General features: G+C 40.0%; 9 protein-coding genes and 1 pseudogene across 15 annotated transcripts; 5 read left to right on the top strand and 5 right to left on the bottom strand.

Annotated features, from left to right (window-relative positions):
* Nucleotides 1-3,402: 3,402 nt before the first annotated feature.
* On the bottom strand, nt 3,403-16,542 carry ranbp3b (RAN binding protein 3b). Of its 3 annotated transcripts, none has more exons than XM_040144412.1 (17): nt 16,419-16,542; nt 14,284-14,339; nt 13,411-13,447; nt 13,234-13,311; nt 13,057-13,128; nt 9,831-9,896; nt 9,638-9,730; nt 9,303-9,412; nt 8,809-8,928; nt 8,422-8,522; nt 8,228-8,303; nt 8,022-8,118; nt 6,599-6,723; nt 6,384-6,504; nt 5,318-5,460; nt 4,414-4,609; nt 3,403-3,747 (listed from the first exon to the last, which is right to left on the bottom strand). In XM_040144412.1, exons 1-17 carry the CDS (start codon nt 16,438-16,440, stop codon nt 3,704-3,706), a joined length of 1,557 nt encoding a protein of 518 aa, XP_040000346.1. In that variant the 5' UTR covers nt 16,441-16,542; the 3' UTR covers nt 3,403-3,703. The 3 variants fall into 3 exon arrangements, with proteins under 3 accessions (XP_040000346.1, XP_040000347.1, XP_040000345.1); XM_040144413.1 differs by having other exon boundaries at nt 14,284-14,297; nt 16,419-16,523; XM_040144411.1 differs by lacking the exon at nt 16,419-16,542 and having other exon boundaries at nt 14,284-14,382.
* A 7,186-nt stretch (nt 16,543-23,728) lies between these two features.
* Nucleotides 23,729-25,710, top strand: ccl25a (chemokine (C-C motif) ligand 25a). The gene is made up of 5 exons (XM_040144277.1): nt 23,729-23,749; nt 24,221-24,306; nt 24,564-24,681; nt 24,829-24,943; nt 25,285-25,710. Exons 2-5 carry the CDS (start codon nt 24,243-24,245, stop codon nt 25,297-25,299), a joined length of 312 nt encoding a protein of 103 aa, XP_040000211.1. The 5' UTR covers nt 23,729-23,749; nt 24,221-24,242; the 3' UTR covers nt 25,300-25,710.
* A 3,748-nt stretch (nt 25,711-29,458) lies between these two features.
* LOC120799256 (serine/threonine-protein kinase NIM1) lies at nt 29,459-32,498 on the bottom strand. The gene is made up of 4 exons (XM_040144279.1): nt 32,429-32,498; nt 31,997-32,272; nt 30,473-30,741; nt 29,459-30,211 (listed from the first exon to the last, which is right to left on the bottom strand). The coding sequence occupies exons 1-4, from the start codon at nt 32,496-32,498 to the stop codon at nt 29,459-29,461; spliced, it is 1,368 nt and encodes a 455-aa protein (XP_040000213.1).
* A 391-nt stretch (nt 32,499-32,889) lies between these two features.
* On the top strand, nt 32,890-40,365 carry im:7138239 (uncharacterized protein LOC497366 homolog). The gene is made up of 8 exons (XM_040143772.1): nt 32,890-32,911; nt 35,358-35,495; nt 36,030-36,125; nt 36,418-36,557; nt 36,903-37,179; nt 38,207-38,388; nt 39,374-39,432; nt 40,022-40,365. The coding sequence occupies exons 1-8, from the start codon at nt 32,890-32,892 to the stop codon at nt 40,170-40,172; spliced, it is 1,065 nt and encodes a 354-aa protein (XP_039999706.1). The 3' UTR covers nt 40,173-40,365.
* Nucleotides 40,366-42,116: 1,751 nt separating this feature from the next.
* Nucleotides 42,117-43,988, top strand: LOC120799374 (anti-dorsalizing morphogenic protein). The gene is made up of 5 exons (XM_040144497.1): nt 42,117-42,411; nt 42,513-42,649; nt 42,775-42,897; nt 43,009-43,198; nt 43,564-43,988. The coding sequence occupies exons 1-5, from the start codon at nt 42,117-42,119 to the stop codon at nt 43,986-43,988; spliced, it is 1,170 nt and encodes a 389-aa protein (XP_040000431.1).
* Nucleotides 43,989-43,998: 10 nt separating this feature from the next.
* On the bottom strand, nt 43,999-48,983 carry LOC120798974 (annotated as a pseudogene).
* A 2,340-nt stretch (nt 48,984-51,323) lies between these two features.
* On the top strand, nt 51,324-55,687 carry cib3 (calcium and integrin binding family member 3). Of its 2 annotated transcripts, XM_040144095.1 has the most exons (6): nt 51,324-51,374; nt 52,331-52,365; nt 52,807-52,918; nt 53,442-53,589; nt 55,264-55,459; nt 55,666-55,687. In XM_040144095.1, exons 1-6 carry the CDS (start codon nt 51,324-51,326, stop codon nt 55,685-55,687), a joined length of 564 nt encoding a protein of 187 aa, XP_040000029.1. The 2 variants fall into 2 exon arrangements, with proteins under 2 accessions (XP_040000029.1, XP_040000030.1); XM_040144096.1 differs by lacking the exons at nt 52,331-52,365; nt 52,807-52,918.
* A 709-nt stretch (nt 55,688-56,396) lies between these two features.
* On the bottom strand, nt 56,397-62,006 carry LOC120798865 (ras-related protein Rab-8A). Its single transcript, XM_040143637.1, has 8 exons — nt 61,832-62,006; nt 61,160-61,220; nt 60,531-60,591; nt 60,341-60,418; nt 60,143-60,232; nt 59,954-60,019; nt 59,818-59,868; nt 56,397-59,542 (listed from the first exon to the last, which is right to left on the bottom strand). Exons 1-8 carry the CDS (start codon nt 61,953-61,955, stop codon nt 59,453-59,455), a joined length of 621 nt encoding a protein of 206 aa, XP_039999571.1. The 5' UTR covers nt 61,956-62,006; the 3' UTR covers nt 56,397-59,452.
* A 1,584-nt stretch (nt 62,007-63,590) lies between these two features.
* On the bottom strand, nt 63,591-74,036 carry LOC120798940 (tropomyosin alpha-4 chain). Of its 2 annotated transcripts, XM_040143733.1 has the most exons (9): nt 73,632-74,036; nt 71,119-71,244; nt 66,640-66,773; nt 65,537-65,654; nt 65,354-65,424; nt 65,130-65,205; nt 64,720-64,782; nt 64,564-64,633; nt 63,591-63,932 (listed from the first exon to the last, which is right to left on the bottom strand). In XM_040143733.1, the coding sequence occupies exons 1-9, from the start codon at nt 73,743-73,745 to the stop codon at nt 63,850-63,852; spliced, it is 855 nt and encodes a 284-aa protein (XP_039999667.1). In that variant the 5' UTR covers nt 73,746-74,036; the 3' UTR covers nt 63,591-63,849. The 2 variants fall into 2 exon arrangements, with proteins under 2 accessions (XP_039999667.1, XP_039999668.1); XM_040143734.1 differs by lacking the exons at nt 71,119-71,244; nt 73,632-74,036 and adding an exon at nt 68,046-68,381.
* A 4,828-nt stretch (nt 74,037-78,864) lies between these two features.
* Nucleotides 78,865-91,202, top strand: ap1m1 (adaptor related protein complex 1 subunit mu 1). Of its 3 annotated transcripts, none has more exons than XM_040144490.1 (12): nt 78,865-79,082; nt 80,034-80,190; nt 80,321-80,388; nt 80,519-80,649; nt 81,411-81,558; nt 81,752-81,878; nt 82,166-82,308; nt 84,035-84,106; nt 84,397-84,555; nt 84,812-84,937; nt 89,866-89,941; nt 90,356-91,202. In XM_040144490.1, the coding sequence occupies exons 1-12, from the start codon at nt 79,041-79,043 to the stop codon at nt 90,376-90,378; spliced, it is 1,272 nt and encodes a 423-aa protein (XP_040000424.1). In that variant the 5' UTR covers nt 78,865-79,040; the 3' UTR covers nt 90,379-91,202. The 3 variants fall into 3 exon arrangements, with proteins under 3 accessions (XP_040000424.1, XP_040000423.1, XP_040000425.1); XM_040144489.1 differs by lacking the exon at nt 78,865-79,082 and adding an exon at nt 79,306-79,413; XM_040144491.1 differs by lacking the exons at nt 78,865-79,082; nt 80,034-80,190 and having other exon boundaries at nt 80,321-80,390; nt 80,520-80,649.
* Nucleotides 91,203-121,896: the final 30,694 nt, after the last annotated feature.

Here is a 121,896-nt window from a genome sequence, read left to right as displayed (position 1 = left end):
TAGATAATGTGCTAACACTTGATACTAATGGTACAAATCATATTCATAAGTAATGCTATGACTCATGATGATTTAACTTAATACATTAAATGAATTACTAAAGGATGTATCATGAATTCTTCTTGCTGACACTAACAAATGATCAAGTCACTTCGACTTTATGTGATTATTTCACACACATTTGCTCAGCCTCTCTGATAAAAAAAAAATATATATATATATACATATCTTTATATTCTATGAGAATAGACCCAATAGTATTTTTGACACTTGTACAACATAGTGGGTGGAACATGACTTGTTTCTTCTTGAAAGCAGTGGAGTGTAGCATGGTAGAGAAAGATGCACCAAAACCAAAATCATCCAGCGGGTACTAATTTAAAAATCAAAGGAGAATGATCAGACATGTTTAAGCTCAACAGAAGCGCCATAGGCTTTGATTTCTTTTATCGAATATGCGGTTTTCAAGGGTGATGACTGTAAAGTAGCAGCTTAAAGCCCTGTCAATTTTCAAAATAATTACAAGTAGGTTATATTTGCGTGTAATTGAATAGTGATTGAAATAAAAGTTTTTAGAGTAATAATTGACATTACTTGAAAAAGTTTTAGCCCTGCCGCCCATGGTACTTTAGTGAAAGGTTTTTACAAAGAAACAACAGATGTCGGATTAAAATAAGGGTATCTGCTCTTCAGAAAGCCTTTTATTCCTGCAGAGACTATAACAGCGCATCAGATCCCACTTTTTATTCATGTGTTCATGTGCCAGGCACTGACCTGAGAAAAAGTGGTACCGCTGTATCATATGATTTATTAATGCTAACAATAAATCGCTGTGCTCTCTGCTTGACATTGTGTCCCCAGTATCTTGAGTTTGCATTTTCTGCCTTTGTTTCTTTTCAGAGACTCTAAACTGCCCCTAAATGTGAGTGATGGTCCGCCAGTCAGTTTTAACCTTGAGATAAAGTGGTTTCCTCATGCCTTCACCCCAGGGCATCCTGGGAAAAGCACACAGTTGCATAAGAGTCCCAAAAAAACTCATAAAAAAAAAAATCTTAGGATTACATTTGATCTCAGTCTAAATTTTTTCAGCTCCATTTGGAATCAGAAAAAGTCATCAATGCTTTTATTACACAACACCTCGAAATGTTCCGGGTCTGTGCAAGGAGGCTATTAACAGCAACAAAACTTAGATTACACATTACACCAGTTTTAGTTTCTCTCCACTGGCTTCCCTGTAGGATTGATTTCAAAATTTTAATTTTGACATACAGAGTAAGTAAAGGAGTTGTCGTGCCCTCTGACTTTTGGGAGGAGGCTCAGATCAATGGAGCAGTGACATCTGGCTGTTCCAAGATTAAAGCAAACAACTAAAGCTGATTGTGTTTTTGCTATTGTTTCTCATTGAGTCTGATATAGCATCTCAGTGAAACCCATCTCAAAAAGAATTTATTTTCTGGGCTTTTTTTGTGATTTTATACCTTGTATTTTATGGGTTGTACACTTAATTTATTCACTTCCTTTTTTCTCTCTTATATCCCTCTTTCCCCCTTGTAAGTTGTGTGTAAAAATGTCCTCTATAGTTTGCTTGCTTATTTCTGCTGTACTTTCTGGAAAAAAAGGTTATATTTAATTGGGCTTCACATTTAAGGCTGTGGAATTACTCAGTGAGGTGAGGATCTTCGCTGATGATACCCATTTTGTGCTAATGATGAAAACTGCGTACAAAACCATAAACTTTTTGCAAATGCAGTACATTATAACTTGCAAAAGTATCCTTTTAAGTTCTTTTCACCTGTATCAATGTGACTATGCCAATATAGTAAAGATGTACTTTCCCAGTTTTATCAGTATCCCATCAAAATTCAAAGACATCCCATTTAGTGAAACTGAAGGATAACCTACATGTATATGTTTGACTCAGGCAAAACCATCCTGTAAATTATGCAGATAGATTTGCTTTATACAGCCCCAACATCTAAGGTCAGAATTGGTTTTTGGTTACTTTCTTTACACGCCAGAGTCATTTACAGGAGACACTGTAGAAAAATAATTTCCTTTTGAGTCACTACAGAAAGGCAGATAAGGAGGAGAGTTTCAGAGCAGCGGCAGATATGCTCCTAGTCTGGATGTACAGATTCTGTTGAACTGTTACAACAGGTACAAGCATCAAATATTCATAACTTTGTGCCTGATGCACTTAGTGTATAAGCGAGGTTTGGTCTGATTCCTGCTCAGTGCACTCACAGCACAGCATACATCAACCTGTGGGTCAGATTCAACACATGAATACAAAACAGATGAATGAGTCACTCCATGCATTCAGTTATGTTCAAGGATGAAATCTGTTATTTCTTTGGCTGTTAATCCTTGTAGTGTTTCAATACAGCTACCTAAGAGTAGCAGTGCTAAAGTGTGTCACACTCTGCTGTCTTACTCCAAATATTTGGATTTTAAGTGAGGATCTTTCAAATATAATCATAATTTTAGAGGGGGAAGTGGAAAAAAAAATAAAAATAAAAATAAAATTAAAAAAAATTAAAAAAATCAAAAACAAAAATCGCAGACATCAGTCCAAAATGGTTTATTTTGTAAAGGGGGCAGTTGAAGGAGATGAGAAAACATGGTGCGCTACTAAATGATATATTCAAATGTACATGACATTCAAAGGGTATTACAGTTATCACTCAAATTTCCACACATGAAGTTAAGTCTTCATTCCAACATGTTTTCGAAGTGTAAATGGATAAAAAGTTTGTATATTTTCAAAATAAAAAAATATATCAACACAATAAACCCTTGGGATGCTGAAAAGAAAAAACAGAACAGTTACATGCAGAATGAGAATGTAGACTGATGAGTTTGAAGAAAAAAAAAAAAAAAATTAAAACCCCACAAGGTGAATGACTAACACATCTTATTAATTTAGAGAAAAATTTGAAGTGAATCCTTCTGCCCTTTTGTCCTCATTAACTCACATTAGCAGAAATGGCATTGTTTCAGTCCTTTATTCACTATAATATAGGTCAATAGGAAATATAAGAAACTGCTATTAATGACAACTTGAGTGGTCTTGGCTAGCCATTACAAACAGCACATATGTGTTGAGATGCCTCATGACAATGACGGCCCAAAATAAATTACATTTGCCAAAACCTAACGCACAGACTGGTTGGGGCGGGGGGCGGGGGGGTGGGGACTCGATGTAGGAACAACTGACTGGATGACTAGTCAAATACACTGTGAATGAAGCTCCTCTGGATGTGTGGCGTCCAGAGGTACGGCTGTAGAGTGAGTAAAAAGGTCCCAAAGTAGAAACTGCAGTCTTAACATGTGCCATACTTTAAAATGTAGAGGAAAACACCCTTACGCTCATCAATATGATGAGCAGAAAAGTCCCAAACCAAAGCTTTGAAGTCTTTATTTTTGCTATCGGGGAGAGGAAAAAATACTCGAAAACAAAAATAAAACACAAAACAGGAGAGGGAGGGAAGAAACAACTCCAGATATTACGCTGAATGCAGAGAAGATGAACTGCACGAGTTGGGTGAGACACTCCGGCACAGGGGGTTATTTCCTGGAGCTAGACTTCTAATATCCAAAAGTACTGGTCTGGAGGACCCATGTTGGTCAAGGGGTGTCCATGGAGATGCCTACAGCAAAATGCCTCAACCGCAGCATCTTAGCAGGCTGTCCACAAGTGACGCTATGTGCTTCCTGCTGCCTGGCTCTCTCCTCCCTCTGAATTACCTGCAGGAAGGGAGTGACAGCAGGTTGTGGGTGAGTGGTCTGAATATATGTACACTCAGTTAACAGTTTATTAGGTACACCTAGCTGAAATTAATGCAGTCTAAAACAACGGTCCTGGAACAATTCCTACCTTCATGACAGTTATAATGTTCAGCTTTCATTGAAATTGTTTTAAAGCAGCATTGATTCAACTTTATGATGATTTTGGAGGACGTTATTTGTGTTGATGTGACCTGTATTGTGTGTTATTCAAGATAGGTGTTTCTGTTATTTAGTCTACCCTGATTGACATAAATGGAGTGGAAAAAAACGAGAGAAGCCTTCTCTGTATAATGCAATACAATTCAACTTCAACACAAACTGCGGCTTCCAAAATGAGCAGGAATTTGAATCAACACCTTTCTAAAACAGTTTAATAGAGCAATACTAATGCTTAAACTGCATTAGTGTCAGCTAAGTAATACTAAACTGAAAACTAATCAACTGCCAACTGAGTGTATATTACAGTGCAAACTGCTGCTGTGGAACAAACAACCTGAAAGCATCTATAGCAGCAATAAAAAAAAAAAAAAAAAACCAAATCCTCACATTAATTTGGTTTAAAAAGGTAAGTAAACCTGGGAATGTCCAAACACATATTTGAACGAAGAACTAAAAACCACTGACTTGTAGCAGGAGCGGAGGCTGAAGCAGAAGCGGAGGCATTGCCTTCCTCGTCGCTGTCGTCCTCGTTGGACTGTGGTACCTCAGCCTCAGGGATGGTTGTTGCTGGGGCCTCAGGCTCCTGCTCCACCCTGCTCTTCAGGGCCAAGATACGGTGATGTAACGCTGCAGCCAGCTGACCTATGTCCTTAGAGCTACCCTGAGGAAAAGAGACAAGGGTACAGGCAAGTCAGCCACATTGAAGAAGAAGCAGAATAAGAAGCAGAAGAAGAAGCAGCAGATGAAGAAACAAACAAAACATCAATATACATACTCTTTAATTTTACTGTTTCCTACATATTAAAAGTTTGCCTGAAAAGCAAGGGATTATTAAGTTTGAGACATTGGAAGTATCGAATTTCATTAACAATAGTTTAGCACCACCTGGAATTAATAAGTGAATGAATTGAAATGGATTTTGTACTGTTTAAATTCACATTAATCCTAAATTTATCATAACAACTGGTATACGTGGAGAAAGTGTCCAGTTTGCATTAACTTAAACAGAATCAAGTGAATTAAAATGAGAGCAGATCAGAAAACATGGAGCTTTGTTACTAAAATATAACGAAGAAAAATAAAACCTGTCTCTTCTAAGTGTTTGAAATAAAAGCGTGATTCTCTCTGTAGTTGAGGTAAATATGGTACCATGTATGGTCAATATATCAAATAAATTCAGTCAATCGCGTTATTATAATGTGCACAATCAGGTTATTTACTATCAAAATAAAGCTCTGTGCTCTCTGCTCTATGTTTTAGTCTTTTTGCATTTGTGTAGGGAAAAAAAAAAAAAAAAGATTAAAATCTCTCCCAGGCTTGAAAATAAAAAATTCACAGCCCTAGCTTAAAGTTTTACATACAAACATACCGATATTAAGAAGACCTTGACCCCTTGGTCTTCTGTGTCCATGGCAGTGATTCGTACACTCTTCTCGCTGGCCTTGTCCACCTGCATCTGGGGCCAAAGTTTAGTGTTGAGGATCAGCCGGAGACTGCCCTGGGTCCTCATCACTGGAAAAGTTTAACCATAAAACACAAACATCAATCAACTACAGGCCCAAGCAGCCAATTACTTTACCATCTTTTTAGCCCTAGTTATTCATCATGACTATGATCTCACTGCTGTGAATTGTAATGAAGGAGATAGATCTATATATATCTATATCTATATCTATATCTATATCTATCTATCTATCTATCTATCTATCTATCTATCTATCTATCTATCTATCTATCTATCTATCTATCTATATATATATATATATATATATATATATACATATAAAAGAAGATAGTAGTAGTAATAACTATAGGCCTATAGTCCCAGCAACTTCAATTTCCAAGGTGACTGAAAACATTATGTGCCAAGATCTTATATTCATATGCTCATCAGTATAAATACAGTGACAAGAAATGTTATCTACTATGGTTTGAAATAAAAGTGTTGTAAAGCAAAACATATGCATGCATAAAAAATAAAAACTTAATTTTTTAAAAATATAAAAATCTAAACGTTTCCATAAAAAGGGATTTGTCTTCTATTCTTACCTATTTCTTTATTTGATGAATAAACACTTTACATTACACCATTATACATATATAGTGTATTTAACAGCATGCTGTGGTGCCTTGTTCACAGAAGTGTGTAGCATGGGAAAAGGGCCCCCCCTGGTGTTCCACATCGGGTATTGTAATAATTACAGCGATGAGGACCACAATTAAGAACCCTGTGTTTTTTTTAACTGAGATAAGTGCTATATATCCATCTACCCATCCATCCATCTGACACACACAACCAACCCACCAGAAAGCACAAGCATTCAAACCATGCAGTGATCGCTGAACCATAAACAACTGAAGCTATGCTAATACTTAACGGCAAGTTATTTATTTCATTTTTTCAACCCCCAAGAAGTTTCTGCATGTGTGTTTACCTAGACGGGATTGTAGCGTGCCGTCGTCTGTCGATGCCATGTCATTGAGCCTCAGCAAACCTCGACCTCTCTCTATCCATGACTGAGCAGTCTTCTCAAAAACATATAACTTGCACTGCATCTGAGGGAAAAAAAGTGCAGAGAAACAAAGACTATAATAGTTTCTGACACATTTATTTACTGCATCTCTTGAGTCAAGAGACCCTGCCCTCTACCTGTAAAACATTGCTTTCTGATTCCTCTCCAGTTTTGACATCAACTTTCTCTAAGATGCACTTCTTGGCTGTGGCTTTGGTGTACGCTGCTGCAGACTCCTCCAAAGACTCTGACACGTTGTTCACTGGTGAGATAAAACACAAGGGTAACAAATTAGCACCTCGCTCGAGTTGTCAATGTTTGGTCACTTAGCTTCTCATCTACAATTCATGTGCATGTGTGAAGAAGTCTTCCCTTTCTCCCATTATGTTCTTGTTGTGACACAAAAACAATATGCTCTGCAAAATTTTGGACTAGCCAGTACTGTAGACTGATCGTGAAGGACACAGGGTTGAACTATCACTTACAACAGAGCTTTACAGGCTGCTGCAGATCATTTGCAGAATAGAGTCACTTGAGCTCTGCACCCAAATAAACGAATGCCTGAGCATGCAGCAGCTATGAAACGGTAAATTTCTTTTCAATGTCACTGGACAAAGTGGAGAGTCACTATCAAACCACAAAACTGTATGTACAGTATTATCTCACCAAGTGAGACCCCACAAAATTACTGACTACTGGCAATTATGTAGTAACCATATTGAGCTTGGTTACAATGTAAGAAGTTCATGATTGGTTAAATATGAAACCAGTTAAAGGAAATTTCATTCTCTTAAAACAAACAATCAGCCTATTAATAAAATCAAAGCCTCCATTGTTGTAAACAAATTCATCAGACCAAGTCATACAGTATTCTTACTGTTATAATGTATTATTTTCCCCTATACCAAGCAGTTGATATTTTCCCTTGATCTGGATTCACTTCACACACATGCAAATGTGAATAACATTCTCTGCTGCACTTTATTCCTATTTAGCAGTTATTTGCATTCACTGTGTGAATCTAATGGGAAGGAAAGGGAAAGAAAGGAAAGGGAAAAAAAGAAAAGAAAAAAAGAAAGGAAACCGTTACCTCTTTTGTACAAAAATGTATGTAACTAAAAAAGTTACTGCCAGTCCTTCCGATATCAAATTCAAAAGGTTGGTTATTCATACAGAAAACTGCTTTAACATTTAAGGAAACGGCTGGGATATATCACAAGTGGTATGAAATTTGCAACTCTGATTACAGATTAATTATTTATTACACCCACAGCTCTTTAGGGAGGGCAATTCAAACACTAATTCCCAACTAAATTTGATGCTGATATTAAAAGACTTTATGTAACTTGTCCAACAGATGAAGACATATTTCAGTGACTATTTCTATTAGGATTACAACTTCAGTGTCCCATTTCTGTTGAACTGATTTTTAACTGCTCCAGGTCTTGTTTTTGTTGTTTATGGTTGTCACTGGAGTGAAGCCAAGTGTCACTTAAATCTATTAATAGTCTAGCCAAACACCAAACATTGTCTCAGTAATCGGTGGGGTTGTGTTCTTACCCTTCTCTGGGGTGGTTTCCTGTGAAGAGGGCTCTGAAGCAGGGGCAGCTGAAACCTCTTTATTTTCCTCATTTGATGACTCACCTTTGGGGGGACTCTGAAAATACAACAGAGCTGATTACTGGAACTTGTTCAAAGCTCAATTATTAGGAGTTTTCCAATTTGGCAAAGGGCAAACCATCTTTGCAACAAGCTATATAACTCACCAGAACTCTTTCGGACATGTTCTGCCCAAAAACAAATTTTGCCCCACTATCTGTACTGTTTGTGGCATTTTTTGAACTGAAAATGGAGGGGGGAAAAAAAACAAAAAAAACAGAACATTAGTAGGTTGACAGAAGTTAATCATAAATGAAGATTAGTTTCTAAATATACTCAAAGGAGGACACAATTCCATTACCTTGGGGTAGAGATGTACTGTAAGAAATAATTAGTGCCCTCTGATTGGGAGTCCAGTGGCACACTATCCTTTGACTTGTCTTCTGTACTGTTCTCGTCCAACTACAGAAAAATAAACTATCATGTTAAATCTTAAAAAAAAAAAAGGAACTGAGACCCTTAACGTAATGTAATTATCAAAATACATAAGTGTCACAAAATATAAGCTATAACAAGGTAACTCACTATTAAGAGCGACATCTCAAAGAAAAGTGTATAGGCCCCTGCTCTGACTGCCATTTTTAATTGTTTATCTGTTTTTGTTTGTTACGTTTTCGTCCCAAGTTTGCACGCTCCCTGTGTGTCACAGACAGGTATAAACCTACTGAACAATTGGAAAACAACCCACCTTTGCTCTGTCTTTGATATTCTGACCAAACACAAAAGATATTGCTACATCTGTCTCTTTCTTCTCTCTTCCGCCTCCATCTTTGTTACCACTTGCTCCATCTTCCTCATTTTCATGTTTCTGAAATGAGGGGGGAAGAGACCCACCGATCAACTGTTATCCATTTTCACAGGTGTATTTTTTACATTCCAGTTTTACAACTACTCTTTGCACCCCTGAGTAGAAAAAAAAGGAACTTTAACTAACAAATTTCCCTCATAATACAGTGATTAATTTGATGTCTAACATTTGTATAACTTGCTATGAATATTACTCAAGATTTAGTATACTTCCCCATTACAGAGGAGCATGGAAATAAGCACAAGTCTTTCACTCTTCTGTAAAGAACCTGGTTTCACTTCCTGATGCGTTAAACAAAGCTTATACTGTACTGATTGACATTGTTTTTCAGCATCAAGCCCTTGATTAGAACAGGCTGAGATTCAACAACTCACAAGTGACTTGGCCAGGTTGGCTGAGTGCTCTGTGTTGTTCAGGAAGAGGGACTGGGTCACAGGTGCCCCATCTGATGACTTTTTCACACCATTGGTTCCACAACTGGAATCTTAAATGTTCAAACAGAATGGAGAAAGATTATTTATTTATTTATTTATATTTTTTTAACTGTCCAAAAGGAAATTTACCCTGTTATAAGGCACTTGAGGAAAACGCACTATTCAAGTTATCAGTATTCAAAGTTAAATGAATTATCAGACTAAGAAGATTTTAATGATGTTTAAGAATATTTAAGTATTAACTAAAGAGGGCAGGTGACTAAAAGCTAACTCACTGGACTCTATATGTGATTTAGAGGGCGGCGCCTGGAGAACTGCAGGGCGGAGGACACTGCGTTGCTGCTCCTTGGGTTTCTGACTTGGGACACCTGCAAAAGAACAAATTGTCTCATGCATTGTTGTGGGTCTTCAAGTTCTCAGTGTGAGACAATATTATACGAAGACAAGCAAACAACATCAAACGCCAACCTGAACTTGGTGCCTGTCCATGTATGAGAGTTGGTGGCTTTAAACGGAATCCCACAGGCTTCTCCTCTGGTGAGATTGAGCAAAAGAGAAAGCAGACAATTAAAAAAAAAGACAAAGAGTTGCACAGCAATTTAAAAAGACTATGTTCCTTCTGTCTTTGCACCTTTCAAACAGCAGCAGCGACAGTTACCACGGTAACCCTTTTAGAGCCCCAAGAGTTGTGTTGCGATCTCACTCATGTGCTGTAACACGACAGGTTCTTGGGCCTCTGTTCCATTTCTACCTCCGTCTCTCCATCTAAGTGGCTTTATTAGCCTGTCATGACCTGGCCCTAATCAGCGCTAAAGCAGAAACCCTAAAGCACTTGTAAAAACTGCATCCTCTTTTTCCTCAATATTTGAGCTCATTCCTGTGTCCAGTGAACGATCACGTTAAATTAAATTTCATTTGATTTTTTTCCCCCTGCCCCGACTGTCATTTTACTGACCACCATAATTCCTAAAACACAGAAGTACTAAATACATATGTGCAGTGATTTAAAAAAAAAAAAAAAAAAGCCAACCACGTAAGCAATCTAAAAACAGTTTTTAAAAAAATCCAATTTAACCCAATTAACAAATCGAACACCTTGGAAGTGAAATAAATGGCTGAAATTACTACGTCTCATACTTTACAGAGCTTCCACCTGTAATGCTTATTGTACTTCTGCATCTAAGTCGATTTACAACCAATCAGCGTTTTATTTTTGCTGCGTTCTTCTTTGTTTTCACTTTAAAATAAGTGCTTTATGTAATATGACTGAAGTGGTTACAAATCATTTGCTGTTTGTTTGCCTAAGTGGATGCCCTGTCCTGTCTGTAAAGCTGTGTTAACTGGTGACATCACCCCCCTGTATCTTTAAAACAATTGAGATGGTGATTAGAATTATGGCCAGACACTAAAAGTAAGTTAAGTTGGTTAGCAAAAACCAAGATCTCAATCTGCCCATCAAATCCAAAGTACAATTTGATAGGGTATTTCATTCTGTAACATGTTTAACACATTTGCACTACTAGAGGAGACAGGGCCCTGGACCTGCTGTATGCTAACCTTATAAGAGTTCTACAGTGCCATCACCATCCCGCAGAAGATCAGACCACAACCTGGACCCCCCCTTCAGCCCAAGTACAGACCACTCATCGTGCGTCAACCTACCCCCTTCGAGACTGTGAGGTGGCCGTTTGAGGAGACATACTACTACTACTCTGCAAGACTGCTTTCAATGCACCGACTGTGATGTTTTTCTCGTGCCAAATGGTGAGGACACAGATGGAATGACTGTGACCAAGTACATCAACTTCTGTGTTGACACCTCTGTTTTGGTTAAAACTGTCCATGGTTTTCCCAACAACAAGCCCTAGGTTACCAAGGATATCAAAGCACTATTGAATGAGAAGAAGAGGGCATTCAGGTCAGGGAACGGGAAGGCAGTACAGACTTCCCAACTACAGCCAACAGTGAATATCAGAAAGAAATGAGGCCTATAGGAGGAAGCTGGAGCATATGTTGAGGTATCACGATCATCACCAGTTACAAGCTTAGCAGTCAGATGTAAGATGGGAACATCAACAGTATGGCTCTCAGTTTTTCCAAATATCAAATTCAAACGAATTGGAAATGACACGCAATTTCTCCAAATGAATGTATTTGTACATTCTTCTATTACTTTTCTTGTAACGGAGCAATTTCCCTGTGGGGATCATTACAGATTTTCAGATTCTGATTTTACTTTGAATAACTCACACAAATACCAACAGTCCCACTGCAGTAATAATTTCAGTAAATCTCAGTCAGTATGTGCTTTTTTCTTTGCAAAAAGCATCAATTAATATATTTTTCATCTTGCCTCTCCTGTGATTACATCACTGTAGATTTAAACATTAATGACAGAAATGCCTAATTGGCCTATGATTCTGATCAGTTTTGCATGCCCCCTCTGATGAGATGCATTTGTGAACCATAACAAACATCCTGCCTGACATGGTGAACAGTACACTACCAACTGTTATATGATAAATGTGACTGATTCCAAGTTTGACCCGAACAGGGTCCCAAACCAAAGCAAAAAGACAGCACTGGCATTGAATTGAGACCAAAACTTGTTCTATACCAACATCCAATTAAAATCTAACTGACCCCTACTTGCACTGCCAAAGTACAAGTAAACTCAGAACTTGTTTTCCAGCTCAGTTTGGCAGTTCCAACAGTCATAATCCAAAACAGAACTACATTATGTACAGGCATGGTCACGGGTCACACAACATCATAATGTTCCCACAATGAAGAAGTCTTCTCTGAATTACTGGAAATTTTATAAGGCTACTCTTTAGTAAGTTCAGTTTTGTTTCAATACTGACAATTAGCTAAACAGGCTAATAAAATGGACAGATTTCTCTGCTCTCTGCTGGGTATATTCCATGTTCTATTTGCAACACATGACACAGTTTGACACAGGTCATTGGTATAGCCAGAGACAGACAGAGAGGAGAGAGGAGGACCAAATTCCTTTCAAATAACCAAATCTCAACCAGACGTTAATGCAACAAACCGGCCTGAACCAACAGAGATGTCCAACTTGACTGGGAATTCACTAATCTGGCATGGTAAGTTTCTTCTGATTTACCAACTTTATAAAATTAATACTATATATAAAGAGGGGCAACTGAGTAAATATCTTGTTTATTTCAAATTTTTAATTGCACTCATCTTCAATGTACATTCACTTATTGTTTAAAACATTCCTGAAAAAATCCAATCATGCCTGTGGAATTAGGCTGTGTGGAAGTTGTGCTTCGCATTTTGTAACTGCACATTTTTTTTTCTATGCATGAATACCATCAGACCTCCACAGCAGATACTTAAACGGCTAGCTCAGAGGTAAAATTACCATGTGAGAGGTTAACTACAGCTGGTCAGAGTGAAGGGGGAGCATTTGCAGGCAGGGAATACGCAAAACTTCACTGACATCTTATTTGCAACTACTGATGTCATGACTTTAGAAAACAAACATCTTCAAACATGATTTCTGACAAGTAAAAGTTATTGTTTGCTGATCTTAGTCGGTTTATCATATTTGTTGTCTTAAACTGGTGAAAAAAATTACATGTTTTGCCCCCAAAACTAAGATTTTTACTGCATGGGGCCTTTTAGTTGTGAAGAGAAACTAATGGTTGTCTAGATGTCTCACCTGGCTCAGAGTCAGAGTTCCCAGTCGGAGACTGGCAGAAACTTGAGGGCATGAATACATTGTTCTTGGGAACTGCAAAGTAGTGGACAGGCATTGCACTCAGCATACAAATCAATGTGTACACCACAAGCAATCAAGAAAAAACAAATGCTCTTTTTAGTCACCACGTGCCCTTACCAGAATGTGGGGGTGGGAACGATGAGGTCCTTTCCCTTTTCACTGGGGGGCAATAGCTTGCCTCGTCTTTATCTGAATCTGAAAGTGGCAATAAAATATTAGTACCAATCCAGTATAAATAAATCTATGAGAAAGATAATATTAACAAAAAAGTGGCAGTTTGGACATTGGTTTTACCTTCTCCATCCTCTGCACTTGAGCCCTCCGCAGATCGCTGAAAGAAAACACGATAAGTCTTTTAGCTCTTCTTTCTCCCAAAAGAATGGTCCTCGTCATTGAAATCATTAGAAAATTAAGGACACATAAAAAAATAGCACTAGGTTGCATCTTGCTTGACCTCAGTGGCTTTCTTTCTGGAGCTGCAATAATGGATAAAAGGTGAAAAGTGGTATCAATTCAAGCAAGATTTGTTTGACATGAGGTCAACATACACTCAGTTGGCAGTTTATTTAGTACATCTAGCTTAAAATAATGCTGTCCACTACAGCAGTCCTGCAATAAATCCTCTCTCCATGAAGGCTATCATGTTCAGTTTGTGTTGAAACTGTTTTGTAGAGGTGTTGATTCAACTGAATAATAATTTTGGAGGCTGCAGTTTGAATTGTATTGCATTATATTGACTGGTGTTTCTATTATTTTCCACCCTATTTACATCAATGAGGGTAGGCAAAATTTCTGTATAACACAATACAGTTAAACAGCAGCACAAACTACATCCTTCAAAATGATTATACAGTTTAATCAACACTTCTTTAAAAATTGTTTAATGAAAACTGAACATTGTAACCTTAATGAGTGTAGTATTTATTGCAGGACTGCTGTATTAGACTGCATTAGTTTTAGCTAGGTGTACCTACTGAACTGCCAAAATTGTACTTTGACTTGTTGACAGTTCTGCTAATACTAAAAGATTTGAGCTCAGCAACTCTTCTGCAATATGCGCTTTTCAAGAATTCAGTCCAGAATAAATTTAAGTATACATAAGTATGCAAAAATCATAACATTTGGTTTCAGCCTTGATAAATACTCAAATAATATAGAGAATCTTACCTTCTGTGCTTTATCTTTTTGGAAAACAAACACAGGAGGCGCAATGGCAGGCTTGTCTGTTAAGAGAAGACGTAGGCTAGTCATCCAAGCACCAACTTAGGCGAACAGCAATCATATTAATGCATTGCGGTTGAAAACAAAATACTTAAGGCCCTGGCATCCTCATTATTTGGCCTTGAGTTTCCCCTTAAAAGCAGTGATAGCATGAATGTTGATAAAGCGTAGAAGGTTATGTGCATCAGTACTAATCAGCAATCTAGCACTTCATCAAACACCAATTTCATTGCACAGCAATACATCCCACAGGCATTACCACAATGCCAAAAGTCATCCAAAACATTCTATATTACACAGACTGTTTGACAGATAAAAATTTTGTTCCTCAAACTTACAGTGCCTCTTTAAGATACTTCTGGTGACACTTACAGTGAGGTAAAACAACTATTTACTGTTTATTTAAATGTCAGGTTTAGCTGGGTAAATAATAAGTGTAAAGAGGGAAGTGTGACCACAGTGACCCCAGAAAAAACATTTTTATAATGCTGAACAATGTCTAATTTCAGTCAATTTTCGCCAGTCAAAAGCATCAGACTATACCACAGTTAAACGTGCAATTCCATTAGGAGTACCAGGAAGAATGAGATCACATTATATTGACCTAAACTAAACAATCCTAAAATACAAAATGTAAATAACAACACATCAAACTGCCATCAAACTTTCAGTCACTCCATATGGCCCTACAGCTACTTTTGTTTTCAAAAAGGGGATTTTATTCATTTCGCCCACAAATATTTTGTTACTGCAATAAGCTCTTGTCGTAACCAATAAGAATAGCAATCGCCAGGCCAGGCAATAATTTGAATTCACCTCAGGTCACTTAATGCGTCTACCTTCACACTGCAACCTCTGTAACATGTGTAATCCTATAACGTTAGCAGACAAAGGTTTTCCTGTGTCTGGGTTGGGCCTATTACACTGAGCAGGTGTAGCATCGTTGTCGTTGTGAGTCTTGCCGGCTTAAATGCATGCGGTAACATCCAAATAGACGACAGCACACAGCCAGGATTGTTTACTGGACCGACTTTCAGCGTGTCTATCACAAACCCTCATGGCTAACGCTAGCTGTTTGTATATGATTCGTGTTTAATGGCAGAAAACATGAAAATGTTTTGTGACCTATATTTAATAATTTATCTCCCTGCTTTGTATCTCTCTGTGGCATGAAGTCAACTGTCTTGGTTAATGAATGTAAGAATTCCAGCATGCAACACTGATATTCACTTCACAAATTCAAGTAGCCCGAGATGTTCCCGGCTTATGTTAACCAGCTAGCATTGACACTATGTGACCCGTTCCAGCAAATACTCGGCGCCACCGGTTGTTCCCTAAAGCAGAACGTAGCTTAGCTTCCTTGCTATAGTTAGCTTGCTAATGCGCTCCATCCCGCATGAGTCATCTTGCCCGACAAGCAAGGACACCAAGATTCTAGCCGAATTCTCCTGCAGTTAACAGATCAACATAATGTCAAGCAAATCTGAGAGAAATAAATCATACATGTCAAGTAAGCAACGATTACACTGAAACATTGCCTCTTGACTGACGTTTCTCTTTCTGCGCGCCTAAATGAACGTCAAGCATCCCTGCAACTGAGCGCTGGCTACATTAAATAACAAGGAGGATGTCGTACTGTAAACGTTTCAATTCAAACGAAGCAGCAAACTGGCACTGCGTTTGTATATTAGCTTTGTTAGAAGCAGGTATTTTCAACTTTGGCCCTGCATGCCTGGGTTTATATCCACATTAGATCATTTAGTTCACCACAGATGGCAAAACACACTAACTATAAATAGCCGGGTGCTAGCGTTAGGGGGTAAGCCAACTAGTGGCAGGCAGCATTCGAGGGCGTTCCGAGGCATTCCAGGTATTACCCACAGCCCATTCGTTAGCATTGTTAGCGTGCTTGCTAACGTTGTGGTGTTGTAAACGCCGCGAAGCTTATAATTCACCGGAACTCACCATTAACATGCAGCCATGTAGCTTAATTTCAGTTAACAAATATGCAGACGGTGTGCAGGCTCCGTTCATAACGCCACAATAGCGTTATTGTTTTTCTCATACTGCCACTTACTCACCTTCGTTTGCCAAGTCCGCCATTTTACTTCGACGCTCACACACCCACAACCCACCGCGCAGATAATACAAGTCGAGGCAGAAGTGTTTTTAGTGGCAGAGAGCGTATTGTCACCGGTACCTATTGCTTTTAAGCGATCCCCTGCCCTCGCTTGTGCCATTTAGTGAGCCAAAAAAAAACACATATTGCCTGTCCTTGCCTGTCAGTGTGTATATGTTTTTAATTAAACACGATTCAACTAGCTCCAAGGAACAGCTTAAAGTTTGCTTGGAGAGCCTAACCAACTAGTACAGCAACTCCTCAGGCCCCTATAGAAATGTGATACCACGATGTGATAACACAGATTCAAAAAGTGCTACCTACTGTGATGTGGTTGCAATAAACTCACCACTGAGTGACAGACAGAAAGTTAACCACAGACCTTTGAAAGAGTAGTTTACCACAAAATCCCAACTCAAAGTCCTTTTACTAGGTTTTTCTGGACCTTTCAGGCACGCCTCACGGTCTTCCTCAGCTAATAGAGTTCACGGAGATGGCTCAGTTGTCGTCGTCATTGTTATTGTCATTAATGACAACAAATGAGCTCCCAAGGCCTCGAGGAATGAGGCAAAGTGCCAGGAGGAGGACATGCTGCGCAGATCTGCTCATGGCACGCAAGAAAAAAGAAACCACACAAAAAGATGAACAATGTCGAGAGTGCAACAATAAATCTCCTCATCAGCAGTTACTGAGGAAAAACAGTCATATGTGACAGGGAGGAGGCAGATGAGTAGTATAGTAATGAATTTATACCCTTTATTAAAAAAAGGACTGAAGAGGAACAGTTCTCACAAAGGATTCTTCCCACTTTGAGGGCCATTCTAGTTTCCAATATGCAGTTTTGAACTGTCTCTTTCTTTACACACTATTATTCTTGTTTATTTACCTCTGCTGTTTTCAGTTGCACCTCTACAGCCTTCCCCAGAAGTGTTACTGTACAGTTGGTGGTGGTATTAGTATGCCAGCAATGTGGGGGTAAACAAACAAGGCAGAGTTTGTATTTCTTGGATTCAGAGTGTGTCTCTCCTGTTATCACCATGTGTACATTTGTACACACAGTGGCACAGTGCTGCCCCACAGCGAGGGAGCTCATGTGTTTAAATCCAGCAGAGAGCCGGGCTTTTTTCTTAACATAGCCAGAAATAACACTTTATATGACAATGATAAAAGCAGGCATGTTGTTCACTGTGATGGATTTACATACATGTTTGTTTTCATGCCTTGTGGAAATTGAGGAAAGGACATAAAATCCAAATAAAAGAAAAAAACTAAACTCTTCAGTATGTTCTGGCAAATGCTCTGCAGTATTGTTAAGAATGACAAATACTACAATTATCCTCAATTTAACAGAGTCAATTTCAAATTCCTGTTTTTTACTCACTTACAGTCAGTGCTCCCTCCAAAACACTTTGTGTCCTTAAAGTCTAAAAAACATGTTGAACGCATTTCCTACCTCATAAAACGTTTACAAAGCCTTTTTTGAGTGTTTTGAAACCGGGATTTTTTACACCAGCTTCTCATTTATTGGTGCCCTGATACCTATTATGGAGGCCACAGTTAGCTGTGAATCAAATCATGAAAACACCATGGACAGTTCTGCGGCGCTGATTGGTTCCCAGAACTGTAAACAAAGAGCCACTCCGCTGTGATTGAACCCAGGAGGGCCACATGCCCAGGAATTTGGGGACTCTAGACAAAAGCAAGCATGAATCAAAATTCTTACCCTTCTCAGTCTGCCTTTTCTCAGCATTACTATCTGACATTTTCTTTTGTCTGATCAGACTATTTCCATATGGTTGTTGTTACAGCTTTGTGTCACACAGAATGAGATGATCTGCTTGTCTGCTGCTTTGCATGTGTCAATTTTTAATGTAAAGCTAATGCAGGTCACTTCACCTGCCACCAGAGGGCAAACTAGCACTTAAAGCTGGAGGTAAACCTCCCCCATACACAGACAGTTATCACCTCCTGTACATGATTCAACAATAATTAATAATTACAACAAACCCACCCCCCCTCCAAAAAAAAAAAAAAAAAAAATCTCCAAAACACTTAGAAGTCTGCTTTCACTTATAAGTGAGGCATTTATGGTTCAGTGTCTTACCTAGGGACACATCGGCACATGGACCACCGGGATCGAACTGCCTACTCCGGGAGCAGTGGACAACCCGCTCTACCACATGAGCCAGGCACTCCAGCACAAATGCCAGATAAAGCCAGATAAAGAAAAAGGATTTGGGCAGAAATAATTGGGCGAATACAGCATTGGGAAAATATTGAACCAACTATTTGTCTTGTTCAATTATGGTTGAGGAACACTGAATAAAGCACATTTCATAAGAGTATATATTGCTCAATGTTGACCAACAGTTTTCAGAAAGAATCATACTTCAAGTTTCACCTTCAGGCACCACTCAAACAGGCTACAGCATGTGTTTATGCTATTTGCCACAGAAGGCTCTCATCTGTCAGAACAGCTTGGCTTGTGCTTTGGGCCATGACAGTTTTGTTTCTTTTTCTCCCCATCACCGTAGGAAATTTCCAATGTCCACTGTATATCAGTGACTTGCCATACTTTTATTGGTAGCAGGCCAAGGAACTTAATTCTTACTAAACTCCAATTATACTCCAGATAAATGTCGGTACATTTTTGTTGTGCCTGACAAAATTGGCTGTGTTGCCGTTCAGTATTGTAGCCTGTTAAAATTATAAAAGCGGCTAACTAATTTCAGAATCCATCAGAGTGTTGTAAAGCTGACTCTCTGTCCCCCTGATGTGTGTAACATTTGTGTAATGATATGAGTTCCTTTGAAGTAATGCAAGACCACTTCAGACACACTCAGTCGATTGTAACTAACACCTAAAGATAATACCCAGGGAAATTTTGACTTCAAAATGTACAGGGGTAGTTATGATACAAACAGTCTTTCATATAACCCCAAAACCATCGTATTTGTTGAGTGTCAATCTATTCGATCTCATTTTCTAAGCAGTGTCATCTGAAGAACACAGCTTGCGGGAAATGTTAAATACAGTCGAGTGATGATCAAATCAGAATAAAATACAAGTGCTAGCTTGAAAGCTGCACTGACAATAATGGAGCATAACAGCTAAAAAAAATGTACAATTTAGCCGCATTGGAACATTTAGTACAGAAGTGTAAAAATATGCATATCCATATGATTTTTCATGTTGAGCAAAACCGTACGGTGCCAGTTTATCAGGGGCCTGGGAGACTTGTAGTGTGCTTTACAGGTCAGACCCAATGTACCAGTGATACCTGGACATAGCTTCTTGTGTCTGTACCCTAATTCCAGAAAGAACGTTAATATTGGACGATTGTGCAAAATCCAGGTTACATTTGTTAAATGCAAGCCCTTAGTTTGTTAGAGTCTTCAAAAACTGTGGCCACTATCATTGAGGTTAAGGCAAGGTCATGGCTAGGGTTACACAAAAAAAAGCAAATGTTAATTGCAGGTCTGTGACTGGACAGGAACTCCAGTCTCTCGTACAAAAGGAAGGTGCAATACACGCCCATCAACCAACCTCGCTTTCTACTTTGCTACATAAAATACAATCTTCATTGGCACTGAATATGGATAGATTTGTGTAGTATTAACCTAAATTCAAGGAATACTGGGTTGTGTGCTTACTGTATACATCAACTCACATCCTTTTTGTAATGACATATTGGGCATACTGTGTGCTAATCTACATAGACTACAAATAATTGTGGAAAACATAATGTTAAAGTAAATATCCCATGAAACGGTGACTTTAAGTTCTGGGGAAACAGTGCATCTTCAGTGGTAACCCTGTGCTGCACAGTGGATGTAATTACCCATTAGTTTACTCTTAAGATTGACCACTCAGGGTCCAATGTCCCGACCCTAACATCTTGTCACAAAAGATAACACATCCAGTGACAGAATTACGGATACCATTTCACGGGATCTTTAATATTACAGTGAATATACTTCTTTTTTGTTGTTGTATTTTTACCTCTGGTGATTATGGGATAGCCTTCATCTGTCATTTCTTTCTTTTTATGTTGTTTTGTTGGTGGTATCCGAAAAGTAATGGCTGAATTTTGAAATGTTTACTGTCAACAAACAATGTCCGCAAAAATGTCTGCGTGGTCTCGGTGACCACATGGTATTTCCGTACCTAAAACTATCATGTTACAAAGTTAAACTTATCAAACGAACGTATCTCCTGACTCCTTTGACAATAACATAGAATTTTTGCTTTGCACATTCATGGTCCTAGCGAGAGAAGAGAAAAACTACTGATTTTGCATCTTCCTGATCTTCCCATTTGTGTCATCATCACACCCCTCCTGATGCTTCAAAATCAGTAAAAAAAAAAAAAGGAAATATGAGAACTTATAGAAACCAAATTCTTTTTTGATAGTTTTCCTCTATGCTTGCTTTCATTTTTTTTAAGGTACATGCAGTTTACAAATGGATGGTTGCAACAGATATAAATGTTAAATCAATATCATTATTCATTTTACAGCATGTAAGACAGCTCTGTCCTCTACTCTACTCTAGGGTTTTTTTGTACTGCGTGCCTCACACACTGATAAATGGCTTTTTGGAGATGAAGGGATAAAACAACATTTCATATCATCTGAAAGGAATGCTGAAGACAACACAGTGTATCATCGCAAGGCCCGCGTCCAAGTACCCTTGGCAGTGGGCCATCATCTCCTGACAAATATTAAATGCCATTTATCCATCAGGATTTTTCAAATTTGTAATTGACAACAGGAACAGAGTTAATTACAGCCAAATCTGTAGTTTTTTTTTCCATTACAGATTGCTTTGCCAAATATTCAGATCTCTGTCACGTTTTAGTGTGATCAAACCCGCATTGCTTGCGTAAACATTCCCGCAAGACCAGACTCGCACAACAAGACCGAGGTAATTTGTTAATAAAATGAAGCAAATCAAATGTATACAAACTGCTATAGAGCCTGGGTGGCAAGTGGGAAGGAACGGGAAAGTCGCAGATTCCATCTATACAACATAACGCACAGTTGTAGTGTTCTGTAGTAGCAGTGCAGTACACAAGTGAAGTGAGCACCAGTACCCTGAGGGCAAGGGATATGAAAAGGCTCCATGAAATGCCTCACTGGGCTTTTGCAGGGGTGAATGTTGATGTGAGTACTGGTAAGAGTATAAACAGTGAACTGCGCTATCAGATGTCCACTCAGGCACTCGAGGCTCATTAATATCTGTCACGGTGTGTTCAACAAAAATCCATTTGAAAAGAACACAGCAGCTTTCTTTTCAGGAACGAACAGGAAAAGCTTTGGGCTGATATGCGATATGACAATGCTGACAAGTGTTTTTAAAGCAAAGTTTCCAAAGTGTCAGAAGACAACATGACCGAAGGGAGGATACCTCATGTCTGATTCTGTGCAAGTGATTTTTCATACATCAGAGTCAAGCGCTTATGAGAATACTGACAAGCGTAGCAGAGAAAGTCAAAAAAGCTTTTACTGCTGAACTAGCATATTTCCCAGCAACACAGCAGCAACATACAGCAAGTCAATTTAACAAGTCCGCACAGCAGTTTAATACATACATTAGCAGGAAATATTGACATCAGACTAATATACACTTCATTAAAATAGATTGAAGTCAGGAGAAATAAGCCTAAAAGATGATCTTTCATCATATTTGTATATGTTCAATATACATACATGAATGACTTTACTATGCAGAGACTTATGACTTATTGCTTGTCATTTCCAGTTTCCTGTCAGCCATAAGGGTCAGAACTGGTTTTTCATTTAGGCGTGGTGAATAATATTGATCCTGCGATTTACTCTTTATGGCATGATAAAACTTTGTGTTCCGTCTTTTTGGAACTTCCAAATACAATTTCAAGGAAATGAGGAACGGCAGAACCTTCACCTTTATACTGTGCATCAACAAATGTTTGCCTTGCGATATGCACTGTTAATTTTTAAACTTAATAGGTTGATTAAAGTAGGGAACACAATTTATCTCATCATAAAAATGAATGTTTTATTGTATGCGTGGCAATATTGTGGATTTGGATTGTAGCTGAGAAATAAAGAAATAGAAAAGTATCCAAGTAAAGCAGAGGTAGGATGTCAGTTCTGTGTGTACCGCGGTCATGCGTCATATTATCAAATGAGGCTCAGATGGGATTTCCCAGCAAGCTTACTAACTGCAAGTCTGATACATCTTAAGACAAATCTAGTATTGCATGTGCCCTTATTGTTTGCATATGTTGGACATAGAGAGATATTAATCCAAAATACTGCTTTACATAACGTTTGAAGAAGTAGAAGATTTAAAAACTTGAGGATATGGAAACGTTTTATAAATAGAAATATGTTTTTAACATTAAATAGGCGCTCATATTGGATGTCATTGTCACAGCAGTCATCATTTAGCATTTGGGTAGTGCTGGCATCAGTGGCAGGGCATCATTTTGAGGAGACTAGTGGAGCTATGTATCCAGGGCCACACCGTGAAGGGTGCCCTCAATAAGACTGGAGTTAAAAGTTTGTTTTGATACGAGATTTAAAAGTTCTAAGTTTTAAACATCAAAGGTAAACTATTAATGGTTGAATGTTTGACAGATTTTTTTGTATCTAAAACAATCACGAAGGAAATAATGTTCTGAAATGTTCCCTCTTCAATCAAATGATACAAATATCTGATCTATTGTTTATGTTAACACACTTCTCTTGAAACAATGTAAGGCCAAGGATTTCTGCAGGATAAGTTTCAACAGTTGTATCCTGGCCCAAAAGTGAATTATCCTGTTGTTTTTTTTTGTTGCTACAAAGCTGTTGATAAATGCAAGGATTTCATCAACACGACTTTTTGGACGAGGTCTGAGAACAAGTTAAGCAATAACGAGCATACTGAATGCCTTTAGCCATTATGGAAGACTGAATATTTCTCAACATGTAGCTTAAGGAGTGGGGGGATGATAAAGCCTTTAAGATTTTAACAGGCCAGACTCTAATTACAACAACCTCAGGCAACGTGGGAGTCAATTCCATGTATAAGTCTTCATGCTGTTCGTCTATCATTAACTCTTGGGATAAAAGTTTTAAACAACCCACATCAATGCTGGCTTGAAATATAAAAGAAAAATGAAAGAAAAATGAGCTGAGGTGCAAAGGTGAGTTCATGGAAATATGATCCTTGGCAAAAAGCCCTTGAGTGCTAGATAAAAGCTTGTTCCGTTTACAGGTGGATAGACACAGGGAGCGAGCTTCAAACTACACTTGGAGCAGTAGAGGTGAGTAACAAGCAATCCCAATATGAGCCGAGACACTTGAATCTGTGATTATGTGGAGTTTCCTCAACAACTTGTCTAATTTGTTCTTTAAATTATTTTATTTACTTTTTGTTAACCAGAGGACCAAAAAAAGCTAAATACAGGAAACGTTTATGGACAATGGACATCAATAATCCATGTTTTCATGTTTAAGAACCGTGATTGCTTCATTCAGCATTCGCAAAAAAAAATCCTGTGTAAACGAGACTGAGATTAGTGAGAACAGAGTTGTGGGATTTAAAAGAGCTGGTGGGTTAAAGAGATTTAAGCTGATTCACAAGAGAGCCAGTGTGAAACATTAGTTCAAGGTTCAAGGTGGCAGATGTGAACAGGGAAGGAGTGCTTGGAGCGGAGGTACAATAATCACACAGTGATAAGGCTGATTGGAGGCAAACATTGTGAATCTGTGCGACCGTCTGGCTTTCTCTTCAGAGCTGCAACTACAGACTGCACCATGCGGCTCAACATGCTGTTCCTCCTGCTGAGCCTATCTTGTCTCACTCTTGGACTGGCACAGGGTAAGGGACTGTTAAAGGACGACTAGTTTCCTCGTGCACGGGTTTTGCGAAAGAGAGCTGTGAACACACAGTAAAAAGTAAAATGAGGGTCAACGAGGCTGGTTCATTCTTGATTGTGTTAATGGCCATTGATTCAATGTACTTTGTCTATGTTGTATATGTTCTATACTGTAAATGATATTATACTGTACATACTGCGGTGGGACTGGATTGCACTGGATTTCTGATTTTTCTGCATGGGATTTCCAAATCCTCAGTGTCCTATTACGACTGCTGCCTGAAATATGTGAAAAGCCTGAACCACAAAACTCAAAAAAATGCAGTGAATTACAGATGGCAGGAAACAGATGGAGGCTGCAACATCACTGCTATAATGTAAGTGCACCTGCACACACAATAAGAACATCCACTTTAAAAGGGAATTCTTCAGCCTTCCTGAACTCTTAAGGTTTCTCATTTTAAAAGAAGTTTTCTGTCATTGCTGCTGCAAATAAACATCTGTTTGTATCAATCATTCTTTAGCTTTATCATGAGGAGGGGGCGTAAGTTTTGCGCAGACCCCAGAGAAGCATGGGTTTTAAAACTGATGAAGAAGCTTGACAAAAAGGGAGCCAAAAATGACAGAAAGAAGTATGAAGTGAGTGATTACTGTTGAATTTTTTAAAGCTGCAAAACCCTCCATGTTATCAAGTCACGTCTCTGTCAGTGTTGTGAGGATATTTCATCCTGTTTCAAATATAATTCTTTGCATTTAATATACTGTATGTTCTAGAAATAATTTTTTGCATCTTCAAGTAAGAAAGAATAAGGCATGTGGCTACACTAGAATCAAGAAAAATGACACATGATGTTTGAAAATACTTGAAATAATTTGAAATATTCAGACTGCAGTGACAGATTTATATGTATTATTTTAAGACTTAAACTAAGAATTAAACTTTAAGGTGATTTTCAAATGGACATCTTTGTTCTTCACAGCACCCTTCACATTGATCAACGCCTGCTGCCCTGAATCATCCTTCCGCAAATCTGATTGGAGGGAAGATTAGGAAGCTTGCAAACTCTTGTAGCATTACATTTGGTTTCACTCAGCAATGAGATGAGGGCTGAAGGTTTGTATAGAATCACAGCAGCACTTTGTTTCCATGGTTGGACTGCTATTGCTGAGTCACCACATGATACATATAAATACCTTTAATATCATGGCTGCTTCACTGAGAATATTTCTGACCATTTTCTTACAATCGTTTTGCGTGATATACCCAGATATCTATCAAATACTTGTGTACATGCAAACACAAGTTGTTAAATGTAAATTACTTTCTGTAATGTGTGTCATAGGAAAGGATAAGCTCATGTCTTAATTTCTAACTTGTTTAAATGTCTGTCTCTTCATATATTTTGTATTTAGGTTTTATTACAGGATATGTGTTCCTATAAAATAATTATTACAATAAACTTGCTTTACACATCCCCCTCAGTGTTGTTTAAAAGTTTCTGTAGATGTGCACACAAATGATTTTATGTCTTTTCCTCTTGGCCCACTGTTTGTTCTTTGTCATATTTGAATTAAAACACATTTTTACACTGTCTTGTCTTAAAACCAGGGACATTATCTAAAAGTTGGAAAATAAGCTTCCTAAAAGTCATAAGGTGGAAGCAGCATTCAAGAATATGTAGATATTGTTTTATAGTAAACTAAGTGCTAAAGTGACACATTCACCACTTTACACAATGGATTGCTTTAACCTATAGTCTCACAAACTGTTTCACTTTAAGCTCTTATTTTGAGTTTAAAGTACTGCGATCCATGCAATTATACAATATGCAATAATTTCATACTCTGAAATTGGGGTTTGCATATATAAATAGATATTTTATATATATTTTCTTGTGTTTTCCTGTTTCCTGAGCAGTGCATGCCGTATTAACTTCCATCTCCCACTGTGGCCCTAAACAGAGAAAGCGGGTTATAGAAAATGGAAGCGTGAATATTACGCATTATTACTATATTCCTTTTTCCCCCTTTTTCCTACCCTATCTTGCAGTAAAACTTTTACCAGCCGTTAAGACTTTGACTGCAACTGATTTGCTTGGAACAGGATGCACAGCTAATTAGATCGAACAATTAACAAAGTAAAACAGTAAAATCCCAAGATTTAAACTTTCCAGTGCAGTACAAAAATATCTGCAGAGAGAAAGCAGGAACATGTAAAAACTTCAATGAGAGTATCTGTGAATGTGATGTGCTGATTTAAAACCAACAGTATCTGATCTTACATGGTGTTGGATTTACTCATTGATCTATGTGCATCACTCTCTCATCTCCATGGGCGTTCACGATGACTGCAGGGACATGCAGCTGATAAAATCTCTCTGTGAGCAATGCACTGTTTGACTTTGCTGCCTGCAGAAAGACTTCCACACATTGCTGCTTTGCAGAGTTTTCATCTTGCAAACTACAAGCTGTTAAAAATATGCACCAGTAGCAACATTATCGGAGACTACAAGCCTCTGCATTACAGTTTAGTAATTATCTGATGTTTTATGATTGAAGGAAAGGTATCAACACATCTTCTCAGCCAATGTACCCATGAGTAAGAGATGAGAGTGGTATAATTTTGAATTTATTAGTAGGGCAGGCAACATTAAAAAGTGAAGAATCCTCCATTCATGAAGGTGAAGTGTTTCTTTGAATAGGCTGCCAACTTAGCCCAAAGGCGAAGGTGATAAATAATAGCTGTCAAGAAATAATGGCATATACATTACTGGTAGACATCCAAAATTCCACCAAGTATGACTAATAGATGCAACACCTTCAGATACCAAAGAATTTGGTTGCACCTTGAAAAGGATTTTGGTGCTGAGGCTTAGTTTCTTCTTGTTTATATCACAACAGTGCTGACAAATGTGCTGTGCTCATCGCTTTTGCATGCTGGGACAGAAAGAAATGGCTTATTGGCTTCATGAGCAGAAATTTAAGCCCTCTTATATCTACGGGAAAAACCGTGACAGGAAAGTATGAGACTGGAAAATGATGCGTGCAAAAATCCATTTGCTTTGAAACAAATGTGATGAATTACAGGAAGCAGAGAAAATGAGGTTATAATGTGTTAATAGAGGCTAAAAAAAACAGAAATAAAAGGAATAAGAATCACAGCACAGAGTTGTTTTTCTTATTGTTGTATCTCTGTCATCTTCATAACACAAAAGACATTGAAATTAATGTCAGCAGAAGTCAGTGCAAGTTTGCTGCCAAAGACTGACAATTATATTGGAATCATAAAATATGACTCCTATGAGAGTCTAGAAAGGGCGATTAAAAATAGATGAAAGCAGTCATAAAACATTGCGCATCACAGTTACTTGACAAAGAAAGAAATGACATTATATTTATTGCCATATTATTTCTAACCCCCAAAACTATCATAACAGCTACTTTCTTTCACAATGAGCAGTGAGCTGTATTTCGCCTGAATAATCATAAATAATCATTTGCTTTACAATAGTAAACTTACGTATGACAGAAATAATTTGAAGCACCATGAATGTCGTGAGTAGTTGTTTAATAGTCCATTCTTTATGTAAAGGATGTTGCAGGCTATTTAAATTCAGTTTACTGCAAAAAGGTTTAAGGACATCTGAGATCAAAATTAAAATATTAATAATTACATGTATACAAATGTATTTACAAGAAATTACAGTACATATAAAATATAACAAGATAAATTGATAGAAAATTCTAAATTTAGCAGAAAAATTGACCTCATTCAATTGTTTGCTCGTGTAAACGCCACATCCTAATTTAAATAGAAGGTTGGTAAGAAAAATTTTGGGACAGATTTGGGACTTCAGTATTAACTATATCTTTTCTTTAAAATAAACAGGTAAGAAACAAAAATGAAAATTAAATGGAATCTATTGAATTATTTTATAAAAAGATGATGGCTAGCACAGAAAATAATTAACTGCAAGCCCTGCCAATTTATTTATTTGTTTACGGAAAGATTATTGTTACTAATAAGTAATTTTTTTCATGTTTCTAATATATAACTGATCTCTGCTTAGCATGTATGGAAATTTATCACTATGAATTATAAAGGATCCACAAATTATCTAGGCTTCAGGAAAAGAGGAATGAAAAACCTGAAAAGAAGTTTTACAATGTCACTGAAATCTTACCGCAGATATATTATATATCATACACTATATATGAATGGAAAACCAAAAATTCAATTGTATTGAAATGTCAGAACCCTATTATCCAGTAAGCTACTATCATTTCCCTTTCCCTGATTGAAATTTCACTTGTTTATAATGAAAAAAAAAGATGAAAGATGAAACTCTGGGTCGGTGTCAGCCCCTGTGAAACTCCTTTCATGACCATTTGGTTTAAATACAACACACACTGTAAAAATATTCGACCTTATCTTTGTGCACACGAGACTGCCAATTACGGTCACAGACTATACCACTGGTCTACACTTTCATTTGCTGTGACTTTCATTGGCCTGAGAGCATCTCACGGCCAGATTCATATCTGAAAACGTGTTCCGCCCTTTTAGCTTTACTAAAAACCATTAAGAAATTATTGAAAGATTAGTTCAACATTTTGGGAAATCTTCTTCTTCGCTCTCTAAGAGTTAGATGCCAAGAACAGTGTCAGTCTCGTGCCTGCGTGTTTAGTATGGAACCGGAGGCATTAGTTTAGCTTTGTAACAAAGCCCGGAAGAAGGGTGGAACATCTAGCCTGGCTCTCTCCAAAGTTCAAAAATACACCTGTACGTAAGGTGTAACATCTCCACTGGTGGCCTGGCAACCTTAAGATGACAAGAGGACTCTGTGCCAGAAGTGGTTACTGCACATAACTTCTCCTTAAAACCACTCATTTTTGTGTTGATATTACTGTGGGACACCAAGTGTAAAGTAGTGAGCTGTAGAGGGGCCCGTAGATGCATTTTTTAACCTTTGGATAAGGTGAGGCTAGTTATTCCCCCGTTTCTGATCTTTATGCTAGGCTGGGCCTCCTGACTCCAGCTCCATACTTAACGCACAGATGTGAGAGTGGCATCAATCTTCTCATCAAACTCGTGAGAGGAAGGCGAATAAGCACGCGTTCCAAAATGTTGAGCGGTTCTTTTAAGAAACCAAACTAAACGATGATACAGACAAGAGAGTGGCGCTTGTTTAGCAGGCCGTCTGAGCCCGCTCTCTGTCGGAGTCTGTTCTGGGACCCTATGGTGCATGACTGCCTGTAGCCCACAGCTTCCACAGACCTCCTCTTTTGGATGCGATGTAGCAAAATCCGGTAAGTCCCAGTAATGGGGCTTCTCAAGTCTTGGCTGTTGTTGAGGAGATGGTGCTTGGTGATGCCAAGATCCTCCAGCGCTGCCTTCACATTCAGTTCATCCGAGCTGAGGTAGGTGGGCTCAACCAGATGGGAGGGCGTGGGGCTACAAGAGGCGTGGGCCTGGGCGTACTCAATGCCTCTCATCCAGTCGCTGGACATGATCTTTGCCATACTGAGGCGATCAACGGGCACCGGCCTCAGGAGGCCCTTAATGATCTCCTGGCATGATTCAGGTACATAGGAGGGGATGGCATAAGAGCCCTGCAGGATACAACATCTAAGCCTGCCTGTGTTGGTAGCTTTGAATGGCATGGTGGCAGTCATCATGAAATAAAGCAGGATACCCAGCGCCCAAATATCTGCATATTGACCGATGTAGCCTTTCTCTTTGAACAGCTCAGGGGCCGCGTAAGGTGGAGAGCCACAGAACGTGTGAAGGACGTCGCTGGGGCAGCTAAATGTGCTAAATCCAAAGTCACCCACTTTGATGCAGTAAGTGCTGGTGTAGAAAACATTCTCTGCCTTCAGGTCCCTGTGGACAATATTATTATCGTGCTGGAAAAAGAGAAAACAGGCATATTATAGCGATTGTTAGACTTACATTCAGTTTTCTTGCAGGGGAACGCACAGCTCATTTACCGTAAATGCAAAGTCACACGAAAAGCTGTGTTTTTAAAGTGTTATCATTACCTGACTCTTTATTGAAAAACTCTAACACATAGAATATAATCTATTAAATTCTATTGTCTCTTGTCTCTCATTTAACAACCAAATGTACTGCTCACAACGTTCAACAAAAAGCTATGGCTGACTCACCATGTGTTTTACTGCAGACAGGACCTGTGAAAACACAAGCTTGCTCTCCAGGTCCGACAGGCGCCCCCTGGTGCTGATACGGGAGAACAGCTCTCCTCCGCTGGCATACTCCATCACCAGGTAGAGCCGCTTGAGCGTCTCCACCACCTCATAGAGGTGCACTATGTTGGGGTGAGCCAGCTTCTCCATGCAAGAGATTTCAGAGGCGAAAAGCACCTGCGAATCCTTGTCCAGACGCACCTTATCCAGGATTTTTACTGCCACTCTCTCTATCAGATGAAGACAGACGTGGGGCAAAAGCAGTGAGGCATCAAGGAATAAACACATTTTCCTCTACTTCTTGTTTTACATTTTCATTTCTGAGGGTGTGAATGAATTCCTTTCCTTCCTTCTTCTATAAATTTTTTTGTTATACACTCTCTTCTCTTCACTCTTCAGACAAAATGTATGCTTATCAGTGTAATCGCCATGTTAAGTACAAACTGTAGGCTGTGAAGGCTGAAGACTAAGACTATGGATTGGTGGGGTGGCCGCCTGATGAGATTATCGATCGTCTTCTGACACCTGGAATGAGCCAGACTGGTTTGCATTGTGGAATGAGCCGACATCCCGTCTCCTCTGAGTCTGGATGTCAGCACATTCATTATAAATTGAGGACAAGGTAGGTGGTATTACATATTTTCTTTCGGTCGACAAATCCCTTGAAGGGAAGAAAGTCACCAATAAGGCGATCCTATTAACAAATGTCGTTTGTGTGGCCAAAACTATTTCCCTTAGAGTTACAAAAACCATTATAAGCATTGATAAGCCACACTGCTGCAATGGATGACGTGTTTCTTCATTATGATGATGAACACAGGCACTGTAGTTTATTTGGAGTCCATCCCACACACTCTGTCCTCCTGCTGGAAACACTCACTGGACCGCCAGATTCGCAGCTAAAATAGTTCCCAACAAATGCTCAATGTATTCCTGTTTGTGTCATGTTTGCTCAAAAACTACAGAGGAAACTACTCAGGTTTTCTTGATATGAATGTATATATTCCCAAACTGTTTTTAAAGATATACATTCTCAGTAAGTACAAACGGGCTTGGGTGTGAGAGCCACAGAGAGGCCAGCAAAGTATTGAAAGATGGACTAATGCACAGCTGGTTTCGTTTTTTTTTGTTTTATTTGTTAACAATAAGATAAATATAGAATATTGCTAAGTTTATCCTGTAATCTTAAGAAGTAACTACTCCAAAGGTGGGAGATATTAGAGGAGTTCCATGAAATCTAACAGTTATATTCAGTATATAAGTGGTTAACATTTGACATGCACGCTAATATGACCCAGTTTTATTGGAAGCGTTTGCAATGGTGCTTCAAATGTTTTCCAGGAAGGTATACGAAGAGGCGCAGCCTTTTCTGACCAACTTATCATTACTTTGACAGGTATGACGCTCGCACACATGCACTTGAACTGCTCCAGATGGAAGCATAAACAGTTTTTAATTAAAAAGACAAGGCATTCAGCGTCTCACCTTTGGTCAGGTCATGTATCCCCAGTCTAACCTGGGAGAAGTTGCCCTCGCCAATCTTCCCTCTCAGCTCGTAAAGCCCCGCCCGCCGTCCAAACGTCAGATCATTCATCACTCTCTCCGAATGGGTCAGATCATAGAGGGCCTTCCCAAGCGCCGTGCGCTGCAATGACTCCTGCTCCTCAGTCATGTTCTCATTTGTCTCCAGCTTTCTCCCCACCTTCAGGGGCCTCGGATTGACGATCTCCTCCTGACGTGGAGTAGTTCTCAAGTGGGCCCCTGAGATGGAGAAAATTATCAAGTTGGTGCCATACACTACTGGGGTGCAACAGCTATGATTTGAAACTATTACTTACTTCATTATATTGGGTCTAAGTACAGGATACCCAAATCCTAAGATCCTACAGTTGAAATTTAGAGATGTGTGGTACTTACATGTTTTGCCTTTTATGTTCCTCTTACTCCTTTCTGTGTTGATGGCATTATTTCTGCTGTTCAAATACATGATTCCTATCCCAGACACCAGAGAGTGCTCTGCTTTCTTTTGTGATCTGGATTTTTGAAGATTTTACAAAGCAACAAATTGGTAAATTACCAAGAAAACAAATTTCCACAAACCAAAAACTGAAGAAAAAACAACGGAAAATGCTTGATTTGAATTCAAAACCATCTGCATGCATCCGGAAAAATGCTCTAAGATGATGTCTCTCAGAACTACTTGTCCAGATGCTGTTATAGCACCACTGCTCTTTTTCACCAGCTCTCTGCCTATGCTGCAGTATTGTCTTCTGATGTATAATCCAGAGCTACCGCCCTGTAATCCCAGAGTGTTGGACTCCACCCACACACACACAGACAATAGACAGGCTTTACAGAGGCTCCTTTAACCCCTAGACATGAACATGGAGCCTGATACAGGTGCGTGAACAGGACATTGATGGGATTACCTCTACAATGTACTGCATATGACCGTCATTATTGTTAGGGGTGAACTGACTGAGGAAAGGTTATGAATGCAATCACAATGGTTCAGTTGCATGGGGTTTCCTGTGTTTGAAACCTTTAATAAAGACAAACTTTGGTTACATTACTATTTAAACATTATTATTTAATTAATTGTTCGGCTTTGTCAGAAGTACTGTTTTCGTGAAGGCTGCACTGACAACAAATAGCGATTCAAATTCTCGTCATTTTCTTCCAAATCAAAACCAAAAGAAATGCTATTTTACCCTCATATCTTCAGGCTAAACCTTAAAGAAGTGCAAACAAAGAGTCTGTTATGCGGCCTTGTGACCGGGCCGCACAGTTATGACACAGTGACCCAGACACTGACCATGACACCAGACGGTCTGCACAGACACACTGATGAGCTGTCTGTTACCCAGCCAACCCCTGCTACCCAGGCCGGACGCGGGGATTGTCTAGCCGTCATCATGCATAAACTGCATGTTCATGCTGCGAATGACTCATTGTAATCCAATCACCATCTCAGCGATTATCTCAGCACACGCAGCGTTGAATTAAAGTCGTGCAGTGAGGAAAAGTTTGCTGGGGAGGGAAGAGTGGCCGTGTTCAGACAGGTGTGGGTTTTTTTTAGAAGAGGGGGCACTTTCGTGACTTTTCGGGACGAAAAAGGATGCAATGTAATATCGGAGCACAGTCACTGAGTAACAGAACTGGTTACAGAAAATCACTGTGCGATTCATTATCTTTGCTTTTGATAAAGAGGACTAATGGATGAAAAGAGATTAAAAATGCATGTAATATTCCTTGGACATACAGAAGAAAAATCATTTAATGGTCAGTACATGACACAAATTTCAGAGTTGAGGTTTTACATCCACATTAAAATCAATAAACTGGTGGTGATTGAAGTAAATAATTTGACAGGATGTTGCCTTTGTGGATTCTTAAGAATTTTTCAAAAAGTGTGTGTGGGTGGTGGGGGGGGGGGGCAGCCTTGTGGAGACTGAAAGTTTATTCTGTACCTTGGAAAAAGCAGTTGGCAAATTAATCCACTGAGGAAGATGGTGTGACACAGACGACAGCTCCAGAACAGCTAATAATGGACCTTGTATCAAATTGTTGTAGTGGTTGATGCTGGATTTTTTTTTTTTTTTGCCAACAACACAGCATTTCATTTCATGCGAGTTGTGAGTCTTATTATGAAACTCACAAAGTTTATTCGGTTGTGAAAGTCAAACTTGATAACCTGCGTCCCCTGATGACCTCTACATTCGGCTGAATATGGTAAAGAGTGAGTCTTATTTTTATTATTTCTTTACAATATGTGTGACCCCTCCTTACCCTTTAAGGCAGAAAATCTGTGATCAACTTTATTGAGTTCTCACAGTCTTTTGACAACGTATTGTACAATCTAGATAATTAAATCAAGTAATTACTATGACTGAATCTGGGTTTTACTAGGATTATGATAGAGTTTCAATAAGATTTGTTGTGATTTAATGAAAGGAATCAACAATTGAAACTGTTGTAGGCATCGGCTTAATCAAAGTGTCTGGGTGCTGACGGCCCTCCGAACGATGATCCGTTGATCCCGATGAAAATGAGGGGATCACATCAACACTTCAAAGAAGGACTAACACCTTATTAAGATAAAAATGGAAAATCAGTAAAAGGTCACCATTATAAACTTCTTTCTTGTGATTTAAATTAAACTTGATGTGATATGAAAATGGAACAAAATCGAGTATTTAGGCTGACCCTTTTAGATGTATAATTGACCAAACATTCGGTGTATTCTCGGCCTTTTTGCCAGCATACTGTGTTCTTAGTTAAGTTTCCATTTTACCTGAGTAGATATCATAAACTTACATATCTGGAAACCCGTTTAATATACAGTATCCTATTCCCATTCTCAATCTTCCCGCTTTTCTCTGGAGAGAACAAGAAGCAGAGATTTGAAGGGCAGAACTCAGAGGTCTGGCCATTTGGTGTCATGTTGAATAAACACAAAGGTGCTGGAGTTTTGTGAAGGGGAGGCTCAGGCCCCCACGCTGATCCTGTTTATGTGTTTGGCCCGGGTTTTGTTTTAAGTCAGAGGTGCTAAACACCTTCCCCCTGAGATAAAAGATGATTAATGCCTTTGAATGAGCGACGCTTTAATGGCTCAAGGCTACTTAAGCACTTCATTAGAGTGAGCTCGGGCCCGGTCGACACACTCGAGCCGCTGGGTCCTCTCGCAGCCGAAACAGAAAACCCGCAGAGATTTCCTTTGAAGTGGCCCCTGCTTGTAGGAACACCATCCCACAAGGCTTTCAGCATGGAAATTTGATTAGCTCTCACTTTTTTGACTCCACACCACTCTGAGACCTTGTTTTTCGGGTGACATTTGGGACTGAAGCCCGATCCCATATAAATATCAGAGGCATCACTGGGCAGAGGAACACTCAGGATCTGGCAGCGGAGGAGCAGATTCGGATTAAAGCCATGGATGTACCCCGGCCGTTCCTTCTCCTCCTGTGTGCCCTCCACCTGACCTGTAAGTACTGTTTGCTTTGCTCTGCTCTGCTACTGCTATTAACTCACTGGACTGACACTGGTCTGCTCAAATATACTTGCTAATCCCTTGTTATGTGGTTGGTAAACAGGAGAAGTAGGAGAGGGTGTGGTGCTGGAAGATGTGTGTGTTGTGTTCACATGTATTCCTGCATCTGCAACATTGGAGTCAAAAATCACTAAATACTGAGGGATGTTCTTGCAAATCCAAAATGAATATTTCCAGGTGAACATAGCCATGCATTATATAACGATCGTTTAATAAAGTGAGTGTTTTCTTTTTTACTGTAAAGCTATTGCCCTAAATTTTCATATAGTACCTCTCTGGACTTAAATAACAAATCCCTCTCATTAACAAATGACCTTGAAGAAGATGGATTCCTGCTCGCTTGTGCTCTGTGTTGTAACTGAAACACTCATCTCACGGTCAACGGCTTTCTCAAACTAAATTCAGTAATATAATGCCATTTTTAAGCGACGGACGGCACTGATGTGTGTTTGTGTTGTGCCCCCCCAGGGACTGGAGTGTTGGGCAAACACATTGATCACCGAAACCTGTTCACGCAGAGAGCGTGCTGCAAGAGGCAGAGCCAGTTTGTGTACATCGGACAAGGTAAAGCGCTACGTTCCTCCACGTGTTCAAGAGTTCTCCCTGCAGTGGATGTGTGCAGTCCTATTTGTACCAACGAGTTTGTATATTCATGGACACTCATATTTTATTGCTGAAATGTTTGATAGACTGATAAAATCAAAAGCTTAGCAGATGTTTTTAGAGATATGTACATATATATATTTTTTTATTATTATTTATTTATTTATTTTTAAAAGAATCATCAGTGCCCGCCTTGCTATTTGAAACCTAATCTATTTTGTCTTTCTCCCTCTCTCTGACTCTCTCTTCTCAGACATCTCTGGGAGTCCTGTCAGCGTAGACGTGGGCATGTGCAGGTCGCACTGTGGGGGAGCATCCAGGCCGTCACCTGAGGCCGGGCAGCAGGAATACTCAAAGCATTCCTCAATGCTGGAATTTCTCAGGAGCAAGAAAGTAAGTGAAGTTCCCCCGCACCGCCACAGGGGCGCGCTGTAACTTTGTGACGACCTATGGGGGACGGTCTCCTGAGTTAGCTTACGAAGCTAGCGTAAGCTAACTCGAGCGCGGTGTTAGCGCCTAATGCAGTTTTGTGAAAAAATACAGAGATATATAACAAATACACATTTTGTGCGATCAATAAATGCTGCTAGGCCACTTTGGAATTAAACAAAAAACTGCAAATTTTAAAAAAAACTGCAAATTTAAAACCCAAATAATTTGCACCGCCTAAGCGCAAAGAAACAAGTTTAGACACGTCTGACCCGAACCAGTCAATGATTTCCCCCCGTCTTACAAAAGATGAGGACTCGGGGACCCGCTGCTCCAGAGAGCTCGGAGCCGCTGAACCAGCTGCCCTCCTGCGGGATGCACAAGGCGTGCGAGCCCACCGGGATGCGAGTGGACCGGGTGCTCCTGCTGGAGGGGCCCCGGGAGGTGGAGGTCATCGAGGAGTGCCACTGTGAGATCGCGCTGACCCAGTGCATCCGTGTCCCCGCGCTGAGGACCTTCTACTCCGAGACGCCGTATGAGACAGTCATCGACGTGGGGGGATGCTCCCGGTCCAAGGGCTCTCCAGGTGTGTGTGTGTGTGTGTGTGTGTGTGTGTGTGGAAGATTTACCTGCCTTAAACAGCAATAAACAGGCCAGGAAGAGATGGTCAGCTCAACAAAGAGCAGGTTATCAACTACAAAATGAGTCACTTAGAGATAGAAAGTTTAATTTGTGTTTCCACGATCTGCAACCAAAAACAGAAATATAGGACACTTACGAGTCATTCATACTTTTTCAAAAAAAATAGGGATAGGCTCCTCTTAACTTGTTTAATAATAACAGTGTTGGGACAGTCTCACTGTTACCAAAATTATGTCAGATGTGACATAATACAGGAAAGTTGTTTAGGCAAGTTTCATTGGAAAAGAGGAAATTATATTGGTTAACTTGATTTTTTTTTTTTCTCTGCCTTTACCTAATATAAACCTTTAGGTCTCAAGGAATCTTTAGCTTTTATTTTTAGTGCATATCAACAAAACAAGACTGCTACAAGGGCACAATGTGAATATCTGGTAAATGCCTTAAAGTACATCATTTTTGTGGTTTGACTAAAAGATTAAAACAGCATGTATGCTACTTCTGGTACAGTAATATACACAACAGGCCCTAAGTCAAAGCTATTCTGCACTGACTGACATGGGATTTCTTACTACTCATTATAGTGATAAAGTTGAGGCTCAGGCCCTTTTGTTTTGGCCGAAAACTTCGAGCTAAATTTACATACATAATTAAAGAGCTGGTTGTAATGATGAAAAATTATATTTAATTACAGCCTAACTGAAAAATACAGGACCCCTTTTCACCGAGGTGTTCAGACATTACTGATGTATACAAACCTTCAGCATTATCAGAAGAGATACAAGCTCTAAAGTGGTTGTCTAGTGTATCAAAAGACCGGTCAGTTAATTTGTGATGAATGAACAAAGAGCTAAACCTGTCTTTTAAATTTGTGTCTTGGGACTATCTGTCGCTCAGAATTGGATCACAGATTATGATTGAGCCGTTCTTCCTGCCCATATAAGTCTAATATTCTCTTTACTAATCATTCACAGAGGGATTCTCCTGTGTCCCCACTAAGTTTGACTCGGCCTTGGTGGAAAGCCCCAACAAAATGGATCTCATCCAGACCGTGGCGGCCTGTGAGCTGAAGGAAAGCTGCTACAGGGTCCCCTACGTGGAGTATTACTATGAAATAGTCCACCATGCGGATGGAGTCAAAGAAGAGAGGCTCAAAGTAAGTGTAAACTCAGTAAACTAAAACACAGACTCTTCTATATGTTCGTCCTCCACTTACCCCAAATCCTCACTACTTCTTTGATTAGCATGGCATACTTAACACTTGAACAGTCTGTGATGCCACTTTCTCACTCTCTTTTGTAATTGAGTTGAGAGGAAACGGGGGTCTAGTTTGGTGCCAGACAGTAATGAAGTAACTTTATTCATCGGACACGTGTGGAAGACGGCACTTCATCAAGCTAATCCACTGTCCAGTGGCTGGCACCGCACATCCTGGTGTGAAGGGCTTCAGGATGTGCTGCATGCTCATTCATGCACAACTTGCAACAATACACATGATAGACTGGCAGGTTTTATTTGAATATAAACAGAGTAGTAATTTCTGCCCCTTCACCGACTTCCTAAGTGCATGGAGAAGTGAAACTAGGCTGCAGAGGTCAAAGCTCCTCAAACACTTGTAGCATAAGGAACAACTTTATCGTGAAACCAACACATTTAAGCTTGTCACGGCCACAGAAAACCCATTACAAAAAAGATTTTTGTTCTGCTGACATTGCAAAAAGTCCAAGCTGTAAATTTGTTGCTGGAAAACAGCACTAAACCCTGAATTACATTATTCTCACATCATCAGTTAATATCATTCAGCAAACGCTTACCACAAAGGAACCTCCTGCAAACCGCATACTCTACATTCTCAGTACCACAAAAATAAGCCACTGTCCGTCATTTAACATCAGAGTTTTTCTAATAAAAAAATGGGTTGATGGAGAGAATTTAAGTTGAATCTCTAGCCCCAGTTTTGGCGATCTGCTGTGTTTCAGCACCAAAGGTGCGAGCAGAGTGCAAACACAAATGGCCCCTGCAGGTGCCAAATCAAAGCAGTTAACATGCTAAACACCAGCTGGCCCCCAGCTCAACTGGGTCAATATTTGTGACCAGCTGTGAGCTCATTGCCCTCTCTCTGTGTTGCTAATTTTCTACAGGAAATAGATGTGGGCAGATGTTTGGGAGGCTGCACTACAGGAAACCGATGCCTTCTCAGGTAAGTATGAACACAGCTGCTACACCCACACACACACCTCCTTGGCCACTCTCATAACAATTGCCCGTGAGCTCTTGGCACCTTCTGCACTCAGCATGTTCCCTTTTTAGGTTAATTCCCCCAGCTTTATTTTGAGATTGTGGCAAACTTCTAACAGCATAACTGTCAGTTTAGAATAAGAGGACTATGATTTTATGGCCTGAGGGGGAAAGTGCTGCACGAACAAATACAAAACAACTCTCTTTGAGTTTATACAATGCATGTCTCAATGGGATTCATTTAATCATTCAAATCTCTCATGTATTGCACTTTGGTAATACATTTATACCAGCATCTATTGTCTGATCAGAATCACAGTTTCACAGCAGAGACCGAAGTGAAGTGGCACACTGACAAAAGGACCTCACATACTTGTTGCCGTACTCAGTAAAAATCGACAGAAACCGCAGTTTAATTGTTAATTTGACATTTCAGAGTAAAAAAAAACAACAATGTTTTGTGAGACATGCGGCACAAGAAAAGCTTGTTTGCTGCAGTGAATTTAGTGATTTTAATCTGTTTTTTGTTTTTTTTAAATTTTCTGCTACAGGAGTCCATCTGATCCTGAAATTTGCCACTTGTGGGCTGAGAGACAGTCCAGCTCCTGTGTTCCTCAGGGCTATGAGAGCCACAGCTTCCTCAACCAGCATGGGCTGCTACGCACCGTCCTCTCCATCACTTCCTGCCTTTGCCAAAACTGAAAACTGCGCCCCCTACTGGAAGACAACTTCCAAGACCTACGGGGGCTCTCAAAGTCTGATACAAAGTGGCTGCAGCCCGCTGGAGCAAATACTATCTCATTCATTGAAGACTTTCCTGCCCTAAAGTATTATTGTATTAAATGTAATATATGTAAAAATGATAATTTTGTAAATAAATTTAATACCACAACAATATATTATGAAATGTCCTTGGACCATTGTGCAACACATTTTATCCAAACTGCAAATGAAACTGTCACATGTTGGAAAGGTATCACAGGAAACTTCTATTAAAACAGAAAATATACAGTCGAACAAATAGTGTGTGCAGCCCGCCTTTGAATTTATACATAAAAGTAATTGGTATAAGTTGAATAAAAAGTATATAAACGTCTTGTTTAGGTGCAGAAAACAAGTTGATTTACAACAGAAACAAGAACAAATATTGGCAGGCCTGAAAGATAGTCTTTTAGACTTGACCACAATCTATAAATCAATGGAATCTGAAATAAATTTGAATAGGTATCAGAGTCAAACGGCCAGAACAACAACTTTGAAGAAGCACTGGAAAAGAACAAGGGAAGGGCCAACCAACCTTTCAAATGTCTCCTTAGAAAAACACACGTGCAAGCAGTTAATAGCTCCTTATTTTGATATCAGAGTGTGAAACAACACTTTTCTGTGACAGTTTTCTCTGTCATCTAAAGAGAAGACGTTTTATGGCTTGCTTGTGAGGTGCCATGTAGAAAAAAAAACTTTGATCTCTTAAATGTTTATTACAGTGGGGGGAAAAAACTTTTTTCAGTCTCAGTTTGTCTTTTGCTTGTGCGTAATTGTGTATAAAGATCAAAGGCACCAAATGGCACAATGCGCAATTTCTGAGTCTCCTTGGAAAGAACTGAGTTGGTTTTGAGAAATAATTGGCAAATAACCACGTTTACAGAGTAACATACACAGACTTTAGGTTTTTTTATGCTCAGGGTTAATATAATTAATTATCTAATATATAATACAGATATTTCTGGTCCTAAAATGGTGAAGGGCAAACGCACCCAAACTCAAAATTTCCCGTGTACATACCCATTATCAGTATAATATACTGTACCTAAATATCTAGGGAAATCACACTGTAAGCTCTATTCAGAACTTTGACTTATGCCAATCTGCTGTAAATCAAATAAGGAAAATAGTCTCTTTTTTTTATCGGAAAAAAGAGCAATCACTGGATGAAGTCACGGAATCCTCCTAAGCACCACATCAGCTTATGCCACACGGAGGGGGTCGGTCCAGTTGGGGTACGTCTGAAAAATAAAACTGCAAATTTAGTGATTATCCAGCTGGATAAGCAGTTATGTAAATCTCCCGAAGTGTAGCCTGCGACACCAGTCTCTTTATCTAAGTAACTGGTTTCCACCTAAGCCACTGTGCCCTATTATTCTAAATTAATGGATCCATTGAGGCGCAGTGAACCTCCCACGGTGAGTGCGCTTCCTCGGGAGATCAGCTCCAGGCTTATTCTGTTCGTGTTCTTTACATCCTTCAACCATAACGTTATTAATCGGAGGGGAAAACATGTATCCCACGGCAGCACACTCACTGGTCGACGAGCGTCGAGCCCTTTCAAAGGCTGAATTTAGTTTATTTGAGCCTTTATTGCCAGACGTGGAGACAATGGGCTTGAATGAAAAATACAGTCGGGTTCACACCTTGTTAACACCGCCATTAGTCTCCCTTTACATTCGCTGATTGGTGATTTACATTTGCGACCAAATAGCATCTTTACTGCTGTTGACCGAGGCTTTGGGGGCACTGAAGAGGGAACGGGGGCATTTGATATAAAAAGTCGAGCTTCCAGGGTCCTGCAGTTACTCCAACTCCAAGTTGCCGGCCGGCTGTGTGGTTTGGAAGACGCCGACGCACCAGGAACCTACTCACGCCTCGGAGATGTTGGTGTTTGTGGTCAGCTTTGCCACCTTGCTTTGCACGGCCGCCGCACGGCCTTCGCTCAACTACCTGGAGAGTCACTTCGCCGCCGAGAACGAGTCCGAGGAGGTCCGCTCCGCTGCCATCAAGAGACTGTTGGAGGTGTTTGGGATGGAGGACCCCCCTGCTATCCATGGACACAAGCAGCCACCGCAGTACATGCTTGACCTGTACAACACGGTTGCTGATGTGGACGGTGTGACCAAGGACCCGTATCTTCTGGAGGGGAATACTGTGCGCAGTTTCTTTGACAAATGTAAGATCTGATTTATGCATGCATGCCTTTGCAGCTGGCTACTGTAGGAGATTAAATATATAGGAGTATGTTGGCCTCTAATGGTATCTTTTTCCTTGCAGTGCGAAGTGAGCAGGTGGAGTTCAGGTTCAATCTGTCCACGGTTGCAAGAACAGAGAAGATTCTGACTGCAGAGCTCCATCTGTTCAAGCTGCGACCTCAGGCCACAATGACATTCAACAGGCATCACTTCTGCCAAGTATGTAAAAACCACGTAAACTGATCAAATCTGGATAAGGAAGTGTTATGCATTGAAGTACGCTCCAAGGCATCTCTCCCTCGGATTGTTTCTAATATAGGCCACATTCACTGTGTTTCACGCAGGTTAGCGTTTATCAGCTGCTTGACACCACCAAAACCAACAACACACAGGAGAAGAAGTTGCTGTCTTCTCGGCTCATCCCAGTGCACTCTACTGGTTGGGAGGTGTTCACCATCACACAAGCAGTGAGTATCCTCTTCTCTTTAAGTCCTGCATTGACTGCTTGAAGAAAAATACTGAGCAGGACGGAGTGAACTCTCGTGTTTTAACTCACTAACGTGGACTTCTTCCTGAAGGTTCGCTCCTGGATGGTGGACGAAGGCAGCAACCTGGGACTCCATGTGGTGGTTCAGACCCTGGGAGGGAGCCAGATGGATATGAAACTGATCCGCTTTGCCTCAGGACGCAACCACCACCAGAGCAAGCAGCCCATGCTGGTCCTCTTCACTGATGACGGCCGCCGCTCTGCTACTCTTGAGAGCACAGGTAAGACTTTTGACTGATCAGTTTATGCCCAGTGTTGGTAAAAATACGCAGCTCAGGTATTTTTTGCGGTCGTACCGCTGATAAGCAGGGGCGTAGAGAAGAATTATGACACCTAGGGGGAATCTCCGGCCCCCTGGTTTAAATTGATTTCAGTTTTTAATTATTCAACCAACCCCTTTTTTCGGATCAAGAGCAATTTAGGAAGATATAGCACAAAATATTTATAAATATCAATGGTACCTTACTCTAAACTCTAAACAGAGGACCTCCTATACCCACTTTATAATTTAACTTTGCATGAAGGGAACCTATAATGCAACAAAATACATTGATGTCTAACAAAAAGCTCTCCTTTCCTCCACCAGACCCAAACGATACCGCGGCCACTTCCAGCCTGCCCCATGCGTCCATGTCGGGTCCATCCTCCCGCAGCGCCCGCTCCCTGGACTACAGCGAGGAGGAAGGTGTGTCTCTGTCCTGCCAACGCCTGCCTCTCTATGTTGACTTTGAGGAGATCGGCTGGTCAGGCTGGATTGTCTCTCCCAGGGGTTACAACGCCTACCACTGCAAAGGCTCCTGCCCCTTCCCTCTGGGTCAGAACATGAGGCCAACCAACCATGCCACCGTCCAGTCCATCATCAACGCCCTGAAGCTGATCAAAGGCATCGAGACGCCGTGCTGTGTGCCAGACAAGCTCTTCTCCATCAACTTACTCTACTTTGACGATGATGAGAATGTGGTGCTGAAGCAGTATAATGACATGGTGGCCGGAAGCTGTGGCTGCCATTGACATCAAGTAGTCACCGGTGGTGGTGGGCTGCACAGATACTCATTAAAAACACAATGTGAATCAGGTTTTGGGACATAGACAGCCAGCTCCCCTATATAATTCAATTGCACCTAATGAGTAATGTGCAGACTCCTACATTACGACATTGTAATATATGTAAATATCCATAAATTATAATATATGGCAGTGATGGAAGTGATATCCTGTGAAAGATGTAAATGTGTATATTTTATCATTTCTGTTGTGAATGAATATACAGTCAGAATAAATGGTGTAAACAAAAGATTATAGTGTGAATTTATTTGCAAAGCAGGTTTCGCTCAAAAACGCCACATTATTCCTAGAAGATGTTTTTTGATATCCAAGTTGAAGTGTTGCTGCTTATGACAGAAAAACAAAATATCGGTATAACATTTTGTCAAAATTGTGCCGTCATCAACTCGCAATCCGACAACTGCAAGAATTAACCAAGCTTCACAATTCTTACTAGAACAATTTTTTACCTGCCCATTTCAAACAAAATCAATCATAATAATCAAAAATACATGCTCCATGCAGTTATATTATCAATTACAAGGGACTTTACGACATCTTATTGTTGACATGGGGATAACACAGGGTGTGTATTCCCTCCAAAAAAGCACCACTAAACGATTACATTGATCCCCGCAGCCTTGCTATTTTTAAATGTCATGGCAATTTCTCACAAAATGCTTTTAAATTCCTGAAAGCAGCTAAAATTTCATACATTTCATTGCCTGAAATTATCACATAAACTCTTTATCTTGCAGAGACTAAACGGAGGAAGAAACAGCGATTGTGCCTTGTGAAACATTTTCATAACTGTTCCTTTACATTAGGTCAGATCATACTGAGTTTTCAGGACTATTGTCAATCCTCACATTGTTTTAATTTCCTTTGAATTTATTCACACAAAATATAAAATGATCCTGAAATTGACTGGGTATATACAGTATTCATGTATTTTCTTCCAACTTTTACTGCAACATCTTCGATGAGGACTGTAGCTAAATCATTTGGGGTACCAGTAAGAAAAATGTTTAAGTTTTCTGCACAGTTAAAGGTGTTTGACCTTGTACATTAGAAGTAGTATATGGTAGTAGTTAATGTCCCTACCGGTGACATCATATTTTTTCCAGAACATTAAATAAAAAACTATGACTTGTCGCAGGAAGAACATAAAGTGAGGTTGTATCCTGGGACTGCCTCTCAGTCAGGAGGTTTCTCTCCAAGGATTCTTCTGCAGGACTCTGCAGCTTATGTCTGGAGAGATGCTGCACTACACCCACACCGATACAGTCACCCAGGACATTTGTGGCAGTCCTCAAACGATCCCTGTCCGCAATCATACAAGAAGTTCTGGGGTTAGGAACCTGTGAGCATGACTTTACCACAACCACACATACACGTTTAGGGAGGGTGATGTGTTTCAGATTATGTGTAACCTTGTGTTTTTGTTATCCCCAGACAAAATCTTTACGTAGTCCACCAAGAGATAATATGTGAATGTGTCTGTAATATGTAGCAGAATACTGGCAGTGTAGTCACATCGTCATGGTTATATAAACATGACAGGTTACTTCTCAAACCCTGATCACAGACAGACAGACAGACAGACAGACAGACAGACACACACTTACAAAATCCAGTCAACTGCTATGATGAACAAAACGCCCTCAAGGGGCAGTCCAACTGATGTCAACACAACCGCCATGGATACCACGCCGCCCTGTGGGATGCCTGCGGCCCCGATAGCTGCAACTGTGGAAGTTATACTGCAAGTGCATAATTAAGAGCAAGCAATAATGATCGTGTGCACATACACAGGAAACATCCACTCGATTCGGGTGTTATGAAATAGTAAAAAAAAAGAAATGATTTAATCAGGGTAATTTGAAAAGAATGGGGGAAAAAAATCGGCGATATTAAAATGACAGAAATGATCATCAATAAATATATATACATTTATCAATAAATAAGCATTTGTTATGATATTCTTAACCTGTTGTATGTCATTAATAACACATTAGAACTGGCTAATGTATAGTTTGTTAATAAAAATTAATTTTTTAAAAATTATTATTAATTGATATCTTTTCTATTATTATGTTATTTGGAGTGGTAAGAGCCGACTCTCGGGGGCGTCCTGGGGACTTAGTGGGTAAGATGCGTACATGCAACATCCCCTTTTTCAACACCATCCAGGGACCTTTGTTGCCTGTCATACCTCTTATTCTCTTCTCTTTTCCTGTTGGTATCTCTACTGTCACTGTCCCAGACAGACAAAATGCCAAAAAAGAACAGATTGTTTCTCACCATGAAGCTTCATGGTACGAATGAGTCTGCGTGTTCTTCCTGTGTTCATGTGGGCTCTTCCTCCTGTGACCTCTAGACCAGTACATGCCGGGATGTGCTCCGGCCTCCGATGCCTTTTACCCTCTTTGCCTTTGTTGGACAGTGTACGGTAGAGATGTAGACAGAAAACATGTGAAGAGAGGTAAATAATGTATCCCAAAAAAGGTCCCCTGGCCTGAATCAAATTTGAGATTATATGGTACACCGATCAGCCACCGCATTAAAACCGGTAACTGGGTTTAATGTTGTGGCTGAACGCTGTATGCGCGTTAGACAATTAGACCCCGAAGGCACCCTTAAGATGTGTTTAAAAGCCTTTAGCAGCATAAAGAGTGTCTGACACTTGAATATTACTTTTAGAGCCAGTCCTGTAAACCAGATTTTCTTTAATTTCTAGTGATCAGATGATATATCAATCTTATTTTATATTTTCATGTTCTTATTTTTTACTATTCACCAGCTGGCTTACGTTATTGTTGTTCAACTTATTACATAACGGTAAAAGAAATCTATCAGCCGTTGCCGCTGCAGTCTGTTATGTTTGGTATTCTTCCAAGTCAGACGCATCCGGACACATTTGCTTACAGGTATCAGCATGTAGCTTGTAGGAGCAGCGACGACTGGAAGTTCAACTCACCTGGACGAAGTCCCAAAGGCGGATGGTGAGAGCCCGGAGGAGGCCTACCACAAACCTGAAGGGGAGAGTGAAACAGCTGTGGATTACCAGACCAGTGATCACAGTGAGAGCACACATGGCAAGCTGGCGTCCTGTAACTCTAATGTCATTCAGCTTCAAAATCTGTCCTCCAATCAAGAGGAGGGTTCCTGCGGGGGAGTACCTGGGACAGAGAGGTGGGATACAGTAAAGGTGCTGTAGTATCAAACAAATCCCTGTAGGGGGCGACAGTCCGCGCGTAATTTTTGAACGACGATGCATTTTGATGCTGTGCCGCGGCATTTTACAAACAGCAGTGACTGACCCGAGTAGCTTGATCGCCATTGAGGGTCAAAATTTCAAACTTAAAAATGCGACGATTGCTTTATTTCGCATCCCCATATTGTGCTTACCAGACGACTTCGTTGACCAGATGCACGGTGGCTTTATGAAGGCAGTCGAAGGGGCCCCTCAGAGGTTTCGCCTCATTCCCCACGCTGCCCGGGATGAGGCCAAAGGCGACCCCCATCTGCGGCGCTCGCCATCGGAACTGTGTCATCTACAGGAGTTCAGGAAATGATGTTACAAGTCATAGTAACCATTCATGTTAAATAAAACGAATAGAAACAAGTGGTCATAATTACAAAGGACAAAAGAAAATAGTCTTATTGAACTCACTTGTTTGAGTCGGATTGACGACACCAAGACTTTTACTTTTAGAGTAAATAGTTTTATACTGCATAAGAGACAGAAGGCAATAATTTTTTTTTTTTTTAACAGTCATATAATGAAAAATCAAAAAGAAAAAAAAAGAGAAACCATGACCACTGCAGAGTTCACGCTTCTTAAACAATCTCCTACCAGATTTGAGGGAAACATGTTTCTGCAAAGGAAAAAAAAAAGGGGGGGGGCATAGATATAGATTAGCTTGGACTGGATACCGACATCTGACAACCCCCTTCTAACGCACACCTGATCAGATCCAGAAAGGCATCCACAGTCTGCACAGCCTCCACTCGACCACCAGGGGACACTGGGGTGTGCATGGGTGATTTCCCTCGGCTGGACGCAAACAACTAGGAGGATGCCAGTGAGCACAGCCATGAGGCTGGTCACTGTGTAATAGCAAAGAGCCTGGAGCCCCATTTTCCCATAAGCCTTCCTGTCCAAAGATGACACACCTGAAATTAAAAGAAGTCGTAACATATCAGTGCAACTCCATGTTAATTTTTGGGCTAAAATGTATGTGTTTGGTTGATGTATTTTGAAGACAGTAAATCTAAAAAATAAATGGAACCAGCTTTTCACTATGTTGGACATGTATTGTATATAAAGAGAAACATGCAAACATGCAAATTCAAGGAAAATATTTTCACATGGTAAACACACTCTTACACATTGTACTTGAGCATACATGAACACATTGTGCAGTGGTTTCATTACTTACAAAAATAAACCAATGGACATGTTACCAATGCACCTGTACACTTTAATTTGACCCAATACCACAGCCCTGCAATAAATCCCACCTCTGTGAAGCTTATTACCGTTGTAAGTTGTACTTAGGGGCAGTGTTGCTGTTTTGGGTTTGCATTATATTGAGAATATTTCTAATATTCTGCCCCCCTCAGCAAATGGTGCAATGTCTTTGGGCCCACATTCTCAACACAACCAAACATGCTAAAAGTGTGAGCACTCATTGTTGTTTTAAGACACATTACAGTAAATGAACATGGCCGCTCAGTGGTACATGTGGGACCCTTTAAATGGGATATCTGGGGTCATATTATTGTAGCTTCTTTGTATAAAGTTGGGACCTAACCTGTGATCACACTGGCGACGATGATAGGAAGCACCAGCATCTGCAGCATTCTCATCAGCTGCTCCCCAGGAAAGGTGAGGTATTTAATTTCCCTGTCCGTCATGTTCCTGGATTGCAGGGCAAAGCCCAGGCCGACCCCTCAAAGAAGTACATACACAGTTCAGTATGTCAGTGTGTCTATGAAATGGCCACTTCGTCCAGAAAAAAACAGTAAAGCCGGTAAATAAAACACTGTTGAAAAAGTAACATTAGTAAAATACTAACTCTAATAATAATAACAACAGGTGGTGATATCTCTTCATCATTATGCCAGTATATATAAAAATAGGGTTAACATTGTCATATTGACTGTTAACATTGTGAGTTACTATTTAAGTTAAGTCATCACGTTTGACAACCGCTCACAAAATGTTTCATTTTCAAGGAGCAAATCATTAATATTCAACTTCAACTGACACTATTTAACAACTTGACTGAACTCCGACAATAGCAGCTATAGTGAGAAGAACAAAAGCCTTTCCTCCGGAGAAAAACCTTTGACATCACATTTATTCTGGGGCAAAGAATGCAAACTCAAGGGCTCGGAAGTCTCTGGGCACGTCTGGGTATTGTTGACGTCTGTGGCGTCCACGGCGCTCAGCTCAGAGCAGGGAAGCGTCTCTTTCACAGACTGCAGGAGAAAAGACAAAGAGGAAATTCAAGGTCTCAATATGGCATTACAAAAAATGCAATATTAATGACAGGTATCCAGTGTAGTGTGAAAGTTGAAAAGGGAGAAAAAGAATGGAATTCAATATATTTTGTAAAATAAAGTACAATAGCACACACTGTTCGAGTCTGCAAGTCTTCAGAAATCAGTTTTAAGATGTAGTTAAAAAGACGAAATTAAAATATGAACCGATGATTAAAAAAAAAAGTGTTCATTTGCTGTTAACACCTGTAAAGAAACCATTGAATCATAACCTTTTAAAGAGCTGGAAAGGTCTAGAGATTTCCTTCTTGCCACTTGAACTAGCTTTGTTGTAAGTTCAAAACTAATATTATTTGTTTTATAGGTTCCTCCTCTGTTCCTCCCAGTCCCACAGGCTGTTAAAAGTCATCTCATAGTTTGCCTTGATTCAGCAACCACAACATGAAGCACTGGATATTGGGTGTCAAAATACACACTATCGAGAAATACTCACACCATCTGCTTGAATGTGGAAATGGAAATAGCACTGGGCTTTTATGGTTCTCATTTGGCAGAGCAGCAATATTTCAGGACGTACTGCAAGTCATATCCTTGTGAGAACATTAATTCAGGAGTATAAGCCCTCCGGGCAGGGAGCAAGCAAACATAGAAGGTTCAAAACAGGTGAAGGCTTGAAGAAGAGCCTCTTGGAAATCAGCAGCAAAGTACACATTAGCAAAAAGACCGAATACATTAAAAAATACAAAAGTCTTTAAAGAGTTGGGTGAGACGTGATGCGTGACGCAGAGCAGTGCTGCCCAGCCTTCGAGGCTTGTGACCCCTTAAAATAAAATCATGTCTACTTGTGACCCCCCTCATCACATGGACGGATGGATAAGGCCACAATTTTTTTGGGGGGGAGGCTGAATTAAATTATTTTCAGTACTTTATAAGATTTGTTGGTTTCACTGGTTTCATTTTGAAATGGCGTATTCAAAGAAGCCAGAGACGGTGAAAATATCCGGTGATCAACCGCATCGCCAGACAAGAACATCGGCGTTGTGTGATTCATTTAATACCAATGTTTTAAAACTCCTGCTTTCTACAATGTCTGTGCATGGCAATTAGTATGGTTAATGTTAGGGAACCTAATGTTCCCCTGCCATTCATGCTAAGTAAGATGGAGTGAGGTAAGGGTGGAATCTGGCATGTGTCCTGGATTTCTACTGTACATCAGCTATTATAAATTATAATGGCAGGATAAAAGGCAAGCGGGTAATTGAGTGTCTCAGGTCATGGTTACCACTCCCAGTTCTCTTGCAAAGTGAATACATTTTGGAATTGAGTTTTTAGGTGAGATATGTGATACCTCACCTAAAAACTGAACGTGAAAATATACTTGATTATTATAAACATGTATCAAATCATTAAGTTCTCTGCTATGAAAACCTTTCTCCCGTCAAATACTCTATTTGCCCACTACAAAACCCTGTCTCTAAAGAGTGTAACCTGAGCAGCGACCGAGGCGTTGGCCATAGAGTGGCACTAAAGGGGGTTGATACCACTTGGCATGATTCTGGACGACAGCCCTTGCTCATTGTCAAAGGGGCTGCTATTCACAATGGAGAAAACGATGAAATGCTGCCATTATAATGGGGACCAAAGGGCCCTGTGGCAGCCCGACACCTGATCTCCTCTCTGGCTCTGGCTTCCCTTTGTCCCAGTATTTCATATCTGACATATCCACACACCCTAAAGCACTTGATGTTGGAGCAGCAATGGACCTGAGGCTTGGCGTTTGCGCGCTCAGACATGGGGAATAAACAGACCATCTTTACAGCACAGCAGCTGGATGCCTACCAGGTCGGTGCCGGTCCTTTTTTCCTCCTGAGTGAGACCATTATCCTCAATCACTTTAAATGGGGCGTCTGTTATCGATGCTAACTACCGGCACCTGTAAACAAGGTTAAAGACACAAAAGAGGTTCTACGGCACATTTGTTTAGAAACAAAAAGAATATCCAGGGTTATGTGGAGTACCCTTCAGGGCTATATCGAAATAGGTCAAAGGGTTCCCTGATGGTGTTTGTTGATCTAATATTTGGTTTTTGTCTTTCTGCTAATAAAAGTCTGTGAAAGTTAGTGACAGGATGCGTAGCCTTACTGGCATATTTGAATTAATTGTGGAAAAATTTGAATTATGTAATCTGTCTGCGTATCAAACCAGTGGTGGAGGGTAACTAAGAACATTTACTCTACTTAGTTACCTTACTGTAGTACTGTACTAAGGTACAATTTGAGGTACTTGTACTTTTTTTTATGATCTATATCTACTCATGTTCTCCTTATTCTCCACTACATTTATCTCCCAGTTATTGTTACTTTTCGGGTTAAGATTTTACAGACAAAGTACACGATCAGCTCAGAAAATATGATGCATAGCTATAAATTGAACTTCCCAAAAATAAAGTCGTCAAAGTTAAGTCGGCCTTTACTTGCTTACATGTTAATGCAATGATAATAATGAACCAATAATGCATAACGCATAATGCTTACTATTACTTTTGATACTTTATGAACATTGTGTTGCCTACAAACATCCGTGCATTCTACTGCACTAACCTAGTTTTACTTTTACTTTACTATCAAAATTATACATGCAGGTTTATTACTTGTACCTGAGTATTGATAAGTCTGGTATTGATAAATGATCTGAATACTTCTTCAACAAACAGATAATGAAGCACCATAAGAACATCCACATCCCAATGTTCTTTGCAATAGTTGCACTTTCCTGCCATGATCTGTTTGTATTTGCAGGACTGTACATACTTTACAAGAAAAGAAATTCTCAGGTGAGCATAGAATTGTTTTGTTTACAGTGATATCAAAACAGTGCTAAGTCGTTTTATTTACGGGTCATTGCTGGTGCAACACAACTGACACAGCTGAATTTTGTTCTGTTCTGCACAATACTACACTGTAACTCTAAACTACAGTGTCAGGAGACCTGCCCTACTGTGGGGCAGGCTACCATTGAGATCGCATGAGATTTTAAATCTTGCTGTTGGAGAACTCTTCCAGAACTTTACTGTACTCATTTTTTCATCTTTCATTTTTGTATTTCATTTTTCAATCTCGTCAGTGCTTAGAGAAAGAAACGAGACTGCAGCTGAATAGCAGGAGTTATCTGAATCCTACTCCTACTACTCCAACTAAACGCACAAAAAACATAATATAGAAGATATCTGTAATGTAATTCAATATTGCAATTACATTTTTGAAACCTTTCCCAGACTGTTCTACCGCTATCGGGATTTGGCACCGCAGCTTGTTCCCCTTGACTACACCAACCACCCAGATGTGAAGTTACCATATGAGCTGATTGGCAGCATGCCCGAGCTGAAGGTAGGCCCACTGGTCCACGCACACCCCGCAGAACCGCGCTCTCCCTGTGTTCTCAATCCATAATTAATGGCCAACTAATCGACAGAATTCTTTGAAAGGTTATATGTTACCTGACTCCTTTAAACTTGAAGAATGCAGGTGGGTCCCTGAGGACACACTTTTTGAAAATAGGTCAATTATATGCCTCTGTACACAATGACACAATGACAGCAAGGTAAGCAGGTGTGTGACGCTGGCCACTGACAATGTCCTGAGAAAGGGAGAGTGAAACTGTCAAGATTACACTTTCCCTCATTCATTCTTACAAATTGTGACAGTTGTGTGGCTTTCTTTGAATTCTCATTTGAAAAACAAAAAACAGACTAAACAGAAATAAAAACACACAATCTTGTATTAGTCAACTGGAAGAATCAAATCCTGTTTAACAAGCACAAGTTCTTAGTTGTGAATGACGCACTGCACTGACGTGTTCTGAAAAAGGCTGTCAGACTTCAACAGAGGTCCCGGTGTCCCCTCTGTCCAGGACAACCCGTTTCGTCAGAGGATTGCTGAGGTTTTCTCTGAGGACGGAGAGGGAAACATGACACTGGACGACTTCTTGGATATGTTTTCAGTGCTGAGTGAGATGGCTCCGCGGGACCTCAAGGCCTACTACGCTTTCAAAATTTATGGTAAAATATCTGAAGAAGCGGTACATTTTTTATTTAATCATAGTGAGGTGTGCTCCTTTTTTATTTTGTTTTGTTGAGATTTGCTTTACTTCTTCAATGCTGGTGTCCTGTATGTAAATATAATAATAATCATAATTGAATATAACCACATTTTCCCTTTAAATACCTTTTACATTTTTTTCTGATATTATTAATTCCCAAAATGCAGAAGGGTATTGAAGTTGTAACCCTTCCTTTTGCCACAAACTTAGCTTGTATGTTTGATAATGCATTGTTCTGACAAATAAGGAAATATTTCATGCTTTATGTGGTGCATGGGCAGTCATTCACATACAAATGAATGTACAGTATGTTAACCAAAATAGTGACTTTACTTATGTGTGAGGTCAAATAAACCCCAGAGAGGTCAAACTCCGGGTTACACGCTTTTTAAGAAAACCTTTATAAAAGGGTTGTGCTGAGTATTTGTATTTAACCAGATGGGGTCAAACAGAAATAACTCCTAATTTCCTGCAACGGAATCAGCTCAAAACCATGTTTACAAGTAATTATCATAAACTTTGAGCTGTTAAAGAGGGTCAGGGGTCTCCAGGTCCCAATACAAAGATTAGGGTTAACACATGTAACTACAAAATAGGCCCCACTTCTGTGCGACAAAATCATTCATTCCCTGGTACAAATTTTAATTATGAACCACTACTTTCCCCAGTGGGTTTAACAGCAGTATCCGAGACACGGGAATCGTGCATTTTAATGGGATGCAAGTACTGTTTATGGTAACAGAGCATACATGGCGAAGGGTTAGGGACCTGTAAGCATGTGGGATGGTGCATGGAATGTTATAAATGATTAAGCAGCCCATTATAGAGACAAAGAGCTTGTCGAAGCCCAGTTTGTGCTCAGCAGCAGTGTCCCCCCTAATTAACAAACGATGACAGATGAAGAAGTTACACACACATCGCCATGGTCATGGGTCAAGGAAGTTTTTCAATTATTACTCAGACCCAGAGAGGAGAAAAAGCATTTAAGGTGACGTACTGTAAAAGGACAGTTGCATTATGATGAACGTGCATGTGCTCAGATACCTGAAACGACCCCTATAATGAAGCACTGCGTGTGTTTCTATAATCCATAAGGCTTAAAAAAACAACATATTTAGTCAAAGTCTAAAGTGTGGTTACATTGAAATATAGTTTTATAAAAGCTAAGTTTGCCCTTTCCACTTTGACAATAAAATCATGGTGAAAACTAATAATTTTTGATTTGTCTTTGGATAAAAAGTCAAATTTTAAATACATTGAATATAGAAAAAGTAGTTATTTTTATTTTTTCATAATTGATTAATCTTCCATATCCTATCATCAGTAATTGTTGGTCCATAAAATGTCAGAAAATAGTAAAAACATGGTCATTGCAATTTCCCAAAGCCCAAGTTGAAATTGGATCAAGAGTCCAAAACCTAGATTTTTGGTTAAATATCATCAAAGACAAGAATATCCAGCAAATCCCTACATTTGAGAAGCAGGAACCAGTGAATTTTAGGCATTTTTTTAAAAAAAAGAAAAAAAAAAGAAAAAGACTTTTCATTGACTATCAGAACAGTTGTTTGACTAATGGATCAATCAACCAATCATTTCGACTCCAGACATCTCCTTGTCTTCCTCTCTCTGCAAGACTTCAACAATGATGACTTTATCTGCAAGTCAGACCTGGAGAAGACACTGAACAAACTGACTCGAAACGAGCTGACGGAGGACGAGGTGAGGATGGTGTGTGAGAAGGTGATAGATGAGGCTGACCTGGACAATGATGGACGCCTGTCGCTGGAGGACTTCCAGCACATGATTGTCCGAGCCCCAGACTTCCTCAGGTAAGCCAATGACAACCACGTACGACAGGATATATAAGGAAGAGTAAACACACCTACATGAATACAAAAGAACACATTTCTTGAATATTTTGAATGTGTAAATGATTGTAATCTAATGTGCGTTTACAGTAGCTACTTTATCAATGTTTTTAATCCTGACTGCTAATGAGGAAATCAAACCAGAAATTTGTCATTTCTGTTCACAGCACCTTCCACATAAGGATATAAGGAAGAGAAAAAAATCATGTACATTTCTTACTTACTTATAGCTCCAACGGATGGACTGATAATGCAGCCGAATGTCTGGAAAGCAGAGAAATCCTGACATCTCTACCACAAACTACTATTGCATCTTGTGAATCATTTGTGTTTATTTTGTAATAAAAAAAAAAGAAAATGTAACTAAAAAACCCCCCCTAACGACTTTCACATTTAACATCCAGAGCAAACACTATGAGAAACTACAACTTGTCTTATCTTTAATGGGAGCATTACTGTAAACAGCTCTCATTTGCTTGCCTTGTACTAACACTCTGAGTCCACATCCAATCTTTCTTTTATTATTAAAGCTGCAGAAAAAAAGCACCAGTCATGGTGTGACTGCAGGTCTATGGAAAGCTGGAAGCACCAGCCAATCCATCCAGACAAGGCTCGTTAGTTATGACCACCAACAGTAGATTTCTGTGTTGTATCTGAAGGGGTTCAGTTATACCAGACTATAACAGAAACTCATGCCAGAACATTCCAGTGGGTCATAGCGGGCCAATAAATGGAGAGCCATTTGTCAGGAAAGCAGTCAGGCTCCATTGTGGGAGCATGGGCTCAACTGACGGTGTAGTTTCCCCTGACAGCCAGCAAAAAAAGACACACATGGAAAAAAGAGGAAGTTGAGTTTTATAATCTTATTTTATTAAATCAAAAGTACACATATCTACAAATTGTAGATAAATTTTCATATGGGTTTAGAAAGTACAGTACAATTTAAGTAGATCTCTTTTTAATGTGATATTTACAGTGGGTTTTTTTTTCACCTTTTTTCCAAAATGCATTGTATTATTCTCCCTGTGTACTTCACAATCAATGGAATGAAAATATGGCTGTAAAAAGGGATGTACAGTTTATCATGGCATGTGATAGGAGTCTTAAAAAAAAAAAAAAAAGGATATGATTTAAAATAAAAATCAAAGAGGGAGTATCGTTTCAGCTGAAAACGACACAGCTTGAGTCCCACAAAATTCTGCTCCCTGTGCTTCTGTCTATGACTTAAAGCTACAGCATCACTGGAATGAGACAACTGCACTACCTCCACATTTCAGCATCCAGGTAAATTTCACTCGCATTGATGTAGCAACGCAGCTTTCTACAAACAGAGCATGTCCTGTTTTTGGCTCAGTGAATGAAACAAAACACAAATAACAAAAAGCCCATACATTCAACTGTACAGGTCTCCGTGTATGTCTGAAAATTACATTACACAAATATGCACAGGTCCAAAATTCACAATGCATAGCTCACTTATGACAGAGCTGAGTATTAGCGGTTAAGACAAATGGTCATGGTATTTATGAGGTCCCAAATCATTCGATATTAAAAAGGCGCAGGCAAGCAAAGACAGATTCCCCCTTGATATTGTGCATACAGGAGCTTGATTTTCAGACTAGCAACAAATGTAAGAAAGGAAACATGAGGAACAACGGAAACAGACTGAGACTCAACATCGATGTTAAATACGAGGCGAGGGTACGTGTTTGCATCACACAAGTCTAGTTCACTGTGGCTCGTTCTGTTAATAAAATACTGGTTCAAATTTGAGTTACGGTGGTCACCTGTTATGCACACTGTGCCTCTGGTGCCACCTAGCTTTCAAACTAAAGGGCCACAGTGAAACACAAATACACAAGAAAATGTACAATAATACTAACGGGACCTCCATTAAGTTTAGGTCAAGCCAGCTTTCATGTAGGCCAAGAAAATATCGCTTTTAAACTATAGTTTGGCAGGACAGTAGCATAGAAACAGAGGCTCACAAATTCTTTTACAAATATGTATAGCTGTTGAAGTCGGTTAGGGCAACGTTTTTCAGTGAACTAATAGCAGGACAGTGGATCACTAGCAGTGAAACAGCGGAACAGGAGATTGAGTCATTTTTAAGTAGGTGCATTAAAATTTAGGAATTATGCCCATGATATTACCAAGACTCATTAGATCAATTAAACACTTTTAACTAAGTAATTGTATTGCTGTACTGCAAAACTACCACTTGGCACAGGCTACACACAAAACACGAGTTACTATTAAAGTGCAAGGAGAGCTGCTTGGATAGCAGGGGTGAAGTGGCTTACAGTGTGAAACCTCAAGAGTGAATTTGAGTTCTGATCAAATAACCAGAGATGTCATTTAGCTTGAGAGTGGGTAAGAGCTGCTACAAAACCTTCATGCAACTCAAATTAAAAGGTAACACTCTAAAATGGTCTTATTTAGAGTTCAAATGATCAGTTAACTGAGAGAAAGAAAAAAAAAGGGAAAAAAAGAAAAAAAAAAATCAATCCAAAAACTATTCTGATCATCGAGTAATTGTCCTAACCATCATTCTTCAAGTAAAAATACCAAACATTCGGTAGTTCCAGCCTCTCCAATGTGGGGATTTGCTGCTTTTCTTCGTCTATATGCAATAGTACACTGCAGGTTTTGGGGGTTTGGACTGTTGTTCTGACATTTGAGGAAGTCACCTTGGGCTTTAGAAAACTTTCAGAGGCCTTTTTCACTATTCTGTAGACCAACCAGTCAATTAATCAAGAAAATAAATTGCAGATTAATCAAATTTTGAAATAACAGTTTCAGCCATAATCAAATTAGACTGTACTTACCTATGGAGGATTAGTCAAATGATACAGCAAGTACTTCTGAAAATATTCCTAAATATTGCACTTACAAATGGATAGCAATGCAGCTTAAGCACATTTGCACTCAAAAATGTTGTATGTACATTTTTGAGGGCAAAAATGTACATACAACATTTTGCAGTAATTTACTAAGTGGTTGATACACCACTTGTGACAAGTGGTGTACTAATTTTATCGCAAGTTAGTAAACCACTTGTGACAAGTGGTGTACTAATTTTATCGCAAGTTAGTACACCAGAGAAGAAAAATGTCACCTCAACAATGTTCTGCTGATAATATGATATCATAACTTAATCCACAGGCAAAAACCTAGATTGTATTTTTAGGTTCTGTTTTGCAAAACTGCTTTTAAGCACTTAAAAGCTTTTTGAAAAGAGCTGGAGGCAATGTGTAATGATCAGGGCATGATGGCGCACTGTTTTTAGTCGCATCAATTAACTGTTGAGGACTGCATGGAAACAAATTAGCAGAACGCCCAACGGAAAACCTTCCCAACCAATTCCTCTCTGATCCTTGACCACATTATTCTTGATATGGTCCTTAACCGCTGAAATGAAAAGAAAGCATGTGCAGCTCTTTTTCACTGGAGTTCAAGCTTATCAGTCTCTGGATGAGATTTATCACATAAAAAGGGAAAAAGCACTAACAAAAATAGATCTAAACATCACATTTGTATTTATAATCCCAAATCCTTGACAACAATTAATTGATTTCTCATTCTCGGTTGTGCTACCCGCTGTATGAAATATGAGCACGTAGAACAAAGAGACTAACGTGAGAAGTAAGAGCCTGTCTTTTGTGTGATATGGAACATCTGGAACATGCCCCGTGTTAAGTCCTCCACCAGTCATGCGGTCTGACTAATGAAGACAACAGATCTCCTTATAAATGGAAGAGATGCACCACTGGAAGCTTTAGAAGAGGAAGAGAGGAGGGGAAGTCCTCCACTTACTGGGACTATTATGGTTTGTGTGGACTGCGAGGACAGACCATGGTTGGGTAGAAAGTGGGAAGGGGGAGGAAGTGCTAAGAGCACGCACAGTCCATTTATGTCCAGCCAGCTGGCAGCCAGTGCCGATGGCCTTGGATCTCAGAGTAGGCTACAGCGGAAGAAGCTGGTCTTTTTCTGAGGCTCTGAGATCTTGACTCCATGACTGCTCCCCTGCGGCGTGTTGCCCTCCTGCAGCGATACAACAGACAGACAGGTCACTGCTCTGTCAAGTAGAACTGTGTGGTGCAGTAGCTGATTTCTTCCCGTTCATGAACTCTCCTTCATATGTCTTCCTTTATTTTTCTACTACCAGAGGCACCTAGCTATTCATTTTCAGAAGTTTGGAATTTAAGAAAAGCTTCATACAATAAAATACTTACGAGCAGCTAAAAACTTACTCATTACATATATAATTTTCTCACAATGTGAAATACTAAACTGAATTATTAAAGAGTTCATCTCACCAATTTTGTGTCCATTTTTGATTTGATGTCTCTGGCAAGTGTCAAAAATGCCTGTAACACAAACAAATATACATGTTATCACATTTGTGATACATCTTTTAAGCATATTGTAACTCAAAGAAGAATGCCTCCTTACGTTTTCCACGTTGATGTTGGCCTTTGCACTGGTCTCCATGAACTTGATTCCATACTCTAATGCAAGCTGAAAGAAAGTGGTAGAGAATTACAAAAGTCTGATGACAGGTTTTTTTCATGTTATACCGGTATCTACTATCAGATATAACCCTCTTTCAATGTATTATTTTAACATCATCAAACTTCTCACCTTCTCCCCCCTCTCTTTGGACACCTGCCGCTTGTCATTGATGTCACACTTGTTTCCAAGGACCATCTTCTCAACATCAGATGACGCATGCTTTAAGAAAAGAGAAATTTAATAAAAACAAAATGCTACATGACGCCAATCAGATATTTGAAGAAGTAGTAAGCACATAAAGCAGGTTATATTTGGGCCAGTAAATACCTCCTCTATGTTCCTTATCCAGTTCTTGATATTATCAAAAGACTTCTCGTTGGTGATGTCGTAAACAAGCATGATGCCCTGTAAATATCAGTATATGAAATGTGTAGAGATTAATAGAGATCAAGAGCCATGGCCTCCTCCGAAAGTGGGGTTATGTTACATTTGTCCATCAATCCATACAAATAGTCACCATTGCTCCTCTGTAGTAGGCTGTTGTGATTGTCCGGAAGCGCTCCTGGCCAGCTGTATCCCTGGGGAAAAAACAAAACAAAACAGAATTGCGACATCTCAAAGTGTCAGATATCAGAAAGTTTGAGAGCAATATGGAATACCTTAAAGATCAAGGTTTGGACAAATCATGGGGGAAAGTTTCCATCACTTTTGCTCTACAGTTAAGCATGACAAGAACGTATCAAGAGGTCTGGGGAGGTTGGTTTGTCTATCATAGGCCTTTTCCAACAGTTTGGTATAGCAGGGAGGTATGAAGTTTTGGTATATGAGAGGTCAGTGTAGGGGCTGGGATTGGACTGGTGAACTTTATGGGGTATGAACCTGTGATTTTTCCACTGAACACAGAAACTACACATAAAGAGTGAAATAAATTTTGTTAAAATTACAATTAATTACTTGCACATTCGATTTTAAAACAATTAAATGACTTTTAAAGTAGAGAATATATAGTTTTAGATTGCTAAGGACATGTGGGCGCAGTAAGGAACCTTGCCTTGAGTGAAGTGTGCGCCACCCACTTTATTAACGAAATATTGACGAAACACTGCCATCTTGTCACATGTCCTGCATTAAGGCAGTTCAACTCACCATATTTGCAACTTTATCTTCTTGCCGTCAAGCTCTATTGTCCTAATCTTGAAATCAATGCCTGGAGGGATAAAGGAGGATCATGCATGTCATTCATAACGTTAGCTCGCTAGCATAATATAGCTGTCAAACATTGGCTGACACTGCTGTGACAAAACAAAAACAGAAAAACGACACTAATCAACTGCGCATAAACTGAACCGGGACCTTGGCTTCTTGTCACTACTGTAATATGTGCATAAAAGAATAACTGCGCGTTTATAATGTTTAAATTTATCAGCAATAGCGTGCTATATAACAGGCTTTCCGGTGTGTGCCAGAATGTAGACGGGGCCTGTTACTAACGACAGAGCTATCTGTTAGCTGGCAAGTGAGCCACCCGGCATGAGAATATAATAATAATAAAGAAAAAAAAAAACACATCTACGTTCTTACATTAACCTGGTACAGAACACAACGATGTTGACCCTTATCATCTCTAAATAACCATTTAATTTTATTAATGACATCTAATTTAAACGAATAACAGATTCTTTATCAACCCAATGACAAAGATAAACTACTTCCAGCCTTCAACGCAGCAGAGCAAGCATCCCGGCAAGTAGACGGAGCCTCTGAGACAGACCACTGGCGTATTGTAAACAGACACAGTTCACACCGCCGAGACCTTACCTATTGTTGAGATAAACGTTGAGTTGAAGGCGTCCTCTGAAAACCTGAACAGGACACAGGTCTTCCCGACACCAGAGTCGCCGATTAACAGTAATTTAAACAAATAGTCGTATGTCTTCGCCATACTTGATATTATTGCGGAAATCCCGCCCGGCGAAGCAGCGATGTGAATGTATAGAAATGACGCCTCCTGCCGGCGCGGAATCCACCTGCCGTTTATGTCTGACCGGGACCAGTGGGCGTTTACGCACCAACTCCTGTAAACTACTGACTGACTTCGAACTAACTACTAACAATGGTGCAAGGTTATAAGCTCGTTTAGTCAAGTAGCATAGGCCACTACAAACTTGAGAGATTTGTTGTTGAATATTTTCATTTTATGCTACTTTACACGTGTACTTTTCAGATGTATACTGTATATTATACTATTATACTACTATATATATGTGGTTGTGTGTATGTTTGTATACAATATAACTGTATATTAAATGTTGCTACAATGTTACAATATGTACAGAATTGTGCAAACGTTTCAGGCACTTCGGATGTTTAGACTCTTATCCATCATGCAACACCATCAGGGAGGCGTCTGATCGGCTCCAGATTCATTCCGCAGCAGGACAACAACAACAACCCCAAACATACAGCCACAGTCATGAGGAGCTATCTCCAGAGACGGGAAGAACAAGGAGTCCTGTAACAGATGGCCTTGGCCCCCGCAGGGCCCTGATCTCAACATCATGGAGTCAGTCCGGGATTATTACACGAAGGGACAGAAGACAGAGACAGTTTAAATCCACAGAAGAACTGTGAGAAATTCTCCAAGAGGCTGGAACAAAGTACCTGCCAAGCACCTTGAAAAACTGCTTTAAGCGTACCGAGGAGAACTGGTGCTGTTTTAAAGGCGAAAGGTGGTCACATCAAATATTGATTTAATTTAGGGTTTTCCTGTTTACTGCACTTTGAGTACCTCTACTGAGTACTTCTAATTTTGATACCTTGTGTATATTTTGCTGTATATATTGCTTTAAAGTGTTCTCCTCTTTGAGATGAGAATTCTTAACATAAGGTCCAACTTGTTGTTTTCAGAGCTTTCAACCACATCACATGGCCTTCCTCAGCAGATGGGAGGTGCTCCGTTGTCATGACAATGGTTTGGTTATTATTTAGTTAGTATGGTTTAGTACTTATTACTAAACCAATGTATGGTGCTTCTCTGCGAAGCAGAAACCAAAAATAAAAACTGATGAATGTTGTTGTCATCATAATAATTTCTCATTTAGCTAGCATACACTAATAGTTGACAAAAGGTCTTACCTGATAGCTCACTTACTACTCTCTGATAAGGACATAATATTTTAAAGTAACCCCATGTGGTGATCTGTCATTTGACTGCTGTCATTAATACTGGGATTGAATTTTCACTTACACATACTGTATTCAACTGGAGAAAAACGAGTACTCTGACATTACTGTTGTGGAATCAAATGGGCCGGCAGCGAAGCAGTAGCTCCAATTTTGTGTCTGAGGAATTCACTGTCTTAGCAGAGCGCACAAAATAAACAGTGTGCGCGTTGGCAGATGTAAATTGAAGGCCAACGTCTTTCTCCTGTTACGGTTTGTGGCTACGTGTTGAAATTGCCTGAAGGACACACAAGCACACATGTAGAACCGTGCATACTACCACAGAAGACACAGACAGCCAACACGTAAAGCTCACTTCACCGTCATCATCATCATCATCATCATCATCATCATCAGCGTTGTCATCAGTTTTATTTGTGCTCAGAGTTTGATCTAACACAATTTCCAGAGCCGAAACTGAAATCATATGGACCCAAAACTTTTTTAAAAAAGGAAAAGAAACAAAGGACACATAAATATATAAAAGGGTTACATGTGTTTTAACAACCAGGAATAAGAGTGAAATTACAGAGACTGGATGGCATGTGGAAAATATCTTTTATAAAAACAAATGTTTTTTTTTTTTTGCATTGTTTGATGTTCTTCTTGGCATTTTACAAGCTACTTAACTCCTGCAGAGTTTGGTCCAGGACTTGGTGCATTCCTATGTTTTCCTCTTTTGCGTGTGATAGGTTCTCTGCAATAAAAAAGTAGCAGCAGACATAAAACGTAATGCTTGGTTAGTGGACAGATCAGTTGATAACATATATACAATAAGTAAGCTACTAAAATAAGGTTCATTTTAGTGAAGGCAAAGAAACTACATATTGAAAAACTGCTGCAGAGTGGTAAAAAGCAAGCTTAATTGAAAAGACTGAAGACAGGATAAAACTGAAACATCTTTATTGAGCTTTGCTTGAATGGGAAAGCAGCAAGGAGCAGTGAGAGCAAAGGGAGAAAAGAAGAGACAAGGTGCTTCCAGTTAGGCAAAGAAAGACAAAGGGAAAGTGAAAACATCATGAGCTAAACCCAAAATAAGGTTTACAAGGTGTTCATATCATTGAGGGCATGATCCAGCTCCTCACTGATAGCCTTGTATTTCAGCTTCTGAGTGTACAGTTCGTCTGCAGGTTCAGGCGGAGAGAAAGCAGGTGGAGGAGGTTGAGAGGAAAATGCAGAATTGTGCAGACCACAGGTGGAAATGAGGAGGAAAAAGAGAGAAAATCAAGGAAAAAAGATTAAGAAAACTAAAGATTTGAACAAAGGTTGAGTAAAGAAACATCGAAGGTCATTGCAGTATTGAAAAGCAGGATTGAAATGAAGTGTACCTTCTAAGTCATCTATGGTCTTTTCCAGCTTAGCCACTGTTCTTTCTGCAAACTCTGCACGGGTTTCCGCCTTCGAAAAAAAACAAACAAATGTATTAATCATCCAGATACAGCTTAACTTAGCTTCCCTCTGAGCTTGAGCAGACATGAATTTACCTCCTTAAGTCTGTCATTCAGGACTTTAATCTCCTCCTCATATTTGTCTTCTTTCTCAGAGTACTATGGAGACAGAGAAATAGTTGAAGATCATTGCCAAAACAACAAATATCACAATGCTTAGTTCACCTTTTCATGTTCAATATTTAGATTGTAAATTATACTGATGTGCATGTTATATGACATCTGTCTCTTTTCAAGAAAGTTAGATGCGAGTTTTACAGTTTTGAAGCCCATTTTGGACAAGACGGGAAAGTATAGGCAGGAAAATTGAGTGGCAAATAATTTATCTAGCTTTAGGAAATCCAGAGGAAGAGCTGAGCTGTCCTGCTGGGCCACAGCCGTGAGTGTTCGCGTGTGAAGTCGTTTGAGGGTCAAGCAACAAGTGCACCGCCAAGCAGAACACTTACCTTATCAGACTGAGCCTCTAGCGACTTGAGGTTGTTGGTGACATTCTTGAGCTCTTCTTCCAGGTCACCACATTTCCTGCATGAACAGAGAGAAAACATCAATTATTGTTTTTAGTGACTGTTTCTGGCACTAAATATGTCTGTAGCCGACGTGATATCTTGGTGATAACCAAATGAAATCCGCTAACATGCAGACAGCTTGTGTTTGGTGGACTTGTGCTTACAGTTCTGCAATTTCTGCCCTCTCCTCTGCTCTCTCCAGCTCACCCTCAAGGATTACCAGTTTACGGGCAACCTAACATTAAAAACGACATGAAAGCATAGTTGGGCAAAGACAAAAATTACATCAGCTTCTTGACTCAACTGAAAACTGTGAGTCAGCTGAAATGTGACCCCCGTGCCCGTACCTCCTCATATTTGCGGTCTGCCTCCTCAGCGATGTGTTTGGCTTCTTTGAGCTGCATCTCCTGAATCTCCATCTTCTCCTCGTCTTTCATGGCTCTGTTCTCGATCACCTTCATGCCTCTAAAGATAAGAGAGAGACACGCGGCCTTTGGTGGAAAAAGAACCACAACGTTCTTGACATTTCTGAAGCAATGCGGCACTCAAGACGTTTAAATCAGCTAGAGGTGACATTTTCAGTTCAATATACCCTTTAAAATCCCAGTTTCTGTGTTAAATCGCCTTGATTCGGTCCTAAAACTATGAAGATACTTGAGAAACTGCCAATGAGCTTGTGGGTATGTGTGTCATTCGCTTTATTTTCATTGAATTGTCCATGTGGTTCTGTGTTGTTTGTGGTTGCGGTTCAACATAAGCTTTGAATTTGTAATTTCAAATTGAGAAAAATTAATATTTTCAGAACCAACAGTTTGGCAAACTTCTCCGCTCTTTTCAAGAAAAATACATATGACCACTGTATCTGGACCAGGGTGATAAAAGACATTTCCCTTTTGGTCTATAGACATCTCAGCAATGCCTCTATATACAGGATCTTTAGATTGAAAAGCTCACAGTGTGCTAAATGCCTTTTAACACACAATAAGCTATGCACCCAATGAGGCCTTACCTCACTTCTCCCAACCTATCCCTCTGGATTTAAGATGGGTGCTGCAGTTTTTAGAAACGATATATTTTCATGCATACTTTGCCGTGCTCTCGCTGCCACGTCCAGTGCCGAAGCCCAGTTATAGTTAACATCAGCACAGTACCCGTAATGTCTCTGACTGGTGGAACCCGCTTGAGGGATTGTGGATAGTGTAGTGCTTTCGACAAAATGACGAAACATCAAACAAAATATCTCAACCCCTGACTTATGGCTTCCACAGCCATAAGACCATCATTTTTCTACCTTATAGCTGATGGCATGTCTACAATTTGTGGCTGACACATTATAGGTAACCATGACGATATTCATTATGGTGACAATGATTTTTTTCACTTGGAACTTGCTCGACTGCTGCACACAATATCGTTAATTCTCGTGATTAATTCTTGCGTTGATTGTCACCTTTCGCTCTCATCTGCAGCCTTCTCAGCCTCCTCAAGTTTCTGCAGGGCTGTGGCCAGTCTCTCCTGAGCCCGGTCCAACTCCTCCTCCACCAGCTGGATCCTGCGGTTCAAAGATGCCACATCGCCCTCAGCCTACAGCAACAGGGAGAAACAAAGAGAAAGAGAGAGAGAGAGAGAGAGAGGTCAAAGGTTAGCCGGGAAACATGCTGCTGCCTCGAGAGGAAAGGCGCTGTTTAGGACGGCCAGAGCTGCACACTCAAAACTGACTTTAAAATGAAAAAATCATCGATTTTAAAAATGTTTGGTTTTATGGCTCTTGGATTTGAGTGCAAGGTCTCACTAATACCGCAGTTATGGTTAAGAGTAATCATTTCTTGCTATCGAATGGTCTGAATATTATGGGCTACTTATTGATAATTGTTTAATTATGCCTGTTTAATCTCTGGAACCTGTCACAGTACTCGGGGCATGCATCTATTCCTGTTTTCCCTCTCCCTCCCGTCCAGTGATTCGGGTTTTTAAGTGCAGTCAATTTCACTCTTAACAACCACGATGAGTTCTGGACTTTGATTCCTGACCGGATACTCTGAAAACATGCTGACGTAGTTTTAACCCTGACATACTGCATCTGAAGTGGTGCAGCTGAGCAGAGTCAACCCATTTTATGTTTGGGGGACAAGGGAGAAGTCTCTTCCTCTTCGCAGCCTGTTTCCTGTGGGACTGACATCACGACATGTCTGCTCCCTTCCTCCTGTGTGGAGGAGGAGGAGGAGGAGGCAGGACACCAGCTCCCAGTTTTCATTTATGGGTCATTGAGTCAAAAAAAAAAAAAATCCGAAGGGCGAGAGGAGCAAAGATTTTTGAATGTTTCGCCAGACGAGATCAGACCATTCCCCAAGTCTCTTAAACTGTAAGTGGGAGAAATCCAGGTTTGTGAAACGCTGTAATCCTGTCATCCCTCAACATTCAAACCAACGCGCTGACAGTTAATGTGATAGCGAGGGCGCCCGCAGCATTTCTAGGTGTTTCAGCACATACAGGGCGGGTTGAAGTTGGATAACCGATAGCCGAACAAAAGTCTGCGAAGGAGTGTCTCTGCACTGATGCCTCAGCTTCCCACGAGGCTCTAAAGCCTCCACTATCCTGAAACATTAGAAGATTAAAAAAGAGAAGGGAAAAAAAAAAAGAGACACGTTTACTATTGGGATACACAGGGAAAGTTTCAGATTCTCACAGGAGCGCTCTGTGAGTCGCCTGTTATCACCGCTACCTGCAGTCCAACACTGACAGATTTCCGTGTTGAAAGCCTTCGCGGTCCTCGCTAGAGGTGCCCAGCGGCCGAGCGAGCGTTAGCGTCGAACGAACAAACGCGGCTCAGGTCGGACAAATGATGAGCGGTCTCACTTTTTCGCGCAGTTCCTGTTCGGTGTCCAACTCCCTTTGTACCGCCAGCGCACGGTCCTCCGCCTCATCGACTTGCTGCTGCAGGGTCTGGATTTTCTTCTTCACCACCTCCATTGATCTCGGCGAGACTGTCTTCCTCAAGAGCGACGGAGGAGCCCCAAAATGCGGCAGCCCGGAGTGACTTGCTGTATTCTTCCAAAGTTATTGATCTGCGTCTAAGTCGCAGGCTCCCGAGGAAAGCTCTTATTTTTTTCTTTCTTTTTTTTTTCTCTCTCGGGCAGGAAATCGGGGACGTCCAGTGTTGGGATGAGGGAGGAGGAGGAGGAGGTGTGTGTGTGTGTGTGTGTGGGGGGGGGGGACTGGGAGTTTTCAGGAAATTTATGGCGAGATCCTCCAATCCTGTGAAGAAGTCTGTCTCCGATGACATCACAGGGTTTAGGAGGGGAAGGGACTGCTTTTTTTTCCTCCACAAAAGAGGTGTGTAATGTTAGGTAGTGTGTGTGTGTGTGTGTGTGTGTGTGTGTGTGTGTGTGTGTGTGTGTGTGTGTGTGCGTGCGTGCGTCTGGGTCTTCTATTGTGGACTTATAAGGCAAATGCAAGGTGTTGCTTAGGCTGCATTTTTGTGCTCTGATTAGAAGGAGCAGGGCAGGGATCGGGAGGAAGAGTGCGGTCTGAATCATCTATCGGATTCAGACGTGAATGTGACTCGTAACATACGACGGGGTATGGTTGTGTGAACGAGAGCCGAGGGGGGGCAAAGTGTGTGTATGTGTAAGTTTGTGTATGTGAAAGAGAGAGAAAAGGAAGTTATGAACTATATAGAAATCAAAGGTCCAAAGATTAAGTTTTGCAAGGGGGGAGGAGGGAGGGTCTCGGGTGGGGTGGGGCGGCAGTAATCCTCTTCAACAGGGGTCGTTGACCTGCAGCGGCTTGGAATGTAAATTGATTTGGTTGCAGACGTGACCCGCAGCCATCGGGTGGCGACACATTCATTCAGCGCCCCCTTCTGCCGCCTCCTCCGCCTCCTCCTCCTCCTCCTCCTCCTCCTTCTCCTCACTTCTCAGAGCAAAACCTGGGTTTATATTTTTCTATTTCCTTGTATCACATTTATATGTATCAGCATCCCGCATAAGCAGTGTGAAAACACATTAGAAGAAGAAGAAGCAGTGGTGGACAGACCTACAAAATCCAGATTCTGGGGGCATCTGATGGGTCATCTGAGACTGAAATCATTTGTTATCTGTCCTTTAATCTTTGGGGTCTTATCTCGGCTGCTTTCACTTGGTAGTTTTAGAGGTAGACTGTGGGGGTGCTTTGATTTTAATGCTGTGTATTCAACTTGATTTTAGCATAACTTTTAGAGCTGAAACCAGAAGTCGATTAATCAATTATTAGAAAATACAGCGACTATTTTGATAATCATTTAATCTATTTAATTATTTTTCAGGAGAAGTGACAAGCATTTTCTGCATATAGCTCCTCAGCTGTGAAAATGTGCTGCTTCTCTTTGTCTTTTGTGATAGGAAACTGAATATCTGTTGGATTTTGTACTGTTGGTTAGACAAAATAAAAATATTGAAGACGTAATTTTTGGGCTTTAGGAAATTTTGACTGTTGTTTTTCACTATTTTCTGACATTTGTAGACCAAACGATTAATCGAGAAAAAAAATCATTTGGAAAATAATAAGCAGATTAACCAATAATCAAAAATAATGGTTAGTTGTGGGCCCTATAATTATGTATGTGTGCAACAAAACTTGGTTTTGTGACTCTGAGGTAATGCGTCTTCCTTAAAAAAAATAGAAAAACTGAAACATATAAGATGAGAATCACCATGTGCCACCAGAAAAACTGCTGTTTAAATTATTTCTGGTGCCATATCAGTCATGGCCTACTGTATTTAGGTAATACAGGTTATGAATCCCTCAAGCCCAGTCTGCCTGTCTCCATATTTTTTTTAATAATTCAAAAAAAGAATTTTTTTTTTCACTAAACCTTTTGCTTTACATAAAAGATAACACTTTGTTGTCTTTTTAAGGTAAATGAGATATTACTGCAAATGAAATACACCCTCTTTAAAGGTGAGTGGTCATTGACCATTGTAGATAGATAAAGTATGTACTGAGAGTCTGGACAGAGGAGATTGTAATGTCTCCGCCCCAAGAAAAAGCCGGAGCATTGATTTCATTAGACACTGCAGTATGGGGTTCTCTGTTTGCTTAAGCTGCATTCCTGAGATTCCTGGTTGGCTACAGGCTGGCCAAGTTTTGTCTGTGCTTGAGAAATAGTTCAGTTGCAGACTTAAGTGAGCCACCGATAACTCAGTGATTCTCAACACTATTTGGGTTAGAGGATTCAAAATTAGTCATTTCAACATTCATTTCAGGGTTGTTGGTTTCCTTCCGCAGGTGATTCTACGTTGTGCTCGATCAGTGGGTCGCAGTGTGAAAGCAAGAGTGTAAAATTGTTTCTGACATACCGTATATACTGTATGGTACCTGACTCTGTTGAATACACAAAGTGATTTTCCAACTCAATCTCATGGCAAACCTTTGGAGTAAATGTCCCCGTGACTGAATTCTTATCTTAAAATGGTTATCCGAATATCTTAGTCCTTTGTGTTCTTGAAATCATTGAAACCTTTAAAAGATTTTGCCCTTAGTTTCCTTGATTGCACCTGGATTAAAAACTTTCAATTTAATTACTATATTTTCTGAGTGTGTGTTTTAATCACTCTACTCCCAAGTTTCATAACTCTGAAAACAACTAAACTAAATTATTAAGGCGAGTCCAGACATGGCCTCTTCTGGGAGAGTAAGCAGTAAGAGCAACCCTCAGACTGAGTGTGTGAAGTACTGGATTCACTGATTCTCTTAACTAATTTTGATGGAAAAGGACTAAATCCAGAATATGCCCCCAATCACTGTTCTTTTTCATTCACAGAGCAATATTTAGATCAGTCCAGCTGAAAGAGTGGATATTGATACTTTGTAAGACTGAAACTTAGAAGTTGTTTTGTTCCGCTGTAATGTGGATAATTTGTTTCAGATGCCGTCTGTGTGGTAAACTCACATCTGTGGCCTTCTTCTCCGACAATTCCAGTTTCTCCTGAGCGTCCTTCAGGGCCTCCGAGTACTTGTCCAGCTCATCCTCTGTTCCCTTCAGTTTCTTCTGCAGAGCCAGCAGCTCATCCTCCAACTGAAAGACAGTAATCACGATAGAGAATTAGAAAGGATACAGCAAAACAAACCAAGTTTTTTGTTGTGTAAAACTAAAAAGGAATGAAATGACGTGTAGAGCATTATTTTAATGGGAAGATATCACATCTGTTGTTTTGCAGAACGCTGGACTGTTGATTTTATTCTTGATATATTATACAGGTGAGGACCACTTTAAAAGACAGTGGGAATACTCAGCAGTTTATGTGTTCAGATTGAATCAAAACAAGTTAAGGGAACTTGGTCAATACCCACAAGCACTCAGGTACCAACTTGGATTTTCTGACTTATTTCTACTGGTATATAACCACACAGATAGTTCTGTTTTTTTGTTTTGTTTAATTTTGTTTTTTCGCCACACAGATACAATGGAGGTTAAATGGCATTTCATATGGGATGTCACAGCAATTAACAGTTACAATTAAGCAAGAGTTTACAGCCATGCTTGGGGATCTTTGAGGCTGTGAGGCACAGTGGTGCTTTGAGCTAAATGCCAATGTCACCATGCTAACATGCTCACAGTGCCAATGCGTACATTGTTCATGGTCAGCAGGGATCATGTCTACCATGTTCCCCATCTTATAATATCATTATTTTTGCAGCTACTTGGTCAAAACCCGGAATTTTGTCTGCACACAGTCTCAGGGCACTCCATCCAATAGTTCCCAAGAGAAACATGGCTGGCAGGGCTAAAAGTTCAAAGACGTGTTGCTGTTACCTTTGAAAATACACAGAATATGCTGTCAACAGTATTCATCAGGACTGTTTCTTCAGTAGAAAGTAGATCCAAAGTAAACTGTTCATCATGAGGTCTGTGGAATATTGAGAGTAACCCAGGACATTGTTTCTGAAAAGACACATATCTGCTGAATTTTTTGTAATTTGGATGCGCCGATCCTTTAATTGCAGTTGGCCTGATGTTATGTGTATTGTATGTTGATACTCAGTATTTGTTTTGTTTATTTTCAGTGCCTTCTGTCAGCATAACCGCACTCTGATTTTCGCCTCCTCACGCCAAGAATAGCAAAGAAAGCATCTCTTAGCACTGCTTGTATCCCTGCCGTCCAAACAAACTGAAGAGCTCCGCATAATCTTCTAAGATTTCATGCTGACTGCTCCCTGATGTGGAAGACATGCGCGGTGCTAGTGACAACTGTCACTCCCTGTGTGCTCTGTGGGTATGATTAGGGCATTAGCCACCTCAGAGAGGATTCTTTCCCCTTGCTTTAATGTAGATCCTGGCTTTGCCCAACCTCTCCTACTCCCTGCCGTCTAGCATTCCTCTCGTACCGCCATGATGACGACACCAGCTCCCGCTGTGTAATAATTGCCTCTATTTAGAAACCTCAAATATCCTATTACATCTCCAGATTCTAACTTTGCTTGTATCAAGTGGTACAAATGCGCTCTCTTCAAGTTAGCCCTCAGAATATCAAGCTGTCTGAGGCTCTAGCACTTCAGTGCCAAATATGGGTGTGCAGATATTTGGAATTCGTCAGGTTTCTCTGATATTGTACGGACTTCAATTCAGACAAGACTACTGGGTAACTCAGTCTACTAGAATCAGAGCAACAGCTGCTATTGATGGTGTGTTTTAACTCCTGCAGCGACATCCTGGTAGCTTCAAGTAATCCCTCTGGTTCACTGTTGACAATGTGTCCAGGAGTTCTGTTTGTGCTTCGCTGTGGACATCCTCCACATTCTCCTGCCCACGACAAGGCAGGGCTCTGGGGCTCGGTATCAGCTGCTCTCTGTAATTCAGCATTTGGTGCTTTAGGAAATACTTGACATTTTATGTTGAGCCCCACTACGGTCTGCACAAGTGTTTTGGTGACTTTATTTTTTATTTTAGACCAGATTTTTGTTGAAATTTAAAGAAAACCTGTCCGTTAATGTTATATCTTCACAACAAATTAACAACATTGGGCTGTTTTCACAAAATAATCTACGTAAATTAAATTAGGTGTCACAGTAACGTTAATGTTTTTTTTTACTGCTCCAGATAGAGCTGTGTGATATGATTGAAATCAATATCACTTTATTACTGAGAAGTTTTTTTGATATTGATATATATCATTACATTGAAAATTTCCACAAAATGATATATATAAAATAATCCAGTTGATGTTCCATTGGCATGCATCTATTCTTGTCCTTTTTTACTGCTGCGATGCTTCAATTTCCGTGTGTGGTATCAACACAATTTACTTTACCTTATGTATGAAAGTCCATATGCCATATTATTGATTTATTTCCCAACTATCTCCACATTCAGTACACTTAGTGTTATACAAGAGCACACATTGCCCTTTCAGTCCAGCAGATCCGTCGTGTGGTTTCCCATAAAACCCATCATCAGTGTCTCACCTGCTTGCATTTATCCTCTGCTGCCTTTTTGTCAGACTCAGCCTGTTCTGCCCTGTCGATGGCGTTCTCCTTGTCCAACTTCAGCATCTGCATCTTCTTCTTGATGGCCTCCATGGTGACAGTTGGGTCTCAGTGTCTTCGCGGGCTTCACAGGAAAAAAAAAAAGTTCTGATTTCTTCGGGTGAGAAACTGCTGTAGATGTGCAGAGGTAAACCCTTCACAAGAGCCCTGGCAAGTTTGACGGGGAGAGCAACTGGCAGATGCAGAGGAGAAGAGAGAGACAGAGGGGGAGCTCAGAGCGAGGGAGCACAGGAGGGGAGAGGAGGATGCAAACTGAGAGTCGGTAGAGCCCTATGTGATTTAAACTTGACTGGAGGTTTGGAGACAGCCCCAGTCCCTAGTGACAGCCCTTTCCCACCGTTTACCCTTTTCCGCCACACCCCACCATGGTTACTCTACAACTTGGTGTGCCCCCCCCCTCCCTAGTGTTCACCTCTCAGAAGCTCTTGGAGGAGCCGCGTGGTGTAGATGTTTTGGTAATATCCATCCTTTCTCCTTATTTGGATCATGGCCTTTTTGTTTTGGACAGAACTGGAGAGGAATAGCAGATAAGAAACAGGAGAATGATCCAGCACACAGACATCAAAAGGACGTTATTCACATTAGTAATATGAGTTACTAAAGGTTAATCCCCCCCCCCTTTGGGCTTCATATCTATATGCCTGTGTTGTTACTTAGGAATGTTCAAATTGATGTTAATACCAGAGTTGGTTAGAAAGGACATAGTTTTCATTCTACCGTCGAATAAAAAAAGGGCTGTATGGAAAATGATCCAGCCAAAGAAAATTTGGGGGGAAGAGCTGTCTGCATGTGATCTACACCAGACAGCCGGAGCTTAACAGTCGAGCTACACAGACATGAACCATAGGTTTACAGCAATTAAGATCCTCTTAATTACTATTGGTTTGACAGACCTTTATTTAGATCTGTTTTCTGTAATTTGTGAGGCGCACAATATAAAAAGCATTGTTGGCCGGAGCTATACACCTTTTTTTATGCCGATGGATTCCAGGAAATATGATTATATGCACCGTGCATGGTATTGAGGCTCCTCATGCTATGCATGCAGGTTCTTTTTAGTATGGTATGTTTGCACATGAAAGTTTCTATCAGAAACCAAATATCAAGAAAAGCAAACTGGAAAAAATTGAATTAATCACAAGAGGATAGAGGTGATACTCATATTTATGTTTTTATTTAGGTTATTTACAATTAATATTGGTGAAAAAAGTTAGTAATCTAAATTGTTTTATGTGGATGGGGGGTGCATATGGGTGTGTGTGTGCTAGAGTCATTAACACTGATGGACCTGTCTGCTTTCTTTCAACCCTACTGAGCCAGCTGCCCCAGCTAAAAATAAATATTACAAGGAAAGTCAAAGAACAGTGAGAGCGTACAGTGCCCATTTAAGTGACATCTGAGAATAAACTTGGACAGATGCATCTTTTGTTTTTCATGTTGCATTGCCACTTTTGCAGTATGCATTCCCTTGGTTGTTGTTATTTCTTATACAGACATTGGTACAGAGGACGATGTCCAGGAAGAGTGAATTGAAACCAACCCTGAGAATCCGGGTTATCTGCAGGTACTTTGACTTCGAGGAACATGTTGCTGTTTCAGTGAAAACCATGTCTCTCCAAGTCTGGAGAGTTTTAATTTTCCAGGTAAACTGAAGGATCAAGACTTCCTTGGTGTAACGAGAAGCAAAATAAACCATTTTAAATCTCACTGGATTATATGAAAAACGTACTGTCACAAACCTAAAAATGTTTTTTAATGGGAAAGTCATGATATGTCAGATTTAGCTGAGATAGGTATGAGGTTTGGAGCAGCTCTGACTCATTTTTTATTCATGGGCATGGACCGAAATGTAAATATTGTCATCTCCTGAATAACAGTTTTCAGCTTGGTGCTTAGGCTTTTCAGAGGTTAGATCCCCTCAAGGACATCTGACAAATTAAACGTCAACAGAAAAATAGAACCACGAACCTTTATTCTACTCTTTGACGGTGAAAGTAACCAACAATACTTGTAGCTGTCTGTAAGTAGTCTCTTCAAAAAGAGATTGAGACGGGAGCCTTTTTTGTTTAAAAGTGCTGGCAGTTTATTTCCTTTAAAATCCTAGGGTTAACGCAAGTTTACATCATGACTTGCCATGATAACAGCAGCGACTGCGTGCCTTATTTGGTCTGTCGGGATGCTGGCTGCACATATTGTTATTGCATAGATACAATTCTGATAATTTAGTGTGACAAATATTGATTTTGGAAGCCTCTTATAAAATTGTTCAGGTTGTATAGTGAGCAGAGCGGAGGTTTGGAGCAGAGCCAGGAGAGAAGAACAGAGATAAAAGGGGAGAGGAGGTAAGGGAGAGAGAAATAGAGACAGAGTGAACTGAGAGAAATCAGAACCCTCCCACAGGAAACCCAGCTAAACTCTTCTTCTCCTTGTATGGTAAAAACTCCCCCAAAAGCCACAGGATCGCCTTGGGAGTAGAGTCGGAGTCCTGCTAAGTATAAATCACAAAGCCATGGGAATGGTTGGGCAGATTAGAGTGTATATGAAAGGCTACCATGGCGAATACAAACTAGGATACTTTTAGTAGTCTTAAGTGCTTGATGTCATGCAAGATATATGTGGACACTGATAGTATGGTTGGATCTTAAATGTTGACACTGGATGATTAGGCTGTAAGCATCAATTTTACACACAGAAAATGTTTTATTTAGTGCAGTAATCAGTCTAAGGAGACAATAATGAACGTCTAATATTCCAAAAGTTTACTATTGCAACACCTGCCCATCTGACTAATCGAGTAGGTAACACCTGTGTGATCCAGTGAATCATAGTGTACTGAGACAAGCCCATTTGTCAACCAAAGTAAACACGTCAGCCCTGTTCAGCTCTGAGACTTCTGCAGAAACACGTCCCTTAACGACACAATCCGCAACCACAGTCTCGAACACAAATGCGGTGTATAGTGTGTGGAAGTGGCTGAGGGAAATGGCAACCTGTTATATTTGGCTCTGTAACTCAGTCCAGTTGTATCTATGACTTCTGACGATGTCTAGACTCCCATCTTACCAGCCAAGGGATCAGAGATCTGTCACTTCGATGAGGCACAGTTGTCTCACACAAGCTCAGTGCTGAAAGGCTCTTCACACCAAAAGGAGGTAGTGTTCTTTGAGAAAAAGACTTGGACGTGTCTGTCTTCACTCATAAAGCACATTTTTAGAGCCCCTGCTTCTTTTACCTCTATACTTAATTTGATCAAATATCAATGCAGATTTATCATACAATGTTTCTCCCAAAACTACCCAGCCATTCTCTTGTACTTTTTTGCTATCCGTCATCACCTCACATTCCTATCGCTTTGTCACAATATGCAGAGATGAAAAGTACCAGCTGCTTTTAGACCTCAGTTATTTTAATGCTAAGCCTACTCAATAATTACTGCAGTAGCTTTGTGTATTACAATACTCTAACAAGTTAATAAGTGGTATATTTTTAGATATATGGAGCAGCATTACTTCTACTTATGTTTCACGAGTCTTTTTACCTCCGATGAAGTTAGTATTTTGTTGCTCAGCTGCCATTTACGTTTTGCACATCAGCAGTTATAGTCAGTGGGATGATCAGCTGCATTAGGTTTAAGTATAGAGTGACTGCATTTAGGGCCACATCAGCATTTACAAAAGTGAAATTTCAACTCAGTTGAAGGAAAGTCTGAGTAAAAGTTCAGCAAAGATTGCCAAACAAATTTCCACTGTTGAACAATACAGAACACAACAGAAATTGATAATGAGTGGCTATAGGCAGATAAGTGAGGATGTGAAAGTCTGTTATTAGCTACACCACATGGCAAAAGAATGCTGACACCACATCCACATACTTTTTGGCACATTGTTTGTGCCCTTCTGGTCTATGGGGCTAGTTTTCATGGTTTGAATCAGGCCCCTTAGCTCCAGTTAAGGGACATTTTAAGGCTACAGAATACCATTATATTTTAGAGGGCATTTTATACAGTTTGGTAAAAGGCTCATTCATTTTTCATTTTTCGTTTCAATGTGATAATGCACCTCTGCACAAAGCCAGGTCCATAAAGAAAGTGGTCTTCCCGAGTTTGGTATGAAAGAATTTGACTGGCCTAAACAGAGGCCTGAGTTCAACCCCATCAAACAGCGCAGGAGATACTAAAACAGTTGTAAATGGTGCTATCTTGTGGTGATCATCTTGTGGCAAGCGCAGTTTTATCTAAAAAATAAAACTTGTCTAATGCAGATGCACCCACACCTCCAGTAGAGGAAGCTACAGGACAAAAAGAAAGTTGGTGACAGTAAGAAGCAGATTATCACAACTCAGAAACCACGAGAACATTTTAAGATTGTTTGAAATTGTTGGAGGAATGCAAAGGTTTGTAGTTCCATGGGTCTATTTGTATCTCATTATCCACACTTCCAAAAACATTATATCAGAAAATTTTACAACACAAGCTTTATTACAAATGCTTCATTGAGGAAAAATTAAAGGACAAATTACTTGAAAATGTTACTATTTATTTCAGTAACAATATTATAAATGCGAAACTGAACATAAAAATTTAGATGAGTCTATAAAGATTCTCATTCCACGTCAGCAGGAGTGAGTTGAGACTTGAGACAACATGACAATGAGTAAGTAGTCTCCATCTGAGATAACTGCATGACGTAAATGACAGTAGGTCATATGCTGTGAGGCAGCACAGTGAACACACTTAACATCTGCTGCGATTTCATCTACCATCCAACTCCCTGACATCAATGTCATTCGTTATTTTTGGTCGGGAATGTTATTCAAAATTCCTCACTAAGTCTGTATAGTGCCCCGAGCACACAGAGGAGAATGATGTAAGGCACGGTCAAAGATGACACTCCAAAACACTTTATATTTCCATCTGATACTTTGCCTGAGCACGTCCAACAGATCTTTTTCATGCCTTGGTGGCGGTGGGCACAAAATCTCTCTTTTATTTGACAGTAAATTATTCAGAACACCCTGATATGGCTCAATTATTAATTAGTTTTGCTCCCAACAAATCTGTGATGCGGCTACTGTACCTTCTCTCAAGCTCCTCTCTTATCGACTTACCCCCCTGCAATGTGGAAAATATCAATCATTTAACTCCTGTTCCCTAGGGGGCGCTCGTCAGATGGCCCGTCGGTGTAACAAAAAGGGAAGGGTCGCTTTCCTCTTTCCAGTATTATGAATGAAAGTCTGTTCTTTTAATTCATCTTAGAAGTACTTAATATCAAACATTATCAAGAAGGTGTCGAAAACGAGCTGGACTAAGCTCGTTTAAATTAGTTCAAGATGTCTGCGAGTGCGGTGTATGTCTTGGATTTAAAGGGAAAGGTAAGATAACGGGATAGGCTGCTACGTTGCTAAGCTAACGTTAGCCTAGCGAACACATTCTTCATTGACAGATTATGGTGTGGTTTAATCCGCAGCAGGGCAGCTAATGTATCGGCATGGGTTGATGTGCCTTGTTAAGATTTTGGCTTGCGATTTAGGACAGTAAATTGCACCTAAACGATGAGGTCTGTTTCATATGATGGGTTAAACTGGAGAAAAAAAAAAAAAAAAAAACATCAGGCCGCTGAGAAACAGACAGGTGATGCCAGCTGTTAGCAGCAGAGAATGTGCAGAGGTTGCCAAAACCGCCTTCGAAATTCTTCAGTTCGAAGTATTCTTGCCTATATACAATACTTTACTTACACTGTATTATATACCTAAAACCTATTTTTAATTCTTAGCGTCTTCTGGTATATTCGGCTGAAAAGTTTTTCATCGAGATGCATTAATTTAAGGAAGCATCCAGTTTACCGTTTGTTCGTAGATACACATCCTTTTTAGTGGAGACTTTGAAAGTGTGTTTTGGTACAAGGTGCATCATAGAAGCTCCTCGATAAATGCTGAACAAAACAGTGGACTCCTAATTATTATTTATTAAACCTTTCAAGTTGATGTTGTGAATTAACAACATTAACTTGGAACGTATTCAGGGCTGGATTTAAATGTCGGATTTTTCGTTTAACGTTTTCACTTTCGTTTGTACACAAAATACATCAGGGTAAAACTTATCTCATGATGTATGGTTAAAGATTAAAGAAAAGAAGTATAAATGAACACATATATGAAATTACAATTTATTTTGGTTACATGGGTTAATTTACTCACTATGGTTAAATCAGCTAACCTTTTTTTAACTATTTCATCATGTGACATCCATGATAGTACTCAGGGTTTCAGCCCTGCCAGCGCACTGATATTGCATGCTGCACCAATGCTATTTGTTCCTCTCAGGTCCTGGTGTGCCGAAATTATCGGGGAGATGTGGACATGTCAGAGATTGAGCACTTCATGACCCTTCTGATGGACAAAGAGGAGGAAGGGACACTGTCTCCAATCCTGGCCCACGGGGGAGTCCGATTCATGTGGATCAAACACAATAACCTCTACTGTATCCTTTTTGTTAACTGCATGGTATCTGTACCCAAGTAACATCTCAACACCTGGTATTATTTTTTTTTTTGTGCTTTGTTTGGACTTTGAACTCTTGTAGCTCAGATTCTTAACACAGATCACATCAGTGGTTGCAACATCCAAGAAAAATGCTAGCGTTTCGCTGGTCTTCTCCTTCTTGTACAAAATTGTTCAGGTAGGATTAAATTCTTTGCCTGCTTTGGTCCATAGCAGTCTTAGTTGATAAAAAACACTAACAAAGCCATGTATTGTATATTGACAGGAATGGACAAACAGGTTTTTAAAACAACATTTTGGTTCTTCAGGTTTTTTCAGAGTATTTCAAAGAATTGGAGGAAGAGAGCATTAGAGATAACTTTGTCATCATTTATGAGCTGATGGATGAGCTGATGGACTTTGGCTATCCTCAGACCACTGACAGCAAGATTCTGCAAGAGTGAGTATCCTCTTACCCATAGTCTAACTGCAATTAACTAAAATGACATTCATTAAGGATGCAAACAAGGGATACTGCCATTATTGATTAACCTTTTGATTATATTTTGATTCTTCTTTATTCTATAAAATGCCCAAAAAACATGAATAATGCTCATCAGACTTTGCCAGAGTCCAAACTGATGTCTGACAAGCAATCAAAAAAACCCAAATTTATTTTGTTAATAATTATAAGAAACAGAACAAAGCTGCAAATTGCAACAGTTGAGAAGCTTCAATTAACAAGTCTGGTCTTTTTACCTAATAATAAAAATAATACATGATCAGAATTGTCCTTGTTAATAACTTGTTAAGCACCAATATTCATGGTGACATTTCCTCATGTTTTTACCAACCAGTGTAGCCTACTGCATCAGTATAGCTTTTTGACAAGTGTAAAGTTTTTATACCTTCATTGTTGTGTAGCAGTTAAACTGGTTTTACAGACTGCTTTGGGGTATTGCCTTGTCATTTGTATGTATCTACAAGTCAAAAGGAGCTTATTGTCCTCACCAAAATGAACTGTAAACGACCATTTAAACTGTGGTTGATACAACCAGCAAACTCTGGATTTCCCCCAGCGTTGTCTGACTACAGTAATAAGTCAGACAATCCTCCCATGACAGTCTCTGTTCTTTGATGCTTTCTGGGAACTCACCACCGCAGAAAGTTAATTTCCTCTTTTCTCAGTTTTGCCTCAGTGTTTATGTTTTTGTCTCTCAGATACATAACCCAGGAAGGGCACAAGCTAGACACTGGCGCCCCGCGACCCCCCGCCACAGTAACCAACGCTGTCTCCTGGAGGTCAGAGGGGATCAAGTACAGGAAGAATGAGGTCTTCCTGGACGTCATTGAATCAGTCAACCTCCTGGTAGGAACTCCTTGTTTTAGAACCACTGTGTTGCTTAAGGAATGCCAGTCACAGTGTTTGTAAACTTCCTCCCTGTGTGTCACAACATACTCAGTGTCAAACTAACTGATCTTGTTGTGTCTTCTGTGCTGTAATTTCTTTAAGTGGATAAAACTTTTCTGACACTGACACTTTTAATTCCTCTATTTTTCAGGTTAGTGCCAATGGCAATGTTCTACGTAGTGAGATTGTTGGCTCCATTAAGATGCGTGTGTTCCTGTCTGGAATGCCTGAGTTGCGACTGGGCCTTAACGACAAGGTTCTGTTTGAAAACACTGGACGTGAGTTCCCTCTCTTACCAGACTTTGGTCCAGTTGTGCTCACAGATGATTTGAGCCCTGTGAGGAGCTGCATGATGGAATAAATTGTGATGATAACAGATTACCCTTTCAAAGTATGCAAGAGTGATAATCAGAAGTTTCTTCCTGTTACTTATGGTATTGTCCTGTGTCATACACCACATCCATCTGTTGACCGAGGCCTGATTTATATCAGTTCATGTGATGCAAGTACCTTCCTCTTGTACTTTTCTCCTCTTAAAAATGATCTCTCTCGTTTTTTCATGTAGGAGGGAAGAGTAAATCAGTAGAGCTGGAAGATGTAAAGTTTCACCAGTGTGTCCGTCTGTCTCGCTTTGAGAACGACCGCACCATCTCCTTCATTCCTCCCGACGGAGAGTTTGAGCTCATGTCCTACCGCCTCAACACTCATGTGAGTACTGTGGGTTAAAACCAGCTCTCTCTCCTCTAGACTGCAGCAAAATAAGTGGTCTGGCAGTTAAAGAGACTGACCCCAAACCAGCGGAAGGGTCAGAAATACCTGCTCAGCACTAAGTTTTTAAAGTTTTTTTTGACTTTGCTTGTTCTCAGACATTGTTCAGACAGGCCACTGTAACAGCCAAAGAATCTGGTGTATTCTAAGGAAATACAGACAGTTAATTTAGATGGAATGAAAACTGGTTACAAAGTACATTTCCCCAGTCAAGCTTGGAAAATGGGAACCCTGTTCGTTACTTGTGACTGAGGTTGTGCCTAGAATTCACCACAAAAGACTGCACTTCAATCGGAACTGATTCCCACAGCCCCTTGTGACAATGCTATAATCCAGTACCTCTCACATAGAAATCGTAAAGACCAAATATTGTTGCAACATTTAGGAAAATAGAAAAGTAGATAAAAGATATTGAAAAATACTGTCAGTTGTTGCCAAAACTACTCTTCTGAACATACTGTTCATCGGCTAGGAGCCGTAACCACTACACCATTAATTCAACAGTGTTTTAAATAACTGTGGTAAAAGCAGGTGAATGGTTGCCATACACTACAGTACATGATCTGTGATCATGACTCATGGCCATGTGATATTATATGTTTTTTTTAAAGCGGCCCGCCAGATAACAAACTCATGGTACTGCTAACAGCCAGACTCCCTCTGGTTTCTGGCTGATATTTATGAAACTGTAAATCCTAGAGATATCTCTTTTTTGATACAACAAAGATCTTTACGACAACTTTTTTTGAAAGGCACAGTCAGTACACAAGTAAATGTTTATGCACAAATCTCTTAGCCAGGAAAAAAATGAAATAGATTGGATCTTGGCCAAACCAGACCCTGCTTCCTCATCAACCAGACCACAAGCATTTGAAATACCAAAAGCATGAAATACCAAATGAAAAATCATATATAACGAGAAATGCAATACGCTATAGGCAAGCACTTTCGGCAAAGAACGTTTAAACATGGCTCAAATTCTCAATGCATGTTTCACAATAGGGCTTGCCAGTAAGCCTCTGGGAAGGGAAGTAGTACAGTGGACTAGATGTCTTTCCACTTGCAGCTACTAGCAACTGCCACAAAATAAATGTGAAATTTGATACCCAAGAAACAGCTTCCTAAATGACCGACCACATTCAAACATGTAGGGCCTGGTTATATTCCAAGGATAAAATAGTTTTTTATCTTTTTATCTAAACATTTAGTGCTTAGTTAGCGGCTAAACTTGTTAAAATCATTGTCAGTATCAGTCTCAAAAATCTAGTATTGGTCAGCTTATATACTGTATCAATGATTTATGTGGATGCACTATGACACATGTTGCATATTTACCCAGTGTGTCAAATGGCCAAAGTTTGCCAAATGGTGCAACCCGTGCTTTTCCCTGGAATTGCTCTATGACATGGAGAGCACACTACACTGGTCACACACAATGCAAGCATGATTAAAGGACTATTTATTGTTTTTGTTGGTGGTAATGGAAACAGAGCCAACTTATGTCCCTTTATTCTACTTTTAATGTTGGCCCTTGTTGTAGTAATACCTGCTATCCATTAGGGGGTGACTGTGTCACATGCTATTTTTAATTGCCATTTTTGTTGTTGTGTTAGAGCCCGTTTGAAGTGAATTTTCAGGTAAAATATGCCTGTCGTTTATGTCTTAGGTGAAGCCCTTGATCTGGATTGAGTCTGTTATTGAGAAGCACTCCCACAGTCGGATCGAGTACATGATCAAGGTTGGTCACTTTTTCAACTAATACACTGGTTGCCATATAATTTGAAACAGCATTGTTGTTGTTGGGTCCTATAGTTACTGTAAAATTAAAAAAAAAAAAAAAAAGTATGCTCATAGTCAAAGCGATGTATTCTATAATGGTTTTCAGGAACAGTTATGTTGTGTATCTTGTTGTAACACACGACTAACCCTGATTATATAACTGATTTGAAACAATCGTTAAGTCCTAGTTTAATACCTTTCTCACGCAGGACAGGGTGTTAAACGTGATCTGCTTGTTTCTCATCTCAGGCGAAGAGTCAGTTTAAAAGACGTTCCACAGCCAACAATGTGGAGATCCACATTCCTGTGCCAACGGACGCTGACTCGCCCAAATTCAAGACCACAGTGGGTAGCGTGAAGTGGGTACCTGAGAACAGCGAGATCGTTTGGTCGATCAAGTCTTTCCCTGTGAGCAGAAAGCATGACTCATGAGTATCATACACAAGGTTACAAATGACTATGTAATCTCACATATGGTATCCGGGTTGCAGTTTGCTTATTTTCAGTCGTTGTTACTGTTCCTCTCTGAAACCACGTGAAGCTGCTGGGGACCCTCCAGTGATTCCTTATAATATCATGTTGTCCCTTTAAACATTAAAACGCAATAGGTTGTTCCCAAGTTTGGTTTTTTTTATTAAAGAGTTTGTGTTGTGACTTTTCACAGGGTGGAAAAGAGTATTTGATGCGAGCCCACTTTGGTCTGCCGAGTGTAGAAGCTGAAGACAAGGAAGGGAAGCCGCCGATCAGTGTCAAGTTTGAGATCCCGTACTTCACCACTTCAGGCATCCAGGTACATCCTGCACACATACACTCATGACCACTGTTAAAAGACTATTTGAAAAGTAATACCATGAGTAATTTGTTAAACCTACTTGTAGCAGCACATGGTTAGAGAGCTAAAATAAGCTGAAACTTATTTCCCATGGAGAGATGAGAGGAATTAGGACTGAGTTTTAATAAAAAAAAATGTTTTAAAAGGTGTTTATCGCTGGAGAATATACTGATTCTGTTTACAGTTGGTCAAACTGTTTATCATTCTTGTATGGTAATGGTTTCTTTGCACCTGCTGTTTGATTACCATCCAGTGCACATGCACGCATAGTCCAAATATCTTCTGGTTCTCGGTTGTTTCCTTGTCATCACAGAGTTAGAATTTATGGCACGTTGCAGGGTCCCTCATATGTCCTTTCTCTCCAGAAGAGGAATTCAAACAATTCATATTTGTCCCATTTGCTGGCCAGAGGGGGCAGTAAGGCAGCACTCTTACTCTGAGATTCAGTTTGCAGCGGAGAAAAACTTCTGCTGTTGAACAAACCAGAAAGCAACTGCTCAGCAGCTTGAATTTGGCCCTTTGCCTTAATGTTAATCACAGTGCTAGAAAATGTCATTCTTACTTACAGGTAAGTAGATTCAGTGGATTTTGATTGTGATTCCCATGAAGTTGAGAGAGAAGCTAATGTTTTTCCTTCATGTTTGAATGAAAACTCTTGCTGACCACAGACTTACACAGATGTGCAGGACATACTGTATAATCACAGTTGTCCTATGATTATATGTGTTGCACCACAGTAACACAAAATTAAGTTTTCCCATGTCTTGATGTGAGGAAACAATGGCAGCTTGACAAATTCCATTTGAAAATATCATACTATTGCCCTAAAGGAAGGAAGTGTTTTCCACAGGTACATTTACATAATTACAGTTTTACATTTATATAACGGTATAAGCGATCAAATTGTATATGAAATTCAAAACTTACTCTGTGATCAACTTACAGTTGATGGTTCGCAACTGACAGAGGCTTGAGTCTCTTGCTAACACACTCTTATTTACTTCTTAACTTTTAATACTGGTTTCTGTGTGACTCATTAAAAGAGCTAAGAGGTCATATTTTCCAGCTTCTCCACATTTCCTGTGATAGTCAATAAAACATTATTAAGTTGTATGGACATTATGCAGCCCACTCGGAAACAAAGCGCTCAAGCCCAATTTAATTGAAATATATGATACTTGTAATTAGGGTGGTTAGGGTGGCGAGGCAGTATAAGAATGCTTACCAATTTCCAAGGTAATTTGGCAGCTGAAAGAAATAATCTCATTTTTGTTCCTTCCTTTCAAATCTTTGCAAATGCATAAATGAACAGATGCTCAAATAAAAGCAAGTGCATTAAGTCATCGTGCAGCGACAAAGGCAGGTGCTGGGTCGCTTTTCATATCCATGGGATTTATTGTTGTCCTATGTTAAAACGTAACAACCTTTTATGAAAATTTGAATTTGAAAGAAATGGGTTTTGACCGCTGATGTTATGGCTAACAATGAGTGTCAGATGTATTTTTAATCCTTTAATATTGCATTATAAGCCACTATCAAACTGTTAAGATGTCCATTAATGATACAGAAAAAAAAGTACACTTTCAACCATGTTTAAAATTTTATACAACATTTGACACATTTACAGCATTTTAAGTCATATAATATCTAGTGGAATCTTTGTAGATCTAGAGCAGACTTGCACATCTGTGTTTTGGTGCAGGCTCCTCTTTTTGTTGTTTTCTACAAACCATTGCTGACTTCTATTCAAACACGAGGAAACTGATTATTTCCCCCTGTGGATTTTTTGGGCCTGACATACTTCAACTGAGCTCTACAGATGGCTCACTGAGGTTGAATTAGGTACAACGAATTTTTCAACAAGATATGACATCTCACAATGTGATCCAATCCTTTGGGAAGACCATTTGAGGGTTAAGCCCTAAATGCAATTTGTGGTTCTGATCCTTACTATTTAAAGGAAAATCAAGTTATAGCTTAGTTCGAGAAGTCAAGAGACATACTGTCTTGCAGTACACATGGAGGTTTTCAGCAGTTCATCAGCTTCTAATTTGTTGAAGGCCTTCACAGCACGACTCTCTGTCAAATAACAAAAAAAGTGTTTCTCTTCAGTGAGCAAAAGCTCAAACAAAAAACTTTTCTCAGGCATCAAACTGTGGCACACCCACCATCGCAAAGGCGACCTATTAAGAGCCATATTCCCATCGAAATCTTGTATCAAGCCCGTAACCTTCCTCTTATTACAGACTAACAGAAGGCCTGGTTTCAGACTCTAATGCAGCCAATAACACTACTTCTCTACGTGTGAGAAGACGCTGTGAAGTTTAATTAGATGCATGTAAATATCAAAGCATGAGAAAGTTCCTCTTAACTCTACCACTAAGTGTAGGCGAGCACACATGTGAAGTGTGTATGATGCACGTAACTGCACCTTATAAATTTAACTAGAAATGGAGTAACCCCACACTTTGGCCAAGTGGCAATAAGAGCAGAGCTGTAGTTACATTTTCAAATCTCCCTTCTTTAGGTGATGTCGAGAGAACCCAAACAAGTTGCCAGATGCTTTTTGGACCGTAGCTCCTACCAAAAGCCTGATAAATCCCGACCACACATGTAGTCTGTACTTACCAAACGAGATACAACAAACATCCTCCTTTCCCCTTCTCATCTTACAAGCCATAATGATATTTTGCAGAGGATGGCTTTTGATGCCATTTTGCTGACTATGTACCCACGGTCAGGCCGACTGCATGTTTGGCTCCTGGGTTCAGGGAGAAGTGCTGTGCCGGCAGACTCGGTGATCCCGCGTCTATGTGTTTGTCGTCATGTGTCTAGTGGACACGGCGCGCCTCTCTCTCTCTCTCTCTCTCTCTGACCTCACTGTGTAGTGGAAGGTAATAACAAGGCGGCCAGTACCGAGGCCTTACCAAAGGCCCGCGCCACTCGACCCACAAATTCCTGCCCTGTCTGTCCCGCTTTCAGCTGGGAACCAGCACGAAGGAGACATGGCACGGCGACATCTCCCAGAGAGGGGTAGTGTCAGCCTTAAAATGGCTGCTTTCTCATCGCTGCTTACAGTGAGAGCGAATCTTTTTTTTTTTTTTTTTTTTTAAACAGACGGGTTTGTGTGAAAGTCTTTACTGCTGAAGCATGAAAGATATATCTCTAATTATTTGTGACAGATGCTTATTGCTACCACACAATGAAACGACATACCACTGACAAGTAACAATTATTGTGGCTGAATTGTGATAGTCTAAATTATTATTCAATTAAATGAGGTAATATGTTGTCATTTATTAATGCTATAAATCTAATACCAGCATGGACACATTGTTACAGCAACAAGTGTCTTTAACAGTCTTTTGCCTACCTGACTAGGAAAAACTATGTGCAATCATGTTCAGTGATGGTCAGGATGGCAGGGTATTTTTAGAGACTCTTCTCGAAATTCAGCTCTGTGGTAACACAGGTCTGGTGAAATATCGGTTAATGGCTTGTGAAAGTTGTCTTGATTATGCTGATGTGCATTTTTTTTCTTCCCAGGCCTTGAAAAATACAGTTATGTAAATTAACTTTGTCCCTTGAAAGCTGTTCTATAGCTGCTTCCCTCTTCTAAGTGTGACTCATACTACTGCTTCCTCATCAACACTACTACTCTTACTAGAACTATCAGCTCGCCACAAGCTTAAAGGGAAAACTCTACTGAAAAGCAGTGTTTTGAGTATGCAATACTTGACACCTGTGGACTTGCAAGGTGGCTGTGAAAGGTTTGTAGCTTTCTCTGTTGCAGACAACAGCAACTAGAGTCGGCTTCGATTACAATGGATTCCAACCGCCACCCAGAGTCACAACAAAATAGCATATCAAAACATTCCTAGAAATTTTTTTCTAGTTCATAATGCACTCACTTTAACAATAAATCACTGAATAGGCTGCAGAGCTACAAAGCTATGAGTAGATTATTATGGACACAGAAGTAGTGCAGTTAGTGTGTACTTTTTTGTATATAGTGTAATTTCTTTTGCAGTTAGTATACAAGCAATCAACATACTTCACTGTTTCCTACTAGAAACGAAATGATGCAATACTTACACCATCGAGTGTAAATAAAAAAACTGGAGCTTCTCAATTCTACTGACAAACTTCACACAGAAAAGCAAAATATTCATTTTCAAAAATATTATGATTTTTTTTGTTTGCTGGAGTCTGTGTGGCGCTTTCTCAACACCATCTTCAGTTTATTTTTCTGCAACACTGAGTAACATCTGAATTTCCTTGTGCACTGCAAGTGTTTTGCAAGTGTTAAGTGTACATACTGATCATTTTCAGAATAGTTACTTTGTGACTTTTCAAGTGTGAAGTCGCTCGATATCAAAACCCTGCTAAGGAATAGTATGTAGTATGAAATGTGGACACAGCTGGCTGGTGTGTGGAGTTTGCATGGTCTCCACTGTTGGGGTCTCCATAGGCGAAAGAAAATTTGGAGCCCTAACCTGCATGAGGTTGGGTGAATTGTGAGCTGTATATTTCCCATAGGTAAGAAGATGCCTGTGTTTTTTTGTTTTGTATGTGTTAAGCCCCCTGAAACCCTGCACAGGATAAGCCGTTTAAAACCATTGATGAAAAGTGTTTAGGATTAGGTAGTTTTACCATCTAAAAAGGTAGTTTAATTTCAACCAATGACCTATGGCGTGTTGTGTTTTTTGCATTGGAAACCAGCAACTTACATCATTGTCTGCCTTAGTGCAAACCTGAAAAATGTGTTCATATTGACGAATCCAGTGCTGGATATGATTGTTTATTCATTTCAAGCAAAATACACTTGTTTCTACACTATCAGTCATGTTCACATCAGTTTTTTTGGCTTTGTTTGCTCTTGACAGGTGCGTTACCTGAAGATCATTGAGAAGAGTGGCTATCAGGCCTTGCCCTGGGTGCGCTACATCACCCAAAATGGAGGTAGGTTAAGAGTTCAGGGAAACTATGTTGCAGAGCCCAAATGTGCAGGTATTAGGCAACAGTTGGGCAATGCAGTGCAATGTGGTGGGAACCAACCTTGTACTGATGCAGTTTTATTTTAAAAAAAGGGGATACACTGTAGAACATGAGGCAATGTGGCAACGTCCTGCGAAATGTGAGAAAGTGAACTTTTGTTTTTTTGGTCGAGCTTCCCTGATCTTCATACTGAGATTACCAAGGTTGCACATGTTGGTCTTTTTGCTAATGTTGCCACTAATTGCCAAACATCCTCATCTCATTTCCTTTGTATTCCATTCATTCTGGGTGGAAAGCATCAGCTGCCTCCACTCAATTTCTCTCTGATTCCCTCTTTTCTTTGTCCATTTGATTAAGTCTTGTCCATTTCCTCCTCAGATTACCAGCTCCGGACCCAGTAGGCAGCACTTCAGCCGGCAGTAGGCAGGTGGAAATCAGAGGGGGCGGAGTCGATCCACTAATGTGCTATCAATGGCAGGTGTCAGTCATGAGACCAGAGGACTGTCAGTATCTACTTTTGTTTTTTTATTTGTTGAAGTTATATTCATTTCTGATCAATGCAAATATTAGATGGGGCCTTTGGTTAGGCAAGAGTAAAAAGTAAAAGTGATTAGGTAATTATGTTTTACTACTGTGTGGCTCCTAATGCGAGCAAGGCCAAGGAAAGCAGGAGTAATGTTTACATCCAACCGATACGGTGCAGAGTTGTACACAATCTATCACAGTGGGTCAAATGGCTTGAGAGCAGATGTTACAATTCTCATTTAAAGTTACTGTAATCATCTCCACACAGGTCAATAACGAACTCACCAGTCAGTCGAAATATGATATTTTTTATATGAAGCTGCTCTGTTCTGCCACAATTCCTTTTTGTTGATTATCTGTATATATTTGTTACATGTTAATGAACTTCAATTCAGTGTTATTAGTTTGATAGCTCTAAATTAAAAAGTTCCTTCATTTTATATTATCAACTTCATGTGATGCCATTGAAACATGTCAGAGCATTGCCCTCCTGCTTGGCTGTTGTGCTCTTTATTTATCAGTCTGGCTCCCTTGACATTCAGCTTTGCAAAAAACATTAAATGCGGTGAGTTTAGGTTTCACGGTAAACAGAGTACCAGTTGAAAAGGCCTCTTTTCCAGCCCCCTACACCTGTTTCCCTTTTCCCTGGCTGTAATCATACTATTTTAAACCATTAAATGTCTATTTAGAGAAAACTGTTCCACGGTCTGCTTGCGTCATTTCTAATGTGATGTCACGGCAGTCATCAAGGTGAGCTGTCATAGTGTCACCCGCAGGCACCTGTCCAACAGACCAGTGAGGAATGCTGAATGGAGCGGAAAGCTCTGCAGAGACACAGAAGAGGGGGGGGGGGTTTCCTGTATCAGGCTTGTGGGTGTAGCTAACCTTGGACGGTTCTTTCCATCCCGTTCTGGAGGCATTTTCAAACAGTACGACTCTTAATACCCAGGGCCCGTGATATCATAGGCAAACGAAAGCCAGCACTCCGTAAACATGCAGGAGAGCTGGGAAGGATGTGACTCAAGCTGTGGTCAGCGGTCACAGGCATGCTAGAGAGAAACGTAGGATGGACTAACACAGACTAGCTATTGTTCATTCCGAGCCAGGCTGCAGTGGTCCTGCATGAGGTCATTCCTCAAGTTTCTCTTTTAAGGGGACTGTGATACTCTTTAATTCATGTGAGTCAGTCCGGGCAGGTGCTGAAGGTTGTGACTCCCAAGACACTGCGACCTGCAGTGCCAGTTTTGTACTTATTACTTGTCACGTGTTGGACTGGATTAAGTCGTATTCTTCCTGAACGCGCCTGCTTTTGTTCTAACACTGACCCAGCAGGTTTGCGTCGTCTGGGAAAATATGAATAATTTTCTAAAAAAGAGGATGCCATGCCATGTTCTTCAGCTTTCACTGTTCGAGATCGTCATCAAGATCAAGTGTAGGGTTAACCAGCCTGAATCCAAAACCTGCAATATGCAAAATGTCATACTTGACAAATTATTTTCTGTTTTAGGACATCATTGAGGTTTCACAACTTTATCTCTGGCACCCTTATTAAGCGTGCGGTTTTGCATGTGAATACGTGTCTCATTCAGCACTGATCAGAGTGACAGGTATGAGACTACTCAGACCAGATTATTTTTATCTCATCGACCTCTTTAACTCTCTGGGGTTACTAAGGCTCTGTTTCTCGTTCAGGTGCTACATGACAGACATTTTTACAGGCTTTTCTATTCATACCTACTACAACTGTTCCCAACATGATAATATAAGCATCTCTAACTTTAAATCGTAAAGTTCCCACAGCACAGCCGCTGGTAGAACACGCTTACTGGCCAACGTGCTCTCCCTCACTGGGGAACAGTCTCTGTGGTGCTTGGCAGACCATGTGAATATAGTATTTGGCACATGATGAGAAGGTTGCATTCATGAAGCAAATTCAACCTCTGAGGAGTCAGAAAGGAAGACCTGATATGCTGCTTGACTGCTCACAGAAAGTTTACATAACTTATGCTTCAAAACATGGGTATCCTCTCCTATGTTCACAAATATTTAACACAAACACATACTCTCTTATCTAGGATTAACCACAGGGTTACCCTAACATTTCTCAAATACAGCAGCTCCTCATTTTATGTTAAAAAAATGTATAGTTTAAAAAAATAAGTATCATTTAAAGCAGTAATAATAAGATCCTTTACTCAAGTAAAAGTAGCAATACACCCATTTACCGTAAATATACACAATTACAAGTTAAAGTCCTGCATTTAAAATGTCAGTAAAATAAAAGTACATAAGTTTGACAGGCAAAGTGTACCTTAAGTATTAAAAGCAAAAGCAGTTATTATGCAGCAGAATGGCACCCCTCAATGTTATATATCATTGAACTGTCATTACTGATGCCTTAATGTACAAGCAGTTGTTGACAGCTGTAGCTGGTTGAGGTGGAGCTAATTTTAATTACTTTAGGTAGAGCAGTTTATCCATAAACTATGTAGCAAAATGTATGTAATAAACATGGTTTGTATGTTCTTATTCAAAGTTTAAGTAACTTCAACTTTTACTCAAATACGTGTACATGTCATTATACCGGTTCTACCACTTGTGTATTTTAGCATTTAGCACTGTGGTAATAAACTAATTGAAAACACCTCAAAACTATAAAGGGAAATCATAAATGACAGAAAACCTGACAAGTACGTGACAATGTCTAAATTCATGAAGACCATCTCTTTAACCTGTTACCAGACCCCCATTTTTGTGCACAAGCATGAAAGTAATGTACCCAAAGCAGAAAGGTAACTGCTCTTTAACCCTGTTGATTACAGTCATAAACCTGGTGTCCTTTGAAAGGTAACTCTTTAAATTTTTCAACCGAAAAGTTAGAATTAGCGTAATAGATACTGAGGCACAAACTTGGTAGGGAGAGGATGTAAAAAGGGAATTTAAGGCCTGTAGTAGTACCTTTTGTGTGGAAAACACTTTGGAGCCATTCCCACATGTCTGAACCAATTCTGTTACAACAGCTTTTGTAGTGATGGGGATTCTAAAATGCTTTGCACAGATAGAATCAGGAGACTTAAGGCGTTCGAACAAGATATGATTTCTTCAGGTTGTGTGAAGATGGAGTCCAGTACAGACCAGTACACACCTGAAGTAGCACAACCAAGGCTGACGCATCCCCTGGGTGTGAAGGTCTATCTTAAAAGGTTTAAAAGGATAGTCACATGCTTATCTCGATCCACTTTTTAAAACTAGTATTACCTGATTTTGTGGCATTTAAAGTGACATGTCTGAATTTACAATTCAGACTTTGGATAATGGTATAAACGATGATTATAATTATTGTTGGACCTGTAAAAGTATCACAGCAACTTCAGGGAAATAAATGTGACCCAGTGATTTTTGCATTACTTGTATTACCCACAGGGTTACATAACTGACCAATTTTAACTTTGGTTTAGTATTAAACAAAATAAATGAACCTAATCATACCTGTAGCTTAACTAGACTAACAGGTGAGCGGAACAGAAGCTTCACCCTTCCCCTCAGGTGATTATTTGGTTGTCATGCCAACATAATACTGTTGTCGCTGATTTTATAGCAGATAAGTTACAGCAGTTACTGGCAGTGGAAAATAACAATGGTTACTTAACGGTGCCATTAAGCAACAAGTAGAGGTCTGACAGCGTGGCAGTGTCGACTTCAAACTCAGGTGTGCCACAAGGAACCCTGTGTTTATCCTCACACGGAACCCCGGTGCCTAGCAACCAAGGGAAATCCTCTCTTGTCACATCAGGACTCTGATCCCTGTGTGACGTCAACACGGGTCGTTCCCCTCTCAGGAATGCATAGTGCCCCTGTAATCATCTGTGTGAAGTCTGTCAGTTGTGAAATACAAATAGTTGATGAGTCACTTTGAGACCGTAACTGGAGAAAATGTATTTCACTATAGGTGAAGCCGCAGATTGAAAAAGTTGTTACACTGGTTTTAAAACCAGGAGCTCAGTGTGTGGTCCGATCTGGCTTTACGTTAGGGTATTCCTCAAGTGGTGGGAATTTTCCATCCCGCTGTGCAGACTTTAGAACAATATTGGTTTAAATAGCATATAGCTGAGAGTTCAACCTTACTGGCCATGAGACACTGTTGTAATCTCCGTCTCCCCCACACATCGCTGACAGATAGTGTGCTGAGACAGAAAGGTGCGGTACGTGACAGTAGGTCATACTCATCAGAGCCTTCACACTGGGTCAGTTACTTGTGGTGTCATTTGGTCAAAGTGCGCATCAGGGTAAACATTTGTCAGAATTGCTGTATTTACTTCCCATGAGAAGATCTCATGTAACAAGCTCTGTCTTTTCCTTGGAAACTGACTCAGTGGTGGAATTCTTAAGTTTGAAAGATCAGCAAGTACAGTAAAGCACGTACAACACTACTCATTTCATGATGCACAGAACATACTATTACGGACTGCTGGAGTAGTGGATCCCAACCTGTGGGTCAGACACCCCCAAGAGAGTGGGTGGTCCCCAGTTATACCATATCTGGGGACCACCCTAGAGAGGAAGGTCCCCAGATATATCAGGGGGGTAACCAAATGATTAAAGGGAAGAGAAAAAAAAAAAGGTTCGGGAAATAGTTTATTTTTTCCTACTTTCCTCATATGGGTTTTTCTTGCGAAGTATTGGTTACTTTTCCCTCTTCAGGCTTCTAAAAAGACTCAGAGTGTACAGCCACACACTGTGAGGCGGTATTTCTGCACAGCAGTGCTCTAAGCTAAATAATAAGGTCAGCATGCTAACATGCTGACATTGACAACGACAGTGACATGATGTTTAGCAGGTATAATGCTTACGCCACAATCACTTGATATCGTCCAGACCTTAATTACGTGTAGTCAAGTTTTACAAAAATGTTCTTGTCAGCTTCCAAATTGATATTTCAAAGACAGAGATTTTGGGAAAGTCTGACTTGGTTTAAGAACTACTGGAACAATCAATAAAGCATTAACACCAAAATAAACTCAAATACTAACACTTTTACAATTTATTCAGCTAATTTAAAGGGGCCTATACTTTGTCTGTTTGTATCTGGGTTCACTAGTTCATGGAAATTGCTCCAAACAAGAGCAAAGTTGCTAATTTAGGCTATTTTAATGGTTTGACTGCAAGGCTGCCACTGAGGGTAACCATCTTGTAGTAATGCATAAACACTCTGTGTCTTCCCATTCTGAAGAACATGGCATGAATGCAGCGTTACCATGTTTGACATCTTAGTTTAGGGTGTTAGCATGCCAACATTTGCTAATTAGGCCTAAACACAAAGTAGATGATAGGAATGCCAGTGTCAATGTATTCGGTCTTCAGCCAAAGTATTGGACAAATCAAAAATTTGACTTTATGATGGCACTAGAGTAAAATTAGTGGATCACCAAAATCAGCAGGAGTCATCCTCTGGGGACCATGAACGTCTCTTCAAAATGTCATGGCAACCCATCTGATAGTTGCAGAGATATTTCAGTCTGGACCAAAGCAGTGGCGCTGGGCCAACTGAGTCACAGAGCACCATTGGCTAGCATCGCTTAAAAATTCTCCAAATAAGACAAATCCAGGAAAATGAACATTTAAATGATTTTCAGCTACTCCCGATTCAGGTCCATGCTATGGCCATTAAATGTAATGAAGGGTAACAAGTAAACTTTGCTTCATTTAAAGGTGTCACAAGCCAAAAAGTTCAAGACCCACTGTACTTAAGAGCCACTACAACATTAATATTTCATCATGTCTGCCTTTGCTACTTGGTGGAAATAATGTTTTATCAGACACAGCTCCAACTATTTTATGAATCACTCATATTTACGTTTAGTAACAAAGACTGTACCTCTTTAATGTTGTGGCTGATGTGGCTGATCGGTGTACAGAGTGTTATAAAGAACCAGTTCACTGACAATAACAGGAAGCTTGGCTTAATTTTTTTTTTTTTTTTCAGCCTAAGTGTCAGAGTTTTGCTGCTTTTATTCCTAGTAATCTACCCTAGATACTATCATGGCTTCAAAAAAAAAAAAGGTGCTCACCGCTCACTGTCGGTGGAGTTTGTTTTGTCAGTTAGTAGATTTTTCCTCCTTTTACCCTTATCCAGACTGAATACCAAGACAAGAGTTAGCCACCGGTAGTTCATCAGCTGACTATGTTTCTTTGTTTTTCCTCTACGCTCAGGAGTTACACTGCAACGACATGCCTTGCAATGCTGGAGGATTATCTACAGGGCAGTTTGAATAATGTTTTTCTTTGACAACTGTCAGTAATAGCACTGGTCTTGAATAGTAAACACCCCCCCTAATACAAATATAGTGGTGTCCAGCTTGTATGTGAAGGAAGTTGTCGCTCTCAAAAAAAAGATGTCCTCCTTTATCCAATACATAAAAAGAGAAGAAACACCTTGCGTGTTCATTCAGCATTGGACATAAGTTATGTTTTATTACAAGGATGGAAGTCTTTCACTTCACTTTTCTGTCGCTGAACAAAACCGTAAGAATAAATGTTGCTTGAGGCACCTTGTAATGGAGAAGTCTTTTCTTGTAGCACAATAGAGGGTAAAATCCTTGTCTGTCCTCTTTGAGAAGACACAGGACACCTGGCTGTCAGATGTAAGTTCAAAGGCTCGTAGGAGCCTTCGGTAACCTTCTGTTCTTGTTTTATACTTGGATAAAGAAAGACAAGTGCACTGGGGGCACAAACACCTTGCACTCTGAGTAACGACAATTGCAGATCTTCAGCGGTGCCACAGTGGACACACCTCTGCTCACCATCCGTCAAATTACTATTTTAACCAGCTAAAAGTCTACCAAGTCTACATCTGGATGTTATCTGGACAGTAACAGCTGTAATAAACATTGACGCGTTCATCAGAAAGTCCCTAATTCACTTTGATTGTCCACCAGAGCGCCTTTTGGTTTTGCTTCCTGCTACTGAAAACATTTGTGTTTTCCCTTCTCTCGCTCCGCTGGACATTTGATAGGCCTTGGACGATGTCCGACATACTTTCTGCTGTCTTAATGCCGGCCAGTTGCACCAAATGATATTTTAGCACAAGTGCATGGCAACAGCAAAACAAAGAGGCACAAGATGAATTCTTTAGCCGACCACTTTTTGAATTACTGATCATGTAAAAACCCACTGTGGCTCCCAGATTGCAAACATCAGTGCCTGGAGCCTGCATGCAAACCAGTCCTCTAAATAGGCTTGTCTATTTCTGTTGGGCTGCGGGGGGAAACATGTGTTTGACATCAGTGTCACTCACTAGACGTTGTTGCAGCGGGTCTTCACTGTCCCCTTACGGCAACTCCACTTAGATTAACGGCTGACAATGACAATGGCTGAACTCAAAGAGTACTGGTAATTACAGTCAGTCAAATCAATGAGCTCACATTTGAGGACTGCCCCTCCTACTGAAGTGAAATGGTTTTTGGATTAAACATTGTGTCTCCTTTTGAATCTGCCTGGGCTGCTGTTTATACTAGCTCTTTGAAAAGGGCTCTGGATAGGCAGAAGCAAACTAAACACACGCATAAAGTACAGCGTGTCCTACGCCACAACAAACTCTCCAAGACTATCAAGCCATGTACAACATGCTCGACATCAAAGGGCACAGTCATAAGCAACTTTAAATCACTGAATTACTCAGGAACCTGATGCGCTGTGACGGTTTGGGCAGACGAAACTGAATGAGCAGCTCCATCCTGCCATAACAACTACTGCCGACAAGCTCATAATCAAAACACTCAACAGTCAAACTGCTCCAGCTGTGCTGCGGATGATCCAGTGGAAAAAAATGCTTAGTGGCTCACAGGTGTGGAAATGCAACAGCTAATATGTGTGTTTCAGTTAATAAATAATATTAGGTCACAGAAAACTTCGCGTGTTATGAAATGTTTTGAAATAAGACATTAAACTTAAGTCCATGCAGGAAAGATCAGAGAGATACTTTTTTTTCCCAACACAAAAGGATTACATGAAGAAAACATAAAAAGATGTATCAAAATAGTGCAGTTTGGGAGGATTTGCCTTCAATTTCTGTCAGATTTTACTGCAAGTCCAGCTTTCCACTTTCAATTTTTTAAAAATGTAATACTGTTCCTAAACTTCGTTCTAACCAAACACTATTCAACAACACGAAATCTGCTTTGTTGAGGTTTCATGAAATCATGTGACCCTGAACCGAATCTCAATGTGAAGTAGGGTGCTGCTGAAAAAAATGCAGGCCTACCTCCCAACTCTCTGGATTAAATGTTCAAATGAAAACTCTCCTGTTGTAAAGGCGGGTGATGTTTGCGACCAGTAGCCTGAAACAAAAACTTGCTGTTTCCCGGTCCCAGAGAGACCTTGTGTATTTTACCCAATTAGCTCGTGGAGAAGAGGAGGAATGAAAGGCCTGTGTGACACCAGCTCTCTCCCTCTATAATTTCCATCCTCATTTTCCACCAAGACCACTCAATCTTACAGTCATATGGCAGTTTGCTGCCATAACCATTCACAACTGAGTAAAAATAAACTTTTGGGATGCATCTTTAGGACAGGGGTTTGAAGACACGTTCAGTACAATGGGTTCATGACTTTGTGCTGGTTACCATAGCTTAGTGTGATTCATCCTATCTGCAGATGATTCTCCTCATATAATTTGCAACGCCAGTACGGTCAGCGTATACAATATCATTCAGTTCAAATTCAAGGGTGAGGCAAAAATAGAAACTCGACCACATCAAGAAGCTCAGACCAGAAATAGCTTGTTTGATGGGTATATATTTCAGTGGTACAATGATGGGGTCTCTCCAGAGAGCTTTAAAAGCTCCCCCTATTTATGATTTGGGGTAGGGTGGTTGCACACGTGGTGAGCTTACTGTGTGCTTCTCCATAAGACACAGAAAGTTTTAGGATTCCACATCCCGTAGTCTTTAGATTGAAAAACAAACGTCTTATGATGTGTAAATTACACACATCTGCGCTCCCAAAATAAGTGTACATGTTTAGAATAACACTTTTTGTTAATCTTAGACATAATTAATGAGATTAACTGATGCTCTTTCTTCAGTCTTTCAGCAAACACAGCATGTCCTCATACCACAGTCTGATGTTGTAACTACTATATAATAGGGGGTGAGGCTCCTGCCTACTGCCTCCCACACTAGGTAACCTGTAAATGTGGTGTGAGGTGTGCAGACAGGGAGACAATCTTCATCCCCCTCAGAGCAATTATAGAGATTACTGTCTATATAATGATTGTGACTGATTGGTGGACTTCTAGGAGTTGTTAGTATTTCACAATGGAAAAAAATGAAATATGTTGATTAACAGCTTGAATGCATTAGTGCAGCTAATATGAGTTGTACAGGCAAAACATGTATGTACTTAAACTCTTTAAGCTGTAATATGAGGACTTACCAGGAGTAAATATTTTTAAATGAAGAAAAACCTCTTTTTGAAATGAGAAAGTGGATTTTGAGTTAGGTTGACAAATCCCACTGTAGGTTTTTAGCCCTGGTGTTCTAGGGATGGCAGTGTTGGTCTGACGGTTCGTCGGTTGCTCGGTCCAGCACTTTGGTCTGGACTGATATACCGTATATCTCAACTGTTGGATGGACTGTCATGAAACTTGGTATACGATGAGTCCTATTGTGTTTGCTGACCTTTCCTCTAACATCACCACGAGTTTCACATTTGTGGTTTTGTGTGAAATGTCTTGTAAACTTATTGGACGGGTTGTCACGAAATTTGGTACACACATTCATGTCTCCTTCAGCATGAATTGTAGCCTAATAACATTGGTGATCCCTTAATTCTCCATATAGTGCCCTCATCAGGTCAACATTTTAACTTGTCTAATTCTTGGTTAATGAGCAAATACCTACAAAACTAATGACATTCCCATCAGCATCAGCTATACTTTCTTTTTTACTGCTAATTATCAAATGTTAGCAAACACTCTAAACCAATATGGTGAACGTGGTCAACATTATACCTGCTAAACATCGGCATGTAAGATTGTCGTTGTTAACATATTAGCTTGCAGACATTAACATTTAGCTCAAAGCACCCATCCATCCATCCCTTGAGGGTCGCTGGCGAGAGATTGGGCGAGAGGCCAACCTGTACAGGTCGCCAGTCTTTCACAGGGCTGACATATGGAGACAAACCACCAGCCACAGGGACACATTCACACCTACGGGCGATACAGAGTTGCCAATTAAGATAACCCGCATGTCTTTGGAGTTAAAGATTAGGTTGGAAGCCGGAGCACGCAGAGCAAACCTGGGGAGAGCACGCAGACTTGGACTCCAGAACCTTCTCACTGTGAGGCGACAGTGCTAACCACTGCACCACCGTGCCGCCCGGCTCAAAGCACCGCAGGTCCTATTGACAGCATCACAGAGCTGCCAGCACGGCTGTAAACTCTGTCTTGTTCCATCATAATGAGGACGTCTGTAATCCTTCATTTCAAAAACAAGAAAATCACCACAGCTCAAAGTACGGTACACCGTTTTCACCCGACAAAAGGAATATGCTCCCACTGAAACAAAAAAGGTGGCAGAGAAAGGGGGAGGCCATACATCTGCCTCTGTTTTATGTTGTGAAATGATTTTTTTTAATCTGTAAATGCATTTAAAGTGAGAAAGAAGACTGAAACCTAAATATCTAATTGTGGGGAAAGTTCCCTCAAATTGACCTTTTCAACCCAGGTTAATTGACCTCTTGACTCTCAGTACTCACAACTGTCTGAAAAGCTTCAGCTGCCATCTGTCAGCACACCAAAGCTGAGGCTGTGCTGTGATCACTATCTCAACATCTACACAGAGGGGCAATTTACTCTCATGCCCACAGGAGATCATAAGGCACTTGAGCAATAAATTACAAGTCTCAATCAAAGACTGTGGCTCCAACTGTGTGAACAGGAAATACTTGCAAAGAAATGATGTTTCCCTGCTACCATTTCAGCAGCATGAATTTTTTTCACAGCCATTTGTATTTTATGTGTCACTGTCACAATAGGTCTTGCTTCCATGTAATTTCACACTCTCACACTTATTGTTTTACCAAGAATACACCAGAGTTCTCTCACCCGTAATAGCTTCGGTATTGTTCTAAATAACAGAAATAATTACTGAAATCATACACCCACTGCTGTTCTGCCTAAAAGGACATGTTGCTGATTCACAGCTCGGAGCAGCATACTAATAATTTCTGTCAGCGAAACGGGAGTCCTACTTCAATTTCGTGAGACGTGAGCTCTGACCTTAAATATGTGTGTAGCTGTTCATTATGGAGTAAAGAGGAGTTTAAGTGTGAATATAATGAAGGCCCTGTGGTTTTGCATTTATTATCCGGTCACCTACTCATCACATATGGTTGCCAGTACTTAACATTACTAGCAGCCATTTTCCAAACATGCCATTAGTTTTGAGATTGATTTTCTAGCTTCAAGGCATTGGTTTCTGCTTATCCCAATAAGGTATGAAAATCAACTCAGAAATGTAAAAACTGGGATAGGCTCATTCATCACAGTGAACACATCACTGGCTTTTAGTTTTCAAAGATCCAGCATTGTCATATCGGAATACGGGTGTGAGCATGGACCAATTTGAACAATGTTCTTAATCCTGTACTAAAGACAGCTCCAAGAACAACGGGCAAACATGCATGTTGTGAAAATGATGATGTAAATTTAGTCTTCTCTTGCACAAAATTGTTGCCAAATACCGAGTTTCCCTATTAGTCCTTGCTCACAGCTGCATTACCGTGCAAGGATAATGTCTCTTTATCTATTCATTTTGTTATGTATTTTGGGAACTTTTTGCATTCATTGGATAGACAGTGAGAGATTTGAAAGCAAATACTGTAAGGGGAGAGAAAAAGGGCATGTCAAAGTTTCATTATAGTTGCCTGGGATTGCAGTTAAAAGCAGGCAGCATGTTGAAAACTGTTCTTGCTGGTGCATTCAAAACAGAAAACAACAGGCAAACAAGGCTGTTTTGAAAACGATGAGTTGGATTTAGTCCTTCCATATATTAAAGGATTGTTGTTTCATTGCCAATTTGTCTTACATATTGGAGCATCCTTGAATAGGCCAACAAGAGTTTGCAGATCGGTCCTTTCATACAGCTGCATGATCATGTAGCTTCGACTAAAAAAGGTGCCGTAGAAGGTAAGAAACCACCCTGTATGTTGTCCTTTGGAAAATAGGCTTCGGTAAAGCATATAAGATTTGTGTTCAGTGTTCTTAACTTAAACCACAGGCATGTCTTTTGTGTATTTGATGTGGGGAATCAGGAGCTATAAATGGAAGGTAAAATTCATAACATTCCCAGAAACACCACAATTTAGGTGATGGTGGAACTGGAATTGCGTGCAGGACACCTTTCATTACCCTAACACTGTGTAAAATGTTTGAAGATTGAAGGGAATTCTTTGCCTGCCTCCTCCTTCCTTTCTCGCCTCGTCTGACACATAATAGCTTGAATATCTCCACATCTTTCCTTCTCTTTCTTTTCCTCTCCTCTCTTCACCATAAACACCTGACAGGGCAGGTGAAGTGAGGTGAGGAGCACATAGAGGCAACAGCATCCCTTAGGGCTGAACCTCTTCTCCTTTGATCCTCCACAGCAGATATGATCATTGACGGTACCTCACTACACGCCCCCCCCCCCCACACACACACACACACACACATCCCCCACCAAAAAAAGAAAAGACCTCCAGAGTCATCTCCCCGAATTCAAGCTGCGTTAATCTCAGTGATCTTTATCTCCACACTTCAAAAAAAAGGACCAAAGAACCAAAAAATCCTGTTTGTGTCTCAAAGTTCAATAGAATCTCTTGACCTAAATCCTAATGAGGAGTTTCACTACACAGGGATGAAACGGCTCAGCTCTGCCACCTGTTTGTGTGCCATTTGGGCTCTGCTTTCCATAGGAGTCTGAGGGTGAGCCAGAGTTCTCCATTTGTGTCAAGCTTATAGCTTTTAAACAGATGCTAGACCCGCTGTAGCCAAACCAGCATCACTTTTAGTGTTGACCCATGTGGTAATTCTATTTAGCTTCTTACAGACCCCATTAAATTTACCCGAATGACTTGAGCCAAATATATCAAGCAATTTCAGTTTATATGGAGTCGACTTTAGTGAGTCACTTTTAGTTTTACCAGCGTGCACAGGTTGGTTTGAAGGATTCCTTCAGGAATCATATTTTGAGGATGATTTAAAACTCAGGAGAGTGTATTTGCTCTGCTCCCACAGGAGATGTGTTAAAGTGTTTGAGTTATATTGTTGGAAGTTTGTGCAGGGAAGTCTCAAACTGATGTGTTTCTTAAGAAAGAAAACTGGATGCAATCCTGACACAAAATGTGCAGTACCCACACCCTCTGCATTTGACAAAAACTGAGTGACAAGTATATTTCAGCCACGGTAGAGAATAAGTGGAGTAGTAGGCGGGTTATAGGAAGAAATTAGTCAAATGTGTTGATTGTCCATTTCTAATTTAGCAGGACATCCCCATAAACTCATCTGCAGCCCCTCTTAATCATCTATTACCCTCCTACATGGACAACAACAACAAAAAAGCCCATTTCCCGCTGCGGATGGTTTGCTGCAATGGTTTTATAATGGCTTACACGTTGAAAAGTCCTCTTCTATTTTATAGGAAGAAGAAAAAATAATAACAGCAACATTCCTGAGGGGCTGTAATTTTCTTCCGGCGGGTAAAAGTTGTCCATTATGGTCAGGGTCAAGGAACACATGCAACCCCGTCATCAGGGCCGCGCGGTCCGCCACATCAGAACCGCCCGTCACGACCAGTGGAAAAGCCCTGTCTGTTAGCACAACACAGCCAATCACCAGCCAGAGGCCCCAGCGCCTCGGTACATTTGCCCCCCCTAACCACGCCGCGTTCTAATTTAAGCACACATATTCCATTGAAATTACAGCATACATACCCACCCTTCCCTGCAATTAACATGATTTGCACGCTGATACTTCGGGGTGAACTTCGACAATTCTGATACAGTGAACACTGAGGAAGCTCCTTTTTTCTGTGTTTTGTGCAGGTAAGTTCAGCAATCGAAAGCTCAAAGACAGGCTTATCAAGGGAAAGCAGTGACACACTGCTGTGTTTGATAAAACACACCATTAATGGATCACTGAACAGTAAACATCATTCATTGAATTCATTTGACCTTATCAGATGGCACTCGAGATTATCTGCCAAACAAGTTTTATGCTACTAAATTTATTCCATCCAGATGCGCATAAAAAACAACAAAAGTAACACGTTTGACACTTACTAAGACACGCCAAACTAAGACATGTTTTCACTTTTCAGGATGTTTTGAGTTTCGGAACATTTGAATCTCACGTTGATATGAGTCTGTGAAGATTTATGCCAAAACAAAAGTGTTCATGACGCATATATCTGTGCATGCGTGTGTCTGTTTTACTGATAATTAAACGCTTGCCACAACAGGAACATTAATCATGATTATGTGAGCAATAAGCAGTATGGTTTTCAGGCAAACATTAAATGACACTTCAGAAACTTCTTTACACAAATATTTCCCTCAGGAGATGTTGGAAACCAAAACAAAGCTAAGAATGAGAGTGAATATTGGACTTACATTCCTCAGGTGGACAGAAACACAACTCTGAATGAATGCTCATGTCGCTCCACATTCGCTGGATGAGTAGACACGCAACTGTTTGCAAATACATTCACCATGACCATATAGGGCTACAATATGTCAGTGTTTACATCTTATCCCACTGTTCCCTGAAAAATACGTTCATACTCCTTGAAAGTCATGTTGCTGGTCGATGTCCTGCTCCGGATGTCCTTCCTAAACGCATGATCGTGTTTTGTATTAAATCTATGCTGTAAGGTGAAGCCAAAGACACATTGTTCCACATTGTGAACAATAAAGTTCCTAACTAACTGACAACTTAATGCCTGACTGATCATCACTTGTTGAAATGGATAGGGAAATTAGCTGAATTAAAGCAAGTCTGTTCTTACTTGTATATGACAGCATGAGTTAAGTAAAAACGCAACACATCCAGGCCGGGAATATCTGCCTGGTGGAACAAACTGTCAGTCAGAAGGTAAAAATGTTATCATCAGTACAGTTCTTACACTTATCTTAAGTGTGAGTGTGTTGGCTTGTTTGTGATGTTGCTTGGCTGCATCAACGCTGCAATCCAGAGTGGAATTTTACAAAACAGCCGATCTTCACACCTACACAGTCTCAGACCTTCAGAGTTGTTGTTGGACCTGAAGTTATTCTGCATATCTCCCTCTGAGGCGTTGACATGTGAACACCGTCACGATCTCACAAGGGCTGTCTGTGTGTGATAGCTGTAGTGAAAGACATGACAGACATCAAAACACACACACCTCACCTGGGAATGCCTCAAAAAAAAAACACACACACACACACAACTGTGCCATATGGTGCATCCTGAGATACTACATGGTGGTGCGGATGAGTAATTGCTGCGAGCTGGGAACGTGCAGGGTGAAATGCGTCGTGGTGTCTTCAGACAATCAGATCCAGACATGGTCGATGGCACGTGACATTATTTTTAGGAGGCGTGTCTGTTGTGCTTTAGAGCTGCCGTTTTTAAGTGTTAAGTTCAAGTCTGGCGAGCAGATTCCACAGGTGAATAGATCTACACTCATCAGTCACAACGTCAAAACAGCAAAATAGGATTACAGATGGCTGTGCTAAAGAGCTAGCTTGCTAAAAGAAATGGATCACTTTCGAAACATCCATCTTACCGCCAATCCAGCTGTAGCATTAGTACGAATCCAAATTGGACCAAAGCAACCTAAACACTGACAATTCAACTGTCACAACAATGTCCACTTTCTTTTTTTTTCTTTTTTTTTAAAATTAGAATTAGCATCCAGTTACATCCAGTTTGTGCATCCATAAGAACACATTTGGAACACGATGGATGTGGCATAGATGAAGGGCTGTTTACAGCTCATCTGGCTGTGGGGCACATCAGAAAACAAAGGATGGAAACATGGACCCTGATAATGCTTCATGACAGAATTACTGGTGAAATTTGGACTGATTACAATGCGTCAAATAAGTTTTCCAGTATTGAACTGTGGCATTCGTCCAACATAAGTGCATCATACATGAGTGTCACGTTTACAGTTCAAGGTTGACTTTGTTCAACAGTGATGTGATTCATTCATTTACTCAGGTGTGTTGAAGGCACCACAATGCTACGCTATCGCACAGTAAGTGGTTTTGAATAGGAATTTGTTCATTGTCACATAAGATGGAGAGCCAAGGGGGCCTTGGCAGTTGAAAAGGCCATATTTGAGGGCCTCTTCTGTGAGTGTTTACCTTCAAGGACAAATGAAGCTATTGAGTCCCTGCGAGCTGTGAATGAGCTCCTTCTGCACACACAGGCTTTTTGAATGCACATCAAAACAACCTCAGCAAACCCAGGGACACATTCCTCAGGTGTTTAATGTGAGGGCAAATAGGCAACCACTTCAATAAAATACCTCTCGGATGGAATTGCATAAGTCAGAAAAGCAAGCACTAACCAGACCGAGGTGAAACTCAGGGAACACCAACGGTTGAAGGTTTTACCTGATGTCTTTAAGGACTGTTTAAAGAGTGGGGATTTATTGAGTTTACGGGTTTACTTGGTACAAAAACACGATTTAGGGAATGCTGAGGCTGTCATTCCGCTAGATTTCAGGATGTTGATCAGTGTGACCACCTCAAAGCAGAATTCATTCATCGAATTTTTCTAAAACATATTGAGGAAAAAGAGGAAAAAACCTCTGCCACAGGTCTATTTTTACATGCCGTCTTTTTGAGGTTGAAAAGACAATAACAAGTTGAGCCCTGCGAAGGCCATCCTATTTTAATTGTATTGTACCAAAGCTCCCCCGCCCCATCTCCCTCCCCTTTCCACAACCCCTTCCCTTCACAAACACAGAAAAAGGCATCACATTACACACGAACATCGCCGCGCCATGTAATTATACAATCGGCAGAAAACATTTATTTTTAGGGTCAGTAAATGTTTGACTTCTGCTAGCGTGTACCAGGCCGGGAGAAAAGGCAGGGGTATTTCACTATAAATTTTTTAACAACTCGAACTTCATTGTCCGGTTTGAGGATTTTACGATCTGTAGGCATTTTCATCGAGTTGACAGCGTTTTCCAGTTCCAGCGTCAACCAGAACACAGTGTTCTCAGTATAACAGGTGTAACTAGTTAAGGCTAATTTGCTTACTGTAGCAGCAATTTCATGAATCTACAGTGTAATAGGTCTCAGATTAAAGTGGCCTGTAACAAACATATATATGAAAGTCAGATTTGAACAAAAGGAACAACAACTGAAGCAATAATATAGCACGATGCCAAGGCAGATTTCTTCAACTTTTATTTTTCAAGTGTGTTGCAACATTGACAGCTTTCCCACAACTGTCCTGCACAGTTGGACAGGAGAAAATGCAAATAGTTAAGTGGATGATTGTGTCATGTATTAATAAATAACGACCCAGAGCAGAAAATGCCATTATTTTTTATTTCATTTCATTTTTTAAATTGAAATTTCTTGAAATAATTATCGTGGGGTAGCATATTTCTTCCATTTTAATGGCGTACTGGCCAGAAAGCGGGTTTTGAAAGCCAGGCTCTGCGTGAATCCGTGAGTCATTGGGATTTGGTTGACGACTCTATCAAAGCTATGAACATATAAGTAGTAAAATCTTAGTCATAGGATTTTTAACATCCATATGAATAACTCAGATTTTCTCGACATGAGTGTGTCGATTACAATAAGAGTACTTTAGGTTGTCCCTCCTTTAACAGATGCTGTACTTTGACAGTTGGTGCCGCAATGATGAAGGAAAGCAAGGTCATTATTATTTTTGAAAGAGAAAACAGCAGATCATGCAGTCACTTTTTGTCAGTTTGTTTTCAGTGACTAAAAGTAAAACACAAGTAGCAACCACTTCCTGTGCTAAACCCTTACAGGATATGTGTGGTGATATTCTATATTTTTCTTATTTTCAACTTATTTCACAAAAAGTTACATTAATTCATCCTAAAAAAAAAAAAAAAAAAAAAAAACGAAATATTTTTGACTTTTTTGAGTCGTGGACTAACACATTCGGGGTTTTGGTCACTTCGTGGGTTTGTTCTCTTTAAGAAAAAAATAAAATAACACCAGACTGAATCCTAACTCAAAGCTAACAGCATTTACAAGCACAACTCCGCCAAAGTCCACGTGTGTAAACAATATTAAGATACGTATCACTGTAAAAGCAGTTGCTTTATTTTGCATACAAAACAGATCAGTAAAATCAAAGAAAGATGTGAGCAATGCCTTATTATGGATGTGCCGCTATAAATTTGCTTCTCTATCACTTTGACTGATTATGACTTTTTGAGAGTAAACTGTAAAGTGTCATAAAAGCAGAAGAGACCGGAATCACGTATGTTATCAAAAGGGGTCAAGAGCAGTAACCGTTTTATTTTTGTCAATCTCAGGCTTGTGCAGGAAAAAACAGGTGTACTGTAACTGATAGTGGCTTAAATATTTTCATGGTTTCCATTTCTGGCTGGTGAACATGATTGTGATACAGAGAATGTGTCAGATATTAAATATAATGCGAGTCTGCAAGGAATGCTTGCTACAGAACGTTCAGTGCTGTATTCACAAAGTTTATGAACCCTGCGTTTGAGTAACTGCGTAGAGTAATTCAGCTCATCGGTATCGCTATTAGCAAAAAAGAACAAGACTGCACAAGGTTCATCGTATTATTTATTACTCATCATTAAGTTCATCCAGGAGGTACTTTTATGTGAAACACCACAAAGAATAAGAAGAGATAATAACACTGCTGCAATATGCTGTGACTTGTCTCTCAAAGGTTTTGCTGTCCATCACAGCTTCTGAGGGCAAACATGTATTTGCTGCTCCGCTCCTTTCGCAACTCATTGTTTGAGGTAGGACCAGACATGATGACCACAGTGCCAGTGTTAGGTAATTAGCACATGTTTCATCTGGGAAGTTCATGTGACTTGCAGGGCTGCAGTCCGTGTGCACCTCACTTTTGTTCTCCGAGCCGCGTGATGACCCGCGGCGCACTGTTTGCAAAAGTCGCAGCCCGCTCTCGTGTTTAGAATAAATACAACATTTGCTTTACAAGTCACTGAACCTGATGTTGTGCCAGTGTTTAATCTAATCTAGAGCAGGAGGTGATTGAATCCGTGCCAAGGAGTTCCACTGCACAGAAATTTTCTGTGGGTCTCGTTGTGAGGTTTATCTTATCTGACGTTGCCTATAGGTATCCAGTTATTAGGATGAATTGGCTGGAACAACTTCAGGTTATGTTTTCAGCCAAGTTACATTTTAGTATGTGCTGTTTACAGGTAATCTAGCAAATAAAACATTGGAAAGATGAATAAATGTGAAAAAAAAAAATTATCCTGAAAAAAATTAAATTATCGACTGTATATTCATTTCCAAAGAAAAATCCAGAGCTTTGATGCTTAATGTTTCTACAGTGAGTAAAAATTAATATTGTTCTCCTGTCAAGGGACGTATGTGACACATTAATCAAACACAAAATGAAATAGAGAAGAAAAAAATGTTGATGCGTTGGACAGATTCCTCTTTCACATAAACCAAAATCCCATCTTTGCCAAATTCTGTTATCTTTAGTGAATGTAGTTGATGGAGGACAATAGGCGGCACACCCATGGTTGCGGTTACAGTGAATCATACTCATAAATCATGCTGCCGGCAACACGGCATTTCACACTCATTTCTCTTCACACATGTAATTGTGCACAATCTTTCAGAATATTCCAGAGATACAAATGACTTTCTAAATGATGTATCGTCTTAACTACTTTTTTTTTCTTTACCAGAAATTGACATAAAACCTCCAATAAGTTTTTAGTATTTTTTTTGATAACTAACAGACGACATGTACTGCTTTTACTTTAAGAGGCAGTTCACTTTTATCACTAAAATTTATATTCCATCATTTACCTTTTATCTAACCACCCAGGTAGTTATAGTTTTATTTGGCCATGCCTTTCTTCTGAAGAAATACAACCTCTTGACACGACTCGGTGCTGTTGCATGATTTATTTATTTTTTTTCTTATTTTGCATGCAGCGCAAACAAATGCACCTCGAGTGTATTCGGTTGGCAGCACAAGTTTCAGAAGCAGACATCTGAAATCCTCTGCACATACAACCCTGTCGACCAGAAATTACATTTATATGCTACTTATTTTCAACCGCAAACCAAACTGTATGTATGTTAGAATATATCTTTAAGACATGACCCTTTGACACCTCTTCTCTGGTACATACCTGTTTCTAAAATTGGTTAGCAGGTTTTATTGATTACTAGTGTCCTTGCTGCTTCATTTGGGTTTTCATTTCAGTTTTCTTTCTGGGCTGTCGCTAACTTTATGCAACCCTAAGATCCTCGGGCGTGAATATCCTGACTTTTCCCCTTTCAAGGTTAAAGAGCAAATGTGACCTGCCTTTTTGCTTTGGAAAGACCTGCCTGAGGAGCTCCACCTGGACAAATTAACTCTCTAATCTTACTGAGACAGTATCATAAACTTTTCCTAATTCACTTTGGCTCTTCGTCTATTTTATTGTTTGTAGTAGATTTTTTTTTTAACTTCCTGTTGAGCATTGCAGGTTGTACAATGCAGTTTGAATGCTAATCCCAGTTAATCAATGGATGAGTCAAGTTAAAGCGAGCTCTTCCCCATTTTGGGTTCAGCAGGATGTTAATCAGCCCAAGAGAAGAGATCACTCCTATGTGCCAACAATTCTTCTTTGGCAATCCTCCTCCTAAAAACACACAGTTTTTTGTTTTTTTTTTCCAGTGGAAGAGTTTGTGTAAAGTAAACGAGCGTATTCAATGATCCCAGGTTCTTTTTTGACTAAAACTATCCAACTCATCCAGCGCTGGCATTTGTTAAACTTAAAGTCCCACATGAAAAACAGCTCTGTTTCATATTCCCCCGATATTTTTTCTAACACAACAAATGAGATCTGCCTCTATTGTCATTCTTGATTAGTTTGGAGACAGAGGTACCTCAGGGCTACAGCTTCGTTACCTGCTCTTAGTGTTTGGTGTCAGGAGAAGTGGGGGGTGGGGGTTACTTTACCCGAGATGCTATCAGATGACGGAGTATTTACCTCCATAGGTGTTTTCTGTAATTAAAGAGTTTGCTTTAGTAAAAGCTGTGACAACTAATCACTTCAACTACAGTTGTCCTCCAGTGGCCTTCCGGGGTCTAAAGGAATGAAGCTGCCGACAAATATGAAACTTTCATTTCAGATCATTTCTCTACTGCTAATTAAAGGATTGATCAATCATCTCACTCTAACGACACATCTTTGAAATATGACACTGCTGCACAAAATCTGCAGCCTACGGGAACGCCATGCCTAAAGGAAACCACTGGGAAGCCTTGACTGTGTTAAGCTGGACAGCTTATCTACAACACATCTCCAGGGCTGCTTAAAAAGCCTGCAATTATGGGTTGTCACGAAGAAAGAGATGATGAGTTAAGCTGTTCTGCTGGAACAGCAAAGGCTTCTTTTAAAGGTTGCAATTTACATCAAATATTGTTCTAGCACTTCATCGCTCTCAATTCATGTTGTTTTGATTTTTTTTGTTGTAATTTCTCTCTGTGTGGTTTGCAGGACAATGTAGAATAAAAGGAAAGAAGGGATAAGCCCTCCAGCTTCTAAAGTTGTAAACACAAAACAACAAAACAACAATAATGACTGTAAACAAACAGGTCAGTGTTACCTTGTTTTTGGTCAGAATCCGAATCAGAAAAAGTATTTTTGTCTTTTTAAAAACCTGATTTCATTTGGGAACAAAGTATTATTGTACCTTTGCCGTGGCAGTTTTTTAGTAGTTATTCAAATGCCCAAATAGTAACTGTAAAAATATAATGTTTGCGGATTCTCCACACCACCATCAGACACAAAAAAGTGAAACAACAACTGTGTTTTGGTAAACTAAAATTGCTTTCCACACTTCCAAACAAAAACGACCTTATCCCCCAAGCAAAGTCCTCGGATCGTCGTTATGAATTAGTGGGACAACATTTATTGAAATATAATTCAATATCATTATTGGACTACTTTTTCCTTTGTCATCTTGGGTTAGCAAGACAATGAGTCAAGGAAGTAGTTCACTGAGAAGCTTAGAATGTCAAGAAACATGACCTCCATCATACTGGGGACAATAATATCTGGGTAAGCCATGAATCTTTTATTTTGCCGTGCGATTATTGCTTAGCTTTACAAATACAAGAGTGAGCCATGTGACGTCATTTCCTCCGGGTCTTCAATTTGGCAGAGTTGTAGAAGATTAAAGGTGTTTCCGATGTGCTTCCTCTCCCTCTGAAGAAGCACCCGTGTTCCCCTTCTAATTTCCCTCCTGTCATTTGCTTTGTGCGCAGATTGAAGCCTTTGAAGTAAAGAATGAAGCTCACTCGTCGTATGATGTAAATGCTGTGCGCGCACGTGTGTGTGTGTGTGTGTGTGTGTGTCTGTGTGTGTGTGTGTCTTGTGCGAGTGCTCTGGTTTTGTGCATGCGAATGTACCAGCACTGGTGTGATAATACAAAATATAAGAGTTCAACAAAAGGTAGATTTCCTGTCGTCCTCATTCCCATGTAACACAATGCAGCTGGACAATAGAAGCAGGCTCAGCCGCCGCCATTATCCGCCAAGATTCACTGTGAGCTTCAGTTACATGAGTCCAGCACACATCCCCCCAGTGACTCCGCCGAAGAGGTAACCTCGGGTTTATCTGAATGACCGTCGGTATAAGGTTGCATATAAAGGGTTGTGTTCTGAATGCTACTGTATATATGTCTTTTCTACATTTGGGAATACAAGATATAAAAGCCAACATTTGAAAAGTTGCAGATGACGTTTGGGATTGACCATATTCCAGGCTGGTTATGCGCTAAAATAGCACAGCGAGTCCTTTTTTTTTTATTTTACAAAGCTTTTATTTTCTTAAGTGGCCTCGAGATATTGGATTCGTTTTGACTAAACAAACAGTGATCTCTGATTAATAAAACATGAAACTAAGGGATTTTCATATGTCAACACAGTACTAGTACTGAGATCAGTACATGTGATATTAATGTGAATTGTAGAAAACTTTCAGACTTTTCATAGGAAGAAAGAAACACATTTTCAGAAATAACATCACAGTTTCTTCTCCCTTTCTCAAAGTTGCTCTTTTAGCATCGTCTTGCATGCAGAGAGAGAGGCTGTTAGCAGGAGTTCGCTCTGCTGACAGACGATAAAACGTTCCCAGATCTGATAGCAGCTGTGTCTTTGATTAGTTGAGTGAAACAATGGCTTTATAACAAGTGCGAGAGAGAATTCAAAACACAGACCCACGGAGAGAAAGACGAGGGTAAGGCCGATATTGATATGGAGGTTTAATTACAGCATCCTGCAGGAAGAACATGGAGTCTGAAAACAAACACTGTGCATTCCTTTATCCTAAGCTTTATCCTCAGTGTAGTGTGTTAACATGTATGTATTTAAGCACTAGTTTGTGTTAATTTGAGTATCTAATTGGAAGAATCTAGGTTATTTAGAATGGGTTTTGGATGTTTTGAACAAGTCAACAATTTGTATAAATACAATTATTTACCCAAACTGAAAAATTCAGAGTACAGGCAACACCTCCAAACTCTACATATCAGCCAGCGACTTATCCACTGACAACTCTTATGGAATAAAGGCTAAAGATTCGTTTTTGTTTTAACAGTAGTGGGATATGTTTCACATACAGTGTTAGATATTCGGCTGATGGTGTCATTGACGGCAGCTTAAATCGTTGCTAGAGGGCAATTCAATAAGTTACTATAATATTGTTGAAAATGTTTGCAAAAATTGCCTTAGAATTTTTTTTTTTTTCTGTATAAGCCCGTTAAGACTTAAAAACAAGTGAAAAAACTATTACAATACCATTATTTCAACTTGCAGCGACTGACTTTTTTCTCTCTGGTATCAAGTTACAAACAGCCGGGCAGCTGATTTCTGTCAGGAGCAGGTAGAAATATGGTGCCATACAGCTCCACGCTACACTATTTGATGTGACTTGACAGAAATGCAGCCCGTGATCTTATTGGGTCAGTTTTCCTTGATGTGTTTTTTAATATTCTTTTCGATTGTGATTGTTTTGAAGTTCCATTGACATATTCCCGTCGTATTTGGTCACTGTTTTGAGACTGTTGTTAATCCAGACAGCAGTAGCTCGCCCACATTCTTCTGTCCTGTCGGGGTGTTTTGGTGCCCTGACGGACTTTCCGGTGGCTCCGTTCAGCAGGTCAACAAGACCTCACAGGAGCTGCGGGCAGCCCGGTGCCCACACAACCAACGCTCCAGTACTCAGCAAGACAATAATGCAAGAAGCCCCTCACAATGCAAGGCTCCCATTAACAATGGGGGGGGGGGGACTGAAGCGGCAATCAATGCAGGACTCCCAGTGAGGCAAACCAGGGCTGTGCAGACGTCTGGGCTGGGGATTTAACCAGAGGCCTCGGGCCATCACCATCTGACTGCAGGCAACCTGAGACGCAGGGTGAAAGCAGGGGGAGGGGTGGAGACACTTGGAGGGTTGAATGAACTGTAGGTTAATCATTTAAGAAAGTCCACCTGAAAAGCTTATTGAAGGAGGCACTGGTGATTTACCTTAGAATTCTGAACATATTTTGTCGTTTGAAGTATCTTACTTAGCATAGTCCACATCACATCACATTCAAATATTTGTACTTTTACTATGACTAAGACTAATGGCAGAATATTTTAGTCATGTTTGGAGTCTGTTCCTCAGCCTTCTCTCAAGCTGGGGTGACATCATTTTGGCCTGGACTATTGAGCAGCCTTTTTGAAACGTATCGTGTCAGTGCTCATTCCCTCAACAACGTGTAACACATCTGATGGCATGGACGGATTACCGAGCACGCCTACCAGGCATGGCTCAGGGGCCCAAAGAGTAAGGGGGCCCCGTCTAAGCCAGAGCCTCTGTTTTCGAAATGACTGCTATTAACATTTCATGTTGGAAAGCCGAAGGGTTGAGTCAAAACGAGCAATGCCACAATCCACTTCTACTTCCTTTTTCCTTTTATTTTTCTAGCATAAGAGCTGCACAGACATGTGTATGATTGTTTGGCCCTGGCAGAAGTATGCACTCTACTGAGTGCCATTTTAGTTTCAGGTGTATTTATATAGTACAGCTGCACAGTACATCCTTGCATTTTGACATAAGCTGCAATAAGTCTACAAAAAATATTGTGGGCTCCCATATGTCTGTTGCCAGGGGCCGATTGTGTTCAAATCTATTCATGGCTGAAGGACAACATTCACCGCATTAATCCTTCTCTTAATGTTATGGTGATAAGAAAAAAAACAAAGAACTGGTTTTGAGGGGGAAAAAAAACTACTGTGGTTTTCTCTCAGCATGAGCAGAGAGTGACAGTGGGAAGAAGAAGTCGCGGCCGGTCCTCTTTGCTCATTTTTTTCTCGCCTACATCAAAAAATCAAACGCTTGAGAAATCAAATGTAGCTTTATGAGGAACAACGACCAGAGCAGACATTTTGTATTTTAGGAGAAGAGCTGGGCACCATCTATCTATCTACTATCACTCTACCCATTTATGCATTCGAAAGGTGAACCTAACACAGTCACAGATCATTACTAAACTGAAACAGAAGTAGAGAAGGCAGGTTCGCCGGACACCTACGCGAGTAGATTCAGCACAAGACTGCTCAGGAAATGCGAGAGCATCTCAAAATAGTGAAATTCCCGTTCAGGTTTGAATTGACTAAAGACCGGGATTTCATGATATGGAGAACAAAAAACATACACAGTAAAATGATGATAAAACAATGACATCTGGCAGGAATTAAATGCATCAAAATGAACACCAATGGATGGTTTAAATAGTTCTCAAGCAGGCATCTTTCCCTTCTTCACATTATGCTTGCATTCACACAAAATGCGATAGTTGTCATTTATTTTGCTCTTCTGCATAAAGTTCGCAAAGAGTAGTAGAATGTAAAAGTATTATAAAAGTACGACTCTTATTTATGACAGCCAAAGCACACTTATTCAACCCAGAGAAGCACTATTTATTCATATGCACATTCATTAGTCGATTCACAGTCATTCTGCATGTGAAAACAAAGAACTAAGCAACAAAAGAAACAATCAGGCAAAACAGCACAGCACTTTTATGCCCTTAAAAAAAATCCAATAAGTTCATGAATCCAGCCAAAATCAGCAGTGAAACTGTTCCAGCTCACATTGAAAATTAAAAAAAAGGAAATCTGAACAAATGGGAGGGTAAAAGTGTGCTTGCATGTGTGTGTCTGTTAGTCAGTCGTGTGTACGTGCACATTTGTGTGTGTTTTTGTGTCACGCTGCATAAATATTTACAATCTCTCACCAAATGAGTGTGCTGATGTGGATTTAAATGCTAACATTACAGAGGATGAAATAATGAGCTTGTGGTTTCAGGGAGCTGGAGGGAAACACGCTTGGACAAATAAGGACAGCAAGTAAATGGGGCTTTTGTTGAGCTCTGTGATACTTCTCTCTCTGCACAAACAGAAAGGAGGTGTCGGAGGTGATTAGGAAAACAAATGTCAAGTTCTTTCACTCTGCTATCAGTTCTTTTCAGGGCAACCCTGCACAGGTGTATGGTGTGCGTGTTTATGTGAGTGTGTGTGGAAGCACGCCCAATTGAAGCAGCACCGCTGACATTCAGGGTTTGACTTCATGTAACCTTCTTCCATCAAATCGTACTCCCTTCTTGCGTCCAAAGACAAAGTTTGTCCGAATCAGTATAACACCAGTCTTTTTGGCAATACATTTTAGCCTCCGGTCTCACAGCGGGGATGTATTGCCAGATTTAAGACGCTGTGAGCTCATTTTGAGAGTCCTTAATTTTTGAGAGAAAAAAACACGGGAGATGAAGGGGTTTTGGGAGATAGGCTGAACAAATACTTTGTGTATTTTTGCAAAACCAACAAACTAGCAAACAGCTGAAGGTTCCTCAGTTTTCTTCCATAAACAGGTGGAGTCAGGAGTTGCGTAGAACCCAACATAAAAATCACATGCATTCTGAAGAGTTAGAGGACTGTAAGTAATTCTACATGTGGTTGCCTGTGAGAATATCATACCCTTAACTGGCCTTACCTGCATGACTTGATGCTTCTCATAAATGGTCAATAATTACAAAGTAATAGACAGATGCAGCACAAAAAGTGTTGTCTGAAAAGACAGAGAAAACACAGCCAGTGCTCTTTTATTTTTTCTCTCTGTGTCAACTAAAGTGCATATTTTGTTTATGACGTGCTCATTAAAATACGTGCAGAGTTTCAGGTAACCTCTTACTGGAGGACTGCGCTCAAGGGAGCTCCTCTGTATATTGTTTTATTACAGCAGGAAAAAAACACTCCCTGAAATCCCGTTTTTTTTTTTTAGGAGTTTTCTCACTTCTCAACGTCACACTGTATTTTTCAGTTAAAGTTTACTGTAAGTTCATATTTTCTTAATGGATTTAGCTTTGCAAATGTAGCAGCAGCAACCTATTGATTGGTGAAGACAGAATTCATATCTAAAACTGTAAATTAGAAATGAAATCGAACAAAACTGTTTTTATAACATATACATATAAATAGAAACATTTTTTTTGTATAATTGTCTTTATTAAGGCACAGGCTTCTCAGAGTAGAGTTAGATTATGTATCTTGAAAAAAGTTAATAGAAAAATATTTCATGCCAAACAAACGAACATTCCTCTTATGTCACTGCTTCAGCGGAGTAATTCAGTTACATTAATCTATAGCTGTTACCATAAAAACACGTAGAACGTGTGGCCGAAAAGATGAGAGCTGAGCGGACTGGCAAACACACATATGGAATGTAATAATAGTTTTACTAGCCTGTTCAACACAAAACACACCTACACTCTGCGTTATATTACGACAAAAACATGCCCAAAGATGATTTATAGGCGTTACCCAAGGGCACGTCAGAGATAGAAACCCCGCTATCATCCAACAAATATATACATAACATATAGTTTTAACATTAGTCACTTTAAAAAATTAAAAATGAATTGATCTTGCTGCTGGCAAAAAAACACCCTTGACATTGATGAATCAGCTTCACCTTATCAATATAAGTAAAGATAAGTCCAAAATGAAAAAACAAATTGTTGCAAACGCCCAGTGCTTTGCAAACAGTTTCCCTGACATCCTTTGAACCCTGCATTTACCTTGAACGATAGCAGGGATATTATCAGTTGGAAAACTAGAGTGAAGAAAAGCTTTCTGATTTCCCTGAAATGTACGAGGGGAGAAGAAAACAGGGTTTTGATAAATAATAGGTTGAGACTCTGTCTGTTTTTCTAGCAGTTTCTTACTTTCTGTTTTACTTCTTTGCCGCTTCTCTCTCTTTGTATAATGCCAATCCAGTTTGGACCAGTTGCATTCGTGACACCAAATCAAACAATCACCAGATTAATATCTAACAATAATCTCCCTTTCATACAGGCTCATACAGAGTGCACTTCGTGTAAAAAGAAACAAAACAAAACAAAACAAACAAAAAAAAAAAAGGTTCCATCATCTTTTAGAAATAGAAAAATTCACTCTGGTCAATCCATCTACTTAATTCCTAAAACATTTGGACTCTAAACTGAGACTTTTGCAAGGCGCCAGAGATATGAGACTGAATTTACAGAACTGATGAGATAAAAAGACATTCTTCCCAACTGCATTAGGCAACTACTCACTTTCTACATTATACGTGACTTCCGGTGTTGCCTTGCGTTATGTGCTAGATGCCATGTACCCCACAATGTGGAACTTTTCCCATTGCTTTTCGTCACGGAAAAAAGCCATTACTTTACCGGATTGACGAATAGGTACACAAAAACGTTTCGGAGGGGCGAATCTCTAGGGCTTCTAGTGCTCCTCTCTTACCTATTCCCCATCTCTTTCCATCTCTCTCTCTCTGAATCTCTCGATCTCCCACAGTACAGTTGTCATGTCAAATCTGTTGTCACCTCCGGGGTCAGGCCCGGGGCGCTGCGTTGTCTCCAGGTGAGAGGAGAGTCTATCTCATATTCATGTTTATCACTGCAGTGCTGAGGAGCTGCTGAGTGAGGTCCGCGTAAACCGGGATTAACCCTTCCCCACTTTCTGGTTGACCAGAGGGTCAGAGGGAGCTTTCCTGCTTCTCACTCAACTCCCTTGTTTTTACTTCTTTTGTCTGGAGAAACATCTGAAATATTTCAATCATTTAAAGAGGGGATGAGAGTTCATTGGTTCACTTATTCAGGAGCAGGTGAAACAGGATATGTTGGGGGTCTCCAGAAATTCTTTCCTGAGACGTCAGAGGATTTAACGGCTTTTTTAAGTTCTTATGTTTTGTCAGAAAAAAAATTCCACTAATTCTTGAGGAAAAGAAAAAATATAATTGTCATAATATGAGTAAAACTGTCTCCACTCCAAAGTGGCACCATCTCATCATTCAAGAGTTTAAATCACCTACTTCCGTTCCATATATACTTACAATAATTTACTTTTACTTTATGTCACCAAGCAGGTATCTCTTTCTCGAACGGTGGATTTGTCATTTTGAAGTAGTATTGGACAGTATTTTCCCTCTTTGCACTGATGACCTTTATGACCATAATGATTCACTAATCACTGCATGGTGCATCTTACACTATATTCATTTGGAAGACACTTTTGTCTAAAGCACTTTCCCTTCCTTCATGAGCTATTTTCAGTTCGGTTCAGTGGACATTTTGCTCAAGGACATGGACAGTAGGAGGAGCTGAGGATTGCACCACCGACCTTTAATTGATGGCCGACCCCCTGTGCCATCTTGGTTTAGCTTGAGACAAGTTGCCATAAATTTCCAATAATGTTAACAAGTAATAATTCCTTCATGAACGTCTAAAGAAAGATTTAGATGACTTACAGCCTACATTTGTCCTGCATTCATTAATAACGATAGCCTACAACTGCAAAAGACAATCAGCTGAATGTTACCTTAATGTTACCTCACCTATTTATCAATGTTGGCGTGCTAGCCCTCTTGTTTTGTTGTATGCCCCAGCTGTTTCGTTGTTGCTAGTTGTTTAATTTTCTTTGGGATTGTAGATGATTTTTAGTCCATTAAATCTAGTCCATTAAATCTCTTGTTATTCTCTTCCGAGGAATGTTAACGTTCGCTAGCCTCACTGCCAGAGACTCAAGATGCTGCCAGTGACTGCGTCAGCTCAAGAGGCTAAATCAGCTTCGGAAGAGGAGAAATTTTTGGGCAGTGGAGGGTACGGTTTTACCAATCAGGACAGAACCATACTGTGTGTGACTCTGCAGATGCATGCAGTTCATGGAATAAAATTGTAATTAATTCATATCTCATGGTCTCTTTTCATTTAGTTTTAGTCATGGAAAGAAGGTCATCCCTGAATATTTTCCGCCAGTTTCCATCGACAAAATTAACCCTGATAAAGGTAAAGCTGTTTTGTTGACTTACTGTATTGTTAGCTTGTCACTTGAATGATGCAGTGGAAACAATGAGAACGAACAACGTAATTCTTTACCGTAGTTTAGCATTAAAAGGTTTGGGTTGGTTGCGTTCAAATGAATTCCAACAAATTACATCTTTGTTCTAATTCTTTCAAGCTTGATTTTTTTTTTAAAGTGACAGCTCTGTATCAATAGAACATATCAACCACTAAACAGTACTGATAATGGAGGAGCACATGACAGCTTATCATTTCGCTGCTGTAACACATTGAAATTGTCCCATTATTCACACTGTAATTAACCATCTAATTAGCAAACAAGATGGGCACCAAAGGTCTACCATGAGACTTCCTATGGATTGCCCTGAACTTGGTCTGGGGACAATCCAGACCTCCCTGCGGCCACTTTGACCTCCAAGGCAGTGTTTGCTCTCCAGCGCAGTATGAACATGTTTTCACTGTGGATCCTGGGCTCATAAAACACACTAATTAGAGGGCATCCTTCAGCCAGGCGCAGCTATCAGTCAGTCATTTTATGTTTATTGCCTTTTTTTTTTTTCTGTTGCTATAAAACTCTATTGCTGAAGTGGTGTACAGTTGACTTAGGGATCCCAGGACGGAGATAAGATACCTATAATATCTCTGTATCAGCACTGAAGTTAATGCTGTCTCCATCAGGCTGTAACCCTTGGTCGGGCACCAGTTCTTGGCTTTAGCAGTCGCCCACACCCACTTTTCCAAAGCCAAGA

Source organism: Xiphias gladius, chromosome 14 (genome assembly GCF_016859285.1).
Source record: "Xiphias gladius isolate SHS-SW01 ecotype Sanya breed wild chromosome 14, ASM1685928v1, whole genome shotgun sequence".
In the NCBI taxonomy this organism is placed as follows: domain Eukaryota; kingdom Metazoa; phylum Chordata; class Actinopteri; order Istiophoriformes; family Xiphiidae; genus Xiphias; species Xiphias gladius.
This window is presented reverse-complemented; position numbering and strand designations above follow the sequence as displayed.

Excerpts from the sequence above, each read along its gene's own strand:
- im:7138239 (XM_040143772.1), top strand. The coding sequence starts at position 32,890 with ATGAACATGGAGCCTGATACAG. Across the intron at positions 36,126-36,417 it reads GTTTGTGTACATCGGACAAG|ACATCTCTGGGAGTCCTGTC; the intron begins GTAAAGCGCTAC and ends CTCTCTTCTCAG. Across the intron at positions 39,433-40,021 it reads GGAAACCGATGCCTTCTCAG|GAGTCCATCTGATCCTGAAA; the intron begins GTAAGTATGAAC and ends TTTCTGCTACAG.
- ranbp3b (XM_040144411.1), bottom strand. The coding sequence starts at position 14,367 with ATGACTAGCCTACGTCTTCTCTTAACAGACAAGCCTGCCATTGCGCCT. Across the intron at positions 13,312-13,410 it reads AAGTGCAGAGGATGGAGAAG|ATTCAGATAAAGACGAGGCA; the intron begins GTAAAACCAATG and ends TGCCACTTTCAG. Across the intron at positions 6,505-6,598 it reads CAGAAAGCAATGTTTTACAG|ATGCAGTGCAAGTTATATGT; the intron begins GTAGAGGGCAGG and ends TTTTTCCCTCAG.
- cib3 (XM_040144095.1), top strand. The coding sequence starts at position 51,324 with ATGGGGAATAAACAGACCATCTTTACAGCACAGCAGCTGGATGCCTAC. Across the intron at positions 51,375-52,330 it reads AGCAGCTGGATGCCTACCAG|GACTGTACATACTTTACAAG; the intron begins GTCGGTGCCGGT and ends TTGTATTTGCAG. Across the intron at positions 55,460-55,665 it reads CGAGCCCCAGACTTCCTCAG|CACCTTCCACATAAGGATAT; the intron begins GTAAGCCAATGA and ends TTCTGTTCACAG.
- ccl25a (XM_040144277.1), top strand. The coding sequence starts at position 24,243 with ATGCGGCTCAACATGCTGTTCCTCCTGCTGAGCCTATCTTGTCTCACT. Across the intron at positions 24,307-24,563 it reads CACTCTTGGACTGGCACAGG|TGTCCTATTACGACTGCTGC; the intron begins GTAAGGGACTGT and ends CCAAATCCTCAG. Across the intron at positions 24,682-24,828 it reads TGCAACATCACTGCTATAAT|CTTTATCATGAGGAGGGGGC; the intron begins GTAAGTGCACCT and ends ATCATTCTTTAG.
- LOC120799374 (XM_040144497.1), top strand. The coding sequence starts at position 42,117 with ATGTTGGTGTTTGTGGTCAGCTTTGCCACCTTGCTTTGCACGGCCGCC. Across the intron at positions 42,412-42,512 it reads GCGCAGTTTCTTTGACAAAT|TGCGAAGTGAGCAGGTGGAG; the intron begins GTAAGATCTGAT and ends TTTTCCTTGCAG. Across the intron at positions 42,898-43,008 it reads TGTTCACCATCACACAAGCA|GTTCGCTCCTGGATGGTGGA; the intron begins GTGAGTATCCTC and ends TTCTTCCTGAAG.
- LOC120798940 (XM_040143733.1), bottom strand. The coding sequence starts at position 73,745 with ATGGAGGCCATCAAGAAGAAGATGCAGATGCTGAAGTTGGACAAGGAG. Across the intron at positions 64,783-65,129 it reads TAGAGGCTCAGTCTGATAAG|TACTCTGAGAAAGAAGACAA; the intron begins GTAAGTGTTCTG and ends CTGTCTCCATAG. Across the intron at positions 63,933-64,563 it reads GACCATAGATGACTTAGAAG|AGAACCTATCACACGCAAAA; the intron begins GTACACTTCATT and ends TTTTTATTGCAG.
- LOC120798865 (XM_040143637.1), bottom strand. The coding sequence starts at position 61,955 with ATGGCGAAGACATACGACTATTTGTTTAAATTACTGTTAATCGGCGAC. Across the intron at positions 61,221-61,831 it reads AACGTTTATCTCAACAATAG|GCATTGATTTCAAGATTAGG; the intron begins GTAAGGTCTCGG and ends TTATCCCTCCAG. Across the intron at positions 59,869-59,953 it reads CCAACATCAACGTGGAAAAC|GCATTTTTGACACTTGCCAG; the intron begins GTAAGGAGGCAT and ends TTTGTGTTACAG.
- ap1m1 (XM_040144489.1), top strand. The coding sequence starts at position 79,345 with ATGCCAGCTGTTAGCAGCAGAGAATGTGCAGAGGTTGCCAAAACCGCC. Across the intron at positions 80,191-80,320 it reads CAAACACAATAACCTCTACT|TGGTTGCAACATCCAAGAAA; the intron begins GTATCCTTTTTG and ends AGATCACATCAG. Across the intron at positions 84,107-84,396 it reads GGATCGAGTACATGATCAAG|GCGAAGAGTCAGTTTAAAAG; the intron begins GTTGGTCACTTT and ends TTCTCATCTCAG.
- LOC120799256 (XM_040144279.1), bottom strand. The coding sequence starts at position 32,498 with ATGTATTTGAACAGCAGAAATAATGCCATCAACACAGAAAGGAGTAAG. Across the intron at positions 32,273-32,428 it reads GAACATAAAAGGCAAAACAT|GGGCCCACTTGAGAACTACT; the intron begins GTAAGTACCACA and ends TCTCCATCTCAG. Across the intron at positions 30,212-30,472 it reads TGTCTGCAGTAAAACACATG|CACGATAATAATATTGTCCA; the intron begins GTGAGTCAGCCA and ends CTCTTTTTCCAG.